Source organism: Pelobates fuscus, chromosome 11, assembly GCF_036172605.1.
Source record: "Pelobates fuscus isolate aPelFus1 chromosome 11, aPelFus1.pri, whole genome shotgun sequence".
NCBI lineage: Eukaryota > Metazoa > Chordata > Amphibia > Anura > Pelobatidae > Pelobates > Pelobates fuscus.
In genome coordinates this window covers 29802241-29946419 of record NC_086327.1, presented here as the reverse complement: position 1 = coordinate 29946419, position 144179 = coordinate 29802241, and the positions used below count along the sequence as shown (strand labels likewise).

Sequence of the window (144179 nt, the reverse complement as noted above, 5' to 3'; positions counted from 1 at the left end):
ACCTATAAATGCAGACCCTCCTCTAGCTAGTCCTGCCAATCTATCCTGGCTTTAGTTTAGTCCAGTCAGACAGGATTCCAAGCCTCCAGACTTGTCCTGCCTTCTGCTCCTACATTCAGTCAAGCCTGGCAGTGTCGTATTTATACGTTCTATCAGTCATCATCGATACAATCCAATAAAGTCATACTAGTAGGTGCTCTAAAACAAATTCTTTGAAGAGTTTTATGATTTTACATATGTGGACATAATATCCATTATCTGTTCCTTAGCAGATCCTAAGATTAGGTAAATACAACCTCAGTTGAAAAACAACACGTTACATATTACACCGTGTCATGAATTATTTAACAAAACAAAGCCAAACTGGAGAAGACATGTGTGAATAACTAAGTACACCTTGTGATTCAATAGCTTGTAGAACCACCTTTAGCAGCAATAACTCCAAGTAATCAATTTCTGTATGACTTTACAGAAATGTCATATCATTGTGGAGGAATTTTGGCCCACTCTTCTTTACAACGTTGCTTCAGTACATTGAGGTTTGCTGGCATTTGTTTATGCACAGCTCTCTCAAGGTTCCATCACAGTATTTTAATCGTGTTAATGCAAGAATGTCAAATTTAAAGTCTAACACCGGCCAAATAAACAAGGTTTAAGTTTATGTGGGCCGCAAAAAAAACCTAAAATTTCAGTTTTCATAGAAACATAAGTTTATTTAGAAAAATACTTTATAACAAAAAGTCGCCTAACTGTTATATGGCGTCCATATGCCCGTAGGGCTTCAAAGTAAACAAAAGAGCAAACTTATTTTAGAGAGACGTGTATTTGCATATAACTAATGTTTCGGTCCTACATTAAGAAAAACTTGGTAATGGGACGGGACTGAAGTGGTGAATGCATGCTGTTGCACAGCTGTAAGAAACAAATCTTGTTGATTTTGAAGTCCTATAAGTGTGTTCTTCACTTCAAACTTGGAAAACATTGGGAGGCTATTGTGCACATGTGACAAAACGCTACGTGGCCAATCAGCATTTCCATGGGGAGTGTTCAGCGCCTCAATGCAGACCCAATCAAATACACTGCCCCTTCCCTCCATTCTAATACACTGCCCCCCTTTCTCCACTCTAATACACTGCCCCTTGAGCTAATACACTGCCCCCTCCTTCTACTCTAATTAAATACACTACCCTACACCAATTTAATACACTGTCCCCCTCCCACCACTTTAACACACTGGGCTGGACTTTTGTAGAAGGGGGCAGGGCTTTTGTAGAAGGGGACAGGAGTTTTGTAGAGAGGGCAGGGTGTTTGTAGAGAGGGGATAGGTGTAACAAGGTTTCTGTAGAAGGGGAGCAGGATTTTTTAGAGGGGGCAGTGGTTTTGTAGAGGTGGGGCAGGGGTTTTGTAGAGAAGTGATGAGTTTTATACAAAGGGGTTTTGTAGAGGGGAGACAGGAGTTTTGTAGAAGGGGGAGAAGGGTTTTTATTTATTTATTAGATTAATTCAATACGAAGATACATGCGGTATTCGCAGTAAGGATTGTAATGTTTTTTATAAGAAAACGTGTATTTTTTACACGTAGGTCGGTTGTAGGTAGATCTCGTTGAGCTGGTTATTTAAAATGTAGATCATGACACTACAAAGTGTGGGTACCCCTAATCTACACTTTGGTCCCCCTTGTCATTGTTCCAGAAGTCCTGTGGTTCATTCAGACGCAACTTTGCACACTGAAGTTGTTCTGCCATTTTCTTTTTAGAGAGAAGAGGCTTTCTCCTGGCAACACTTCCAAACAAAAAACATATTTATTCTGTTTTCTAGTTGTGCTGTCATGAACGTTAACATTTAACATGCTAGCTGATGCTTGTAGAGTCTGAGATTATTATCTTTATTATTTTTGGCATTTATACAGCACCAAAATTTTATAAGAGGGGGAGATATAACAATAAATGAGACAAGTACTAATGTTACAGGAACAATAGGTTGATGAGGATCTTGCTCAACCAGCCTCACAGTCTATAGGAGGTGGGGTATAAAACACAATAGGACAGAGGAAAGCAATAAAACAAGGTGGGAGTAAAGCAGAGCTGGAGGAGAGAATAGATTGCTGCACTTTAGGAGAGAACAAGAGACAGGTATGTGAGATAGAGGTTACTCTGGGAGGCCATGAGCTTTCCTGAAGAGGTGGCTTTGAGGCACTTCTTAAAGGGACTGGGTGCAATGTCCCACGTCCCATTACCCTGCAACAGTAATTATTGCAGTTATTATTAGAGAAACTGCAATAATTACTATCCAGGGCTTACTCCACCTCTAATGGCTGTCTACCACCAGAGGTGGAGTTAACCCTGAATGCGCATTAGGTGTCTCCCGCCAGCTGACATCGGTGAGGCAGGAGCATGACTCACCATTGAGGGTAAGTTACTGAAGGGGTTTTAACTATAGAATTCTATAGTGTACCAAGATACAGATTTAGACCACCCAGGTGCAGTGTATAAAAATGAAAATAAAAGGATAATTACTTCCCTTTTAGTCAGGTATAGGTATAACAAAAGGATTCCTCTCAATCCTCAATACACATAGAAACAAAGTAGGATATACCTAAATCTACAAAATAAAAGAAAATACTATACTAAATAATAGGGCATTAACGTAAATTCACAAATAGCCCCTTATTAATATATTGCACTCAAAAAATTGAAGTGATTTTCAGGCTCATCAATTGAGTAGATTCTCACAATTTCTTCATAATTGGAATGATGAATATTGCATGTAAAAGATAAAAAATGGCATAGTATAGCACTGTTGTAAAGTATAAATCAGCTTTTAATAATTGCACTTACAGTATAAAAGGTATAAAAAGGCCCATCAGTACAATTCTGTTTGTCCCATCGCTGTGAAGTATGGCACTTTATTACTCCTGAGGAAGTCTGAGAATACGGACGAAACGCATAGAGTTGAGCCATTTATTTGTATTTGTATTTTATATCTGTTTTGCTGCTGGACACTTCCACGAAGATTACCATACTTCACAGCGATGGGACAAACAGAATTGTACTGATGGGCCTTTTTATACCTTTTATATTGTAAGTGCAATTATTAAAAGCTGATTTATACTTTACAACAGTGCTATACTATGCCATTTTTTATCTTTTACATGCAATATTCATCATTCCAATTATGAAGAAATTGTGAGAATCTACTCAATTGATGAGCCTAAAAATCACTTCAATTTTGTGAGTGCAATATATTAATAAGGGGCTATTTGTGAATGTACGTTAATGCCCTATGAGCGTATTTTCTTTTATTTTGTAGAATTCGACTTTGTTTTCCTGGCACTATAGAATTCCTTTAACCAATTGATGACTTAGTGAAAGTTCTATGGCCCTTCCTGGTCCAAAGGAAAGGAGCTGCCCGCAAGAAGTCCTGCAAATGCGAGTTAGCAGTATGGGTGTGAGCAACGGACAGGAGAAGGTCATCGGCAGAGCAGAAAAAGACCATACCTGTGAATCAGTGTAGAGATATAACAGAGCTTAGAGTTTATCAGTGATTTATAGGTAAGGGTTAGCATTTTGAATTGACTCCTAAAGGATACAGGAAGCCACTGTAAGGACTGGCAGAGGGGTGAGGTGTGAGAGCAGTGACTAGAAAGGAAAATTAGTTTGGCGGCAGAAGTCATTACAGACTGTAGCAGAGCAGTATGGCTTCTGGGAAGACCAATTAGAAGAGAATTACAATATTTAATGCAAGAGATTAGTAGACAATGAACAAGCTCCTTAGCAGCATCTTGCGTAAGAAAGGGATGGACGCGGACAATGTTTTTAAGGTGGAATCGACAATATTTGGCAACAGACTGGACATGAGGCTCAGAGGTGAGGCCAGAATCAAATATAATACCAAGACAGTGAACTTGCGATGATGGGCTGATGTGGGCACCATCAACTTGAAGGGAGAGCGAAAGAGGAAGAACAGTATTATGAGCATGAAAGCAAGTAGCTCAATTTTAGAGAGATTGAGTTTCAGAAAGCGGGAGGACATCCAATCAGAGATGGAAGAAAGCCAAGCATGGACACGTTGCAGGATGGTGTGCAGAGATTTGGGGAGGAGAGATATAACTGGATGTCATCTGCATACAGGTGGTAGTGGAATCCAAATGAGGGAATACGTTTGCCAAAAGAGGCAGTATAAAGATAAAACAGAAGGAGACCAAGAGCCTTGGGGGATTTCAACTGAGACAGGCTGAAGGGAGGCAGTATCATTAGACAAAGAGACACTGAATGAGCATTGGAATAGATTGAAGGAAAACCACAAGAGGACAGTGTCACAGAGACCGATTTATTAAAGAGTTTGGAGAAGGAGAACATGATCAACAGTGTAAAAGGCAGCAGAGAGGTCAAGAAGAATTAGAATGGAGTAGAGGCCTTTGATTTAGCTGCGATTAGGTCATTTGTAACGTAAAACAGAGAGGTCTCAGTAGAGTGGAGGGGGCCGGAAGCCAGACTGAAGAGGGAACTGAGGAAGCAAGCCAAACAGGTAAATACAAGCATTTCCAGAAGCTTTAAGGAAAAAGGGAGTAGGGACATGGGACAGTAGTTAGAAGGGGAGGACGGGTCAAGAGATTACTTGTTTAAGGAGGGTAATACAGTAACATGTTTATGGGCAACAGTGATGGAATGTAACCCGAAGAAAGAGAGCAGTTGAAGATATGTTTTCCTGGCACTATAGAATCCCTTTAAAATTTGAACGATTGATGACTAGGTGAAAGTCTTATGGTGGTAGACAGGCTGTTCCAAAGGAAGACAAGGGGGGATTTGATAAGATGAGACTGGACTGGATAAAGCAGGCAAGTGGTGGGGCGAGAGGAAAGGAGAAGTGCATTAATCTCTTGTTCAGTAGCCAGGAGAAAGTCTGAGGGTTAGGAAAGGCATGATATAGGTGTGGTTTAGAAAGAGAGGAGCAAGGTGGAGAGAATTCTTTCCTTAACAGTTTAATCTTGTCCGTAAAGTAGTACACAAAGCTTTCAGCTGTAAGGTTATTTAGGAGTGATGGCCACCCTCTGGAAGCTAACTTAATCGTTTCATCTGTTACACGAACTTTCCTCTCAAGGACTCCTGAGCATTCATTATTTGGTCTGCTCTCAAGTTTTCCAAACAACTCTGCTGCAGCCTGCTCGTTAAACATTCAGGCTCCAGCTAACGTATACTGCTAACTTTAACCTTAAAACAAATCACTATTGTTTTAACCTTCATTATAGCTTCCTTCATTAACTTAATTCTTGCAACAGCAAATATACTAGATTGCAATTAGGAAGCCGCTTACCAACATTGAAGTATTTAAAGATACAGTACCTGTATTATCCTACAACCAAACAATTAAAGATACAGTACCAGTGTTTCCCTACATTGAATTACCAGTTCCTATATTATATTCTATAATTCTAAATCATCAATTAATTCCTAAGAAATCTGCAGTTGAGCTCCATCTCAATCTATGTAAACGTGACATATGATAGCCCATGGGAGGATGTAATTGAAATAAGTTTTGAGGCTGCTGATGTCAAGGGTGGGTTAATAGGAATGTTGTAGTCACCAAGAATTAAGGATGGAATATTAGAGGAAAGGAAGTAGGGAAGACAGGCAGCAGGTGGTCAACCAAGAGGAGAGAGGAACCAGGGTGGTGATAAATAATGGTAATGTTAGCAAAGATGGGTTTTAAAACTTCTCTTAGCATTGTATGGTCCGACCTTCAGTTGAGTTTGCAGAGATACAAATACAAAAAAACATGTCCTGCGCTCAAACTCCCACTACTCTTGGGCGGCAACAACGACCATAGTACACATCAGCCCTAATACATACAGTAACAACCAGAGAAAAAAAGTTACCTGCACTCTCTCCTAAATCCCTATGTATATTGAAACAAATGGAGGTTATTCAGTTGCTCCAATGGTCATTAGAGGGAATTCCCACCTGCCACGTCGAGTCAAATCTTTAGGTGGGTCCTACACTAACCATTCACATTGCTTCCTTGAGCTTCTGGCAAACACATTTCGAATGAGACAGAGAGGGGTATTTTTATATACACCCCTACCAGTGGCGTACACACAATCCATGGGGCCCCGGTGCGAAACTGATCCGTGCCCCCCCCCCCCTCCCTACTCCCCCCCCACTCCACCCCCAGACATACACACACACACACACACACATACATAGAGACACACACACACATAGATACATACAGACAGATACATACAGACACACACAGACAGAAATGCACACACAGATACATAGAAACAGACAGGAACACATACAGACAATCAGACACACACACACAGACACATACATACAGACAGACACACACACATATAGACAAGACACACATACATACATACATACAAACAGACAGGCACACATACACACAGGCAGACACACACACAGACACATACAGACAGACAGGCATACATACATACATACATACATTCCCACTCTGACTCCCTGGTCTTTCTCCCGCGCAGGTTCAGTGATAGCTGGGAGGAGTGACGTGCAGTCACTTCCTCCCAGCTTGTTATGTCATTACACGGGGCCTGGTCGCGCTGTTAAAGCGCCCAGCGCTGACCGGGCCCCCTGACAATCCATATCCATCGGGTGGCCCTGACAGCATGGGCCACCTGATGGACCCCTTGGACGGCGGCCCCGGCGGTTTGCCACGTGGGCCGGGGCCACAAAAGATGGCGGCAGGTATCCGGTCGCAGGGGCCCGCAGGGTGGCCAGGCCCCCTGGAGTGACGGGCCTGGTCACAGCTGCGACCCCTGTGACCGCGGTATGTACGCCAGTGACCCCTACATACTTATTAACCCTTAATAGGGAACACATGGGATGGGCGGTAGCATCGTAACATGGCTGTGTGATACAAAAAGTGAATACAAATACAAAACAAGTCCTGCGCTCAAACTCCCACTACTCTTGGGCGGCAGCAACGACCATAGTACACATCAGCCCCAATATATACAGTAACAACCAGAGAAAAAAATTACCTGCGCTCCTTAGGAATTGGGATTAGGGAAAGAACGCAGGTAACCTTTTTTTCTTTGAGTTTGTGGAGATGCCTACTCCTGGGAAGGTTGACAACTGTCTTAAACGTTTTCCACTTTTGAATAATCTTTCTCACTGTAGAATGATGGACTTTAAATTGTTTGGAAATGGCCTTACAGCCGAGCCGAACGGTCGCATAGCCTGAGAGCTCTGCAGCAAAAACGAGGAAAAACGGAAAAATAACCGGGCTGCAAGCCCTAAAACCGCAAAAACGACACTGTATAACCCCCTGCGTGCCATGGGGCGAAAAACGAGAAAAATACCCAAAGAAAAACCCACTCCGGGACTCACAATTGGTGATATGTGGAGACAGGCCCGCGTGGCAAACGAGGCTAATATGGCGGCGCTTCACGGAGGATGCTCCGACTTTTCTGACGATCTATCCGGGGAGGAATGCCTGCCAGCCCCCATACGGAGTGAGCCGATCCAGCCGACTAACAACAGCCCGGACACCGCTCCGGTGACTATTGCGGTCCTCACAAGGCTACTTGCGGGCCACCACAAAGACTTACGGGAGGATATCACGGCCTTAAGAGGTGACCTGAAAGGCCTGACAACCCGCCTAAATGCACTCGAATGCACAACCGGCACCAACACCCAGGAACTGGGGGAACTCAAACAGGCTGTCCGAGACCTCCAGCGGCAGCAAAAGTTACACGAACATCGGATGGCGGAGCAGGAGGACGATGGGAGGCGAGATAATTTGAAACTCAGAGGGCTCTCTGAAACGATCCCCGATACCGAGCTACCACAAGTGACCCAGCGTTTACTCGCCACTATACTGCCACCTGCAAAGGCTCACAAGACGGTCCTCACCAACATTTTTAGAATCCCAAAACCACCTACAGCGCCGACCGAAGCCACGCGAGACGTCATACTGACTTTCCAAGACAGGAGGGACAAAATGGCAGTCCAGGCTGCCTTGCGAGGCAAGACACCACACCGATTTGAGGGGATGGCGGTGAGCTTCTTCGCCGATCTGTCGAGAAACACCCTGGCCTGGAGGCGCTCCCTCCAGCCTCTCACCACACTGCTACGCCAGCGGGATTTAAAATACAGGTGGCAGACGACCCATGTACTCTCTGTACAGCTGGGACCGGATTCCCACAGGATCCGGGACTTGGAGGACGCAGCCCCGCTCCTGCAGGCGCTAGGGCTGCCTTCAGACACCTTCAATCCAGCAGGCATCGAGAGGGCAAACGCCCATCAACTCTCGTGGGACCCGGAGAGATCCAACCCGTTCGTGCCAACAGGCGGTACGCCTGACCCGTATGTAGCACTCACCACCTGAAGGAGTACGTGGCACCAGGCAGAAAATAACTACCGATCTGCAACTCAGCTTGCCTCACAGAAACCGACTCCTGATTAGAGACTTTGTAATTGGGACTCTAGTTTCATGGACTCTAACGGACACTCCGGAAGGGCCATAACCCCGTCTCCAAACCACCACCGCACTCCAGATGACACAAACACCTAACCATGGCCTTCACCCCCCCCCCCGACACTAACGATAGGAGCTTGATTAGGCCAGCTTGCCCCCACATGTATAGGGTCCTCTTAACCAGAGGTTTACCGGCTGTAACACAACACATCAGTAATCTAGCGTCATCCAAAAGCAACACACAATACCACTAGCCTAACACAAAGCTTGCCACCCTAGAACAAGCTTAGTTCAGCTAAAAGGTATATATGACCAGGCAACACAAACAAGGCCAACCTGCTAAACAGCGTGTACTCCGCTTCTTATTTTTACCTTTGACACCCGAGGTATGTCATCCGATGTTTTACTGTTTCACTGTTTTAACGTTCCGCCTAACCGTTGGCCATGTTTTACTATTGTAATGCCAACCCATATTTAAAGTAGACCACCTCTCCAACGCCCCCCCACCCCCAAAAGACACGAACTAAGATAAGTGGTCCACAGCCTAGGCCTTGCTCTAAGAGCATAAACCAATCAGACATATTACTCTACCACTAGATAAAAGTTTAACAGAGTCTGCTTCCTATTAAGGTATACTCAACTGTATCCTCAAAGATCTAAAGCAGATCTGAGATCTGACGCTCAAATAATGGTTGTCATGTGTTTCTTGATATGTTACTTGTAATGATCCCCAGAAGCGTGATAGAGGTTTACAGGGCAGCCATGCTCTCCTGGAGGGACCCTCGTAATTGCGGATAACCCCAACTTAACATGCCCCCCTTAGGTGCCAATTAGCCTGTCACCTTAAGCTACCATGCTGTAGCAGAATTCAGACCTTTCTTCCTAGTTTTCATTATACATGATAGCCATCTCTAACACGTTTCACACCCTTTGAACAGGCGCATACGCTTACAGTCACAAGCATGTTGACCCTACCATGGCACAATATAGTAGACAGACTACCTTAGCTCGCACTGTGCCTACATTTTGTATAGCATGTTCCCAACACTATAACTGTTACGTATTTCTCATTTCTCGCCTTCTTTATTTTGTTGATTTCATGTACTAGTTAACCAAATGTGTACTGAACTCCCCAAAACCTACAAAAATTGTGACAGTCTCTCCGGGGAGTATACCCCAAAAAGAGGATACCTTTACCTTGCTTCACCCCTGCAATGATGTTCCTCTTAATTGTACGTTATGAAACACATGCCATACCAAATAACGTATCCCTGCATCACAAACGCACTGTAATAACGGTTTATTTCCCAATGTAATGCTCAATGTGATTGAATATTTCTCATGTATATATCCCATAGACTTCTAAAGTTGTACCAGTTATACCTGTTAAAACCGATTAAGGTATCTATGCTACTGCCTTATACAAATATATGCATGCAAGCAAGTATGTACGCTGTTGGGGCGTTCTGACAAACGATATTGTACTCACCTGCATAAAAATTCCAAAAATAAAGAATTACAAAAAAAAAAAAAGCCCTTCCCAGTTTTTGTTATCTACTAGTATAATATCAAAATAGTGGACTAACACAGACATGCATAGCGATATCTTGTTGACACACACTAATGCTACCCATTGTAATGGCTTTGATATTATGTGTTACCCGCAATGCACTACAAAAAATAAAGAATTACAAAACAATACTCCAGGCCAGAAAACAGCTAAAATGTCAGCTTTAAGGATGTGATCACACTGGCTGATGATCACTTCATCAACGGCGTTTGATTAGCAGCACCTGTCTGCTACCTAGCCTCTCAATTTTTATGGAAGCAGTAAGGGTGTACTTAGTTTTCAACACATGGCTTCTCCATTTTGGCTCTATGTTTGTTAACACAATCATATATACAATAAAAAATCAGCGCGAAGATAATGATGGTGATGGTATATATACAAAAAACATAAAAACAATAATAGTGCAGATTGTAAGTAATAAAACCAACATATACATGGAAAATGTGACAATGTAACACATTTCTAAAGATATCTCATGAATATAAGAACACTCAGTTGCAATAAAGAGATCAATGTAATATCGGACAAGTTCGGTCTTCTATGTATTGTGGTAGGTTTGGTAACTTACTAGAGGAAGAGCCCTGACTTGGCTAAAGATTTATTGTATAATCACAGAGGTTTGTATATCGGTATCAACCGCCCTCTCTTCCGAATTCCCGGGACTGGACCTCAGCAACTGTGTGCAGAAACACGAAGCCCATAATTTACACTAGCTCGCCCCATAACTCACGAAAAAACAAGTGTATCATATACTAATAGCTTCTTCATTTATAATATAGATGACACATTGTAAAGGACTTAATTAAACTATATTATAGTGAATCACTTAGTCCGACATGATTCAACTTTTACATGTAAAGTCAAGGTGGATATAGAAAGTTAAAACAGGTAATTAAACCTCTAATCGTAACAACAATAGGATACATTAACCAATGCCACCAAATAACCAACACAACGTTTCATGTCAAACTAAACATTTTTAATGTCACACTTATATTACCTGTGGAATAAAACAATTATGTTATTTAAAAGGGAATTATCAATCCTGAAGAAGGGATGGGCATATTAGAGCAACAACCCAACATTGACACATTTTTATGCCCAATCCTACTAAAGGCAAGATTTTTTTTTTTTTCTTTCAATATATGTTGTTTTCAAAAGGTATAACAAATAATGGTAAAATTGTAAATTTACCGCAGCAGTGCCACTAGATATAGGGATTGCTGATGCACTCATAAAAAAAATGCTGGAGCAAGATCACATAGGAATTTGAGTAAATGTAATTATAAAAAAAGTGACAGAGATGTTAAAGGAAAAACAAACACGGGAGAGTATGAAAAAAATGAAAAGAAAATGTGGGTGTTTAAAGTTAAAGGACCACTATAGGCACCCAGACCACTTCAGCTCAGGGAAGTGGTCTGGGTGCCAGGTCCATCTAGGGTTAACCCTGCCTGCTGTAAACATAGCAGTTTCAGAGAAACTGCTATGTTTACCTATAGGTTAATCCAGCCTCTAGTGGCTGTCTCATTGACAGCCGCTAGAGGCGCTTCCGCGTTTCTCACTGTGATTTTCACAATGAGAAGGCGCCAGCGTCCATAGGAAAGCATTGAGAATGCTTTCCTATGAACTGACTGAATGCGCGCGCGGCTCTTGCCGCGCATGCGCATTCGGCGGAAGAGGGAGGAGAGTCCCCAGCGCCGAGGGAGCCTGGCACTGGAGAAAGGTAAGGGCCCGGCGGGAGGGGGGCCATGAGGGTGGAGGGGACCTATTATAACTATAGTGCCAGGAAAAAAAAGTTTGTTTTCCTGGCACTATAGTGGTCCTTTAAATGGGAGGTTACAGTTAAGGGAACACTATAGCAGTAAGAATACAAACAAATATTCCTTCTAGTTCTATTGAGATTCGGTCACCTCCCTAACTGCAATAAAATAAATAGAGAAGGTGCTGTCTCCAGCTACTCCTAACGCGATGTCATCACTTCATTGCACGGCAAGCATAGTGCTCGTCCTGTCAAATGCTTCCGCATCAGCAGCTTTTGTCGAGCCTTACTTGACCGAGTGACACTCGAGTGTTGCAGCGGAAGCTTCTCTAATGGCTGGCAGGAAGACAGCCACTAGATGTGTGTTTAGCTCTGCAATGAGATCATTGCTATTTCTACAAAACACCAATCGTTTTCATTGCAGGGGTAAAATGACAGGACCACTGCTCCCAGGCCACTTAATTGAGATGAAGTGGTGTTGGTGCCTTTAGAGTCCCTTTAAAGACCTATGTCAAAAGAGAGATGGTGGACCCAGCAGACGGGTAGGAAAGGTCTTGATCAAAACACAAATCATTTTCATTATGCAATAGGAAAATAAAATTAAAACTGTCATACAGCGCCAAAAATCTAGCACCATCTCTGTAAAAAATATATATCTGTTCGCTTTGTTTAATGAAAGGAGTTGTTTTGGAATAATGCTGTATTAGGAGCTTCGTCAGCGCTGATTAATGGCGAATCTCACAGATTTCCCACAAATCTATAACCTTGGGCACGAACCATAAATCGAACATACTCAAACTTTGTCTGTGAAGCACTCAGTAAAGTAAGGACATGCAGTTCTGAAACAGATCTGCAATGGTTCAGTTAAAGTACGATGCAAGAAACAGTGTATCCCTCGAGGCAACTAAAGCCTTTCTAAATTGCAACTTCTTTGGGAATTGTACACCAAAGAAAGAAAAACTCTGTGTGACAGCGAGAGGACAGCGCTTTTGTGCTTCACCGCTCTACATATTTTGCCCTTTTTGAGCCAGTGAAGATGGAAGTGACACCCATTACGTTTTGGGGGATGAAGTTTCTGATAGGTTGTGAAAATCTGCCGCCTCTTGTTGGTCTGTGCATATAGAAGCATTCATGAGTAGGATATTCTAATTGATTTATGGTATCTTAATTTCACAGCATATTTTCTCTTGCAATTAGGAGAGAGAGTGCGACAGAGAAGGAAGGTGAGAGAGGCTGAAGGGCAAGTGTACAAACTAAACGTGGAATAAAAATGACGAAGACAACAGTTAACGTTACATTTGGTTTGCAAGTCAGGTGAAGCGGAAATTCTAAAATGAGCTTCCTTAACCATAAAACAATTCCATCACAAACGATAGCAGAATTTCAATGTGGTTATGTTCCTAGTTTTGTTGTTTACTGTTTTTTTTAATCAAATTTATTGCCATTTATGTATATAATGTTTAGACAGAAGCAGAACAGAACTGTTTACTTGATAATATATAAAAAAAAAATAATTATTGCAGATGAATGTTAAAACTTTCTATATTTTTTTCATCGTTGTAGAAGTCATAGTAAACTGTGTGCCACTTTTTTAATAAGACAAATCAATGATCTTTTTCATTAATCTGTCTCCTAAAATCTCATCTATTCATTGAACAGGGAATTGTGGCGAATTAATAGGGGAATTGCAAAATGTAGATCTAAATGTCCAAAGTGTGAAAATAGCAGAGTTTTCTATAAGTGCTTTAATTAGTTCCTTTCTATTAAACATTGTTTGACTTCAGTAGATACTTAGCTTATGAACCCATCTCAAGGACCTTATCTCTGTTATTTGGACACCTACAATGAGCTTGCATAAAGGTGACTCTAGCCTGACAAACATATGTGAGAGCATTCTGCTGTTCTAGGGGACAGGAATATTGAGAGAAGCTTATTTATTTGTGTTAAATTACTTGGCACATATTGAGGAGACAGCTGTTACCTTTCATGAATTTAAGAGTATAATGAAAGCAATGTTTACCAATATAATCATGATAAATTTTATTATCCACTATCCTTATCAAAGAATGAACCTGAAAGGAGCAGGGAGTTATAAAATGTAAGATTGAATGCCTACTAGAATGGAGAACATCAAAATGTCACCTTCAATGCCTACTAGAATGGAAAACATCTAATTGGTACACTTAATTTCTTCTATAATGGAGAACATCCAAATTGGATGTTCAATGTTTTCTAGAATGGAGAGAACATCCAGATGGCACATTCTATGCCTTCTAGAATGGAGAATATCCAAATGGCACCTTCGATGGTTTCTAGAATGGAGAATATCCAAATGGCACCTTCGATGCCTTTTAGAATAAAGAACATCAAAATCTCACTTTCACTACTATTATGAAGAACATCCAAATGGCACACTCCATGACTTCTAAAATGGAGAACATGCAAATGGCATTTTCAATTTTGTTTAGTATGGAAAACATCCAAATTGCACATTAAATGGAATCATATCAGCACCCTACAATTAAGGACACATGGCCTTATACAGCATGGAATGGGCTAATCCTTTCATTGTTTTTCATCTTAAATAAATCATAGGGAATATGGGAATATGAGGGAATAAAAGGATGTTTTACAATGTGGAATATATGTACCAGCGATCCTTTTCCTTTATATTGTAAGTCTATAATGCATATAATTTTACATAATAATAATAAAAAGATAATGACAGTTTTTCTTTAAAGAGAACTAATGGCGTTAACATCACCTTCTATTTCAATGCTTTATGTGGATAATACATTTTAAGTTTTTATGGTACTCGGAATGACCTTTTAGTATTTCATTGGCCATCTCTAAATGCACTGATGGGAGGTTTCTTATGAAGCACAAATAATAATATATTCATTCCAAGAATTTTTTGAGTCACAGGACCACCTAATACGCACAAAGGAGACAGCTGTAGCTAACTCTTCTTTCTTACCACCTGTGTGAAGTGCTTGAAAGTTTGTTTTGGTTGAAACAAAATAGTATTTTACGTGCATAGTTCTTATATTCGTATTTACCTCTATGTTCAGAATTCAGTACAATTTACATTTTAAATAATGACATGCCTGGCAGCATGGCCTCCTTCATCCCATTTACCCACACCTTGCTTAAAGGAAGTGAGCTGTAGTGGTTATTGTGCCAGTAGTAGCACCTCTCCTGGATCCAGAGACTTTTGCTGGGAGCTTATATAAGCTCCACTGAGCTAAGCTGACTCAATGACCAAGAGCTAATTTGTTGCATTGAGATATAAAGGAATGTAATTAGGTGTGTCGGCTTACATATGTCAGTTTACAGGTTGAAATATTTGAAATTTTCCTAATGAACTTTTGAAACCTTGAGTTATCCCTGCTTGATCGTTCCTTAGAATTGTGTTTTTGTATCAAAAGTGTATCTGTGCTAATGATGATCATGGAAAGTGTGCCATCTAGTGGCATGGTTTAGTTATGCAATCTCTAATGGAAGATGTAACAAACATATCAACGTTAATTCACTTTGCAAGGAATTGTGAAGGGCGGAGTACTGAAATTATTGTAGCTTTTTAAGTCAAAATATTGCCATATCCCTTTATGGTTTCTGAATAAAGCTAAAAAAAAGTTTCCCAATTATTGCACAAACCTTGATTTGATAAACATGTTTTGGGCATCAGTTTGTGATTTTCTGTTTCCCGTGCAAATCCTCTTAGGGGGTTCACATATCAAAGAGGTGTATTATTAAAGGGGAAACATCACTTCCCAGAATTCTTAGTACTATGTTTCATTGTCCCTGTGTTTAACAAATATGTATTCGTGAGGTGTGAAAACTAAAATTAATTGTAGAAAAACACACCTTGTTATCCTGCAATTGGGCGCCTCCATCATAGCTCCCTGAGAGCTATTGCCATAAGCTCTGCCCTTTCTCTTGGCAGTTATCATAGAAAAAGCACACAGAGGGGGTCAGACATGATCCAGTGGTTTTATTTCTCCTATATTCATTTGCGATGTTTGCCTTGGCTTTGACTTGTCCGAACTGGATTATGATAATTTGATAAATCTTTGATATACAATAAAAATGGAACATATAATGAGAATAGGTTAACACAAGTTATAGGTGATTTTCAATGCTTTATTCAATGGTGTAGCTTCCAGAGAACGTCTACTTCCCCTTCAAGAGTGGGCTGTCATATGATCTCATCACAATACATGCATTACTTTGTGGAGAAATTGTGCCCCCTCATCTGTACCAGTGCTATCACAGATCATCACTCACTTGTCGTTGTGGGGAGTTGTATAGACTGTAAGCTCGTTTGAACAGGGTCCTCTCCAACCTATTGTTCCTGTAAGTTTTTTGTAATTGTCCTATTTATAGTTAAATCCCCCTCTCATAATATTGTAAAGCGCTACGGAATCTGTTGGCGCTTTATAAATGGGAATAATAATATTATAATAAATAATTGTACAGAAAGGTCAAGGGTCACTGAAAAGAGCAGGCAATAAAATCAGCTAAAGTTACTTAAAAAATAAATCCCTCCATTCTACAGGGGGGGAAATGTATAGATCTTATATAATAAATGTTTGGAATAACTTGGTGGATACTGGATGAATACTGCCACTCAAGAACCCACTCTCACAAGGACCTTAATGCAAAATATACCAAAAATGTGAGAATTTAAAAGATATCTGAAAAGCCACTAGAGGGAGTTAGACACCAAGTATACGATACAATAATTGAAGTAACTACCAGTTATGTAGCACTTAGATATAAAAGTCACTCAGAGTGAAGAGAAACAAAAAAAATAAAAAGTCAACGTTAAAAGGTAATTTATTTCTATTATACCGAGGTCACGACCAGTGGAGCTCCCACCATAAGGTTTATGCAGTATATGTGGTTTATGCTATGTGTTAGTCCCTATAGTACAGGTACATAGCTGAAAAGAGACATGTGTCCATCAAGTTCAGCCTTCCTCAAATCTGTTTTTGCTGTTGATCCAAAATAAGTAAAAAAAAACACAGTTTGAAGCTCTTCTAATTGTGCACAAAACTAGGAAAAAACATGTGTTTCAAGAAGCTTTTACCCCACAATTAAAAAATAATATCCTTGAATAATACGTTTTTGCAAGTATGCTTCTAGTCAGTGGCGTACATATAGGGGTCGCAGCTGCGACCGGACCAGTCACTCCAGGGGACCCCTGTGACCCGGTACCAGCCACCATGTTTTGCGGCAAACCGCCGGGCCCGCACGTTCAAGGGGCCGATCGGGTGGCCCATGCTGTTTGGTCCACCTGATGGGTATAGATTTCCAGGGGGCCACAATCAGCGCTGCAGCGCTTTAACAGCGCGACCGGCCCCCCTGTGATGAGATCACTGCTGGGAGGAAGTGACAGCCCCGGTCACTCCTCCCAGCTATCAGAGAGCTGCACAGGAGGAAGAAGAGGGAGTCAGAGTGGGAACTCTGACTCCCATCAACCTGAGCCACCACTGAACCCCAGGGGAAGTCACCCCCCCTGCCCCTAGAACATTTTGTATATGTATGTTTTTGTTTGTATGTATGTATATGTGTCTGTCTGTATGGGTCTGTGTGTATCTGTCTGTATGTGTGTCTCTACGTATGTATGTGTCTGTATGTATGTATGTGTGTCTGTCGGGGGGAGGTGAATGAAAGGGGGAGAGAGGGAGGGAGTGGAATGACGGAGAGGGGGGGGGGGGGGGCATGGATCAGTTTCACACCAGGGCCCCATGGATTGTGTGTACGCCACTGCTTCTAGTTGCTGTTTATACATCTGCACGGGCTCTGATAAAACCACTTCTCCAGACATAGAATTCCACATCCTTATTGTTCTTACTGCCTTAGACTAAATTTTCTTTCTTCCAGTTTAAACGCGTGACCTCATGTCCTCTGTATAGTCCTGTTTGTGAATAGATTTCCAGACAATGGTTTGTATTGGCCCCGGGTATATTTAAATAGATTTTAAAAAATCGTGAATAATGGAAATAAATTTCCCTTATTTTTAACTCTGACTTTTTATTTCTTTGTTTCTCTGGATTCTGAGTGACATTTATATCTATATGCTACAGAACTGGTTATTATTTTAATCATTTTATTGTGTACTTGGTATGTAGCGCCCTCTAGTGGCTGTTAAGCCAACTCTTAAATGCTGCAAAGAATAAAATGGGGATTGGGGGCACACCTAGAACATGCATTTCTAAACAACTGTGCTGCTTTAAAGACCACGACATATACAAAATACAGTTAAAGGAACAGCACACACACATTTATTTACACTGTTTTACATTTTACAAAGCTACTTAAAATCACCTATTTAAGACAGGTGATTTTAAGTAGCCTTGTAACATGTAAAAACTGTATTGTTGTTGTTTTTTGTGTGTGCTGTTCCTTTAACTGTAGCTCATACATTTTCACATTTTTGGTCTAAAAAAAAAAAAAAATAACAGACCCCCAAATGCCTTGGAAATAAAATACATCTGACTGACTGAAACAGTTATTTACTATGCTCTGTCTTTTGCACCAGGCAGTCGGCATAGAGAAAACAATTTCACATTCAATTTAAACAATTTCACATTCTCATTTGCAATGTGTTCCCTGGCTGTGCCTGGACTTGGAATTGGTAGTGATGTGATTTGCCTAATCTTTAATATACATTTAATAGAAAATAGAGCATTACATAAAAAGGTTATATCAATGTATGGGTGATTTTCAATATTCTATGCAATGCTGCTATTTCCAGAAAAGTGACTGTACCCCTTTAAAAAAAAAAAAAATGATGACCTCCATGTAGGTAGACAAAGGCAGAAAGTGTGATATACGTGTATTCTATCCAAGTGAGACAATGTTGGCATTACAGCTTGGAACAAGATAAAAATGCATGAACCATTCCACCTGCAGGCATTCTAAAACACATAATTATTCAATTTTAATTCCCTCTAAGACAGATGGTAGTTTAGAAGGTCAATCCGAAAAGTTGATGGACAAAACAGACATATAAAAAACTTGATTGTACTTATATAAAGCGTTGTTTTATAGTTGGTTGTGTTGAACCATTTAGACAACAATATAAGAACATCAAGTGCAGAACGTCTATACACTTTAAAACCATATAATCCGATAAAATCTTATGGTGTCAAACTCACTGCATTTTAATGAATTGTGTCACTCTCACTTTAAGAGCCCTTTAGGGATCAAGCGTCTTGAGTTCAGTGGATCCACTAAGTATAAACTGGATCACAGACAAAGACTGTTGGTACTTGTAAAGCCTTTATTAATTTTCAAGTAGAGTTAGAAACATTTAAAACAAATCAAAATAAAATCCTTGGAAGGCTCTCTGTAACTATTTAGTTGCTCGGCAGATCAAATTCCACATTGATTGCTATATACTCTTGACTTGCACTTTAGATATATATTGCTGTTATTTTAGCAATATGATTGTTTGCACTAGAAAGTGTTCTGTTTAGCACAAAATATTCTGTACTTTAACCCATAAAGGACCAAACTTCTGGAATAAAAGGGAATCATGACATGTCACACATGGCATGTGTCCTTAAGGGGTTAAAGGGATATACACCTAAGTTTTTTGTCACTAGTTTTTTTTACGGTTAAATATTTGTGAGCGCCTGTTTTACCCACTTTTTATTTTTGTCTGTTAGATGGTAGTTTAGTAAGAAGAGATTTACATAAATCCAGAATTATTTCCCAAGACATATGTTTGTGTGATCATCAATTAGCTAAATACTCCAGAACTTTATTGCTTCACTCTTTCTACCTAGCAGTATATTATGATGGGAAACAGTACTAAAAATTGTAAGACACTAACACATTTAAAAAACAGGGAAAATGCAGACCTAATCCAGGTGCATTCCTGACCCTATAGTGTTAAAAACCTCCCTTGTACTCCTTAAATAGGATAAAACCTTATTCCAGCACCACGGCGGTCTGTCGGCACTGGCTCCGCCCCTTGACTGAGATCATTAGAATTGACGATCTTGGCCAACTCAATGCTTTCCCGTGCAATGACTGGCTATAGACACCAGAACAACTACATTAAGCTGTAGTTGTTCTGGTGACTATAGTGTCCCTTTAATGTAGATGAGATGTGATATTGTATTTTCCTAATTAAGTCACTAGATGTCACTGTAGCTCAAGTTTTGTTTGTCTTTTCAACTAAAGATACTAATAATTTCATAACATACAGAAGGTAAAAATGCATAAAAAAAAAAATAATAATAATAATAATAAAAATCTACTCACTTTTTAAAGTGTACTAAGTGCACTGCTGCAGATAGGACTCCCCTACACTAGGATGAGGCACTCGAACCTGGGGTAAACTATACAGAGCAGTTACGGAGCAGAGTGCTAAAATGTAAGCAATCTCCATGGAAACCAATGAACTGGTCCGGTTGATTAATAAATTTGTTTCTTCTAAGCATCACGGGAGATTTATAACATTTCTGCAAATGTAAAAAAGTACATAAATCAAAACAGAAACCAGTTGAATCAGTAGAACTCGATAATTCCTTCACGTTTAGAATACTGCGCTACTTTTACAGAGGTGACATTTGTGCAAAATCTCAGATTGGCATGTAATGGGACACTCAAAGGAAAAAAAATGGTCACGGCCCTTATTTTTGTTCTGTTATCAAGAAGTTTGACAAAAAAAAAAGGAAAACAAAACATGGACTTCTTCCTACGCCTCACCACTCAACCACTAAATTGTTAATGACAAATTTACTTTATACATTATAGTTCTCGTATTTTGTCAGTGTTCAGTGACAAGCACTGGGCTAGAGCAGGCAGCAGCTCGTGTGCCATCAAATCGCTGTTAACGCTTCCAGTCACAGTGACTCTGCATCACAGTAATGTGTACTGACATTGTTACAATATTTGGACATGGCACAAGGAAGAGAAATTCCTCATCATATCAGTTGCTGAAGAGGAGGAGGGCTTAGGGCGAAAGAAATCCTTTGTTCTTTTTTTGTTAGACTGTTTTTAAAATGACTAAACACACCCACAGCATAATTAGCGCCATAACCGCTGCAATAAAATGAAGTGCTTAAAGGGACACTCCAGGCACCCAGACCACTTCTGCTCATTGGAGTGGTCTGGGTGCCAACTCCCACTACTCCTAACCCTGGAAGTGTAATTATTGCAGGTTTTTTACAACCCCTTCAGTAACCGGGGTTGGGGGGTGGGAGGGAGGGGGAACCTCCAGTGCCAGGAAAACGGATTGTTTTCCTGGCACTGGAGATTCCCTTTAAAGGACCAATATAGGCACCCAGACCACTTCAGCTCAATTAAGTGGTCTGGGTGCCAGGTCCATCTAGGATTAACCCTGCCTGCTGTAAACATAGCAGTTTCAGAGAAACTGCTATGTTTACATATGGGTTAATCCAGCCTCTAGTGGTTGTCTCATTGACAGCCGCTAGAGGCGCTTCCGGGCTTCTCACTGTGATTTTCACAGTGAGAAGACGCCAGCGTCCATAGGAAAGCATTGAGAATGTTTTCCTATGGACTGGCTGAATGCCCGCGCGGCTCTTGCCGCGCATGCGCATTTAGCCGATGACGTATTCCGCGACGCTGTAGTTGAACAAATACAGTACAATATAAACAGACCAATAAAAAAAGGTAAAGGACCCTGCCCGTGAGCTTACAATCTAAAAATTATCAAAGCGAAATGCTGCACAAACAGACTCCAGGCACCATGACCACTTCAAGTTACTTAAGTGGTGCTTTGAGTAATTCTTTGATGTAAAACAAAACTGCTAAATTCTTTCGAAAATAGCCGAGCTGTGATATAGATAAAATGGAGTATATTTTTTTATATCAGCCTTTGTCTCATAAATTTTGTAGTTTGGTTTCAAATCACTACAAGTTGATTGATGTTTAGTGAGTAAACGCCACTGTGCAGGCAGTTGATAAAGGTGAGGTTTTAAAGTATTACACTTTAATTCAAACATATCTTTTATTTCTATGAAAGGAAATAACTGAAGCTTTGCTTACTTCGTGGTGACATGTGCTTTGTTCAGAACACCCAGCTCCTATTTTACACTATTTTGTGTGTGCCAGGTAGATGGAAGGTATAATAACTAGTAGGAAACTACTCATCAACAATAAAATTGAAAGCTCTTTGGGGTAGACTTGGGATAATGAATTAAAGTTTGCTGTCTGGTTTAGATCCTGTTCTGTCAACCACAGCTTTTCACTGACAATATGAAACTGGGGCAACGATCGCCTACCCCATTTTCAGTGATAAAAAATGCATAAATAATCAAACTATTCACTAAACTCCTTACCTTTGCAAATTAAAACCAAATGGCAAAACCATATTTTCCAGATAAGCTATTTTTGCCTATCTTTTTAATTTAGGTAGATTTAATTTGTGAAAATTCGGATTTTAGTAAATACTACTCAAAGTTAAACCATCCATTTTAAACAGCACTCCAAAAACATGTCATAAGAAAGCCAAAGTAGTCAATTATAAGATAAGAACGCCTGTTATCATCTAGCTGCAGCCTAAACTACAACTCACATGAATCTCAGCCACCCAAATAATTCCAATAACTGAAGGGAAATGCAGCTATAGAGATACTTTAGATTATATGTAGAAATTGAATGAAAACGCTGACGTGATTGAAAACTCTGCACTGCACATTATCTGGCTTCAAATTAGCCAGTCTCTACCTTATCCTTTTTCTAAAACAGGATCTATAGATAAAATAGCATTTATGTCCAACTTTGTATTTATAAAAATGTTTGTGTTTCAGCATTATATGTTGAGTATAGTATTTACGCTGCCAAAATTCGGTATCGTTTGCCATTTTGTATCAAATGGTTTACGGATTTCTTAGGCCAGTGGTCTCAGCTTTTCACCGCTGTCTATATTGTATAGGTAACGTTGAAGTATAAATTAAGCAATAACAGGTTAATAAGCAGTATCTAAGAGAAGAAATGGACCAGTTTTGATACCGGAGAAACTGACGGAAGCCAAGCACAGAGAGATGGACACAGGTTTCTTCAGGAAGGAAGAGATTCTTTATTGGATCACCGATCGGGACTCAGAGGGACTAGCGTCACCAAAATACCACAAGTTCTGAGCCCCGAACAATAGTGCAGGCTCCTTATATAGGCATATAACTCCTCCCATATTAAGCTCCACCCGCACATTCTCTTGACCAATCAATACAAATAAGAATTAACTTCCTGCTTGACCGCATGGCCTGTCCAGCACAATGGAGGAGGGGAATACTATATCCTGTATTCTTGCACATGCTCCGTACACTACTGATCGTATCTTGCCACGTGCAACCAACTGATCGATACGTCAGCATATGCACGTACACATGCCACGTGGTAATCTCGGCCTACTAAATTTATTTTTACCGAGATTCCACCACAGTTTTTGTTAAACTTCACCCACACTGGATAAATAAAGTCAGGGGAGTGACCCGCATCACCCACACTGGACAAATAAAATCTGGGGAGGGACCCGCATCACCCACACTGGATAAATAAAATCAGGGGAGGGACCCGCATCACCCACACTGGATAAATAAAATCAGGGGAGGGACCCGCATCACCCACACTGGATAAATAAAATCAGGGGAGGGACCCGCATCACCCACACTGGATAAATAAAATCAGGGGAGGGATGCACATCACTCACACTGGATAAATAAAATCAGGGGAGAGATGCACATCACCCACACTGGATAAATAAAATCAGGGGAGAGATGCACATCACCCACACTGGATAAATAAAATCAGGGGAAGGACCCACATCACCCAGGAAGGGGGGTGATTCTGAGGTAGGGGGGTCTGATGTGCTCCCTGGTGGTCCGGTGGGCATTATTTCCGGTCTGCAGCTCCACAGAGCTGCCGACCATGAATTTCGTGCGTGAGATCCAGTCAGAGCTTTGCCGCGGTAAGCCACGGCAACACTCTGATTGGCCAGGTCTCAACAAGACACATGGTCTGCAGCTCTGCACACTGCGGAGCTGCAGACCGGTGTCTGATAACTGGCCGGGCATCCAGGAGGGGCCTCGCACCCGGCAGCATACTGAGCAAGCCGCCAGGCCCCCTCCTGGTGTCGGGTCCTCAGTGTCAGGATTACAGTATGATCCAGCACATAGAATTGTGTAACACAGAGGACTGATAGGTAACGTCTCCAGACCTTAGAATGGCCGGACTAACGTACCAAAGAATAGTCAGGAACAGCCGAGGTCAAGGGATACAGAAAGGGACAGAACAATAAGGAAAAGCCAGGGGTCAGGGATGCCAGAAAACAGGGAAGTCAATATCAGAGTCAAATAACCAGAAACAATAATGTGCTCTCATCTCAGACAACCACAAGGGAAACCACGACAGGGCACTGAGCAAGAGGAGAACTGGGCCTAAATACAGTTCATCCAAACTAAAAAAAAATTAATCAGGGGAGCGGCACACCTAGACAGGCTGGATGAGCACATGGGAGTTGTAGTCTCATCCACAGGATACATAGCTACCTCTAAACTCTAGGCCAGAGATGGCCAAAATGTAGCTCTCTAGCTGTTACAGCACTACAACTCCCAAGATGCTCTGCCAGCTACATGGTGTCTAGCTGTTAATATCCCAGCTATAGGACATGCAGACATCCTGGACCTGCTGAGGATGGACCAGACAAGCTGGAGACGGCCATTCACAGCAACTGTCCCCCTATGTGTCATTTAATGATATAGCGCCCCCTAATGCTCCACGTTACTGTATACTACTCAGTGTATAGAGTGAGGACAAGGCGCCATTTTGCTCGGCGCGCTCCTGCACATTGCACGTCAACACTTTCCCCAGCGCCGCGCGTGCCCGTGTCAACGTGGCGACCGGCAACCAATCAGCGGCCGCGCTCCACTCCAGAACCTTCTCCAAGCACGCCCCCTGTGGTCGGCCTAACGTTCCAATTGGCTGTGGCGCTGTGCGGCCCCGCCCCTTAGAAGGAGAATTTTTAAAGTTCTGGTACAGCATGTGTATACATTGTATCACTGGGCTTGGCTGAGGCTGGAGCATCTCTAGGTAAAGTAATGCAGGGAGAGCCTGGGTGGGGACCAGCCTGGGCAGGGAGACTGACAGTATCCTGCAAACAATGGAATCCTGTGCTCTCATTTACACAGATCATGGAACTGTGTGCTAAAAATGCAGCAATCACCATGGAAACCAAATAAATATTCCTGCTGATTGCTCCACTTTTAAATCTTTCTAACCAGAGTTTGTGCTTTCTAATAGCTGCCATTCATGTAACAGGTTTTATTTAGAGGTTATTCCTGTGTAAGTGCAATGTAGATAGATACTGATTGAAAAGTGCATATTAGCAAATAATGCATTATATGTAAAGAAATAACTGGAATCGCTGGGCAATGGAGAGTTTCACATATTCCCTATTATTATTATATTATTTATATAGTGCCTTCAGATTCCGTAGCGCTTTACACTGTTTCCTTTTTAATATTTTTTTTGTGCGTACAATTATTAAAATATCCAATTCATTATATGTGTCAATAGTGGATGCTAGTTTTTTGTTTGTTTGTTTTTGAAATATTTCACTGTATTTGATGAAACCTAGTTTCACGTAGTATTGATTATTGCCTAATAGTTCAAGAATGCTTAAAAAATGCATGATAAATTCAAGACTGTATACTAATTGTTACAATATGCTTTTTACTGTCACCCAGTATATATATGTGCATTAATAATACTCTAATAATAATCTAGGAGGTCAAATAACTTAGTTTTTCTAACCAAAAGGAAAGGTTCATATTTTTAATTTACACATTTGTCATTAATATTTATCACTGTTTTGTTTGTTTGTTTGTTTGTTTAGGCACCCATCGTTTACAATAATGAAGCCACTTCATGCATTTCTCTTTTTGGCAATATATGCCTCATGGGTCATATGCAAGCCCACCCAAGAAAAGAAGGGTCGGGTCCACCACAACAAAGACCTGAGTGACCACCAGCATGACGACTCCAAGGACTTCCAGTATGACCACGAGGCCTTTCTGGGCAAAGAGGAATCCAAAACATTTGATCAGCTGACCCCAGAAGAAAGTAAAGAGAGGCTGGGGTAAGAAAATAATAACTGCCTCTAATAAAAAAAATAATGGATTTTAAATCTTTGTGTTAGTGTTATAAGGTAATGGATTGCAACGTAGATCTTCATGCCATTGCTGTCAACAAGTTGTCAAATAAGGTTTGCATTCCTATAACTGTCATTGACTTGCACATTTCTGTAGCTCTGTATATGGTTGTTTCCTACAATTGTCTCTATAAATACGAGCTGGTGATGAGTTATTTATATTCAGTTTTATCCCTCTTTATATCTCTCTCTTTCATTTTCCAAATACATCCATTCTTGTTTCTTCAATCGCTAAATAATCTTCTCTTGTCCTCTTTTCATTTCGATTCTCCTCTACATAGTTTCTCCATGGCCGAACCATTTTCTATTAAATGCCCCACCTCATCCTATTAGACTTTCCCCATAGCCTCCGGTCCTTTAAGACTTACAATCATCTTGGGTGACTATTCTCTCCTTAGAAAAGCTCTCCCATCCATCCGCACGTTGCCTGTGATTCCATAATCCATTCACTGTCTCTCCACTCGCCCCTATGAAAAGCCTAGCTAGCAGTGGTCACCATATCTATTGACCTCTTCTCTGACACGTTCCTCATCCTTGTGTTCCTCTCCCCCTTCCTCCGCACATTAACAAAACATATATGATTGCATTTCCTGATTTTATGCTTGACAGGCTGGCTATGACTTGGCTTAGAATCCAGCCTTTTCTAAGGACGTATATATTATGTTTTCTTCTCCTTTCCAAAGGATTTATAAAAACTTTTTTTTATTTTAATTACGGTGCTTTTGACAAATTTAAGTCTGTAAAGTCTTACGCATCATTTTAATTACGCAAAATCAGAAAGTTTCATATATTTTCACAGACACTTAAAAAGTGATTGCTGTCTCAAAGAGCTTACAGTTTGATTGTCAGACATACGAACAAGTGGCATTATGCACACCTGCTCTCTTTGGCTATAAACTTGGCTGGCCTGTGCTTATCTGTCTACTTTTGGGCTTATTGATGCATGTTTTCTGGAATGTAATTCTATCCCCAACCAAATCAGTGCATTCAACTCAAGGCACATACAAATGGGGATGTACTAACATGGGGTAGATAAAGAGAGGAATTCAAACCTTTATAACACTTGACCATCCCTGTCCCGTTTAAACAATGGGAAACATGTATAATATTGTTACAGGCTAGTGATGGCCCACTTTTGCCTGTCAGCCGTTGTGAACGCCATTTCCTGTGACTCTCTATGCAGATTAGTAATTTAGCTGGCTAAGGATTCTGGGAAATACAGTCCACAACAGCTGGCTTGCAGATGTTTGCAATCATTGCAGTAGGCGGTTTTGTCTCTTCTCTTCCCACTCTATTAAGAGCCTGGGGGCTACAGGGAAGATTCCAGGCTGCTAACGTGGCAGTGAAATGCTTTCCTTTTTTTTTTTTAGGAAAGGGGTGGGGTAATTTGAAGAAAGCATCCCCTTTCAAAAGATATCAACACGTCCTCTTAAGGACAGACCCTGCAAGAACAATCCATTTTACTTCATTTTTCTACAGGCTTCTGAACTTTCTACTCACTGGAGAAAATGTTGATTACTAGGCAGAGTATGTTTCAAGGAATCTGTTTTAGGCAAACGTGTTCCTCCTTTACTTAATTTATCTATCTGATTACGGTTTACAATGAATAGTTACACTTTCTTTGAGATTTAGAGCAACACAATTGGAATATTGTGAATTCAAACTGTTTCTTAGCAATAAATGGTTGCAAATATAAGAAACAGTGTAAAATGGGTCGAAAATAAAGTTGTTTGAATATGGAATATTTAGTATTTTGTTTTATGTACTTTTATCCTTTTAGTGTATATTAACCCTTTGATGGCTTTAGAGAATACGTCATGTGATGTGGTTGCCATGGCTGCAGCTCAATCGCTAGGGAGTATGTGATGGTTGGGTCCTACATTTTTGAGCTGGCTTCTGGAACCAGTCTAAAGGTTCAGAGCCTTAAATAAAATGTAGTGCCTGTCTTATTTAATCTCCCCTGGTTTTGTAAAACATTGCAAGCAACAGAGCTGCAAGAACAGGACCTTCTAAGGTCATTTTTCTGAGAAATGCTTGCGTTTGCACTACACTTTTTCATGCATGTAGTGCATGCATTGGGCACTAGTGCATGCATTAATGCTTTGGGCTTTAACCCTTTCAATACCAGAGGTGTGTCTGCCTGCACTAGACTTGCCTAGCAGTCAGAGGGTTAAAACTTGGGCACCCTAAGGACCTGCAAGAAATAAACGTTATTTTGGTGGTTGAACTATGACATTCTTTACAATAGTAGGTCATAGACAATACATGTACATGTTGTTGTGTTATGTTTCCTGACCATTTGATGCACGTTTTGTTGAATAGTAGCCATCGGGGATTGGGGAGGTGCAACGGGGTCTATTTAACAACTAGTGAATTGTAACGGTTAAAAATCTGGGGAATGTGGCTATCAGCTTTTATAATGCTGCAAAATTTGTTGGTGCTTTATGAATAAGAAAAATAATAGACTGCTAATCAGCATACTCCTCTCAGCATGCCCATATTAATATAAGTAATGTTTGCATCATTCAGCCATGGAAATATTATATTAAACAAATGAACAGTAAAGGGCAATTAAAAAGTGCTTTGAGATGTGCAGTTATATAATATGCCATTTTGGGCTGAGATTAATGAAACCTTTCAGCCCCACAGTCAAATAACCATTGTCAGGAATTTTTGGAATACCTTTAGCTGTTACAACTGAAATGCTTAAGTCGATTTGTGATTGATTTTTTTTTATTTTAGGAAGATTGTTGATAAAATTGATAGCAACAATGACACATTCGTCACGGCAACTGAGCTTCTTGCATGGATAAAATTTGTGCACGGTCGCTGGGTTTCCGAGGACGTGGACAAACAAATGCTTCTTTTTGATAAGAACAAAGATGCATCTGTGTCTTGGGAAGAATATTCCAATCAGACGTATGGACATCTACTAGGTGAGATAATTCTAAAACATTCCTCCTGAACGTGTTCTCTTTCTCTGTTCTGCTCAGGAGAATCGTCGAAAAGATTGACAAAGATAAAGACAGCTTTGTCACTCACGCAGAGCTGAGGGATTGGATTACGCACACTCAGAACCGATACATTTATGAAAATGTTAACAAGCACTATGCTGACTATGATCAGAACAAAGACGATAACATTTCCTGGGAAGAGTACAAAAAAGTCACTTACGGTTACGCAGCAGGTAAGAGAGTGAAAGCATTGTCCATAAATGAGGTGATGCCAACTTTGGACGGGGGAAAAACCCATGCTTTGCATCCTGCCACTGAAAAGCAGCCACTGAACAGAGTTATGTGCATGGCCACAAATCCGCTTAGTAAGAATTGCTTTTATTGCAGACCGCATGACCTCTTAGACACTGTGCACAGCATGCTGCTATATGAGACTGTGTGAATAGCGCATGGAATTATAACACAGTTGCCAATAGGGTTCTTATCTTACTGAGGCTGGTTTGCTTGCTAAATTACTTGTGTCTCTTACACGGAATCGTGTGACCTTGTTTTGTATATAAATGCGGGGGAAACTTGATTTGCAAAGTTACCGAACTCTCAAGTTACTGGCCATGATAAGTCCCTAATTTCTATTTTATTTTATATTGTCTAGCTTTTCTGAAAGATGTACTAAATAGTTCTTTTTTTTTTTTTATTTTTTTTTTTACCCAAATATAGCCCTGATTATTAAGATCCCCTACCAGTAATAAACAATCTCTCGTTCAAACCAGTGTTCCTCAATCTTTACTCCACCCATACAAATTCACGAGGAGTCGCGTATTCTGGCCAGTTAGACCCCCTATCAACCATTTATCCAACGAGTATCCCTAATGGAGATTTTAAACTAAATAAAACCCTGCTCTAAATACCAGAATCCTTCAACTGCAGAATAGCTAAACCTGGTTAAAGGTCCGGTAACGGAGTAAAGTCTCCGGATTCAATTAGGGTTCCATTTTTTTATGTTGGTTTCCTTGGCTTGCTGTGATGTGGTTATGGTTCCGTGCATGTTCTTTTTCTCCTAGCCTTTTATGCTTTCATTCTCTTTCTGCTCAATATACAGTATGTGACGTCTTAGAAGCATGCATAATCACCTTCAAACTCGAAATAAGAGTCATAGTCTAGTGGCTGCAAAATATTTCTTGGTGTTGGGAGTTGAACACCAAGCCGTGTTGATATGCACATTTAGCGATATCAACTCCATGTAACCTTGGCGGCATTGGTAAACTAAAAGGGTTGGGGACATGGGAGGCTTCTTGCTCAATATGGATTTCACTGGAAACCTTACAAATGTGTAAGAAGGTGTCAACGGGGTAAGCACACTGCAATGCTTATAATGTATAAACTGCTCTACTATGAGTGTGAGAAACTGCAATGCTTACCTTGCAGGACTAAGACTGCCTCTAGTGGCTGTCAATCACACAGCCACTAGAGGCACTTCCTGGATACTACTGGACTCTGAGTCCCCTAAATGACGCAGGACGTCCTCACGTCTACATACGTCTAATGCTGATTTATATTCCAAACCCTATAGAAGCCTTTTAATATGCACAAAAGAATGGCAAATATATCAAATAATGCTCACAGTTGCAAAATGATTCAGAGTGCCACTTAAACACAGAAATTCATCGTAGGACTGGGTAAGGGTGAAAGAATAGCGAGCTTTAGTGTTTATGGTTCTTGGAGTGTTCATTACATGTGTGAGAATTTAATGAAATACGCCGAACGCCATAACTACTTTACCTCAATTAAGTTGTTATGGTGCCTGGAGGTCCTGGGCACTGACTTACCTGCGGTGATTGATCCTTACTTACCACATTGCCCCAAAATATCACTTGTTTCGGGGTTACTCCAAGCACCATGACCACTTCAGTGATGTAACGTGGTTATGGTGCCTGGAGTCTGTATGTGTAGCGTTTCACAGCAAAATGCTGCACATACAGAATCCAGGCACCATAATTCTAATTTACAAAAGAAAAAAGTTACCTGCGCTCTCTCCTTAATCCCTATGTATATTTAAACAAATGGAGGTAATTTAGTTACTCCAATGGCCACTGGAGGGAATGCCCGCCTGCCAACGTCAAGGCAGACCCCCCCCCCCTAGACGTCAGAGTAGGACCCATCTAGGGGGGTCTGCCTTGACGTTGGCAGGCGGGCATTCCCTCCAGTGGCCATTGGAGTAACTAAATTACCTCCATTTGTTTAATCCCTTAAGGACCAAACTTCTGGAATAAAAGGGAATCATGACATGTCATGTGTCTTTAGGGGTTAAATATACATAGGGATTAAGGAGAGAGCGCAGGTAACTTTATTTTCTTTGTTTTTTACTATATGTTTTAACTGATGTGTACTGTAGTCATTGCTGCCGCCCAGGAGTGATGGGAATGAGCGCAGGACTTTTCTTTTTCTATTTATAAACCTAATTAAACCGGTTTGCTGATGTGGTGTAACTATACCTCCGTCAGTGTCATTATCCAGTCCAGAACAAGAGTTCCAGGCTCGCTGATGTCAATTCAGTGCATATATTTTTTTTATGCACAGAGTTGAATTAATTGGTTGAGAACAATGCGTTGACGCTCTAAGTCAATGATGAACGTCACCGGCCATAGAGGACCTTTGGCGTCCAATGAGTGGTTTGACCCATTACCAGGAAACCAGCCCAGGGGGCTCATGGCATCATAACCGTTACAGTGGTGGGATGCTTGGAATAACTCTTTAATGTCTTTAAAAGTGTGTCAATAAAGTTGTTAGAAACAGACATTCACAAACACTTACATTTGCTAACCACAGTGTTGCCAAAACTGTTTGAATGTCTGCATGTTAATACTACTGTCAATACATCTTTATGTCTTGTAGCACCAGGAAAGTAAGAAGTTATTAGAACGTAGATTATTGCCGCAGAATTCTGTAGTGATAACTAAACCAGGAGTTACACTCCTGAGACAACCGTTTGTGTGACATTTTTGCACCTGTGTTTAATAAGTATTTGAATAAGCGCAGACAGAGTTGGTTAATTTTCAGAGGATGTTTCCTTGTAGTTTAATGCTTGGCTTGCTGCAGTATGTATTTTGTGTTCAGAGATATATATAAATATACATGTATTTAATTTACATTTATTAGCATTTCCAATACTTGTTTTGTGGTACAATATTATGTAGTGCACACATGAGCCGGCTGGCTGTATGCCCATTCAGTAAATGAAAGGAAATAAAATAAAACTAAAAATTCTGAATTAATGAGATCCATTCTCATACTTAACACTGCACAAGGTGCCTCTCTATGTTTATATATGTACTTTCATTTTTCACTTGTTCAAGGCCAGACTTGCATTTGGCTTACCCAGTGGTGAAGTACAACAAAACACATGCTTTGCAATTCAGCCTCCAAAATTGGTCCCATTCCCTTCCCTCTATTGTTTCAGCAATACATTTCAAAGAAGGTGGTAAAACGATTTTTAAATTGCCAATTGTATGACTAATTCAGAAAGGGTGCCCTTCATTTATTTATGAAGTGTGCATATTGCGTTATTGGATCAATTTAAACTCATAAATTGACTGTTTAACGGATTGTTAAAAGAAATTTGTTAATGTACTTTGAACTTATTGGTCACAATTTTGTGGACAGTTCAGTTTTGTTTATTGTGCTCTTTATATTTATTTTAACTTGCGGGGTGTTTTTTTGGCTTTTTTTTTTTTTCTCTAAAGGAGAAGAGGAATTTTATGATATTCAAGATAAGGACACATACCGGAAGATGATGAAACGCGACGAGCGACGATTCAAACACGCAGATAAAGACGGTGACATGATTGCCACCCGGGAAGAATTCACGGCTTTCTTACACCCAGAGGAGTTTGACTACATGAAAGATTTAGTTGTCACGGTAAGAACCTTCTCTGTGTGTACGAATAAAGATTGTCCCCAGCTTTAAACCACATTAACCCTTTCAGTGCCAGGCCTGCTTATTCTGCTTGTTTTGGAAGGATTAAAGAATCATTTAACTTAAAAATATTCTCTCTCTCTCTCTCTCTCTCTCCCTCTCTCCCTCTCTCTCCCTCTCTCCCTCTCTCCCTCCTTGGGTTGGTTGTTATTTATTTATCCTCCTTGGTTACTCGCTGGAAAACTCAGTGTGATCATCACTCCCTATTTGCTCCTCTTCAGAGCAAATTGTGAGGCTCTGCTGTCCCTGCAGGGAGATTGTTTTCGAGCTAGTTAATGGCTGCACTGTCATCGAATCTTGTACAGATCTATCAGCTTTTCGGTGACAGCTGTAAGAAGGTCAATGCACTTATGGCCAACTTGGCTCTGGTGGCTTCACTAATGAAAACACATGAATGAAACTACTCAAGTCCTTTAAGTTAATTTATCACAAATGGAACTGGTTAACGGAACACTCAAACATCTAAAGCACTCCCAACTATCTGAAGTGCTTTCGGCATTAACCGTGTCTTCATGAAAGTGCTAATTTATTAAGGTGATCTGTTGCACCCTCCAGTTGCTGTCAGACAATCTGGAGGGGGCTTTTCCTAAACTCTATGTGAAGCATTTCTGATGCAGTGTGGTGATAGCTAGGCATGTTCCCTGCTTCTCAATTAAAAAAAAACTTCTATTGGGTAAAACCATATGTAGGACCTTTTTACTGCTGGAATAGAGATTAATCTTTAACAGGTTTTGCTGGGGGGAAATAGCTTATTACCTACATTATTTTGAATGTGTGTTGCTAAGAGCTCTACCATATACTAGGATTTTATGGGATAGGCAAGGAAATCAGTGGAACGTTTTGTTCACTCAGGGACTGAACTGGCATTAAACTTTTGTTTTAACAGGAAACACTGGAGGACATAGATAAAAATGGAGATGGCATTGTGGATGTGAATGAGTATATAAGTGAGTAGCAACCCGTGGCTGTACATACACTGATAATACAGTGTACGGGGCATCCTGTGCTTAGCTTGAAAATTGTCGCAATTCTTAGCTTGTGTTTTATGTCAACTGTGATAATTAAACTGTAAATGTTATCCTTCCTGGTTGTATTTTAAAATAACAAGGCTGCTTTGTAACGCTTGGTCTCAGGTGACATGTACAGTGCTGATGGTGATGAACCAGAGCCAGACTGGGTGAAATCAGAGCGCAAACAGTTTCTGGATTTCCGTGACTTGAATAAAGATGGAAAGATGGACCGCACTGAAATTAGCCAGTGGATCCTTCCACACGACTATGACCACTCTGATATAGAAGCCAAACATCTTATATACGAATCCGACAAAGACAGGGTAAGATGTGTTATGGAAGCCAGAGATCCAACAGATTAAATTATAAAATTGAAAGCAGGTGGCGGTTGTTTCAGCAAAGCAGGACCTATGATTTCCCTGACAAAAACTGTCCCAATAAGAACACCCACCCAGCCTGGAAGGTTTGCAAAGTTCCCTTCGATATGTAATAAGACTGCCTTGGATTTAAGGGATTCTGTTACAGTTACACATGGTCCATATCTCTATGGGCAAGAACTATGGACATGTTTTAGAGGGTTTAATGTTAAAATGAACATTGTCCAGTCACCCAGCCCTTCTCCACTATTTTGCTGTTATTTACTTGACCCTCAGTTGGGAGCAGGTACTTAACCAACCATAATTGACATCACTTTGCCATATTATGATGACAATAGGCTGCGTTGCCAGACAGAATAATGTGACTTTCAGTCGGCTCAGCATAAGGTTACTTAAAGGTACATGCATCATATTGAGACAACTCTCATCAAAAAGTGGGAGTCTGAGCAGTGTCATTCGTGGAGAGCAGGTTCTGTTGTCTGGTTTCTCTCTTCTGCTGATACTCAAAAATAGCACGTTTTTGTCAGCAGCAGACTGGTCTGAAACCGAGATGGGTGAGTAAGGGGAAAGGGAGCTAAAGAAACTACCCTCACTGGGAAGCATGACCAACAATGCAATCTGCAAAGTTTATAACATACTTTTAAATGTTGTCTTGCTTTGCTGGTTAAAATGAACAAATATTCGGCAAGTGATGCATGTCCCTTAAGGACCAAACATCTGGAATAAAAGGGAATCTTGACATGTCACGTGTCCTTAAGGGGTTAAAGGAACCCTCCAACATAAAAGGCAACATAAAAGGCAAATAACTTGTGCTATTGTCACATACAAGGGTGATGCTCCAGATCAAACATTGTATGGCTGGCATTGGGCAGAGGATCAATCTGACATGTTCTTCGGTGTCTGTATTGGCCCTTTTTGCGGTTTTTGTACTTTTGAATTCACAAACTGAATTTCTTCCCAGGATGAAAAACTGACGAAAGCAGAAATCTTAGACAACTGGAACATGTTCGTTGGCAGCCAGGCAACCAACTATGGGGAAGACCTCACCAGGCGGCACGATGAATTCTGATGGACTCCATTATCTGCGCTCTTACACATCAGCACATTGTTGGTGCTTTAACGTTGGGATTCCTCTCTGGAACCTCACCAAGATGGGGACCGTGTCTCTAATTATTCATCTGTCTTTTTTTTTTTTTTTTTTACAAATGCAATTTTTTTTTTCTTTATTATAAAGAATTGTGAAACACTTGTGAAGTGTAATCTAGTGAACATTTAGAGTGATGATGCATGTTAGTACCTACATTGCCTGAAACCACCATATGGAAACATAATTAGCTATTCTGAAATTGCTAAACTCAGGTAACAATCTGTTGGCAATCTCTTCTTTTTTTTTTTTAGCACCTTGACATACAATTCCCTATAAAGAGACACTCCTATTAGCAAAACCAAATACGATTATTATGGCTTCAAATTTCAAGTCCAATACAGCCAGGCCTAGAAGCTACTGGCCACTGCAGGCCTGGAGAGTCCATTGCACATTCCCCAAGGTTGAATTTCTACTCACCAATGGCTAGTGGACATTTTGAGCTCTGCGCTTAGTGTAGTTCTTCTGGTGCTATGAGGTTGTTGGGTGTATTTCTCCCTGAACCATTAGGCTTTGCACTTTTAGCTGGATACACTTTCGATTAGGTCTTTTAAAGATCATGAAATCCCACCTGTACGTTTTGTTGGCCATCATTTTGATGCTTTGGAAGTTTCCTGGCACCCTACTAGAGTAAGTAGTAAAACAGTTTGGGACTTGTTTGAGAACTTACCTAGGGTCCACCAGATACCAGTTAAACCCTCTTCTCGCTCCAAAAATTCCTGCTGGGTTTCCATTGACTCCACAGAGCAAAGCTCTACAGGGCCAGTTCAGTAACTGAGAAGTCTGACTACTGACATTGGGAGGGTGTCATGATATGCCTGGCACAATCACCACTATAGCAGGCTTTCAATAATGATATTTATACTACTAATTAAATAGGTAACTTAATTTAAAAGAAAAATGTTAACAGGCACCAGCAAAGCAATCTGTTACACCATGGTTTAAACGTTACGTATAATCCCCATTTTATACTTTTGTAACAAAATGTACCGGTACCATATAAAATAAAACAAAGGAGGTCATGTCCAGGTGCACATTTGTATTGTTGCAGAAATACAGGAGTCTGTTAAAACATTTCAATAGTCTTCTTCTGTCATGGCATTCAGGAAGCTGTGTGTCCCATTAAAACAACCTGTCTTACCAAATTACACAAATCAATAAGTGTTTCTCCAAAATACCCCATAGGTTATCACTGAATAACCTAAAATTAGAACTCATAACAAATTAATGCCAACCACGCAGATGAAATTAATATCCTAAATGAAAAAAATATATATTTTGATAGTTAAAGAATATGACCCAAAGACCAGTCCACACCAGAAAAAAAAAAAAGTTCACCTCCAGATGCCATAACTATTTTATTGAGATTGCGTCATTATAGTTATCAGAGCGGTCCTTTAAATCACAACATCTCCTTATGCAATAACATACATTTAGACCAAGCATGTCAAAACTCAAAGGCTAACACAGGCCAAATAAACAAGGTTTAAGTTTATGTGGGCCGCAAAAAAAAGGCAGTTTTCTTAGAAACTTAGGTTTATTTTGAAAAGTACAGTATATAAAAAAAAATTAAAAAGGCACCTCACTGACACTGGAGTCCTCATGCTCGTAGGGCTTCAAAGTAAACAAAAGAGCAAATTTATTTTAAGGAGACATGCATTTACATATAATCTGTTTCAGTCCAACTACCTTGACATATTAAGACATGTTTGGTGGGCGTGGCTTGGAAGCCGAGAAAGATGGCAGGCGTAAACCCGGAGCTCGATAAGTAAAAATAATAAAAAAGGCTGCGCTTACAATAAAAACAGACACAATGTAAAGTCCAAAGGGAGGAAAAGTCCAACTGGTGTATCCTTACAGAAGGTCTTTGCTGGTGATGTCCTCTACCAATGTAGTAGTTCCTCTCATATGAAAGACAAAAGGGAAGAGACGGACAACCAATAGTGTAGTATACACAATACTGATGTGAACAAAAATAATAATAACAGTTGAGAACTCACATTTACCAGAGCTACTGTCCTAGCTCTGGAATAAAGCGCATACAGCGGTATGATCCCCGCTTATGGGATTTAAATGGGTTCTTCTCTGTGTTCTTGGTGTCCAATTCTCAAAAAGATAAAAGAAACATCCGATAGTGCTCACTGTTTGGCAAAGTGGATAAAATAATAAAAGAGTATACTCACAAACCAAGAGCAGACCGACTGCTCTGTGTAAACAGCTTTGGTGGATTGATCCCCACCTAGGATTTCTTTAAAATGCAGGAAACTTCCAGGGTTTTTTTCGGTGTAATAAAACCAATAAGGATTAAAAAGCCAGGGTAAAATAATTAAGTTTCTATAATAAAAAGGTAATTTGGCACAAACAAATGTCCAAAAAATACTTTAATATATTGTAAAAACACAAGAATAAATATCCATAACGCTTTTCGTCAAAGACTTTTTCAAATGGATTTTTTTCAAATGGATTAACCCGGAGCTCCCCTACAGGCTCAGCACAAATCCTCAGGCTAAAAATGGGTAAAACCCACCGGGCAACGCACACAACCATGCCGACAGACACGCCAAAGGGTACAATTGCCGCCTCACTGCGGCAATTCCTAGTGACTCCCACAGACACCCTCTGGACCCCCAACCAGATCGGGTCCAACTGATCCGGGCCCTGCTGACACGGCAGGATCTGAAAGAGGCTAACTCAGAGCTACGAGCCTCCATCACAGCGGAACTGCATTCCCTCCAGGAAGACATCCAAGGCCTCCACACCAAAGTGTCCCAATTAGAAGCGGACACTGACCATCTGTCCTCCGCCCAGTCTGCAAATACAGACGCGATCCACCACCACACAATGCAAATGAGACAAATGGCCCTGCACATGGAGGATCTGGACAACCGAGGCAGGCGCCAAAACATACGGGTGCGCGGCCTCCCAGAAGACCTAGACCAAACCACGCCGATAACAGACACCCTCAAAGAATTGTTTAACAAGCTCCTGGGCCGCCCCGTGTCCACCGCAATTGAGTTTGTTAGGGCCTACCGTGCACTGAGGCAGAGAGGCTCCCTCAAGGGACACGGTCTGTTGCCTGGCCTGCTTTCACCTAAAGGAAGACATCCTCCCAGAAGGCACGAAGCACAGAAATAGTGCTGCTGAATGGCGTGGAAATACAACTGTATCCAGATCTCTCACCGGCTACCCTGGCTTACCGACGGGCGATGAAGCCCCTCACGAGAATCCTCCAAAACAACAGAATCAGATACCGGTGGACCTTCCCGACCGGGCTACAGGCCATCACCATGACATGGCCGGACCCCCTCGCCTTCTACACGACACCTCAGCTGAACCAGGGGCTCCTGCCACAGCAACACAGAAGCAGAGGGACTCGACAACAGGCCACCCAGCCCTCGGGGACGGCGGCATAAGAGACTACAGTTAGCAGCTGCAGCACATAACCCCAAGTACCACCAACCGGGACTCACTCCCCAATAGGCCCCCTCATGGACAATGGGGGGGGGGGGGGACAGGACTGCTCCCATAAACCGCACCGGGCTACGAGAAGGTGGGGGTGGGCGAACACTGGGGGGGACCTACCTAGCTCACACACCCTGAGGGGAAGAGGCATTGGGGAAGCGTAAGAGGCTCAATGTTAGGGGAAGGTACCGCAGGCAGACAACAGGGGATGCAACCTGCCCAGCTAGACACCACCATGGGGTACCACAAGTGTTGCTACTAGACAGAGATGAGCCCTTCCCACAGGGGAAGCTACACTCCCCCGAGCACATAAGTGAGCCAATGTCCATAGTACAACAGACGGGCTAACACAGCACAATGCAGCAGGTGGGGGCCGGGAGCCAGCTGGAGATGGCCCACATATGAGGCTCAAACCCATCAAGCAGGGATCGGCCCACAGGAGGCACCGACCCCATCCTTGGCACATACACCAATGCTGACACTAAGGGGTGAGGAGACCGAAGGGCATGGGAGGTGAAAACACCGGAGCTTATTTAGGACTGGGCCCAACCTCAAAATCAACTTCACAAAATTCTATATCTTGAACGTTAGTATACCCGAACACAGAGCCTCCCCCTTAAAGCAAAGCCAATGGGCGCAACACCAAATACAATACCTAGGCACATGGCTGACGAAGAGGGAAACCGATTTATTCAGACACAACTTTATCCCCCTACTAGACAGGTTCCGAAAAGACTGGAGAAAAGATTGGGCATACCCACACATATCCTGGCTGGGCAGGGTTCAGGTAATAAAAATGAATCTGCTCCCACGCCTACTATACCTCATGCAAGCCCTACCCATATCCATTCCCAGATCATTCTTTCAGACCCTGAGACAGGAAACGGGGAAATATGTTTGGGACCGCAAGAGACCGAGGGTCAAAATGGCCGCACTGACACTACCCAAAGACAGGGGGGGACTGGCCATACCAGACTTCACCCTATACTATGAATCCTGCCACCTCCAACGAATTATGGAGTGGACAAAAGAGAAAGTGCACAAGAGATGGAAAGGCATAGAGGAAACGGAAGTGGGGATGCCGCTGTCCACCATTCCATGGCAGGGGAGAGGAGGGAACGGAGGACAAGGCACACCCTACACAACCGCAACACTACGGGCGTGGGAGAATGTAGCAAAGAGATGCAGATTAGCGCCGTTCCCATCCCCCCTTCTCCCACTCACGCACAACGACAGTTTCCCACCGGGACTAGACCCCAACGCATTCAGGGACTTAATCCGACACAAGATACCCAGACTACACCACCTCCTAGAAGGGACGCACTGTAAAAACACTCCCGACCCTATTAGAGGGATCAACCCCCACCCTCCTACACCACCTAAAGCACAGACAGCTACAGAGCTATGTACATACTCTCCCGGGGGGCATGGCACGGAAACGTGACCCCACCACATTCAAAAGAATGTGTATGGACCCAGACCCACAACCGCACGGGATCTCACTCATTTACTCCATGCTACAGAGGGAAACACCAACGGAGAAACCTAAATTCATGGGGAGATGGGAACAAACACTGGGGAAAACTTTCACTGACGGAGACTGGGAAAAGATATGCTACTTAACGCATCACTGCTCAGTCTTCAGCAAGACGCAGGAAACGGTGTTTAAATTGTTAACGAATTGGTACCGCACCCCGATCATACTCCATGCCATAGACCCGGAACACACGGACCTCTGCTGGAGGTGTAATAGGGAGGCCGGCACAGTACTCCACCTCTGGTGGGACTGCGAAGCCATACAGCCCTTCTGGCGGGGTATACACGGCTTTCTCAAAACCTTCTCAGACTCACCACCCCCCTTCCTCCCTGAACACATGCTCCTCCACCACACAAATTTGCCTAGGAAACACTCACTAACCATTAGAATCTTAAACGTTGCCAAACAGGTGATCCCTCAATTCTGGAAGCAAAAAACGACACCCCCAAATGGAGGAACTCAGAGCCATAGAGGAACTCATCATGTCCACATCCAATTCCCCAAACAGGTACATGGAAATATGGACCCACTGGATACTGTCTACTACCAATGCAGAATTCACAACCAGACTCCAATACGACACGTAGAGGACACAGAGACGAGGCCGCACAGACCGACGAACTAGACAGACGTGACCCAGACACGGACACACCCCCTCCCCCCACCTCTCCAGACACTACTGCCCTGACACCCCCCCCCTTAAAACACGACACACAAACAGACAAGAACAAGGCATACGCCAGTGACACCATAAGAGAGGACCTATAAGGCCACCACGTAGACGCTCACTTTCCCACGAGGGGACGACAGAAACTACATTACCCACGTACACGATCAACAAATCACGCTAAGGGCTCTAACGCTGGGCACAAAGGGACCTGTGGGCCCACCCTGGCACCTTAGCGCTTACTAGGGGGTAATACCCGACTGCCTCACTGCAATGGGACCAGAGAGTCTGACACATGAATATAACAATTGTTACACAGTGACCTGCGCATCACCATTGCTGGATTGGCAGAACGTCATTCCTGTAAAATGTCTGCTTTTGTTTTACTCTGAGTGGACCTGCGAGTCCAAACTGAAGTTCACTTAAAGGGACACTATAGTCACCTGAACAACTTCAGCTTAATGAAGCAGTTTTGGTGTATAGAACATGCCCCTGCAGCCTCACTGCTCAATCCTCTGCTATTTAGGAGTTAAATCCCTTTGTTTATGAACCCTAGTCACACTTCCCTGCATGTGACGTGCACAGCCTTCCATAAACACTTCCTGTTTAGAGAGCCCTATTTAGGCTCTTTATTGCAAGTTCTGTTTAATTAAGATTTTCTTATCCCCTGCTATGTTAATAGCTTGCTAGACCCTACAAGAGCCTCCTGTATGTGATTAAAGTTCAATTTAGAGATTGAGATACAATTATTTAAGGTAAATTACATCTGTTTGAAAGTGAAACCAGTTTTTTTTTCATGCAGGCTCTGTCAATCATAGCCAGGGGAGGTGTGGCTAGGGCTGCATAAACAGAAACAAAGTGATTTAACTCCTAAATGACAGTGAATTGAGCAGTGAAATTGCAGGGGAATGATCTATACACTAAAACTGCTTTATTTAGCTAAAGTAATTTAGGTGACTAGTGTGTTGCTTTAATGTTACTGGACAAACTGATCAACTGAAAATACAAATAAAAATATATTTACAAAAAAAAAAAAAAGTTTGGTAATGGGACAGAATTTGGTCAATCTATGCTGTTGCACAGCTGTGAAAAACAAATTACGTTATCTAGTTGATATTGAAATTCTATGAGTGTGTTTTGACATGCTTGATGTAGACTATATAAATTATATTTATAAAATGTGTATTTTACTACTTAAAATCTTACTTTTCAGAGTTGGCATGGGTGTTTCAGAGTTTGTGGGTGTGTCATGACACCCAACACCTGCCCCAACTATTAGATTGTGTCTACTTTGAACAATTGTATAGATTGTGTTTAACCCCTCAAGGACCAAACTTCTGGAATAAAAGGGAATAATGACATGTCAGACATGTCATGTGTCCTTAAGGGGTTTGTAACGGACGCCTTCCGTTGATGGACGCTTCCTAGCTTGCGCCGAGGACCACAAGCACCGCAGTGGACACCACAACCACCGCAGACTCCACAACCGCCGTAGCTTAAAACTGGAGCCGCGCCGTCTACCTTCCACCCTGAATGAACCTCCAGCATTCAGGACCGTGTGGGAAAGACCTCTCCTCCAGGAGAGCGTAACAGGAACAAGAGTTAAGTGATTAAAGCTCAAGGGAGTATGCAGAGCATAGCAATCCTCAGTGTGATATAGCAGTTCCCTCCAATAACGAGACAAGGCTACGTATTGAGGGTCAAGAAGAACTCTGGTTTAATGACAGGGACTCTGCTTTTATGCAGTGCTCCCCTGCAAGGGAGGCGCCCACAGGCAATTAGTCATTAACCAATCACATATTGGTTACATCCCACATATTCCCTCCCCCTCTGCTTGGCAGATAATTGAGTTTCCTACTGTATCTACTCAATTATCTCCAAGCTAAAACTTATACATTTCTATAACTTCTAAAATATACATGTCACAAACATAAAACATACATTTTCATAATCAATCCATTCAGGGGAACAACATATTTAAAAATGGCCTGAATCAGACCAGGGGTTCAAAAGTTAGCAAAAGTATTTTTTAAAACCCACTGCCAGCATGGCTTTCCGGCCCAAGCCAGTTTCAGAGTCTTCTATCCTGGAGATAATTGAGAAGTAATCCAATTATCTCCAAGGACAGAGGCAAAACTCCATTAGCCACATGGCAGACAAAGGACAATAAAAGACATAAAAATACATACTGTTCAATCGCCATGGAGCCAAAGTCTTTCATACATACAGTCTTTCAGTATACGGCTGGGCTCCATGGCATAGCTATCTGGGGTAGCATGGCTTTAACAGTCCGCAGAAAGGCACAAATAAACCTTTCGGCAGGGAAAATAACAGGTTTGAACTGCAGGGCCATAGTCGCAGGGCAGGAGGCTAGCAATCAGTCCTCTCCAATGCCCAGTGGCAAATGGCAGTTTGTCACAGGGTTAAACTTGCATTTTCCCCATGCACATTATGCTTCATAGTTCCAGAAAAAACAGTGAATGAGCAGAAAACACACAAACGAAATGTATGAATTAAATGGTCACTTTTTATAATAAATAATTTCAGTATTTGGAGTAACAGATCTTGGAATAAATAAAAAAAAAAAAAAAAAAAAAACATTTTTCCAGACACTGACTATAAAAAAAAAAAAAAAAACAAACATACAAATAGGTTTTCCCATTTGTTCCAAGACTCCATTATTTTATTGGATTCATAATGGAGAATCCAATGTCGCTCCTTGTAGGCTGCAGGCACACTGCTTAAAGCGGCACGGTCATGCCATACTTATCTTTCTCCTATCGCTTCCGCTCTTAGTATCTGTTCTTCTTTTCTAATCTATTTTTCTTTAAAAACCTAAGTAGGGACTATTTTATCTTACATGTTTTTCCTACACTTGACCTTCTTTGACCAAAAGAAAGAACTTAAGTCCGTTCTATTTCCTGTGTCAAGGAGAAGAGCGAGTACTTTCTTTGACCAAAGGAGGAGTTTAGGTCAACTCCATTTCCTGTGTCAGCGAAAGTCCGTCATAGGAAAAATACAGAAGACAAAGTACTCTACTTGTCTTATGTTTTTAAGAAAACTAGATCAGAAATAAAGAAAAGAAGAACAAATTCTGAGACAGGAAGAGAAGAGGAAACTATAGGAGAAAGGCAAGTTTGGCGTGACAGTGCCGCTTTAAGGATACTTTGTATACGTTTGTATGTTAATTAGAACTAGGTGATATTTTTTTTCTTCACTAAAAAGGACAAGGTTATCAATATGAAGCCTAAAATGTGATCCCTTAAATCTATGGATGCCGTGACAGTGAGTCTCTTCGCTCACTGATAAGTAGCAGTATATACACAATTGGTAAAGGGTTGGAGATACTCAGAAGGAAGACAACGTTGTTACGCCTGCATCACAGGCCTGGCCTCCTTGGCCTGAAGCTCCACTCCAGATCCTGAGAATCCAGTTCCGCCCTACAAACATGAAACAGTTTCCATTATGATCGGGAAAAGTAAACCCCAACAAAATAGTGCATTGCTGTTCCTTTAAATTACAATAATGCTTTATGGAAAAATATTACAGAACGTTACAAATCTGGCCAATGTGAAATGTTTCTTAGACACAAAAATAAAACTATTTAAAGGGACAGAGTAAGCAGGAAGTGAACTCCATTTTAGTGCATTAAAAGAATATGGAGAGGGAATCAGGATCTCTCAGTACAGTTAAATTCTATACTTGACTGCATTTTATTTATTTTTACACATTGGCCATGTTAGCTTTTCTTTTGAAAGTTAAGTTTAATGAGAGTTAATTATATATTTTCTTTTAAGGAAAGTTTGGCTTTTTTTGGTTTTTAAATCTTGCTTAGTAGGCATGCAGGGTAAAGTTGACTTATCCGGCCAACTGCTGCTAAATCTAACTTGTCTGCAATTAGCATTAGCAGACAAGTTAAGTTGAACAGCATTCGGTCAGGAAACAGTAGAGTCTGACCCAATATCTCAACCAGATAAATTTATATATATATATATATATATATATATATATATATATATATATATAAAAAAGATGACTGATGACAGTTGTCCTTTAAAATGAAAAAGCACAACGTGGAAAAAAATACTTTTCTGTCATACATTTTACTATTGTAAAGTGTTCATTAAAAAAAAAAAAAGGTAATCAAAGTTGCATTGATTTTTCCCATTTTCAACATTTTGATCTTAAAGGAACACTATAGTATTACGAATACAAATATGTATTCCTAATGCTATAGTGCCCTAGTCACCGTTTAGGTTATTGGGCCAGCACTGGCAGGTTAAAAGTGGTTTATTTACATTTCAGCCCTCAATGTGCTGGTCTCCTCCATTAATTAATTTTCACCTCTTTGGCTGAAATCATCAGAGTTGATGATCTCAGCCAATCCAATGCTTTCCCATAGGGAAGCATTGGGAGACTTGTGCACATGCACAACAGCTGTACTAGCAGATGGTCTCTCGGAAATCATCTGGCTAAAAGAGCAGAGTTTTATTTTTCTATTTCACAGTAGTGCCTCTAGCAGCTTGTCATATTTACAGCCAGGTTAATCCTGCTATAAAAAAAATAAACCAGAACTACCCATTTCTACAGAACAGCCATGTTTTCATCTGCAGGGTTAAAATAGGGACACATGGCACCCAGTCCACTTCATGGAGATGTAGCGGTCTGGATGCCTACAGTGTTCCTTTCAATATTTTGAATTCACACTTTAGCGAATAACTCTGTAAATGTGCTCTAACTGAACTGATGAACCATGCCTCTATGGTAATGAGCAGCCATATGACATATTCAAACCCATTATCTTACAACTCATGCTTACCCGTTGCAGCACAATGATATCCTTCTCGCTCAGCTTGTCCCCACTGATGGGATCCGTCATATCCTTTTTGATCAGTTTCTCAACACACTCCAGTGTTACAACAGCACCTCTACGAACACACACACATTGGGAGATTAATCACTTAATATGCTATCAAGCACACTCTACTTTTGAAATAGGTTGAGTAAGGAGTCTCTTCACATTTATGTTAACAAGCCCAGAGGTAAATTTGAGATGAAAGTAATTATCGTTAATCAATTATTTCCAATTACTCAATAACCACTGCGGCTCCACTGCAAACATCTAGGATTAAAAAAAAATATATAAAAATACAGCACTACTTCCAATTCAAGATGTTTGCTTGGAGCTAAACAACACAGCCACCCGCCATTTCAATCACCAACCACCTTGGGGTTATTCACTAAACTCCAAATTTTAAAGAATTAAATTTGAATTTTAAAATAGAGGATAAAATAGCCAAAATTACAGCTGAATTAGAGAATGTTTCTGCAATTCACATTGAGCTCACTCTGGAGTTTAATGTATAGCCCTGTGTCTATGGGGTAATGTGTCTGAACAACCACCAGATGTCAGTGTGGATCTCAAAAAAACGTGCTGTAGAAGGATCAACATTAAAGAAATATAGCTGTCTAGACTGGAGACAAAAGAATGACAGGTTGCGACAACGACATAGGGGCTCGCTGCTAAAAAAATATGCAAAAAAAAAAAAAAAGGCACGTTTTCCAATACATGGAATGTGAATTATATTAAAACAAGCTCCCACTAATGTGAAAACAGCACAAGCTTGGCAGAACATATACAAATCAACATTTTTTCCATCATTACTTTAAAAGGAAACCTGGAAAACATGCCAATTTACCTGTGAACCATAATGAAAGCCTCATATTGAACACCTGCAATACTACATGCTGCCTAAAGCAAATGAAGCCTATTCTACAGCACAGCGCCCCCTGGAGTATAATGTGGCACCTGGTTCACAAACTCTGGAAAAACATGGCGTAGGAGGAAGTAAATGGATTTGATTCCTCATCAAAATGATGAATTTGTACACAAACAAGTACTAGCCCAAGAACGAAAAATAAAAAAAGTCTGCATGTGTGAGGACATTTTAGAATGTCTTTCATCAACACACTAATTTTCATTGCCTTGTGGGCCATGAACCTGATCTCACTGGAGGCTGATTTAGTATGCTCTACATTTGTCATCAGAGAGATATTACAACTAGGAAAGGGAGGTTGGCGGGTACAGAGGAGACACCGCAAGAAAACCAATTTTTCTATAAGCCCAACAAGGAAAATATAAAAAAACATGTGCTGCCAGCACGCACAGCCTGCTCTCCTGTCCCCTCCGTGCCCTTTATTACACACAGAGTTTGAGAACCATAACCAACCATTCTAAACATGGTGCAGTACAGCAGGCGCGTCTCGATAGGAGGCAGAGAAATGATGGCCCTATGAATCCTAGTAGCGTATTTTTCCGGTTTCCTCAATAGACAATAAAAGCAGAATATTCATATTCCCAGTGAGCATGGGAGAAAAGGGGTATTCAATGTTGTGTAGCCCCAAAATAATGTGTGCATTAGGTCCCTCTAAGACCCTATCAGTAGTTTTAAATATGCGCAATCTTGATTTTTGGTTGATTACGGTATTTGGGTCATCTAATGCCAGTTTGAGAGAGACTCATGAGAGAGAATTCACTACATGTGAAATAGAGGGCTTTGGTTGACCCTGCTGTAATATACTGAAACTGGATCTATTAGTTTTATATGAAAATAAATAAATAAAAGGATAATAAACCAAGACTTACGAAGGTCTCAGCACAGCGCATGGGACAGAGTTACCCAACATGTCACGAGTAACAGCACAAACGTATCTGTCTTGGCGGTTTATCAGACCCACTCGACCCACCTGGTCGTCAACCAGGGTAAACTTCACAGGTATCAGATCGTTCATCTTCAAGGGTTTTCCACTCATAGGACAATAGACGGTCTTGTTCTAGAAAGAGAAAGTAAATGGAACATATTTAACCTTTGTTAAAGACAAGAAAGCAATGATCCATCTCTGTGTCTGTAGAATTACATTTTGTTTGTTACTCAAGGCAGTTATGAATCCATACATAATGCAATCATGTGCTTTGTGTAAAACATGTGCTTGTGTATATTTTACAATGTCTGTTTGGTTTGTGTGTATTTCTTTTGTTGTTTGTTATTTTTTTTTTTATATTTTAAAGCACAATAAAATGTGTCGCAAATTCAAAATCAAGGTGGTTCAGCAGGATCTAGGTTAGGTAGGAGAGATGGATAACACAGGTCATTGGCATTTGTAATTAACATGGTAACTTTCACATATCTATTAAAGTGAATTGAGGCAGTGGCTCACTCACTGGTTTTTTCACTAGGGATGTTTTTGCTTCAGGTGTCAGCGATGGGATCCAGAAGCTTGGAAGCTGCTTATTTTTCTCACTCTCATTCTGTTGACTTCCACTGGGCTCAGCAGCTTCTATACCAAAACAGAGATCACAAAGAAAAACGGTCATTTCTACTAGTTCTATTTTGGCAAACGCACAGAGATGCAAGTCTTAACATTAATGAGTTATAAAACTAAAATGCTCATATATAAATATTAGATAGGAATACAGCATAAAACACAGGCTAAATAAAAAAAATAAAAAATTGTGTCAAATTATATATATATATATATATATATATATATATATATATATATATATATATATATATATATATATATATATATATAAATAATTTGACAATTTTTTTTTGTTTTTTGTTTATTTTAATTAAACCACCAAGTCATAATGATTGCAATGTAAAACAATCATCCAGTTATAGCTATTGACTGTTTAGAAATAAAGCTAAAAAAAAAACAACTAGATTTTGGAAAAGATCCATACAACAAAAACCATGACCTGTATCAGAGAAAAGGGGCAATCGGTAAAGCAGGCGTGGGTGTTTTATTATTTGTTTTTCACGTGCACTCTTGGAAGCCTAGTCACCAAGTACAGAAATAACCGAACTGATTTGTAAAGGTATAGTTTCATTAAAGGGAAATTTGTACACAATCTGAAAATAAAAAGGAGTACATTAATAGGTTCTGGTTTTCTTTTTGTGTTAGAAAGACATGTCTTGCAATTTGAAATTTGTTTATACAGAATTTATATTTCTAACCCCTCTATTGCAGAGAATGAAGTTTGGTCAATTCAAATAATGTAGAAGAAAGGAGAAAAAAACAAACAAAAAAAACACAAACTACACTACTAGAGAAATGGTAGCAAGAATTTTTTTTTTTTTTTTTCTTCCTCCCAAAAAAAGCTATTGAAATATTTTCCCTCTCCAGTCAGTGACATAGTGATTGCCTGGTGTGCAAGAGAAGAGGATTGATGAGTGGAGAGTTTCACAGTCACTATCTGCACAATATGTTAGGGAAACCTCACAGTTCTGTGGCCACTGTTACAATACACTGCAGTTAGCAAAACAGCGAACAGGAAAGTGGAAAATTTGATAAGGCACTTTGGCGTTTTGTAGTAGTTTCTTGCACTAGTAGGCATGAAAGAAACTAAATTGCCAACTAGCAGAAATCACAGTGCAGCTTCTAATGTTTGACAAAAGTTTCCTTCATGGATGAAGTTAGATCCAGCTGCAAGACATGATCTCTCACAGAAACCTATGTGAAAGGCTCTAGAAGGAAGCGTGGCCTTGTGTGGTACATGCATGCTAAGGAAGCACATGTATGAGCAGATGGAAGCATGGCTGCCCCTGTGTTATTACTGGAAGGAGTGGATAGCAATGCTGGTCTGCAGGCGTTACTGCATCAGCACAGCAATAAACATTCTCCAATAGCAGAACATAATATATTGAAATTACCATGTTTCTGTGTGAAGGGGTTCAGTGGCTTGCTGATTATGGACATTTCTTTATCAAGAAACACTTTCATTTTCGATTCTTTTGCAGCTTTGTTTAATTCCTCCTCTTCGGCTTTCTTGTCCTTCTTCTGTTTCTCATATGCCTGCAGTGAAGACATACATCATTTTAATTAACTTCTCTCTCTTAGATATAGTCACCATACAATAGTGGGGATTCAAAAAAATAAAACTCATCACTAGCAGTGGGCGAGTGAAAATCTAGGCAAAGCAAGTAGAAGTTTATATTTCTCTTTGTTTCCCATCAAACTAGTAGTCTTCATTATTCCATTTATAGCAATCGTATCCAACCCAGTACCCCCCTACCAGTCTGGGATTTAGAGATTACCTTGTTGTGTCCAACATGTTATTTTTCTTTCTAAAAAACACCTTAGACACAACTGGGTAATCCCTAAATCCTGGACTGTTAGGAGGTACTTATGCTCTAGGACATACCGCTTTCAAAGAAGCATTTGTGAAGTCTTTTATATACTAGCGACAGTCTGACTTTCTGCTTAGATTCGTGTGGTGCTCACTCGCTTTATTCGACACATCTGATTACTGCATGATAATCTGGATACATTTGTTGTCTATGATGTGGAATAAATATCGGCAAAATAAATACATAAATCCTATTTACAACATATATAGTTTCTTTTCTCCATGAAATAATTCCTGCCTTGAATATTGGTTTGGACACAAAAAAAAAAAAAAAAAAATTGTAATAAACTTTTTACAAACATGTAGTCAGCAAGCAGGATTTACCTTCATCAGCCGAGCAGTCTCCTTTTTATGATGCAAGATATATTCCAAAATGGCTTCCTTCTCATAAATGTACCCGTCTTGGCTTAATAGAGAAATAGATTAAAATGAACGCTCAGTACATTACAGATTAAGCAAGATCAAAAATAAATTAAATGAAAAATGGAAATCTTAAATAAAACGGATCAAGGATAAATCAGTTTCATATGGACCCATGAGATTTCAAAAATCCCTAAAGGCACCAACATCAAGGAGATAAAACGTCCTCTACGATAAGATTTAAAGGATATTATGTGGTGTTCAGAGACATGAATGTAGGGCACCTACAGTGTAATGCTGGGTATGCTAGAAGTCTCCTAGTGCTGGTAATGATACACAGCCTGGGACTTCGTACCATGTACCAGGTCTTGCAACCTTTGAAAAAGCTCTGTGGAATTCAAGGAGACTCTTTATTCACTAGCAAATGTTGAAACCAGCAGTAGGGATATTTTGATAAGATCAAAGATCAATATTTGAAAATACATACGTTACTACAGGATTTTTACATGGCTGGAGAGAAAGACAGCAGCAGTCAAAGTCCTTCACGGCATCTTTGCTGAGACGTATCGTCTGGGTTCCATATCCAGAGGCAGCTAAGGAAGGAATCATATGGCCATCAGTGTGTGAATCGTGTAGACATAGAAGAGGTACCACAATACTAATTAATTATTAACTCTATTATAATCTATACATCAGAAAACGAACAAGGCACCGGTATAAAGACAGTTGACTTTCTTTCCCCTCTCCTCTAATATACCATCCATGTCACAGTTAGCAGAAATGGAGAGAATTATTAAAATCAGAACAAACAATAATATTCCCTATAGCTAGTGCTAAACGTATGCAGGGGCCTGGGTGTTCCTTTAAATCTCAACATATTTGATAGGTATTCTATATCCCATTTGAAAGGGTTCTTAGGCTTGTTACTATCAGAGCTCTAATAATATATCATTTAGAGCCTCTGTGACCACCACTTACAAGGTGTCTGTATGGTTTCTAAATTTTACAACTTTATGTCATCTCCAATTAATTTTAGTACGAACCCAGGCACCTGGTCAGTATAAGGAAATTTCAAACTTTTAAATTATAAATTTTAATAGTGTGATAAATGCAGCACTAATTTAGACCAATCTGAAAGTATCTACATTTCCATAATGTAATTTGGATTACATTTTGTGCACTAGTATCTGCTCAGTGTGCTTGGCAATAGCAGATATGTGACCTCCCTTTCTGCAAGGGCATATAACGTGAAATTCATATATCTGTCTATAAATATAACTAAACAAGAACCTGAGTGCGTGCCAAGGCTATTTATATGGGTGCCAACCTTGGATGGAATATCTCGAAGAATCAGTACCCAGTAGTACAGGCTGAAGCCAAGCTTAACAGATGGCACGGAGTATAAAGGATTTTGGCACGTCAAAATGTTACAGCATATGTATCCGTTACAACAGCAGATCACTTCATTAAAATAAAGTATTACCACATTATGGCATAAATTGATCCAACAGATCAATTAACTATTACCCCTTGATTTGCAAGATGGAGAGAAAAATGTGATTCATTCATATAGTTTATAACTCATTAGTTTATAACATTTTAAGATACAGAAACACCTACCAGTGTCTTTTCTTTTTTCATAATAGGTGTACACGGCACCTGCGGTACAGTTTTTGCCGTGTCTTGTCATTTTTTTCGTAGACCACAATTACTGAAAAAGAAAAATTGAATATCATTATACATAAGATTTCCTATAAACAATGTGGCCAGATAGCCCCTACATGGCAAAGATCTGAGCAAGGAAGTGTAGCCAAATAACTTGTTCGTCAAATAGACAGCCACCAACATGGCTTCCTATCAGTATGCTATCAGCACAATGTAGCAGCAATTCTGTTTTTCACACCGAACCACTGCAATGTAGTCTTATAATAATTCCGTTTTTGATACATGTATGAATGTGTCTCAATTTAAAAGATTCAAAATATAATAAGATACAGTAAACTGCATTTAATTCAAAATGCTCATGGGGTTGTGGAGGTTACAAACTTGCAAATGTGGAAAAAAAAAAAATGTCTCCACAAGAGAGACTCCGATATATGGAATATCTCACTCAAGGCTTGGAGACCCTGCAATAGGTACTATTTCCTTGATTGGGTTAACAGTCTCCAGTTGACAGCATACCTCCCAAGTGTCCCTATTTCGTGCCCAGCTTCCTCTGTCCCTCTTTTCTATTCTTATCACATTAGATTAATCACTGTGATAAATACACAGATCCACCTCCATAAATAATTCACCCATGATAGCTATAACAAACAGACTGCAGGACCTCCCAATCCCGGTTGCTGAAGGGGTGAAAACCCTTTCAGTAACTTACCAGAGGCAGCAACGATGACCCACGTCGCTGCTTCTCCCTCTGCCGCTGCTCCTCCCTGTGACTGCGTCGGCCGGTGGGCGAGACTGATCCCGCCCACCAGCCGGGGAGACCTAATGCGCATGCGCATTAGAGCTCCCCATAGGAAAATGCTTTTCAATGCTTTCCGATGGGGAAATTAGTGATGCTGGAGGTCCTCACAAAGCGTGAGGACGTCCAGTGACGCTCTAGCACAGGTTTCCTGTGCTAGGGACATGGAAGTGCCCTTTAGTGTCTAGTAGACAGCCACTAGAGGTGGAGTTAACCCTGCAAGGTAATTATTGCAGTTTATAAAAACTGCAATAATTACACTTGCAGGGTTAGAAGTAGTGGGAGTTGGCACCCAGACCACTTCAATGGGCAGAAGTGGTCTGGGTGCCTGGAGTGTCCCTTTAACCCCTTAAGGACACATGACATGTCTGACATGTCATGATTCCCTTTTATTCCAGAAGCTTGGTCCTTAAGGGGTTAATTAAATCCTTACTTTAGTGTATAGAAATTAAAACCTCAGACATGGACAAGTCAGAATAAAATATAATTATTTTTTTCTGTGAAATATTGCTGTTTGTAGAATAATTTAATTGCAGGGTTATTTTTTAATGTGATAATTGTCAGGAAATAAAAGTGAATTTCAGATTTTAGATCAAAACAGCTGAAAAGAAAGCATAGCTGATTTGGAGAATCTCTCTAATTCATCTAGTTGGGTCTTAAAGGAGCACTATAGGGTCAGGAACACAAACATGTATTCCTGACCCTGAACCTATAGTGTTAAAACCACCATATAGCCCCCCTGAGCCCCTCGTGCCTCCCTAAATATAGTAAAATCTTACTTGTATTCAATTTTGCAGCTGCTTATTTTGTCCCTGTTTTCTTTAGACCTGCCCACTGACATCATCAGAAGTGGTAGTCTGATCCAATCACAGTGCTTCCCCATAGAATTGGCTGAGACTGACAAAGAAGCAGACCAGGGGCAGAGACAGCACTATTCAAACACAGCCCTGGCCAATCAGCATCTCCTCATAGAGATGAATTGAATCAATGAATCTCCATGAGGAAAGTTCAGTATCTGCATGCAGAGGGAGGAGACAATGTTTGGATGCATTTTAGGCAGGAATAATCTCTAACAGACATCTTAGGAGTGGCCAGTGAAGTTATCAATAGGCTGTAATGTAAACACTGCATTTTCTCTGAAACAATCAGTGTTTACAGCAAAAAAGCCTTGAGGTAATGATTCTACTAACCAGAACAAATTCAATAAGCTGTAGTTGTTCTGGTGACTATAGTGTCCCTTTAAATTTGGAACCCTAAATAATTCTCACTTTAGAAATAAGCTTACACACAGGTAACTGACGGCACTAGCAGGCAAAATCTCTGTGGGTGAATTCTGGCTTCTGCATGTCTGTTATTTTAACTGGGGTACAATTAAAAGGAAGTTGCATAAAATGTACACTAAGTTTTTGAAGTATACAAGTAATTATGCAAAAGTATAATTAAAATAAATAAATCCAAGTGTATAAAAAATAAAATAAAGTCACACACTGGGATTTTTTTTTTGTGACCAGCTTTTCAGCCCCTCCTTTGTGCAGATCCTGAGAAAAGACCCAAGGAGGAACCTCATGCTTCCATGCTGGATCTATAGGTATCCAAGACCCTTGCTAGAATAGCAGAGATCCAGGATGCATGCTAAACTCCATAAAGGGGAGGACACAGCTACATTACAATTCATATTATACAGTCAGCACACACACCACAAACATTGCATACAGCCAGTACATGTATGCAGGTGGCATATGCATATTGCAAAATAAATAAAATAGTTGTCACTAGAGTTGCAGAATTTCTCCAGATCAACTATTTTTGCCTCATTTTTCATTAGGTATTAATTTGGGAAAATGTAGAGTTTAGTAAATAACCTGGACAGTTTTTTTTTTGTAAATTTCTGTTTTATTCAGACAATTTTTGGGCATTACAGAAAAAAGATAAGCACGTGGTTAGTTAACCGGTACAATTTTTAGGTCTAAGCAGGGTCCCCAAACTTTCTAATTTTAAGTCATTTTGTGTAATGACAAGTAGATCGGGTTACCACTTTAATCTCTTGGGCAAGTACACTTTTTTTTTTCCCTTTTCTTTAACATTTCCACTTTCAAGTGCCAAGGGTGGGCAACCTTAGGCACTCCATATGGGTAGATGTAAACCATAACATCTAGAGTGCCAAATGTGGTCTTCCCCTACTTTATGGCAAGTTATTTTTTTTTATTTTTTTTGGAGTGAAGTATACATTAAAGCGGACTACAGAGCATATGCCAGGGAAACATTTCCCTGAATAGGTTTGTGAAATAGAACATATTTTAATGCAACAGTCATTATTGCACTTAAAGTACATAAATGTCTACACTACAGAACCAGATACATGTATGCAATGCATTTTAGAGTTAAACCTTTTATTTCAATCTTCTTAAAACATATAGGGATTTCATCCCCATGCAGGGAGAAAATAAAAAAAGTTAAATATCTAGAGGTCTGTATTCATAATCTACTGTAATTACAAATAGGAAAAGATGAATGAATTCTTAAGATTACAGAGTGTCATGAAATGTACCAAAAATCCAAATCTGCAGCTGCAGCTTGGGGAATAGGGAGTATATTAGTGAGAACAAGCTTCTCTAAATTAAGAATTAGACTTTACTCGGCATTCTTGCATTAAAACCTAGAATATAACAGCCCCTTGGTCCCCATAGCCTCTCAGTAATGGCTTGCCTTGTGATCCCACCTGTTTTGGTAACTACATTCCCCTTACTTTTCAACTAAGGAGAGGATTACTTGAGCAACATGGGATTCTTTTTTTTTTTTTTGTAAATAACAGAATGTGGACTCCCCAAGCATGCTGAGGGCACTGTGGGCTCTCACTGGGAACAAGCTGCAGTGCAGACAATACAGACCCCCCCCCCCCGACTGTAACAAAGCATATGCAAAGTATAGAAAGGACCAGCACACGTTCATAACAGGCTGAAATTATAAACCAACACAAACATGGCGGATGCAGTGCATTTAAGAAGTTAACAGTGTACTCACCGCTCACAGCTCACAGCTACTGTGTGCAATGTGCTTCCGGAAGTGTTTACTTTGTAGTTCCAGGCGCCGAGTGATGACGTGGGGGCGCTGCCAGCAATGGTCACGTGATTTGGTTACACTGCCCTTTGTTATTTGTCTGATCAGACAGTGTGTGTGCCTGGCAGACAGGGGATTCAATTAAAAAAAAAAGCCCAGTATTACACAATTAATACCCTTACATAAGCTTTCCAAATCATTATTATTATTTTTTGGAGGGATACACTTTAAAGAAATATTTAATATTAAGGAAAAATTAAAAAAAAAAAAAAAATTATACATATATATATTATAGACACACACAACATACAAGATACACAATCCAGCACACTGGCTTATTCACTAAACAATGATTTCAAATCTTAGAGATTGTAATAGTTTTATTTAAAAACACCTCACCTAGGCAAAAAATAATGGGGGGTTTAGTTACAGTATATGATCATATATTGCATAAGCCTGCCACAACGTCAATGTGAGATTTGAAATCATTGTTTAGTGAATAAGTGAGTGCGCTGGACTGTGTATCTTGTATGTTGTATATTTTGGCCCCAGCAGCACCCTATAATGTATGCATGTTCAGGTAAGTGCAGCCCTCTTGGTTTCATTTATATATGTTTATATATATTTTAATATCTTGTAAAAAATATTTTCAAAGTTTATCTAAAAACAATACATTGTTTGGAAAAGTTATCCAACAATTAACAATACATTTAATTAAAGTAATTTAATTAAAGTAATTAACCATTAAATCCGAATGGCAAAAGTGAGACTAAAGTAACTAATCTGTAAAAATTCTAATACTCAGCCATAACCACCACATACTTCACTTTTTTAGCTTTAATTTTCCAGTTTGGGTGTAATTTGCTCACTTGCCCTCACAGGCAAATTCAAAGCTAAAATAGCTGGTCTAGAAAAATGATATGACCCAGTTATGGCCACAGTTTGGCTTTTTTCCCCCCCTCTTGTAATTCAGATTTAATTTTCTAAAATTGAGTGTTTACTGAATATTTACTGAATGTTTATGTTTAGTATATAAATCACTGCAATGTGATTTGCACAGTGTAATTAAATGCACATTTTAGGCCACAGAAGCCACATGTAATTTATCTTTTAATTTTGTCTTTTTGGGGCTATAATTTGAAGCTTACTTTAAAACACCTAACTCAGAACTGTTGCAGATTGGAATCCAAATGGCAACATTTAGGCAAAATAGTAAAAAAAAACTGTAACTATAGCTGATTTGGAGAATTTTAGATATAGTACCAAAATGTTTAGACCAGGGTTGACTAAAAGGCAAATCCAAATCTGTTGTTAAATATCAACTACTTTGATGATTTACCTACTCACATGCACCATCACCACATGATCTCAATAAAGTGGTTAAGTGCCTGGGCCAAGTTTAGTGTACACTTGAACTTGCAGATTTAAGTTCACTGCAATGTGGCATTTAGTAAATAACCTCCTCAATATTCTTTATAACTATAGAGGCAACAAGAGTAAATTCTTATATGTGGGCATGCGCCACTCTGCTGATTAACTGCAGTTGCAGTTGGTTAATCCGCCGGGCACAAACAAAAACAGTTTGCAAATTTACACCTAACCATTTATTTATTTTAATTTTTTTTAATTTTTTTTCTAGATAATCAAATGTCCAAAACTAGGACTATCCCTGCACGTGTCAAGCCCTATCACAATGAAATCCCCTGATGTTCAATGTCCCACTGAAACTCTGTTTACCTGCTTTTGTGCTTGATTGTCACACCACGTTTAACAATCTTAGAGTTACCGTTGGCGTGAACCACTTTCTCTCATGCCAATTAGAAATTAAGCACAATTATTGGTGCTTAGATGAAGTAAGGAGATTACCAGTGCTCCAAAATGGGGTACCAAGAAAGGATACTATAATTGCTTTAGCAACTCAGAATATTAAATTTCAAAGATAAAAAATAGTCCTTCGCTATCGATATACAATCTTTATCAGCAGGTACGGTAGTAGAGCATTCTTTTCTAAAAGAACTCAGCCCCTTCTTGTACAATAGCCAGAGGCTCTTGGCATATTAGCTGTGAGGTTGTCATTTTGTGTTTGTTTGGGGTTTTGTTTTTTTTCTTTTTTCTTAACAGCAATAACAACACAAAGTTCAAAAACTGTTTTAGTGCACATTCTTCCTGATCTGGAACAGAATTTACAGGAATTGTAATTACTTTTCCTTTTATATTTTAGTCACCTAGAATGCCTCAGGTCCTAAGAAGCAATAAGCGTTCTGTTGATAGCAGGTTTGTCATAAATTAACTTTTTTCATTTCAGACTCGAGTTAAAAAATAAAATAATGAAAACATGAATTTTTGTTTTATTAAAGAAACACTCAGGCCAGGCTCTAGTCTAGCCCATACTCCCCAACATTTCAAATGAACAAAAAGGGCCATGTTAATTTTAGGGCTGTGAGTTTTTGCGGGTGGTCAGGTAGGGGCTGTTTTGAGAACTTTTAGATGACTTACTACTAACAATTTATGCAAATAAAATTTAATTTAGAGCAAGAACAATCTATCCTATTTACACAGACTGTAAATGTAAATGTTTCTTCTGAACACACTTATTGTAGTTTAAAGACACATTACTGTGAGTATTATTGCTGTGGTGCTCTGTTATACACTCAGACACACCAACAATATGGAACTCCTAGAAAAGATGTTAAGTATGCTAGAAAATAGGTATAAAGCGATTTAGACCCCAAATATGGACACTTGGCAGGTTTGCTGGAGCCTCTACACAGGCTTTCTTGTCCTCTTCTTGACTGACGCACTAATTTAAATGGCTGTGATAGGTTGACAGCATCAGTAGACATTCTCAGCCTGGTAGTTGCCCATAGTCAGCAGGCATATCTACATACAGTGATAGGCTTAGAGCATTACCTGATTTAATCAGCCTATCACTGCTGTGCCTTTGCTGCTGAAGCTAATGCGTTTGCATAATCCCAAGCACCTGAGGAGAGTTGGAGACCATTGACTGGGGACACTTCTTCTGTGTTGAGTTGTTAAAAAACAAAACAAAGGAAAGATGGACTCCAGGCACCTAACCACTTTATTAAGATCATGTGGTGATGGTGTCCATGAATTGTTGAATCATCATAGTAGTTGAAGTTTGACAACTGATTTGGATCTACTTTTTAGTCACCCCTAGTCTAAACATTTTGGTACTATCTCAGATTTCTTTTGTTAAATTCTAGTGTGTGCTTAGTTTCTAATGAGTTTCTGCCACATGCCTTTAATTTGTACTTTGGATCGTTGACCTGTGTCAAGTGGACCCTTACGAAATGGACTTGTTTTGACATGTGATGTTTCCTTTGATATCTAGGTTCTGGCATATGATGAGTATACCTTTTTGAGACAATGCAATTCCAGTGTCAGGATGGCTAGGATGAAGCCTACTCCCCCTACACTGGGAGATAGGGAATCGGAATGTGTGGAGAGGCCTTAACCCCTTAAGGACCAAATTTCTGGAATAAAAAGGAATCATGACATGTCACACATGTCATGTGTCCTTAAGGGGTAAAAGGGGGCATTGCTAGTATTGCAAATTACTTCACTGGAGGCACCCATAATGGGCAGATCCAGCCAGAAGGTGTTCATGCTCGCCCACTGATGGTGAGTGTCAGGCTGCATCAAGCATACCAGGCTTATAGACAGTCTCCCAGCTGGCCCCCAACCTATAGGACCATGTGGAAAGTGTTGCTTATGCACTGCCTGCTCGGTCACAGTGCCCACTGCACAGCATGTGTCAAGTCCCCTGCAAACGCATCACGAGCAGCGGCTCCCGGGAACCCACGCGCCGCTCGTGGCAGCCTCACCTGATCCCTCACCGCGAGCGTCGACTTCCGGTACCCACGCGCCGCTCGCAGCGGCTTCACTTTACCGCCCACCGCAAGGGGTGGCTTCTAAAGCCTGCTCGCCTCTTGCAGCTGTCTCTACTTCCGTCGTTAGTAGTTCTGACGCTGCACGCTCGCATGCAGCATGCTTAAGTATGCGCCCCAGTCAGCCACCTGACTCGGCGCACAATAATGATGTCAGAGGTCAAAGTGGAAGGACCAAATACCTTCCACGTGTAATAATCAATTCTAATTGGAAACCAGCCAATCAGAATTGCCCTAAGCATATTTAAACCTACCTTCTCCGTGCCTTGTTGCCCTGTTGTGGTTTTTTGATAGTCCAATAGCGCTTTTAGTCTGTCTCATTATTGGTTACCAAATTTTGGCTTGTCTCACCGTTTATCCTACTTTCTCTAATCCTTGACCTTGGCTTGTCTAATTGTAATTCCGTTTCTCTGTTCTTCTCTGACTTTGGCTTGTACTCTGACTCCTCTCTGTTTGCACAGCCCGGCCACTCTAAGGTCCGGTACTGCAATTCCTTTGTCTGTGATTTGTCGTGTGTTTGGTTCCAGAGACTGTGACAGCATGAGTTTAATAATGCACTAATGCTGTCTGAGAACAATTCCCTGTAGTCCCGAATGCAGAACACCAGGGAACTAAATCGGAACTTTGGATTTGGGACAGTCCAGTTGGGACCCCTAACATAAAATGCAATTTTCTCTTCCCTGTTGTCCATCTCTATATCCTGGAGAAGAGGACATGTGACAATAGATGTGTTTTAACCCCAATAAATTATTTGCAGATGATATCACCTTGATATTTTATCCACTTCATCGGTTTAATGAAATAATTTTTAATTTCTCCAATACCAATATAGTATGTACACAATTCAACCTTATTATAAGTAATCCGCCATTCCTACAATATATGGGTATATGGGTATTGGATGATTACTTATGATAAGGTTGAATTGTGTACTACTAGCAAATACCAGCTAGCCGGTCCCATCTTTTAAACACTTGGTAACTGCAAAACATTATAATTTTGAATTAAGGGTTGGGCCAATATATCTAGTAGGTCCAACTGGTGTATTTTTCTTTGTTCATTTTTGGTTAAAGAATTGGAATTCCCCCTAAAGGACATTAACTGCAAAAACATCCCACATTGAGGGGGGACAAACACTTTCTATGATTTTAATGTTATGTTTATATATCTCCTATTTTTAACAAATATGTGTTTCTAAGGTCTGAAAAAAACCCAGATGGTCCTCACTTTGTGACCTACCTGCGTTACGACTGCTTGGACTTACGACCAGCTCTCTAGCATGGGGATTCAAGAGATTCCCCACGTTAGAGAGCTGGTCTCTGTTCCGGGGAATTCCCCCGAACATTGACTTGCTCTCTAGCAGCTCCTCACTTACTAATTAGTTTTACGACCGGGTCGTAAGAACGGAACCCGGTCGATAAGTGAGGACAGTTTGTAGAACTAAATGCAAATATTCACACTGCTGCATTTTAGCTATATCATAAAGCTGTGCGCTGCCATCTTGGATCCCTGCCAATCATGGTTGTAAACTCTACTCTTTGCACCTTTCAGACAGCATAAAGAGAGCATATGGGGGGGAGGAGGCAGATTCTCTGTTTCTTTGCATTAAATGCAAGGCTGTGCCTTGTCCATTCTGGAGTATGATGTCAACAGTCATTTCCTACATCTTTAATATATATTTAAACGAAAAAAAAGGTTAAATAACTGTGCATTGTTTTATTAACTGGTGCGATTTCCAGAGGAATCGGGGTTCTCCTTTAACACATAAATTTGTGTATTAGCATACCTGACCTGTGACGTTCAATTAACATCACAGAAACAAAAAAAAAAAACAATGAACACAACAAAACAAAGAAAACAAATGATACAGTTCATGACATATAAAAAGGTTCTGCAAAACAGATATATTACCATAATTGTCATCCAAGCAAGCCGGGAATGATTCAAACTATGTGTCACTGAGTTAGTTAGCGGGAGAACTGTATTTAGTTGAACATAAAATTTTAGGATTAGAAGACTTCTGTCATTTAGGTGTATCACGTTAAACCCACTGTCATTATAAATCCCGCTCCTTCCTTTTTAAAAGATGCTTCACCATATTTACTATAGATTGATCACAATATGGAAAGATTTGGATCATCTGAAGACAAAAATAATGTATCGTATCATATCATATATCAATGTATCATATATGAAATCATCCTGGAATAATTGGTTATCTTTGAAGGAAAAACATAAGTAAAAAAAAAAAAACCTTAAATGTTTCTTGCTCTATTTGAAAAATTCAGGGTGGCTCGAGGGGTGCGTTTTCAAACTTTATGTTTTTATACCCTGGCCTATACCATTGCTTAAAAAAACACCTCAAATAACAAAATAACGAGAGTTAATAATTAGAACAAGAGCTATTAACCTCCTGTTATTTAAATGTGCAAATGTGAAAAGTGCGCAGGTAACTTTTTTTTTTGCTTTTTATCTGTGTATATGGGATTATGTGTGCTGTAGTCGGTGTTGCCTCGCAGGAGGAGTGAAAGTTTGAACGCAGGGCTTAATTTTGTGTGTTTATAGTTTCGGTCCCTTATTTTTGTGTGTATGTGTTCAGTCATATGGCTGCTCTAATTTTGCGGAAAAAAAGAAATAGATATAAAATCTTCCTTTCACGTTTGAAATTCAGTCTTTATGAAATGACTGTAGTTAGAACCTAGGTGAAGAGAGACAGTGACAGGGGACCTTTATATGCCACAATCAATATAATGATCATATGGTTTTTATTGCTTATAGTGTCCATTTAGAAACGTTTTTTATTAGATGAGGTAGAAATCATGGGATCATGGTTGATCTGCATTAATAAATGCCTTTTCCAAAGGATGTGAATTGTGGCATGGTATCACAGTGACATTATATTAATCCTGCTGTTGGAAAAACAGAATCATACATTAACTAATAATAAACAAAAATGTTATGCCTGCTATTATTTGGGGGATCAACAAAAATAAACATGCAAATGGATACTGTCATGGAACATTCTTCTAAACTGAAATACTAAAATCAGCGCCTTTGGTAAACACAGCCTAAAACTTCATGTTTTTTGTGAGAATTTAGCACACGTCATCGAGTCTCGGTAACAATGTTATGCCGTAATAAAATGCCAAAGCTCTGAGACAGGCAACCAAACTCTTCAGCCATTGGAATACTGATCATGTATTACTTCAAGGAGAACTTCCTTTAATAAAATGTTGAAAGGAAATGGAGTCTTTGTTGAATTAAAGGGAAACTATAGCGCCAGAAAACACTATAGCTTCCCCCTCTGTCAAGGCCCCCGCACCCACTGTGGTGCAGAAGGGGTTAATAACCCCTTCTGTTACTTACCTGGGTCCAGCACCAATGTCCTTCGGCGCTGACTCGGGTCCGCCTTCACTCCGGCGGGGGATACCTAGTGCGCATGCGCGCAATGGCCATGCTCACATTAGGATTTTCCCATAGGAGAGCATTAATAAATGCTTGCCTATGGGGATTCAAGGGACGCTGGAAGTCCTCATGCAGAGCGTGAGGACGTTCAGTGTCATTTAGGCGACCTAAAGTCGCTTTCGAGCCCGGAAGTCCCTCTAGTGGCTATCTACCAGAGGAGTTAACCCTAGCAGGTAATTATTACAGTTTATAAAAACTACAATAATTAAATGCTCAGAGTTAAGGGTGATGGGACACTGCACCCAGGCCACTTCATTGAGCTGAAGTGGTCTGGGTGCCTACAGTGTCCTTTTAAGTAAATGCAAAAAAAACAACTAATTCCTTCATTTAGTACATGACAGGATCCTTCAGCCATATACATACAACTTGGGTCAGATAGTGCAGGTGAGTGAAGCAGTGAAGACTCACTGTCCAATTCCTGACCCAAGGTCAAGTATATGGCTAAAGGATACGGTCATATTCTAAAGGTAGGGGTGAGTTTTTCTCTCTTTTTTTTTTTCTTTTTTTTTTACATATACTTAATTTAGCAGAGAATCTCCTTTGAAAACTTCATGAAATGATCATTATATTAAAATATAGTGTTGAGGTGACAGTTGTCCTTTAATAAGTATATGGATCACAGAGTTGAGTTATAGAACAGCAGCAGCTAGAAAATCCATGAGTGTAAACCAATGTCCCATGAGATGGTCCACTGATACGTAACCAGTTTTACATGAACATATGTATAGCTTACGTATCCTCACCTTTGTGAAGACAGCACACCTGTAACATTACTTTTGTGATCCGATCTGCTGTTTATTGCAATTATTGGTGCCGGAAGTAGGGGGCAATCCAGATGATGATGATGATCATGGTGATAGCTTGACAAAGACCTTTGTGCAGGCCGAAATGTTGCTCTTTTGTTCCAATAAATCTGCTTTTTGAGAACTTTTGAGTCCCTGGACCTGACTTTCTTTCTGATCTATGATGAAAAGGTAGATCCTCAGATATTTTAAAACTACAGCTTCTATGATGCTTTGTCATTCTAAAGGTATGCAAAGCTTTATAGAAGTTGGAGTTCTAGAACATCACACACCTTTTGGTCACCCCTGATCCATGATATTATTTAATTTGCCCATAATTCGCCGCCGAGACATTGGCCTCACAAATTTATCCAGTTGAATGCATTGGGGATGTATAACTGTAACGAGAATATACCCCTACACGCAGGATCCAGCCAAACAGAAGACAGCACAGAGGAGAGATACGTCTACCGGACCTTAGAGTGGCCGGACTCGACGTAATAGGAGAAGTACAGAGTCAGGAACGATCCGAGGTCAAGGGCACAAAGAGACAGCGTAAACGAGAACTAGCCGGGGTCTGGTACACAGGAATCAGCAAGCCGGCAAACAGTACAGACAAGGATAAAGCGAAAACTACTCGATGAGGTAGTCAATAAGGTCCTCTAAGGCAACAGGAAGCTCCTTAGCTGCTACCTCATCCAATATAGAGTCTGATAAGCCTTCCATGAAGGCAGTAGTTAACCCATTGTTGGTCCAATCTACCTGTGAGGCAAGGGTACAAAACTGAATAGCAAAATCAGCCACAGATCTAGAACCCTGTTTAACTCTCATTAATGCTCTTGCGGCATTCTTAGACCTTTTCATAGTGTCAAAAGTTCTGCGAAAAGCTGTAAGGAAACTGTGAAAGTCATGCACCATAGGTCCATTAGCCTCCCAAATAGGGTTTGCCCATTCAAGTGCTTTGTCGGTAAGTTGGTGCATAAAGAACCCAACTTTAGACCTCTCTGTGGGAAATGAACGTGGATACATCTCAAAATGAAACTCTATTTGGTTAATGAACCCTCTGCAAGTCTTAGAATCCCCTCCATACCTAGGAGGAGGTGTTAAATGGGCCGAAGTAGTAGGCAAAGCGGATACTTCAGGAAGCAGGGGTGTGGGAGGGTTAGGTGCGGTTGCTGGAATGGTTCTAGCTAAGAACGTCTGGAGAGCCTGAGCTATCTGATCCATACGGTGATCCTGCTCTACAAATCTAGCCTCATGGGACGCCATCTGTTGAGCTAAATCTGCGGGGACCATGGCCCTATCGTAATGTAACGAGAATATACCCCTACACACAGGATCCAGCCAAACAGAAGACAGCACAGAGGAGAGATACGTCTACCGGACCTTAGAGGGGAGTCAAGAACGATCCGAGGTCAAGGGCACAAAGAGACAGCGTAAACGAGAACTAGCCGGGGTCTGGTACACAGGAATCAGCAAGCCGGCAAACAGTACAGACAAGGATAAAGCGAAAACTAAGTCAGAATACAAAGCCAAGGTCAAATACGGAGAAACACAACTGAACACAACAAGCACTAAAGGGAACTGTAGCAGAAACCACGATAGGGCAAGGAACTAAGGGAAAAGGGTAAGTATAAGTAGCCTTCAAACTAATGTGATTGGCTCCTGTCACTTCCACACCCCCAAAAGGTAAGTGTATGGGGTGATTGGCATGACAGGAGCCAATGGGAGCCTTTTTGCAATTTAGGCTCCCACTGTCTCTTTAAGAGCGCGCCCGAGACTCGCGGCGTGCTCTTAGCTGCAGGCGGGACACGTGACCGCATCTCGCGGTCACTGCCCGTCTTCCTGTTCGGAGTGTCGGATGAGCCGCGCGCGGCTCGTGCAGCCGCAGGACCGCGGCCGGCCCCCGGATAAGGTAAGTAACGCTACAGTACCCCCCCCCGAGGACACGCCCTCCGGGCGGGCAGGACCAGGCCTGGCAGGAAAACGCGAATGGAAAGAACGCACAAGGCGGGGAGCATGAACAGCATCCGCAGAAATCCAACTGCGCTCCTCAGGCCCATAACCCTTCCAATGTACCAAGTACTGAAGCCGACCCCTAAGGAAACGAGAGTCAAGAACAGCAGACACCTCGAATTCCTCATGACCCTCCACAGAGACAGGAGGGGGAGGGGGAGTATGCCGGGTATAGCGGTTGCGTACGTAAGGCTTCAACAACGAGGTGTGAAAGACATTAGGTATACGCAGATTCTTAGGCAGACCCAAGGCATAAGAAACGGGATTAACCTTATGTATAATGCGATAAGGACCAATGAAGCGGGGAGCCAATTTCATAGAAGGCACCCGGAGGCAAATATTCCGTGTGGAAAGCAAAACCCTGTCCCCCACAACATGGGAAGGAGCCGCTCTGCGATGCCTGTCAGCCTGAGCCTTCTGGCGAGCAGCAGAGTCAACCAAAGAACGCTGAACCTGCTCCCAAGTATTACGCAAGCCAGCCAAATGCTCGGCCAGAACTGGCATGCCCTGTGAGGAGAATGCAGCCGGAAGAACAACGGGATGCTGGCCATAGACGACGTAAAAAGGGCTTTTGCCGGAAGAATCATGAGTGGCGTTATTCCGAGCAAACTCAGCCCAAGGAAGCAGGTCAGACCAATTGTCCTGATGGTGAGACACAAAACAACGGAGGTACTGCTCCAGAGACTGGTTGGCAGGTTCAGCAGCTCCATTAGACTGGGGATGGTAAGCGGAAGAAAACGAGAGAGAAATACCCATTTCTGAACAAAAGGCTTTCCAGAACCTGGAAATAAATTGGCTATCCCTATCGGATACAATAGATACGGGAATACCATGTAACCGAAACACTTCTCTAGCGAAGATAAGAGCCAGTTTCTTGGAAGTGGGCAACTTGCGAAGAGACACAAAGTGAGCCATTTTGGAAAACCGATCTACTATCATTAGGATGACTGTGTTACCATTCGAAGGGGGTAATTCAACAATAAAATCCATTGATAGATTAGACCAAGGTCTCTCGGGAACGGGTAACGGATGCAACAGCCCACAAGGAACTCTACGAGAGGATTTCACACATGCACAAGTAGTACAAGCACTTATATAATCAGTGACATCCTTGTGTAAGGTATCCCACCAAAAATACAGAGAAACAGCTGACACCGTTTTGGATATACCAGGATGTCCAGCAGTCTTAGTATCATGATACAGTGACAGAATATCCCTTCTCTCGGGAACGTCAACGAACAATTTATCGTTAGGCCTCTCGCTAGGTGCCATGCTCTGTTTCGCTTGTATGGCCTGCAAGAGGGACGAGGAAATAGACAATATAGTAGTAGCTATTATCCTGTCTGGGGGGATGACAGGAGTAACATCAATCTCCTGTTTGTCAATAGTTTCAAACTGTCTGGACAGAGCGTCCGCTTTAGTGTTCCGATCACCTGGCCTATAGGTGATTATATAATTAAAATGAGACAAGAACAGTGACCACCTAGCCTGCCTGGAAGACAATCTTTTAGCTTCGCTAAGGTAGGATAGGTTCTTATGATCCGTAAATATGAGGATGGGATCCTTAGTGCCTTCTAACAAATGTCGCCATTCTTTGAGTGCTAAAATGATAGCAAGGAGTTCGCGATTACCCACATCATAATTCTTTTCTGCTTTGGACATTTGTTTAGAAAAGAAACCACAAGGATGCAATGGCTTGTCAGGAGACTCTCTTTGGGATAAGACAGCACCTACGCCTATATCGGAAGCATCCACCTCAAGTATATAGGGCAATGAGGGGACAGGATGCTGTAAAATAGGTGCAGAGGCGAACGTAGTTTTAAGAAAGTCAAAAGCTTGAAGTGCCTCGGTAGACCAGACACGAGTATTGCCTTCCTTTTTTGTCATACGGGTAATAGGTGCTACAATAGACGAAAAACCTTTGATAAAACGTCTATAATAATAAGAGAAACCCAGAAAACGCTGGATGGCTTTCAGACCTTGCGGCAGAGGCCATTCTATGACCGCAGCGAGCTTCCGGGGATCCATACGAAAACCCTTAGCGGAAATCAAATACCCCAAAAACTGGACCTCGGATTGGTCAAATAGACCTTTTTCTAGTTTGCAATAAAGACCATTAGCAAGTAGGGTCTTCAAAACTGTCGTAACATGCCTGTGATGAGTGTGTATGTCTGTAGAATATATTAAAATGTCGTCCAAGTACACAATAACAAATGAGTGAATAAAGTCTCTTAAGACATCGTTGATAAATTCTTGGAATACGGCTGGGGCATTGCAAAGCCCAAATGGCATGACGGTATACTCATAATGACCTGACCTAGTGTTGAAGGCTGTCTTCCATTCGTGGTCCTTTTTTATACGTATTAAATTGTACGCTCCTCTAAGGTCTAGTTTGGTGAATACCGTAGCATGTTTGAGCCTGTCAAACAATTCTGTTATTAATGGTATAGGGTAAGCATTTTTGATGGTGATCTTATTCAGACCTCTATAATCAATACAAGGTCTTAAATCACCTTCTTTCTTCGATACAAAAAAGAACCCCGCTCCAGCCGGAGAAGAGGATCTCCTAATAAATCCCTTGTCTAATGATTCTTTAATATATTCCTCCATGACACGGTTTTCTTGAACCGATAAGGGGTACACCCTGCCCTTTGGAGGTATAGTGCCAGGCAACAAGTCAATAGCACTGTTACAAAAACCGTTACAAAAACCTTATTGCACTGTGTGCCTTTAAATGCTATTTTCGCCTTTCTGACTTATTTGCAGTCGTTGGTATGGTTCAGCACGAATCCTTTGTGTAAACGTATAGGTGGCCGCCATTTCGGGACTTTGCACGTGTTCGCGGCCATCTTACGTACGAACAGCGGTGTTTGCCAGTAATCGTCTGGAACTAAAAACGGAGACGCACACAGGCGAACACCGCTGAGACCTCCAGGATAGCATAACTTCGTGCTGGACCTACCGAACGGCCCACCGTTCGGTAGGACGATTACTCTTCGCATGGGGAGTACAGCGACCCCCAGGATAACTATGGATGGCAATGGGTTCGTGGAGTTTTACCGTACGAACGGAGACCGACCGCAAGGCCTAAACGTGTGGAACTATTTTCGGCCAGAAAGTCTGTGCGGTCGGTCAAAACTTTGAAAACCCCTAACTCCCGAACCGTTCATCCGAACGGGTTGGTTTTCGGATATGTTGCTCCCCTGAACAAGACCTGTACAGCGGTGTAGGATTTAAAGGGGTACCCCCTGGTTTTGGGGTACATCCAGAACTTGGTTAAAAATATGTACTGTATAATTGGGTTAACTGTTTATCTGAGGGGAGGAGATGTGTGGGAGGTACCAAATATGGGATTGGTGATTTTATGCCTCCCCCTGGGAGTATCCTGTTTGCATGTAACCACAATAAAAAGCAGGCTGGGCAGCCCAGTCCTCAGTTCTTACTTGACCCTCAAATCGCTGCTTTGACTCGTTTTGTGGGTAGAAAGGTATCCTAGCTATGCTATAGCTAGTGGGATGATTCTACACTTACAGGACTCGTATGGAATACTATGGAAATCGGCTCTCCCCTCTTCAGCAACTAGGAGTCCAGACGACTAAACGGTCCAGCTCTCAGCTAGCCTAAGGGTAACCGTAACATTTGGTGGCAGCAGTGGGATGATTCTGGATATCCTAGGAGAGGCACGGAACGGATGGAGAGCACCTACACGAAATTGAAACGTACAACCCTGAAAGATTTATTGGAAAGCAGAGGAGGGCACGCCAGCAACCGGCCAAAGAGGGAACTGATCGCAGAATTGACAGAACTGGATCAAAGCTCCACAATGGCGGAAACACCAATCACGGAGGATGATGCAAAGGCAAGAATTGTTCGGGGGAGGCTTCCCTTATACGGGCCAAACCCATCTATAGAACTGATACAGCAATTGATGGTGGAGGCAGACGCGGATTTACAAAAGACCCGAGCCTACAACATTGAAATGGCCAACGCACAGCGCAATGCTGAAGCCCCACAGGTAATCGTTCCTGTTGAAACTGCTGGGAAGCCCAAAATACCCTTTGCGGCATTCCGATCCTTCCTGGAGAGCGAGACAGGAATTGATGAGTACTTGGCAGACTTCGAAAGGCAATGCGCCCTGCACCAGATTCCCACCAGAGAGTGGCCCACGATCTTGTCTGGGAAACTATCCGGGCGAGCCCTGGAAGCTTTTCGTACCTTGGGTGCTGAGGAAGTGACACAGTATGAACGAGTTAAAGAGACTCTGCTAAGACGATACGCGGTAACTCCAGACACGTATCGCCGGCAGTTTCGGGGCACGAAAAAGAAGCCTAACGATACACATATGGAATGGGCGCACCGAATGCGGAGAGCGGTAAATCACTGGATGAACGGAAGTAAAGCTGTGACTGGTGAGGAAATTTTACAATTATTCCTCTTAGAACATTTTTACGATGGCATGGAACAAAAAGGGAGGGAGTGGCTGCGAGACAGGCGACCTTCCACCCTAGAAGAAGCAGCCAAATTAGCTGATGAACACTATGATTCACGTCTTCACGAGTCAACAAACTACCGGGCTCCAGCACGGGTTGAGCCCAGAGAGGTTTACCGTGCACCTCCTCGTACGGAGTTCCGGGCCCCGGTACCCGCCGGGCCCCCCAGACACTCAGGTTCACCCAATAACAATTTTGATCGTTCTAGGCCCACTTGCCACCGATGCAAGCAACCAGGGCATTTCATGGCTAACTGCCCTCTTGGCCCGCACCAGACGCCCAGGAATTACAATTACCCCTCTGGGCCATACCGTCCTGCCCGAGCCCTCTGTGTTAACCAGGAGGCCCCTATGGAGGAATATTTGGGGCCGCTTCACGAGGCAGACCCGGTATATGCGGCTTCGGATAACCGACAGCACCATCGGCAGAAGGTATGGCTCGAAGGGCGATCTACCGAGGGGTTGAGAGACACAGGGGCTACCATAACACTGGTACAGAGTCATTTGGTGCCAGAACACAAGCGGTCAGGGCAGACCGTAGCCGTTAGAGTGGCGGGAGGGGATGTGTACAAAGTTCCGACCGCTAAAGTACATCTTGATTGGGGAGCGGGGAAAGGAGCTGTGAACGTGGGTATAATGGACCATTTACCTGCTGAAGTACTACTGGGCAACGATTTGGGCCCCATGACTTCTGCCTATGCGCCAGCATATAACAACGAAGCGAACCCAGTGACTACCCGAGCACAAGCCCGGACGGACCGAGAACCCTCACCAGTGCGGGAGACCCAGGTAAGACCAACCCCGACTTCTCTTGACCTGTTAGGCCCCATACCCTGGGACACCCCAGTTACTTTCGAGACCGAGTCTAGGACTGACCCGACATTACAAAAATACCGGGAACGAGCAGAGACCGGGGGGAGCGGGGCAGATAACGAAACTTTTCTATGGGAAAAAGGGAAACTATACCGCTTGACAGAGAAAAAGGGACAACGTAGGCGACAGCTGGTAGTACCCCACAAATACCGTTGGGAAATCCTCAAAATAGGACACGACATTCCCTTGGCAGGTCACTTAGCTATAACACGTACGCTACACCGCATTACCCACACATTCTTTTGGCCAGGAGTACACGCTGATGTTAAGAATTACTGTAATACTTGCGATGTATGTCAACGAGTGGGAAGGCGAGGCGATCACCCTAAAGCCCATCTAGTCAATATGCCCATTGTAGAGGAACCCTTTAGCAGGGTTGCTATTGACCTAGTAGGACCACTGGCCACCCCTAGTCCCTCCGGTAAGCGCTACATCCTTACCGTAGTAGACTACGCTACCAGGTACCCCGAGGCAGTCGCCCTATCCAACATCCAAGCGGATACGGTAGCGAATGCCCTAGTACAAGTGTTCTCCCGGGTAGGATTTCCAAAAGAAATTCTATCCGACCGAGGCACCCAATTCACAGCAGAATTGACCCAACAACTCTGGCAGGTTTGCAAAATTAAATCCCTCCTGAGCTCCCCCTATCACCCCCAAACGAACGGACTTTGTGAGAGGTTTAACGGAACCCTCAAACAAATGCTCAAAACGTTCACACAGGAGTACCGAGATTGGGAACGTTTCCTGCCGCATCTCCTATTTGCGTATCGGGAGGTGCCCCAGGAAACGACAGGGTTCTCTCCCTTTGAGTTGCTCTACGGACGAAAGGTACGGGGCCCCCTAAACCTGATCCGGGAGCACTGGGAGGGAGAGACGGAAACGGACGGTGTCCCCATTGTGCCATACGTATTGGAACTCAGAGACCGCATGGAGCAGCTAGCCAAATCAGTGCAGGCTAACCTCCAGTCGGCCCAGAGAAGACAGAAGGTATGGTACGATAGGGGGGCCCGAAGGAGAATCTTTACCGTAGGACAAAAGGTGTTAGTACTTAAGCCGGTGAAGACAGACAAATTACAAGCATCATGGCAGGGCCCATACCAGATCGTAGAAAAAAGGGGCGACACCACTTATGTTATAGCCAGTTGTCACGACAACAACCTTAGGAAGACATTCCATGTAAACATGCTCAAAGAATACTTGGAGCGACCCGAGAACGTGACCGCCGTATGTTGTCCTCCCCAGGAAGACCCCGACAGTCTACCCATTCCCGACTTACTGGAAAAGAGTCCACCCACAGGGGTAGTGACCCAGGTTCAGATAGGAGACCGACTTAGCCCCACTGAAAGGGAGCAGCTCAATACACTCCTCCAGTCCAAGCACCTCACGTTCTCTCAGAAACCAGGGTACACCACCTTAACTACCCATCAGGTCGATACCCCCGGACAAACACCCTTACGCCAACCCCCGTATCGCATCCCCGAGGCAGTTAGAACCGGAATGAAGAAGGAGATAGATGAGATGCTCCAACTCAGGGTGATTGAGCCCTCCGATAGTCCCTGGGCCTCCCCGGTTGTCCTGGTACCCAAGAAAGATGGGACAACCCGGTTCTGTGTAGACTATTGGAGACTCAATGAAAAAACAGTGACAGACGCATACCCTATGCCCAGGGTAGACGAGCTACTTGATCGCATAGCCAGGGGAAATTACCTGACCACTATCGACCTCTGTAAGGGTTACTGGCAGATTCCCCTGGCCCCGGAGGCTATCCCCAAGTCGGCATTCGTCACCCCATTCGGCCTATACCAGTTTAAGGTAATGCCGTTTGGGATGAAGAACGCCCCAGCTACATTCCAGCGCTTGGTGGATAGACTCCTGGATGGCTTCCAGAGTTTTGCCTGTGCATACCTGGACGACATAGCGATTCACAGTGAGTCCTGGGAGGATCACTTGGCTCATGTAGGAATGGTTCTGGATCAGATCCGGGCGGCTGGCCTGACTCTGAAACCAGAAAAATGTCACTTTGGGATGGCCGAGGTACAGTACCTGGGTCATCGGGTGGGGTGCGGAAAACAGCGACCAGAGCCGGCCAAGATAGAAGCTGTTGCCAACTGGCCCACCCCCATCACTAAAACCCAGGTTTTAGCCTTTCTGGGCACGGCAGGGTACTACAGACGATTTGTACCCGACTACAGCACACTTGCCAAACCCCTGACTGACTTGACCAAGAAAAACTTACCTCGACAGGTCCTGTGGTCTCCCCACTGTGAAACGGCTTTCCAGGCCCTCAAAAATGCTTTGGTTAATGCTCCTGTCTTGGCGGCCCCAGCCCTTAATAAACGTTTTATCGTCCATACAGACGCTTCCATGTTCGGGCTGGGAGCCGTCCTTAGCCAAGTAGGTGAAGATGGAGGGGAGCATCCAGTGGCCTACATCAGCCGGAAGCTCCTGCCCCGGGAAGTCAGTTATGCAGCGATCGAAAAGGAGTGTTTGGCCTTGGTATGGGCATTAAAGAAATTGACTCCCTATTTATATGGACAAGAGTTCACTCTGGTCACCGACCATAACCCGTTGGTGTGGCTAAACCGGGTCTCTGGAGATAACGGCAGGTTATTACGTTGGAGCTTATCATTGCAACCCTTCAATTTCACCATTTCCTACCGACCCGGGAAACAGAATGGCAATGCGGACGGGTTGTCCAGACAAACGGACCTCAGCCCAGCATAACCAGCGGTCTGGACAGCCTTAGTCTGCCCCGAAAAGGGGTCAGACGGTGTCTGCCAGAGTGTTCCACAAAAAGGGAGCACTGTTACAAAAAACGTTACAAAAACCTTATTGCACTGTGTGCCTTTAAATGCTATTTTCGCCTTTCTGACTTATTTGCAGTCGTTGGTATGGTTCAGCACGAATCCTTTGTGTAAACGTATAGGTGGCCGCCATTTCGGGACTTTGCACGTGTTCGCGGCCATCTTACGTACGAACAGCGGTGTTTGCCAGCAATCGTCTGGAACTAAAAACGGAGACGCACACAGGCGAACACCGCTGAGACCTCCAGGATAGCATAACTTCGTGCTGGACCTACCGAACGGCCCACCGTTCGGTAGGACGATTACTCTTCGCATGGGGAGTACAGCGACCCCCAGGATAACTATGGATGGCAATGGGTTCGTGGAGTTTTACCGTACGAACGGAGACCGACCGCAAGGCCTAAACGTGTGGAACTATTTTCGGCCAGAAAGTCTGTGCGGTCGGTCAAAACTTTGAAAACCCCTAACTCCCGAACCGTTCATCCGAACGGGTTGGTTTTCGGATATGTTGCTCCCCTGAACAAGACCTGTACAGCGGTGTAGGATTTAAAGGGGTACCCCCTGGTTTTGGGGTACATCCAGAACTTGGTTAAAAATATGTACTGTATAATTGGGTTAACTGTTTATCTGAGGGGAGGAGATGTGTGGGAGGTACCAAATATGTGATTGGTGATTTTATGCCTCCCCCTGGGAGTATCCTGTTTGCATGTAACCACAATAAAAAGCAGGCTGGGCAGCCCAGTCCTCAGTTCTTACTTGACCCTCAAATCGCTGCTTTGACTCGTTTTGTGGGTAGAAAGGTATCCTAGCTATGCTATAGCTAGTGGGATGATTCTACACTTACAGGACTCGTATGGAATACTATGGAAATCGGCTCTCCCCTCTTCAGCAACTAGGAGTCCAGACGACTAAACGGTCCAGCTCTCAGCTAGCCTAAGGGTAACCGTAACAAGCACAATCGTAGGGTCTGTGAGGCGGTAATTTGTCAGCCTCTCTTTTATCAAAGACAGTCTTTAAAGATAAATACTGAGAGGGTATAGCCGTAGACAAAGGAGGAATGGTAGGAACATTAATAGAATTCACAGGCGTGACTTCAATAGTACATGACTCATGGCAGGCTTCACTCCATGATTTTATCTGCCCTGTCTCCCAGTCAAAAATGGGATTGTGGGCACGTAACCATGGATACCCTAACACCAACTGTGAAGAGGGAGAGGTGATGACCTGGAACCGAATGGTTTCATAGTGTAAAACCCCTGTGTACATGTGTAGCGGCGCAGTCTCATGAGTAACAACTGGAGATATCAATGGTCTACCATCTATGGCCTCAACGGCCAAGGGTATCTCCTTCTCCCTGATGGGAATATTGTTTTTCTTTACAAAATCAGAGTCTATAAAATTCTCAGCTGCCCCAGAGTCAACCAGGGCGTATATATTTTCAACTATACAACTCTCTCCCATATGTAAAGAAACGGGGAGAAGCAGTCGGTTAGGAGGCAATGTAGGAGACTTAGAAATCACACCCAAGGCCAGTCCCCTATAAGGTCTTAGGTGCGAGAGTTTTCCGGGAGCAAAGGACACTCCTTTACCATATGGTCTCTCTTACCACAATATAGGCAGAGTCCCTCCCTTCTCCTATGTAATTTTTCATTATCAGAGAGTTTGGCAACCCCTAATTGCATGGGTTCCTCTTCAGATACTTTTACACTTTCCGGTGTATTAACTCTGGGGTGAATAGGTGTAACAAAACGTCTATTTCTGTTCTTGGTATAGAGCCTGTCACGAATCCTATTATCTATATCGATGAGGTAGTCAATAAGGTCCTCTAAGGCAACAGGAAGCTCCTTAGCTGCTACCTCATCCAATATAGAGTCTGATAAGCCTTCCATGAAGGCAGTAGTTAACCCATTGTTGGTCCAATCTACCTGTGAGGCAAGGGTACAAAACTGAATAGCGAAATCAGCCACAGATCTAGATCCCTGTTTAACTCTCATTAATGCTCTTGCGGCATTCTTAGACCTTTTCATAGTGTCAAAAGTTCTGCGAAAAGCTGTAAGGAAACTGTGAAAGTCATGCACCATAGGTCCATTAGCCTCCCAAATAGGGTTTGCCCATTCAAGTGCTTTGTCGGTAAGTTGGTGCATAAAGAACCCAACTTTAGACCTCTCTGTGGGAAATGAACGTGGATACATCTCAAAATGAAACTCTATTTGGTTAATGAACCCTCTGCAAGTCTTAGAATCCCCTCCATACCTAGGAGGAGGTGTTAAATGGGCCGAAGTAGTAGGCAAAGCGGATACTTCAGGAAGCAGGGGTGTGGGAGGGTTAGGTGCGGTTGCTGGAATGGTTCTAGCTAAGAGCGTCTGGAGAGCCTGAGCTATCTGATCCATACGGTGATCCTGCTCTACAAATCTAGCCTCATGGGACGCCATCTGTTGAGCTAAATCTGCGGGGACCATGGCCCTATCGTAATGTAACGAGAATATACCCCTACACGAAGGATCCAGCCAAACAGAAGACAGCACAGAGGAGAGATACGTCTACCGGACCTTAGAGGGGAGTCAGGAACGATCCGAGGTCAAGGGCACAAAGAGACAGCGTAAACGAGAACTAGCCGGGGTCTGGTACACAGGAATCAGCAAGCTGGCAAACAGTACAGACAAGGATAAAGCGAAAACGAAGTCAGAATACAAAGCCAAGGTCAAATACGGAGAAACACAACTGAACACAACAAGCACTAAAGGGAACTGTAGCAGAAACCACGATAGGGCAAGGAGCTAAGGGAAAAGGGTAAGTATAAGTAGCCTTCAAACTAATGTGATTGGCTCCTGTCACTTCCACACCCCCAAAAGGTAAGTGTATGGGGTGATTGGCATGACAGGAGCCAATGGGAGCCTTTTTGCAATTTAGGCTCCCACTGTCTCTTTAAGAGCGCGCCCGAGACTCGCGGCGCGCTCTTAACTGCAGGCGGGACACGTGACCGCATCTCGCGGTCACTGCCCGTCTTCCTGTTCGGAGTGTCGGATGAGCCGCGCGCGGCTCGTGCAGCCGCAGGACCGCGGCCGGCCCCCGGATAAGGTAAGTAACGCTACAATAACGCATGCACTCTGCTAATCAAATGCTTCACATACAGAAGCACTGAATCCAAAGCTTATCTAAGAGAAATATTAAGGGCATACGGTGTGATGCTGGGCATGGTTACACTTTACCTACGATTTTCAAAGGTCTTAAAGAAGAAGAGTCTTGGTGGCTGTCAGTCTGACCGTCATTGGTTATGGACAAGTGCAAACAATGTTGCTGCTCAGAAACTGAAATGTTTTACATTGTCTGAAAAGCTGGATAGCATCTCATCTGGAACATAAAACTGCACTGTAACACATAGTACACACATAATGCTTGCTTTGTATGTATTTATTATAGAATTCCATTGCAATAAAACAGTCGCACTATTGGGTCTCCAATTACATTGAGTTGAGTAGTGAGGGCAGCCTAGTCTAGTCCAGTCGTTTTGAGTTCATACTTTACAGCTAAATCTTGACACGTCAAGTGTTGAAATGATTGATGCCACTTGTTCCAAACCTGACACTGCGTCTGACTCCAATTACTGGGCACGCTTGGACCTGCTTGGACCTGCTTTGAAGCTTAGTCTCACTGGCCACTAGCAGAGCATTGGTCGCACAAGGGCTCCGTGTGTTATAAGTAATGGTTCAATTTGCTCATCTACAACTGCAAAGAGGATCAAATCTCCAGATGGCTTCATAGATCCAGTTTAGTTCACCATTACCAATGCGCAAAGTAAAGTTAATGATTAGGGAGGGCGTAGATTGGCATCAGGTTTGACGAGGGAGGTGACATGGATGAGGGATGACTAGGGAGGAAGAAAGTTGGCACAGCTGGAATATGACTAGGGAGAGAGGAAGGTGGCATGGCTTAGATATGACTAGCGAGTGTAGAAGGTGGCACAGCTGGGATATGACTAGGGAGGGAGGAGGGTGTCACAGCTGGCATATGACTAGGGAGGGAGGAAGGTGGCATGGTGGAAATATCACTAGGGAGGAAGAAAGGTGGCATTGCTGAGATATAAATAGGGAGAGAAGAAGGTGGCACAGCTGGAATATGACTAGGGAGAGATGAAGGTGGCACGGCGAGGATACGACTAGCGAGTGTAGAAGGTTGCACAGCTTGGATATGACTAGGGAGGGTGGCAGAGCTATGATATACTAGGGAAAGAGGGAGGTGGCAGGGCTGGGATATGACTAGCGAGTGTAAAAGGTGGCACAGCTGGGATATAACTATGGTGGGGAAAGGTGGCATGTCTGGGATATGACTAGGGAGGGAGGAAGGTGGCACGCCTAGGATATGACTAGGGAGGGAGGAAGATGGCATGGCTGGGATATGACTAGGGAGGGAGGAGGGTGGCATGGCGGGGATATGTCTAGGGAGGGAGGAAGGTGGCACGGCTCAGATGTGTCTATAGAATGAGGAAGGTAGGACAGCTGGGAAGGGTAGAAGGAGGCATTGCTGTGGAAGGACAATGCAAATATGGAGCACAACCTTGGTGGGACGAGAGAGGTATGGATCATGGGAAGGGGCTATGGCTGCGGAGGGAGGCATATTGACAAGACTAAAGAGAGAAGGAAAACAAGAGAGACATTTGGGGCAAGTTTAATGTTATATTTTCCCATTTGTTAACTACATTCCCATGATGTTCAGCTACTGCTTGGGCTGGCTGAGAGTAATATGATTAGTATACATCTTCTGTCTTATATTATACTGTCCATAGACTGCATTTCCCTAGGAGACTGTGCACTTTAATCCTCACAATGCTCAGCCAGCCCTAAAAGAATATAACCGAATTAATTACATGAATGCATGTCAAATGGCCATGACTCATCTCATGGCTGTTTGGGATAATGGGAAACGTAGTTAAAAACATCTGACTTCAATTCTCACAATGCTCAGCGACCCCTAAAAGAATATTGCGTAATCAATTACATGAATTGATTTTTTTTTTATATATATATTGTGTATAAATATTGTTTTTGTATTTTATTGTACCCTCTTGTATCAATGCAATGTTATGTGGACCCAGGACATACTTAGAAACTAGAGAAATCTCAATGTACCTTTCCTGGTAAAATATTTTATAAATAAATTAATGCCTGGCTCGTCTCATGGCTGTCTGAGGATAATGGGAAATGTATCTGACTTCCATTCTCACAATGCTCAGCCAGCCCTAAAAGAATATTGCATAACCAGTTACATGAATGCCTGTCAAATGGTCATGGCTAATCTCATGGCTGTCTGAGGATAATGGGAAATGTAGTTAAAAAAAAACATATCTGAGTTTCCAAGCTATACCATCGCTACAATGGGTGAATTATAAGTGCACCTTAAAAGAGGAGATCCTGTTACCTTTCTATAAGGAGTCCCATATCTGTTTCCTATTAAGCCTCCAGCTTCCCTTATTATGATCCCACTGGCTTTACACAAAGCTCCCTTCACTGTGCAGGATAGATTTTCATCCTTGCTTTTAGCTATAAAGAAGTTGCAGGGGGAATTTTTTAGGAATGCAGAGTTCTCTGTTTGCTGATGCCTGGGGCCCTTTGCACATACATAGTTCTACCTGTTTCTCAGCTAGCAGCCAGCCATGTGACCTGCTCTACACACCTCCCCTTGCTATACCAGCTACCTGAGTCTGTTAGCTGGACTTCTTATCAGGGCTGTGCTGTCACAGAGGGAGAGAGAGGGGGAGGGCAAACTCACAGGAAAAGGAAGGATCAGGCTGGATCAGGTGCAGTCCTGGCTTTTAGAGACAGAGCTCTGCAAAAGACAAGCCAGAAAGGAATCCTCTGTAACAACAACTGCAGCCAGAGGAGGGGACAACTCACTGTCCTTAACAATTCCCAATGAATTATTTTCCAGGTTACAGAATCATCAGAGTTCCTTAAAGCAACACACCCAGTCAACTCTCCCTCCCTGGTACAAGCTGGACATGTGCATGGGGAATTCAAACTGATTTCTTTTCCTCATTTGCATTTTTTTTATCCTTCTATTTTTTTTAGCACTGAAAACATTTGTTTAATCACGTTTGATTTCCTGTTGATCACAAAGCAATCTGGAGGTCTGCCTTCCCACCAGAGTTAATCTATTGATGTTAGAGACAGGTAAGTCACTCTATGTCTTTTAATGACCAGATGTTACTTTGTGTCTGTTATGTTTAGTGTGTGTTTTTTTTTTGTTTGTTTGTTTTTTTTTTTTTCATTTTCTTTTTGCCCTTCTTCACAGTTGCAATGTAACTTAAATCAGATCTGTGAGTGCAGATGACACATTTTTTCCTAAAGCGTTTTACAATAATCCACCCACTTCCACAGCTATGTATCAACACAAAATAAATCCTGTGTTTTCTAATCCCAAGAATATATCATTACTTTTTATTGCCATTTTTTATTTTTTATTGGTCCACTGTTTTGAAGTAGATTTGTCAAAGCACAAACCACTCCAAGCATTTTAACCCTTTCCTATTAATCTTCCCATCAATTCTACAAAAATAAATACAATTTAAAAAAAAAGTTATTACAGAACCTTCTCATTTTTTATTTTTGGCCGATATTAGGGTTAATAGTAATTTTAGGTTCTGAAAACTCAGATCTTCCATTTTATTAAACTTTGTAACTTGTTGACTTTTATTTTTATATATATATATATATATATATTTTTTTTTTTCTAATTTGAAGTTCCTGACATCTAATCGTTTATTTAAATGTAACAGGGTCGTGCATGAAAATGTTAATTCCTGGAAATTCTAAGTGAATTTCTGAATTTAACTTATTTTGGCCTAAAATTTGAAATTCCCAATAATTCTCCCATACACACAGCCGCTATTTATCAAGTAATGAGTACATATTATCCATTATTAAATAGGAAAGAATCTGACTTAATATTTAGCTGTGAGAGATAACCCTATATGTGCCATAGAGGCTGAGTATCTCAAACCTCTGGACCTTGAATGGTAAACCAAGCTTTAAGACAGCGATCCTTTATTTTGTAATATTTTAATGTTTTATTGCAGTGTTTTAGGACATTTGCAAAGACCTGTATGTGTCACAGTGGCAGATCTAAATAAATATAAAATGTTGTCCATTAAATGGTTACTGGCTTTACTGTGGGCTCTAGTGAAACTTGTGATTCCTTTTGAGAAAGCGTGCTGCTGGTTTCAGTTTCCCTTTCCATTGCCCTGTTTGGCTCGATGGGCTCACACACACCAGATCTCCTAGATCAGACACTCTAAAGATAGCTCCCCATATGATGTAGAACTACAACTACCATGATGCTGTGCAGCCTTCATACTGTCAATGCATCATGGGAGTTGAAATGGGACAGTACCTGCAGATACAGCTTTTGGCCTATCCTGCTCTGGAAAACCTTGGCCTTGATAAATTCCAGTTCAGAGATAACCACTGTGCATGTTTTAATACAATGTATTTATTGAATCATTATAGTGTATGGGATATACTGAGTTACTCACTAAAGTGAGAGTTTGAAGTGAATTCAAAGGGACACTATAGTAACCAGAACCACTGCCGTTTAATGTAGTTGTTCTGGTGAGTATAGTGTGTCCATGCAGGTTTTTTTTTATTTTAAACACTTCCTTTTCTGAGAACATTTCTGGTTGGTAACACCTCTCTAGTGGCAGTCACTCAGACTGCCACTAGAGGTGCTTCCTGGGTCAGTGATGGACACTGTGCACCACTGATATTCAGCGTCTCCACATTCTGCATGCAGATGCTGAACATTCCCCATAGAAATTAAGTGATTGGATGCAATTCTTTGAGGAGATGCAGATAGTCGCAATGTGGCATTTTACTGTACATGCGCAATAGCCTCCCAATGTTTCCTTATGGGACAGCATTGGATTGGATTGGCTTGAGATGATCAAAATTGATGATCTAAGCCCATGGAGGCAGAGTCCAGTGCTGGTCCAGTGCAGCGTGGGAGAAAGGGGAGTAAAAACAGATTTTCATAGTGATCTAAGGGGTACTGGGGACCTAATGCTGCACTCCAGCATTACAGTATAAGGAATCTGACACTATATTCTTCCTTGCATGGGACACCAGCTGAACTGGGAACATTCTCTAATTCATTTAGGCTTTTAGTTAAGATGCTTTGGTTTTAAATTTTAAATTCACTTTTCATTCTTACTTTAAAAACAGGGTGTGACCCCAGCATTCTAATAACCAGCTTTCTCCGAGACAACTCCTACAGTATATGAATACATACTACTTAATTGCTCATGATTGCTTAAATAAGCTGTCCGTACCTTCTGAAAGAGGATTTATTTCCAAATCTGTTTCAGGGGAAGAAATGGTTAATTGTAACTATTTATTTAACTCTTCGAGTACCATTTTGGCTTGGAAGCTTTGAGACACTTGAATAAAATCAATATATACATTGTTACTGCTGCTATTCAGTTTGAAAAGAAGTTTCCAGTTTTTTTTTGTTTTTTTTTTTATTCTGTATATTTTATAATTTAAAATCTGGATGTTTACTTAATGCAAGTAAGATGTTAATTTGGAGAATCACATTGAATGTGCTCATCTGGCTCTGAGCAAATTGGTTTCTTAATTAAACATGGAAATCTGCAAAACTTGCTTATCGGTTGCTTGTTTAATAAATAAAAAAATATATATCTATATATCTATTTTTTTTGTTTATATATATAATTGAAACGTAGCTCAGTGGGCTAATTCATCAGCAGAATCTGTTCTAACCCTTGGGTCGCAGGTTCAAATCCCGGCAGGGTTGACTCAGCCCTTCATCCTTCCGTGGTAGAGTAATCTGAATGTACCTTTCCTGGTTAAATACTTTATTATTTTTATTAATATGAATACGTTTACTGTGTGTTTGTGTACATTTAATTTTCACCAGTGTTGTATGTAAATAAAATTGGGGTCCTAGACCCCCTTTTGACCAGAAGGGACCCAGCAATATGGTTTTTCGGTGTTGTGACCATTCACTTTAACGAATGCTATTGAAGTGTTCACTGGTATGAATGATTTACCACTTCCTTGCACAATGTGACTTTATCACCACCCACCCAACTATCTAACGGACATCCCTTTTCACTTTCAAGTGTGGTACTTTTTGGATGGTATATTTTACAACCTTTGTAAGTATGCTCCAAATTGCCCTTATTATCGAATTTTAGATTATTAGCAGAACTGGAAAATTTCTAACTCAGCCTAAAATGTGACAATCCTTGATCAATACCTGGCTGTTCCCAGTCTCGTAAATAACTTTGCGTTCACTTTATTATGCGCACGTTCTCATTAATACAAATAGGCAAAACGTGTTTCATGCTGCTGTGAGTCAATATGTAACGCATGCCAACATAGTCACGAGAAATATTAGTTGTTTGACCAAGCACTGGGATGGACATGACATGGGGTGGCTGTAGTAGTGCCGGTATCTTAGAGAAAGCTGTTACTTTGGAAATCCCCTGTATTACATTCTCAAGTCTAGAGCGTTCATGAAATCGTGCAATACACAAATGCCCAGTGAATGTTCTGTGATGGAGAACGACTTGATATGAAAATGGTCAGACAGGCTCATTCAAACTGGCATTCCACAAATTATCCTAAAAATCCTTTTTTACAAAATCTGTGTGCGGAAGCCGCCATGCATTGAATAAAGGAAGGATGGTCTACAGAACCAGAACACCATGCTAACACAAGGCTTACCAATTTGGGTTCCATTCCGGTTCACTAAGAACAAAAAGGAAAACCCAGAGTGCTGAAAAAGTTGCTAGACAACATAAAACAAAACCAATATTTCCTGGTCTAATGAATCTCAGTATCTGCTGCAACCCTCATAAGGTACATATCTATGGCGGGTGATGTAGGTTCTGGATCCACATTAGGCTACGTAATACCATATGAGGATCGTGTCTGTGACTCCATGTACCAATGCATTGTTTCAGGGCTGTGTTCTTTATTTAAAAAAGCAAAAAAAAACAAAAAACAAAGGCATTGCATGACGTTGTGTCCCGAATGGCCCATATTGCCCAAGGAATGTTTCCAGCTCCTCATCTGCAAGGATTTCAGGCAGTTCAGGAGGCAAAGAATGTCCTCTCTTCATACACAATATGTGAACTGGATGAAGTGACCACGGAGTTTAGGCTTACTCCAACCTACTCTCTATATTGTGTTGGACTACACTTCCCATAATTCTGAGTTAGAGGCTGGCAGAGAAATATGGGAATTATAGTCAGACAGTGGGCTGATGAAGTTTGGTGTATCTGGTATAGTGAATTGCCCCGTTTACTACTGAAATACCCAATGTGGCTCTACTCTTCTGAGTACAAGAACCCATAGTTCCCTAGTTGTTGTAGACCTCTCAGATTATATTTTCAAAACATAACCTATCGCCAGAAGACCCTGACCTCCTTTCTCCAAATATCCAAATCATTCATTTCTATAGATGCCTTTGTAACAAATGCATCTTTTAAGACACTGAATGCGCCCCCCCCCCTTTCTCCAAAAGGGGGCCATTGTTCTGGGAGTCCTGGGTTGCTGCCTAGAAAGGCCTTGTTGGTCTCTCTAAGTGAGGCATAGGCAGCCTTCGGCACTCCAGATGTTTTGGACTACACCTCCCATGATGCTTTGCCAGTATTATGGGTGTAAGAACAGTGGTGTTCACACAATCGATGGGGCGAAACTGATCTGGGGCCCCACACATACATACAGACACACATACACCCCCCCCCCCCCCTGACAGACACATACATACACACAGACAGACACACACATACAGAGACACATACAAACATACAGAGACACACACACCCACATACAGACACATACATATACAACATTTTTCCTGTTTCCTACCTTTTTGTTACTTTCCCTGCGGTCCAGTGGGGGCTTAGTTTGATGGGAGTCAGAGTTCCCATTCTGACTCCCTCCTCCTTCCTCCTGCACGGGCTCTGATAGCTGGGAGGAGTGACCGTGGAGTCACTTCCTCCCAGCAGTGATGTCATCACAGGGGGCCCGGTCGCGCTGTTAAAGACTCCCTGATAATCCATATCCATCTGGTGGCCCTGAAAGCATGGTCCACCTGATTGGCCCCTTGAACGATGGCCCCGGCGGTTTGCCGCGTGGCCCGGGACTGCATAACTTGCAGCTGGTTGCAGGGATCCGCAGGGTGGCCGGGCCCCTGGGAGTGACGGGCCCGGTCGTAGCTGCGACCCCTGCGACCGCGGTATGTACGCCACTGTGTAAGAACATTATAGGGGATGTAGTCCTCAACATCTGGTGTGCTGAAGATTGCATACCCCTGCTCTCGGTCCATCGGAATAGAAAATACAAATACAATTGTATGTTGACTAGATCACTTACACCTTGTGGGCTTACAAAAACTGCAGCGCTATGTGAATGATAACCTGATGTCACAAATTCCTCACAATACCCACGCAAGCCCCATCTAAAATGGCATTTTGTTTACTTCATGTGTCCAGAGATCTACCAGGAACCATTGTAGAGTCAACATAGATCGTTTGAAATGGAACCTTAATAAAACTTATGGAAACCTGAACGTGCCATTTAACATGATCAAGTGGCGCTGTTCACTTCTGATCTTCAGGAAGGATGTCAAAGGCAAAAAGTGGAGATCAGGAGAACCAGACTATAAACCTTCTACAAAAGAGATCATTGCTTGCGTATCCAAGAGTGGTTGTACCTTTTTAGATTTTGCTATGTTTATTGATGAACCATTAGTGAACTCCCTCCCCTCCTCCTCCCTCCACTTTTTATTGTGTAACTCCCATATGTTAGGAAATTACTCCAGATGAGCACCCCTCTTGCCTTCCTATGGTAATTTTTTTTTTTTAAGGTTTAAATTATGGTAGTAAGAAACAATGAGTGGTTGAGTGGAATTTTCTTTTGAAGCATAAATTGTGGAGTACTGTGTGCTAGAAGGTATGATGCTATGGATGTAGATCTTTAACAGAACTCTTTGCATATTTGAACATGATGTAATGTATTCTGACCTCCCAAAGAGTGCAATGCATTCATTATCAGGTGTGATGTCAGAGCACTGTGCTCTATAAACTGTGACATCATATGTTCTATGCTTCTGCTGAGGTTTGTCAAAGATTCTGACCTTTTGCAGAGCAATATGTACGATGCCATGCACTCTGACCTTTAGCAGAGCGCTTTAACCCCTTAAGGACCAAACATCTGGAATAAAAGGGAATCATGACATGTCACACGTCATGTGTCCTTAAGGGGTTAAGCTGTGACATCACAGATTCTATGTTCCTGCAAAGCCATGTTCATGATAACATGACTTTTAGAAATGATCACATTTCCTACAACACTGCATGATGCGATACATTCTGACCTTTTCTATAGCACTGTGCAGTACATGATGATGTAAAATCATGGATTCTAAACCGCTGATTAGTTCTGTACACAGCAGTCTGATGTCCTTGCGGTCATCAATTCTAACTAGACCAGTGTGTGTGATACAGTGTGGCGTTTTGGATTCCGAGAGTGTACTGCACACAATGAGTTGTGATGTCACTGATCCTAATCTTGTAGATACTGTGGTGTGATGCTATAGATTTTTTTTTTCCTTTGCACTGCACTGTAGGGTGTGAGGTTATAGACTCTGAATAAAGTTTAAGAAGTGTGGACACATGTTGCGTGGTGGTGGGGTGTTGATAATCTCTCCTTCCTTGTGCCCTTTTTATGTTAATTATATTGTAGTATCATTTGATATGCATGGTTATTTTGTTGTCTAACCACTGTGCTTTTGTAATAATTGAGATGTCAATACTAGTTAGTCTCAAAGCAGGTATCTTGCCCTCGAGCACTTTCAGTTGTTTAGATATTAAATGACTTGTTATTTTAGATTCTATTTCTAACCGCCAGCCACAGATCATCCTAGGGATGAAGCCTAATTAGCATCCCAAATGTCTTAACGATTTTGTATTGTAAACTAAGAAAATAATATTGGTATCTGCCTAAAGCTCCCAGCTATATGCATTTTTAAAAAGTAAAATAAACACACACAATAAGGAACAGTGCATACACAAAAACAGAGAAATGCGTGTTCCAGGTGTGTCCCTCCAATATATATATATTTTTTTTTTTTTTTTTTTTTTTTATTTGTATTATTATTTTTTAAAATTTATTCATCATGCCAGGCAACCATCTTCCACTGCTCCATGGTCCAATTCTGACCCTCATGTCCACATGGAAGACGCTTTCGGCAGTGGACAGGGGTCAACATGGGCGCTCTGTGCAGCATTAAGTGTTTCAGTAATTTGAGCTACAGTAGCTCTTTTGTGTGATCGGACTAGACGGGTTAGCCTTTGCTCCCCGCGTGCATCAGTAAGCCTCAGAGATATGTGATCCTGATGCCGGTTCATCGGTTACCCTTCTAGCACACTTCTGGTAGGTACTAACGTGCTGTTTTGGAGATGCTCTGACCCAGTCCTCTACCCATCACTATTTGGCTCTCGTCAAAGTCACTGAGATCTTTTCGTTTGCCCATTTTCCCTGCTTCCATTACATGAAATTCATGAACTGACTGTTCATTTGCTGCCTAGGATATCTTAACCCTTGACAGTTGCCGCTGTAACAATATTATTAATGTTATTCACGTCACCTCCCAGCGGTTTTAATGTTGTGGCTTATCAGTGTATATTTAAACTATATTTAGGAGTCTTAGTTTATTTTGCTAGGAGGTCTTCCCCTGTTGGAACACGTACGGCTATTCCTGTCTATAAAAGTGGGTGCGACTATACAGTTATAAAATGTGCTGTTTCGTGGTAGATCTTACACAGAACGCCTTTGCCCTGAAAAGAGAACTCTTTTCTCCTGACGTGGGCCCAATTTCTTTCTGGGTCCTCTGGGCAAAACCCAAGAGGATGTCAAAACATGCTAGATAGTTTTCCTTAAAGGGAAACTATGTTTGTAAAAAATATGTATATGTTTGTTTTAATGCATGCAATTAACCATTACAAAAATATGCATTTAATAAAATGTGCTCAAATATTTCCTGAACCCTGAAAACGTACCATTTAGTAGCTGCGGAGATAACCTTTGCAGCTAATGAACATCAAGGCTCTTTTTTTTCCCCCAGCAAAACCTTGTTCGAGCTTGGCACTATCCAATGAAATGCTTCACATAGAGAAACACTGAGGACAACTCTCCAGTCCAAAGCTTCTCATAAAGATGTGTGGTGACATTTAGAATCTTGCATTAATAATTAATAATAATTATTTAATATATTTAAAAAAAAAATACATAATTTCTGGTAGTATTATTTAAGGTGCTGCATTTAAGTATTCACTTAAAATGGTGGCTTGCTATATAATGATATCATGGCTAAAATGTATTAATTAATGCTCAGCTAAGAGGGAGTTGGCCATAACAACATGAACATTTTATTTATCTCCGTAATTATCTCTACCTTTTTAAAAAGAAAGTCTGCAAAGATAGGATTTATCCACCACAACCACTTCATTCACATGAAGAGGTTAGAGTGCTTGGTCGTAACCCTGTAAATAACGTGTGCTTTAGGGTGTCCCATTTATATAGTGTTTTTTGGACTATCTAATTGGCATTGTAGTGGAGCAATCACCATGGAAACCAATGGAATGTTACTGCTGATTGCTTCACTTCTAGAACTTTGCTCGGCAACATCTCTGTATACATAACCCCTATTGTGATAAGTATTGACTTCTCTGATACAGTCATCTAAGTCAGGGATTCCCAACCGACAACTCCCAAAACACTCTGTTATGACCATCATTTTCAAGAATGTTGCCAAATAAGTTGCATTGCATACACCATAAGGACAATATTGGACGGTGAAAAGTCATAGACCTAGGTAGACAGAGATACAGAAGGGACCTTAGCACAGACATGTCGCTTACAGTGATTAGCCCTGTAACAGACAATAAGCATATTGGAATAACCGTTTCAGTTCCATAAGGGAGACGCAGTACATTATGTTAGATTAGCTGGTGCACAACATTGTTGAAAGAAGCTTTGTTGCTCAATGTGGGTCGCTATCATCTAATAGACATCACAATTGCACTCCATGGCATATTGATCTCCTTTTTTAGATTTACCAAGAAATGATTTAAGCGGCTCTGTCACCCCCTCCAAAATCAGTATTTCATAAAGATATCATCTTTATGAAATACTTACATTGACTATGCTGGAACTTCACTGAAATTCCAACAAATTAAAAGATATACTAAGACAAAGTAGGGACTACTTTTTCTTGGCATATTCCTGATGCCTGACAAAACATGACCAATAGGCGGCGTTATTGTAGTCAAGTTTTGTCATTGGTTCCAGGAGTCACTAGTGAAGTCTGTAGAGGGGAGTAAGCATTGTCTATAGAGGATTCATAGACCTCAGTGTTCTACTCTCCAGCATACCTAATAGTTAAAAACCGACATCAGCTCCTGGTAGATGAAGCACCGTCAGCTGAAGAGGACCGTCTAGATGAAGATGGTGGCAGCCCCGAGGGACAGGTCCAGTTAGGTAAAACTAACTTTTCCCTGCAGACACCACACTGCAAGCAAAGCAGTCCCCATCGGAGGTCTTTTCAAAATATGCAGAGACCCCAGATGGTGATAGATCAACTTTGACAGCAAACGTTTTGCTTCTTGTCCTTCTAAAAAATGTGTTAATATAATATCTAGTACATGACTAAAAGGGGACATACAACATTTGCTTAGCACTGAGAGAATGAAACTAAATCCTTGTTGTATGTAAATACAGGAAGTAAAAATGTTTGAAACTTTCATTGTTCTTGAAGGTGCCAAAAATAATTTCTGTGGGTTTCTCATGAATTTCCAGGCAGCTAAAGTTGATACAGTGCTCCAAACGGAATGTTTCGCGTTTCCATGGCTGCTATGACATCAAGTTTGGTGCTTACATGCATCTTGAAGGTCTAAAACACTTTAAAATTATTGAAGATGCAATCTAGAGCATCATGACGACTACTATTACAGCGCACTAAAGTGGTTATGGTGCCAGGAGTCCCCCTGGCTCCAACCCACTGTTAAAGAGTGAAATTGTTTTAGAATGTTTTATCATTTACCTGCGTCCTCAGGATGCCTGAATGCATTTGACAGTTTATCATTTCTATACTGTTTGCCAGGGATCTCTTCTTAAAAGTCAACAATGATCAGGTTCTTTCTGATTACAAAACGACTTCTCCAAAAATCAGATACATGCAAGGCTTCTTGAAATGTTGTAAGCATTTTCCGTGTTTTGTAATTGAGAAAAAGAATTGATCGCCTAAGGGAAATTATCTTCCTGTATAAATAATGATTTACAGATAATGTTATCAAATGAAATATAAAATTATCATCTTTCACTTGTGATAATATTGTTTAGGTAAGCATTGGGAGCAAACTGCTCTGGCGTACTGTGGCAGTGATTGCTAATGTTAATATAGCTGTGCGCAACCAAGAGCTAAGTGTAATAAATGTTTTGCTAATTTAAGGGGACACTCTAAGCACCAGAAGGAGTATGCTTCTTGTGTCTGTTATTATGCAAGCTGCTACCTAGCCCTTCATTCATTCATTCTATTCATTATAACCATAGTAAGTTGCAAACCTATTTTACAACTCTTTTCCTCTCCTAATTATACAGAATCCTGTGTGGTGTGTGCTCAGGCATATCATTTGTAAAGTCTCATGGTCACTTTTGGTCATGTTTTGCGAAGATCCCTCCCCATCAAGTTTGCACTTTATGTGAACCCATTGCTTATTGTTACAGACTTCTCCTGAATCTAGGTCTTAATCTTCTGGTTTCTTCATCTTCCAAGAACTGATATATACTAAATGATAAGGGGGTGGCTATGAAAGAACCTACAGAATACCTTGCGCTACACCTCAGAAGCTCTTGCATGGGAAGATTTTGGGTTGGGGCAAAAAGGCACAAATTGCACCTAGCAGCTCCCAAAGGGTTTTACCCTGCCCAAATAGAGGGACAGCCCACCTGAAGAACAGGAAAGCCAGCCTGGAATGTACACATCATACTGACTGCCTATCACTCAAGCTGGCCCACTAGGGGCAGATCATGCAGAGAACTCTGTTACAGAACTCTCTGCATGGTCCTAGCGTCCAGAACATAGCACAACCATTTCTAATGATGCTACTACGCTTTGTAGGGACAATTATCTTGTGTCCCTGAAAGTGGCACACGCAGTAATAGACTTGGAATGGTGGACCTCAAAATAGGGACTATAGAATGTAAGCTCGTTTGAGCAGGGTCCTCTTCAACCTATTGTTCCTGTAAGTTTATTTGTAACTGTCCTATTTATAGTTAAATCCCCCTCTCATAATATTGTAAAGCGCTACGGAATCTGTTGGCGCTATATAAATGGCAATAATAAATAATAAATAAATAAATATAGTTGGGAGGCCTGACAATGTTTCAGCCATTAACAAATTTTAAGAAAAAACTTGGTTATACACAAGTCAAAGTGGTCCCTAATTCATCTCATGATGATGTTTTCTTTTTTTATAATTTTCCAGGAAATTTCTGTGAAGTTCCAAGGTAGTCATTATATATTTTTCATAAAGTTTGTCTTCATGAAAACTTCCCGTAACCGTGCCATTTAAGTAACTTGTGTGGAACGTCTCATAGATTTTCATGAAAAAAGAATAACCACCACAGCTGAGTCTCTGGGTGCTGCCTCCTGGTTCTTTGTGAAACAGTTTTGGAAGCTAGCTGATAGATGATATTTTCAGCCAATCACAGCTGCCCAGGTCAGATAAAATTTAGACTGATAAAGTGCAAGCATAAATCATGCATTGGAGAAACTGTTTAGAAAGTGACGGCCTCTAGGTGCCATTAAGAACGTGTTTTTTTTGTTTTTTTTTATCAAACCACTCCAAAGTGGTGTCACGGTGCCCACCAGTCTCGCTCCTATCCAAGTGCGGTTTTGGACCGACCTCATTGCCATGGGAACTTCGCCGATCATCTTTCTTACCTAAGCAGTGGCCTGGTCTGTAAGCATTAGAGACGCATGGCTGCTGCGTGCCAGAGCCTTTCCCTTGTTTCTGAAACTCACGAATGTGCATCCGACATTACGTCGACTTCATGCGCACATGTTCCGGTGTCATATGACATCTTTGGGCCAGTCGGAGCCTCCTTTTGTTATTTGAACCCAGGCTAGTCAGTTTTCATTGTCTCTATATGGTTTCCTGTTTGGTTATCTGACAGCGTGTTATTTCTATTGATTCTTGTGTATTTTGACTTTGGCTTGTTCTTTGACTATTCTGACATTTGTATCCCTTGACTTATGGCTTGTCTGCCGTTTTCCGAACATTCTGTTTCCCTGACCTTTAGCCTGTCCTGTACTATTCTACATTAATGTTAAATCCAACAATTCTAAGGTCCGATAATGCGTTTTAGAGTTTCTTTCTTTATATTTGTTACTTAAAGGAACACTATAATCACCAAAACAACTTTAGCTTAATGAAGCAGCTGTGACTGACAGAGCCTGCGTGTAAAAAAAAAAAACGGTTTCATTTTCAATCTGATTACCTATGATTTTAACTCCTGCTCTGAAAATGTAACTTTAATTACACACAGGAGGCTCCTGCTGGGTCTACCAAGGTATTAAAAGGAAACTATAGGGGGCGGAGCCAACTGCCGAGCGGGTCAGACGCCATTTCTGACAGCTCTGTTACCTACGCCAATAACTCGCCTAAATCTTGACAACCAAGCTTGATCCCACCACCTCAAATATATACCCCGATCCGGGAAACTGCCCTGCATCGATAGATGCCCTTCTTTCAGAAAACAAAGACGCTAAAGCAGAAGCGCAGGCCCGGGGCCTACTCCGCGCACATACTGCCTAACCTGGCGACGCTTTACGGTGGTGCCTATCAGGACCTCCTAAGCATCCCAACCGCCGGAGCCTCACCCAACTTGGGAGACCCCATGCCCGCCATGGGGAGACGTTCCCAGAAAACTGGTACCCAGTCGGAAGGAAGGGACATCGGGGCCATGCTCCAGAGGCCAGCTAGGCCCAAACAGGCCTTAGAGGAACACCAGCCTCCTCATACCCACACGGCTCACGCTGAACGAGCAGAGAGAAGCGACCTATGTACAGCCCCACCGGTACCCCCAGAGGGTTCGCCACCAGCGACCAAACATGACCTACAAATACTCCTGCATGACTTCCACAAAATCCTGTCAAAGGAACTAGCGGGACTCAAAGCGGACCTACAAAACACAAAGGACAGGGTGCAGGCTACGGAGACTGACATGGCCGAAGTCACCACCAACTTAACAAAGGTACAAGACTCGGTACACCAGCTTCAAAAGTCCCACCACAACATGGCCTTACACCTGAACGCCCTTGAGAACAGCCATAGACGCAACAACATTAAAGTACGAGGCGTCCCCGCAGGGGTCACCGCAGAAGAGCTACCGCACTACACGAGGCGGCTAATGGCTACTATTCTGCCTCCAGCGGCGGCTAGAAAAATGGTGATCGACGGCATATACCGGGTCGCAGGCCCCCCAAGAGTCGCCCCACAAACAGCTCGGGATGTTATACTACGCTTTGCATCCTCCTCCGACAAGGGACAAATCATGACGGCGCTGCGGGGTAAGACCCCACTAAAATTCGAAGACTCTAGCCTCACCTTTTATCAGGACTTGACTAGGGCCACCCTACAGTGGCGCCGCTCACTCCATCCTGTGACCCAACGACTACGTACCGCCAATATCACCTACAGGTGGGGAGCACCGGGCTCACTGCTCACTACACACAATGGGACTACCCACACACTTACCTCGCTAGCAGAGGCCCCGTCCTTCTTGGAAACGCTGGGACTGACTATTGTAGACGCACAGGCATCGGAGGGCCCGGGGGACCCAGAAGACAGTACCCCCTTGGACTCGAGCGCCGGCCAGACAGGCCACCTGCCTACCTAAACACAGCAAGCAGACTCAACACCAAGGACCCACAAAGAGACTATAAGTATCCGGTCCATGCAGATAAAGACTATGTGAATGTTAATTGTTATGTGCATAAGTTAAGAAACCCTAAACACCAACGTTCCCAACCTGAGTGATAGGGCTTTACACCAGTATTCCTTTGACAAACGGGGACCCCCCCTAAGGGCACCCGGACCAACCTCAGATGACACCACAAGATAATAACCTTCCCTCCCCCCCCCCGCTGCTCCCTTGGTTAGGGGCATAACCAGCAAGACAGTACCTAAATGTCAAAGCATGGCACGCAAAGACAGGAGTGGAGCCAGTAGAACCGTAACTATACTCCTGACCCTACCGCTCCACAACCGTAGACGGCAACGGCAAAACTCCTGCCCAGACGTCTTACAAGGTACTGGTCATTAAGAGCAGAGGTCCGAGCTAACTCAGACTCTAACACACTCTCTAAAATTTTCTTAGCTCCAAACCCGGCCTCAGACCTCGAAATCTAAGATCAAATTCACCTCATGAGCTCCGACATGCCATATTATACATGAAAAACACACACCTCAGCCTAGACATGTCCTATCAACTGCTGTAGATATAAACTGAAAAGTGCTGTATGACTGTTAACTGTTACCTATGTCTAACAAATGTAAACCTGTTCATAACCTATTCCAGCTGTTGTGGCAGAATAGGAAAATTCTGTTCCATTATCGCACGAATAAATAAAGAATTAAAAAAAAAAAAGAAAAAGAAACTATAGTGCCAGGAAAGCAAACCCGTTTTCCTGGCACTATAGCTTTCCCCTTTATTAAGCCCACCCCCTTGTGGTGCAGAAGGGGTTAGAAACCCCTACGGTCACTTACCTGGGTCTAGCGCAGAGGGACTGCCTTATCTCCACGCTCGCATTAGGATTTACTCATAGGAAAGTATAAGTCAATGGTTTTCAATGCTGTCCTGTTGGGTTTTGGGTGATGTTTGACATCCCCATGCATAGCGTGAGGTCGTCCTGCATCATTTAGGTGACCAAAAGTTGCATAATAGCCCAGAAGTCATTCTAGTGGCTGTCTGATAGACAGCCACTAGAAGTGGAGTTAACCCTAGCAGGTAATAATTTCAGTCTCTTAAAAACTGCAATAATTGCTTGCTCAGGGTTAAGAGAACTGGAACAGTGCACCCAGACCACTTCAATGAGCTGAAGTTGTCTGGGAGCCTATAGTGTCCCTTTAACAGAGCAAGAGATAAGAAAATCTAAATTAAACAGAATTTGCAATAAAGGAAGTGTAAACATTAGATGACTCTTTACAGGAAGTGTTTAGGAAGGTTGTGCAAGTCACATGCAGGAAGTGTGACTAGAACTGTATAAACAAAGTGATTTAACTCTTAAATGGCAGAGAATTGAGCAGTGAGACTGTAGGGGTTATGATTTATACATCAAAACTGCTTAATTGAGCTAAAGTTGTTTTGGTGACTATAGTGTCCCTCTAAGTTATGCATGTCAGGTGTTAGACTATCTTGACAAATGGTTTGAGAAAGAATCAGTGTGAGTTTCATAAAGACTACTGGCATTGTAACCATGTCACTGAGTGCCTTTTCGGATACTAGGCAAGGGAACATAAGCTGCCTGAAAACTGTATTCACTGGAAGAGTAATTTTATGAATTAATAAAATAATAATAATGACTGTAAAAAGACATTTGAATACATTATTTTGTTTTTTGCGTTTTTATATATGTAAGGGTAAAAAAAATACAATTCATAAAGTATATACTGCTTTCAGGGTTTTTCACTTTTTAAATCTATACTTTTAAAACGTTTTCTCTTTTTTTAAATTCTTTATTTTTTTGTGCAGGTAAGTACAAAATCGTTGTCATGACGCCACAACAGCGTACATATATGCATAACTATACAGATTAGGTAGTGGCATAAGTTCCTTGCACATTTTTAGCGAATATAATAAAGTTTAACGTTATGAGTCTATAGATTATATATTAAACATATTCAATCAAGCTTAACTTTACAGTGAAAAATAGACTGTTGTTATAGCATGCTTTTGTTGCAAGAATACAGTATTATTCATGTTATTCCCAGTATAGGCTATTATATTCATTCACTCACTTTTCTTTACATATGTTTCAAGCCTAGCTAAAACAATAACCAATGAAGGGATACGTACATCCAGCTGTCTAGAGTTTTCAAGAGGTAAATGTACTAGCTGGGTAAATGCAGCAGGAAATACATAGTGCATGAGGGTATGTTATGCTTCGTTTAGGCGCTATTATTCACTCTAGAGTAAAATTAAATAAAATAAGATGATAACACAAACAATTAAGTACTGTCAAAAACCACCCCCCCACCACCACCACCTCTCGCTGCTAACAGTAAAACGTGGTGGGGTATATGGGCAGACTGGCTAGTGTTAGGACTCCAGCAAGAAAATAAATGTTTGAGCATGTTTAAAAACAGTTTAGGTAGACAGAGAAAATGAAGTGAAAAGGTTTGATTGTTACTTTGGGCGTTCATCTAATTAAGTCCCGCACTGTGAGCAGGCTGGTAGCCGGATCGAGGGCTGCTGCAATCTTTCATCCGATGCCTTTGATGTGCTTTAGTAAGTGATCCGTTGTGTAGCTCGACCTGGCATCTCCGCCTGCCCTCCAGCTTGTCCGTTCCAAGTGGTGGTCCTCCGTCTGGATTCCCCAGCTTGATTCATGTGCGTGGTTATGCGGTGAGCGATCAGATGCTGCGTTCTTCCGATGGTGTCGGCTTGGTCTCAGTCGCTTGATGTAAGTAACCTCAGGGCTCTGGGTCGGGTGCCTGTTTCCTCTACTCCCGCTCGTGTGTGCAGGTAAGTGGGGCATTGTAAGTCAAGTACCGTGTAGTCGCCTTATGTGGGTGCGGATTCTCCTCCGGCGATGATTTTTTTTCTTCTTGTTCAAAATGGGACTCCGCCTTGTCGGGTCAAAAACTGTGTTTTTAATGATTTGTGGAGTCGGTTTGCTATGAGGAGGTTCAGGCCTTCTGCGGGTCGCGGCCTTGCGTTCACTCTCCTGAGATTGGGCCCGTTACGCCGCCATCCACGCCTCTAGTTGTCGCTGGAACGTTTTGTCTATGCGTCGTTGCGTGTGGTTTGGTGGGCCCGGTTGGACCGGCTCTGGCCCGCTCAGCCCGAGCCTCCACGAGGAGAACTCATCCGCCATCTTGGGCCTTACTGGTTGGGTTGATGTGAGAGTTGCCTGATCGACAGATGAGTCCATGGGGTAAGCCCGGGGGGACTGGGATAACCCCCACCGGTCCAAAGGGGGGGGTTGCAGGGCAGCAGACTTGCCTACGGTCACAGCCGGTTCTGCCCCGGGGGATCGGCCGACTCCCCCAGGTGTCTGGCTGCCATTCCCGCTAGGCCGCATGTTGGGACGGTGGATTTCCAAGGTGCTGAGGCATAAATAGGGACACCCTCGGGTGCCCACTCGCTGAGGTAATAATCCACTATCTGCTCCTCTCTGCTTTTTAGTCGATTCGAGTAGGATTTGTTTGGATTAAGTTCAGATGTGCAGGAGCTGCTGACAAAAACGTCCAGCCATCTTGGCGGTCAGGCCCCGCCCCCTTAAAACGTTTTCTTATGACTAGCACTGACAATTTTGGTGGCAAATTTCAATTTAGTTTTAGTCATAGTCTTTTGACTAAAAAGCCTTTTTATGTTTTAATGGTATTTTAGTAATCTGAATTGTTTTAGTTGACTAATTCTCCAGTAGATTTTGGTTAAAGCCTCTCTCTTTTGCCCCTTCCTCAGCCCCTCTGTGTCTCTTTGTGTTCTACAGCCCCTGTAGGTGTCTCTCTCCCAAGCCCTGGTCTGTCTCTTTTGCCCCTCCCAGAGCCCCTCTGTGCAGTATTAATTTTGGCTGCAAATTTCAATCCAATTTTAGTGATAGTCTTTTGATTAAAAAGACATTTTAGTCATCTGAATTGTTTTAGTTGACTAAATCTCAAAAATGTTAGTCGACAAAAGTAACACTGATTACTAGATAAATTTCATTGGGTTCCTGAAGCATATTCTTGCCTGGCAGGCGGGGCGTGTTGACACAATGACCCAGCATATGTTGATCTAATAATTTTTCTGTGCAGATCTGAGTAACTCTGTAAATATAGAATTCTACCGTGATCTCAAAAGGTTACATAGAAAGCACATTAATAGAGTTATGTAATAGATTGGGAAGTGCATATTTACGAAAAACATGAAATGTAAGCTGTTTTTGGCATTTATTTTACAATGTAGAACTGTTCCTGAACTATGAGGTATGTTCTATGGGGGTTCCACTTGTGACAACAGGAGTGACTCCGTAAATAACAATTGGCAAATGAGTTTGAAATAGGTGCTTTTCATTTGTAAATATTCTGAATTCCATACATCGACTGTAAACCAGAATCTGAATGTTTTAGTAAATCGAGAACTGCCTTTCTGATAGGAATTCAGTATTTATTTTTATCTTTTTTTTTATTGAATTCTGTTAACCTGACAAAATTTGGGATTTAGTGAATATCCCCTAATGTAGATGGGTGGTTGTGTTAACAATTAGCATTGGATGCCAGGAGATCTGGTGAGAGCAGATGACTCTTTTATTGAAATTGTTTTAGGACCGTGAGAACACAGAGCATAATACAACTGGGGTCTAAAGGAATAGATCTCGTTTTAAAAATGAATTGGCTGAAACAAGGGTAATCCTTCTCCATTCAACCATGCAGAGGGTCCGTTTGAACACTAGGTGGCTTGAACCAGTGATAACTGGCCTAGAATATTCACACCCACTTAGTGACCCGGAAGTGTATTGAGAAGAATTCTTGACGTTCTTCTCACTGATACTTGAACTTTTCCAAACGTATTTGTAATCTAAACTCAACTGGATCTTTCCAGTAAAACCAGTTAGACAAGCTAATAGAGGCCATGCTATAAGAAGTTAGAGCATACCAAATATGAAACGGAGCATACAACTTCCATTTACCAATGCTGCCAGGGTTTCCTCTTGTAGCAATGGTGGCTATTCTGCTGAAATCTCCAAACTTGCAGGAAAGCTTGACCTTGCCAAACAAGCAACATTAAGCAATCAAGTCCACTTCAGTGCTGACAACAGATATAGTAAAAAATAAATCATCTTTATTTTTATTGATTTTAAAATGTCCATAAATTGTGTCCCCCAACAATAACGGCCACAGTGAGCAATGGAAAAGATTACAAGTAAATAATAAATAGCATCGCTATAACATGTTTAATGTGCTTCCTCGTCGTTTATGGTGTAAAATATATAGTGATATAGTTGCATTAAACGAAACCCTGTTAGCTGATGCTGGGTTACAGTATTATGACCAACCTTTGTGCTCTATTATTACTTCTTGGGATTCCATCTGTCACGATTAAGGATAACACTCCTGCAGTGATTTACAATATTTTAAGACTATTCCAGATATTACTCTCCAAAGCAACTTTAGCTTGTCACTGCAGGCTTTTTAGTGTAAACACTGCATTTTCAGAGAAATAACAGTTTACATTTAAGCCTAGTTACACCTCCATTGGCCACTCCTCAAATAGCCACCAGAGGTGCTTTTCTGGTCTCCTTGCAGATGGTGGAGACGCTGACATTCAGTGTCTCCAGCCTCTGCATGGAGACACTGAATGCTCTCCATAGATATACATGAATTTATTGCATCTCTATGAGGAGATGCTGATTGGCAAGGGCAGTGTTTGGCCCCGCCCTCACCCCACCTTGCCTGAGATCATCGGAATTGACCATCTCAGCCAATGCAATGCTTTCCTATGGGAAAGCATTGTGATTGGCAGAGATGATCAATTCTTATTGTCTACCAAGGAGGTGGGGTAAGTGCCGGTGGACCCAGGCAGCTCTGGAAAAAGGGCAAGTTGTTTTTTTTTCTTTTTATTTAAGGGGGGCAAGGGACCGTACATGTGTGTTTAATACTTTAGGGTCAGGAATACACGTTTCTGTCCCTGACCTTACAGTGTTCCTTTAATGAAGCAGTTTTGATATACAGATCATGCCCCTGCAGTCTTGATGCTCAGTTATCTGCTATTTATGAGTTAAATCACTTTGCTTATGCTGCCCTAGCCACACCTCCCTGCATGTGACTTGCACCGCCTTCCTAAACACTTCCTGTAAAGAGTCATCTAATGTTTACACTTCCTTTATTGCACATTGTGTTTAATTTATAATGTATTTTCTTCTCCACTGTTAATTGCTTTCTTGAGTTTCTTGGAAACCTGTTTGTCATTAAAGTTCAAGATAAAGAGCAGGAGATAAAAACTTCTAAAGCAAGTTAAAAACATTTTGGGCTTCGCTGCTCAATGGTATTAATTTAAATAAGAGGAGCAGGACCGTGGAATAAGAATAAGCGTGTTCTCCTGAGTTAAATTGCTTCTTTGCAGTTTTAAAATGCCCAGTTAATATATTGTTCTCTGTGCTTCTCCTTTCAAAGCAAAAATATGGGAACTCTGTGTTCTCTGTAAATATAGGGAACTGAGATGGTTCCCATTCGATTTCCTCTGCACAAGAGCCCTGAGCAGAATCTTGAACGGACACGTTGAACATCATAATAATTAGGTTTATTTTGTGAGCAGTCTTTGTAATAGATTTTGCTGTTTTAATTGGTTTTTTTTCCCCTCCTTTAAGCAGGTCGGCAGCATGATGTGGGCAGTGTGTATGTTATTGCTTCAGGCCATTACAGCCACCATTGGGAATATCCTGGACCCTCAGAAACTCCCTGAAATTAATAAATCAGGAGAAGGTGAGGACACGTTTACATTTTAATAATTTATACATTTGTGTTTGGAAGTTGGTTTTTTTTTATGTTCACCTTACCTTGTATTCCATTACTTGGAACCAAAAGTACAAATAAATTGTATCTTTCCGTTGCCCACATCTACAGTTATGTTAAGGTAAGTGGTGCTGACCCCCAGTGCTGAAATATATTTCTAGGTGTTCTTTATAGCTCCCAAATGGGACAGGCTTCATACAAGGAAACGTGTACCAACATAAATGGCATAAATTGGGAAAGAGGTTGAGTGGCCTAAACAGGGCCGGTGCAAGGATTCTTGCTGCCCTAGGCAACAACCCATTTTGCTGCCCCCTCATAAATGTACTACATTCCCTCAGCGGTTTATTCACTAAAGTCTGACTTGCAGTGAAGAGACACTTATTGAAAGAGACACAATGAGTAGACATTAAAGGGAAACTATAGTGCCAGGAAAGCAAACTTGGTTTCCTGGCATTATAGCTTCCCCCTCTGCCAAGCGCACCTACCTCGTGGTGCAAAAGGGGTTAAAAAAAAAACCTTCCGTCACTTATCCAGGTCCAGCGCTGATGTCCCTCAGTACTGGCTCGGTTCACCTTCTCTCCTCAATGGCCGCATTAGGATTTCTCCATAGGAAAGTATTATACAATGCTTTCCTATGGGGTTTTGCGTGACGCTGGATGTCCCCATGAATAGCCACTAGAGGTGGAGTTAACCCTGAACGGTAATCATTGCAGTTTTGTTAAATCAGCTGAAGTGGTCTGGGTGCCTATAGTGTCCTTTAGGTTAAAGCAGACGCACAGTGAGAAAGAACGGAAACAGCCTGGGGAGACCTTTAGGGACAGCATAGAAAAACTGTTGAGATATTTAGGAAACCGAGACTGGGAGACATTTAGGATTAGGAGAGACACATAGTAAGCACACATTTAGAGAAAAAAAGAGACCCACTCTCATTAACACACACACACACTGTCACTCAAACACAAACTCACACAACTTTACATGAAGTCAAACTTTATTTACACACAGAAATACAGCAATTTAACACACACACACACACACCAATTTACAACCATGCACACAATAAAAAAAATCCCCCTTAACCTCCAGTTATGCCATACCTGGGTGCTGTGAAGAGGAGAGGGGTCCAGGATGTTGTTCTTCTTTCTCCTGGGGCAGCAGGAGAGCCGTGCACGGTGAGCCCAGGCTGCTTCCTGTTCCTCTGAGTGCTTCTGATGTTCACAGGAAGGGGGCAGCCAGGATACCAGGTCATATCCCGGCTTTCCCTGCCTGCAGGAAGCAGAGTGCTCTGCTCGGGTGCTGGGGTTACAGCACACCCCTCTCCCTGAGCAGTCAAGCCGCAGCAGAGGGAGCCCAGCAGGTGAGTGGCTGCGCTGGGGGTGGCTAAAGAGCCGATCACTCAGCACACCAGCCCAAGGCAGCAGCAGGGCAGCCCACCAGGAAACCTCATGATGGGCACCCCCAACAGGCCGGTGCCCCAGACGAATTCCTTATTCGCCTTATGGTAGCGTCGGCCCTGGGCCTAAAGGGGCATCCAAGTGGTTCCACTTGTGTCACCAGTGACCGCCTGAGACACCCAGGGAAGGGCCATGTCAACCTATCGTGAATGCACCACAAGCTGCCATACAGCCAGCCGGTTGCTACAATCAGGGCAGACCACTCAGAGAGCGCTGCCCAAGTGCCCTTATATGTATCAGTTCTCTGGTGTGCCCAAGAGCAAGACACCAGGCCCACTCGTGCTGTTTCGTTATTTTGCATAATAAAAATACAAAAAAAATTTAAATGCCCTACTAATATAACTATCTGCAAAACCAAAGAAAACATGTAATAATAGATATATATGTTTATATTCATATTCCCAGGTAAAATATTCTACATTTATATAAGTGATGCTAAATTTTCATAATCACTCTAAACAAAACTTGTTATAATAATAAAATGTTAGGAGAGACCCTGTGTGGAATGAAGGCGGAAAATCCGAGAGGGATCAAGATCCACAAAAAGTCTCAAATAAGTAATGAATGAAAATTTTATTGATTCAAAAAAAAAAACGTGTTAAAATAAATAAATATTTAAATATGTTGTAAAAATGGAGGAGAGCAACATTTGCAGAGCTCTAAGTCAAAGCGGCACGGTCATGCCGAACTTACCTTTCTTTAATCGGTTCCTCTTCTCTCCCTCTGTCAGGATCTGTTCCTTTCTTCCTGTCTGCTCTAGTTTTCTTTAAAACATAAGACAAAGTCTTATGAAGGTTTACTACGCCTGACCATCTCTGACCAGTGGAGGAACAAAGTGTGCTTCATTTCCGGTGGTCAGAGAAATTTTCCCACAATTCTTAGCTTAGACAGAACGCCATCGAAACTACCGAATTGCGTCCTAACAGAATGAGAACAGTTTGTTCATTCATGTTAGGACGCAATTCGGCACTTTGTTCGGATCGGAATTTCATTAGAATGAATGAAACTCTGATCCTATCCGTGCCGCGGATGCATCTTGCAGCCGCTTAGTAGATAACTCCCTAATTCCCACGGTATCAGGGAGCTATCTACCAAAAGGCTGAAAAACCTAAATCAGTCTTTCAGCCAAATTTATTAATACAGATAATATAAAGATTACTTAGTATTGGTAAATTCTGTCCCTACTCGCTATTAAATAGTGAGCAGCCTGTGGCGGTGGGTCGGGTCCATAAATAACAATAAGGGGGGGACCTATTGTCCTCCTCCCCCCCCCTCCCCAGCCCCCACCCCTGAGTGGTGGGTGGGTGGGGGCCCTAATTGATAATGAGGGGGGGACCAATTGTTATTTAGGGCCCTCACCCACCGCTCGGGGTTTATTTTTTACACAACAGTGAGCAGCCACAGATTTCAATCTCCCTTATGCTATTATGGGGGTCATATTAAGCCCCATAGAGTGAGGGAGGATATGGGGAACTTAGGAAGTGGTGGGGAGCTATTTTTACATTTTACAAGGAGGGAGCTGCGCGTCGGTAGCTCCCTCCTTGTAATAAACTGAACAAACACCGATATTCGGTGTTTGTTTGTTCGTCTGACATTTCTATTAATTCGTCTTTCTGACGAATGAATGAATAGATGAAATTCCCCTTCGTATGCCCAAGTGCAGGGCCGGACTGGCACACCGGGAAATTTCCCGGTTGGCCGGCACACTAGGTGGCCGGTGCGCGGCCGCCTAGTGTGCACCAGCCCGGGCTGCAATTACAGGGTGACCGGCAGGAGGGGATGCGCTCCCCTCCTGCCGGTCACAGAATGTAGCGTGGCCGAGCAGGCAGACCGGGTAGGGGCAGTGGCGTACATACCAGGGTCGCAGGGGGCCCGGCCGCCCCTGCGACCCGGTATGTACGCACTGGGCCAGCCTCTTCTCCTGGGGGGCCCAGGAGCCGGCCACCTCCAGGCCCCCTGAGGCTGGCCCTGCTTACACCCGGCAGGCAGGCAGGCTGGCCGGTGCGCGAGGGAGCACTCTCCCATGAGTGCTTCCTCTTCAGCTCCCTCGCGCACCGCACTGATACCGGAGCCGGAAGATGACGTCATCTTCCGGCTCCGGTATCAGTACGCGGCGCGCGAGGGAGCTGAAGAGGAAGCCCTCAGGGGAGAGTGCTCCCTCGCGCACCGGCCAGCCTGCCTGCCCGCCGGGTGACCGGCCCCCCAGCAGCACCACTGGACCCCAGGGAATCCCCTCAGCACTCCAAAAGGTAAGGAGGCTGGGGGGATTAAATGAAAAAAAAGTGTTAGTGTGTGTGTGTGTGTGTGTGTGTGTTAGTGTTACTGTGAGTGTTAGTGTTACTGTGAGTGTTAGTGTTACTGTGTGTGTGTTAGTGTTACTGTGTGTGTGTTAGTGTTACTGTGTGTGTGTTAGTGTTAGTGTCAGTGAGTGTGTGTCTGCTAGTGAGTGTCAGTGAGTCTGTTTGATGTCTGTTAGTGAGTGTGTGTTTGTCATTGAGAGTGTATGTTTTGTGAGTGTGTATGTATGTCTGTCGCTGAGTGTGTCTCTGTCAGTAAATGTGTGTGTCTGTTAGCTAGTGTGTATGCGTCTGTTCGTGAGAGTGTGTGTGTGTCTTCAGCACTTACCTTTCTCCAGCGCCGGACTCCCTTGGCGCTGGGGATCCCTCCGCCTCTCAGCTCCGAATGCGCATGCATGGCAAGAGCCGTGCGCGCATTCAAACCGCCCATAGGAAAGCATTACTCAATGCTTTCCTATGGACGTTCAGTGTCTAGAATCACGGAAGCTCCTCTAGCGGCTGTCAGTGAGACAGCCGCTAGAGGCTGGATTAACCCTCAGTGAAATGCTTTTAGCTGCAGGGTTAAAACTAGAGGGACCTGACACCCAGACCACTTCATTGAGCTAATGTGATCTGGGTGTCTGTAGTGGTCCTTTAAGTGTGTGTGCCTCTGCATGCACTGGTGTACATACCGCGGTCGCAGGGGTCGCAACCCCTGCGACCAGGTGCCCGCCGCCATGTGTTGCGGCCCGGCCTGCGCAGAGTAAGCGTGCGGGGGGGGGCCCACGGATCAATTTTCGCACCGGGGCCCCATAGGTCATGTGTACGCCACTGGGTAGGGGAGCTTCTGTTCCCCTACCTGGTCTGACAGGAACCTGCAAGCGAGAACGCTCCTCCCGTGAGCAGGCAGGTTGGAGCGTTGCCGTGCGTTACCATGGCAACGCTCCGACCTGCCTGCTGTTCTCGCGGGAGAAGAGCGAAGTCAGCCTGCAGCCAGAGGAGCTGCAGGCTGAACAGCACGCGCCACCACTGGACCACCAGGGATTGAAAAGTTCCCCCTCTCCCCTGGGCCCTGACCAAAGGTAAAGGGGGAGGGTATTAAAAAAAGTTTTTTTTTGTTTTTTTGTATATAAATATATCAATGCTATAATCCCCCCCCCATACACACACTACACTCCTCCCCCCCCACCAACAGCACCCCTCCACACACACAGAACCCCCCACACACACAGAACACCTTCACGCACACAGAACCCCTCCACACATAAAAAGCACCCCTTCACACACACAGCACCTCTCCACGCACAAACGATTTCTTTCATGTTTGAGGGATAGTTTTCAGGTTTTTTTCCCGCTTCCATATCTGCGCACTATGCTGGCGCGATGCATTACGGGGCTGGTATGGAATTTTTTTCCAGGGCTGCTTTTCATTCCCAGTCCGGCCCTGCCCAAGTGTTTAACTGGGCATGTGCGGGAATTTCACAGCACTATCTAGTGTGGGCAGATGACATGTCCCACAGGGCCTTCATCTACCCACATAAAGATGGCGGCGCCCAGAACATAGGTCTGGGCAAAAATTAAGTTTAAAAAAATAGATAATATGGGGAGTTTGGGGGTGACTTGGGGGTCAATTAGATGTAGTGTAGTCGGGGGGGCTGTGGGGGTTAAAAAAAAAAACAAAAAAACAGGATTCGACCATGACAGTGCCGCTTTAATGCCTTACAGCACAATAAAAAAATAAATTAATTATAAAACCAGACAAAAAGTCAAATTAACTGAAGGAGCGACACAGAATACATATACAACGTGCAAACAATAAGGCTACTGCTATAAACTAAAGTAAAATGTAAGAGTTAGTACAATTCTATTTTCCCAGATAAGCATTCCATTCTGTATAAATAGAGTACAAAATAATGAGTATTGTGAAGGCAAACATTGGAAGCATTAGAAGTGGCCTGTCCATCCGTTCCGTGCATTCTCACGAGTTTCAATTAGCACGAATGCCAAATTCTAAGCCAGGCTCCACAATACATGGTCCTTCGCCATCTCGCACACGCTGAGCTAGAAATCCCTCTCTCTCTGAAAGGTTCCCCATGAAGGGAGATGGAGCTAAACTCAATATATGCACTTAGCTGATTCAGTAAGACCTCGAGGGAGAACGATGGATCTTGGCAGGTTAGATACACACTGCCAGGCTTAACCTAAAAGGATTGCAATTGTAATACAGTTGGGTTAGTATCGCCAATCTTAAATCCAGCTTCTTTATTCATAGAATGGATTTCCATTTTTACTCTTTTTGAAAAGAAGTAGAAATGGTGATTCGTAACAGGACAAGAGATGAACAAAGATCAACAGGAAAAACAAAGCCACAATATTTACGGTACCCACATTTACAAAAGTATTACATGTTTGTGTGCCATAGATGTTTAACTTTAGGCTTCAAAAAAAGGAGATTCAAAAAAAACAAAACACTGGGAAACCACTCACAATTGCTTCTTTGAATACAATGAAAACGTTTTGTAACCAAAATTTGTCTCATAATTTTGTAACCAGAGATTCCCATGTCATTGATTTCCCAAAAGGGACATTTTTCTAAGTAAAATTCAAAGTAAATCTAAATTTTAAAGCTTAATGTAGTTGTTTTGTTGCGTATAATTATTATTCCCTGCAGACATTTTCATGTAAACTGTCTTTTATGAGCGAAGGTGCCCCCTAGGGACACCTCCAGTGACCACGCTCTGCATAGAGATGCTGAACTTGCCTTAGAGAGATGCATTGATTCAATGAATATCTATGAGGAGGAGCTGATTGGCCAAGCTAGTGCTTGGCCCCTACCCCACCCTCACCCCGCCTCCTTGCTGATTTCAGCCAATCCAATGCTCTCCCCATGGAAAAGCATTGTATTGGCTGAAATCATAAATTCTGATTCTGATAAGGAGTTTGGCTTATAGTCGTTAATTAATTTATTCGTGTGCATGTATGCAGGGGTAGTTTTATGGCAATAAAGTCTACTATGGCGGTGTTTGTGTGGTGAGGTTACGCCAATAAAGTCTCAAATGAAATTATAGACTTTCAATTTCAAATACCAGCAGAATAACCATTTATACATTTCCTCCTTGTGAATTCTACAAGTTGATCATGGTAGAGTCTTGTATTGATAAGTGCTATCTCACTTAAAATCGTAAATTGAGTTTGTGTTGTGACCAAGGGTGTATCAATTACATTTTGAATCATTTCTCCTTTAATAGTGTTTTTAGACGAAGGGGCTGCAAATAAATTTTTGACGCGTAAACGACGCTATAACAGTTGGGATTTCGAGATGTTTACAAAGGATAATCTGGAGAGGGAATGTGTCGAAGAAGTATGCAATTATGAAGAAGCTCGAGAGATCTTCGAGGATGACCAGGAAACAGTAAGTCCATGCATAGACTATCTAGGTTTTGGTAGTTTTATTATTTTCTGATACCACTAGACAGAACTGCAGTAATGTATGTTCTACTTAGAACATACAATCTAGTCAAAATGGTGGGTCCAGGCTGGACGTGACCCATTTTTATACATATATTTAAAATTGTATGCAAAAACAATAAATTAGAAATAATAGAAAATATACAATAAACACATTTAAAGTTCCTCCAGACTGTGCAGCTTCTATTGTGAAATCTGCCCAGACCAGGAAGTTACTCAGCCAATCATGTTACTCCCTTTGGTTTTTCTATGACCGTGCTGAGCTAGTACTGGAAAAGCAGTGCTTTATGGGCACAGAACGAGATTCTACAAGTTCTATTTCAGTTGTTCACTTTCTGCTGTGGAAGGTTGAGCTATTAGTAATGACTTCATGTTCAAAAAGGAAAAAGAGGATGCATAGCCGGCTGGGAGGGGAAGGAAGGGTGGGACGTTTCTCATGATCTGCTCATTCTGCCATATAAAATATAGGCTGTGTTGGATTATATCCAGTATAATGTATAAAATAGGAAAGGAATACACAGCGGACCATTTACATTTCACTGTATACCCCCTACTACCTGCATAAAATATTAATTTTAAAATAAATATACGAATAGGGGTGTAGAGAGTGATCCTGTAACTAGTCAGTTATAGATGTGCATGTTCCATAAGCTCTTGGTAAATAATTTGACACCGATCTATTCACTTGAAAGTAATATGGAATCAAAAGCATAAAAGTTAATATATACTATATGTATTCAAAAAGTGAAAAGAAAAAAAACAAATATTAAAATAGGACCATCTGCTAAGGTTTAGCTGATAGTATCCAACAAATTATAATATGTACAGAAAAACGGATAGACCGCTGTTGCTAATATGAATGGTATTTAAATTGTACCAAGAGTTAATAGTCTAGGTCTAAATTGTATAAAGCTTGGATACTATAGAGGAGATATTATGTAGCATGGGATATCAGTGTAATAGAGGATATCCTGCACATTGAATTATAGTTGGGATGTTGGGAGCAGGAAAAATAGACAAGCAAAAAGATCTGAGTGACTTTGACAAGGGCCAAATAGTGATGGCTAGACATCTGGGTCAGAGTATCCAAAATCGCAAGTCTTGTGTTGGGGTGTTACCGGTACGCAGTGCTTGGTAAATACCAAAAGTGGTGCAAGGAACGACAACTGGTGAACCGGCCTGAGAGTCATGGGTGCCAAAGGCTCATTGATGGACGTGGGGAGCGTAGGCTAACCGGTCTGGTCCAGTCACACAGAAGAGCTATTGTTGCTCAAATTCCTAAAACACCTAATGCTGGCCATGATGGAAATGTGCCAGAACAAACAGTGCATTGCAGTATGCTTTGTGTGGGGCTATGTAGTTGCAAACCGGTCAGAATGCCTATGATGACCCCTGTTCACAGCGAAAAGTGCCTTTAATGGGAGGACATAAGTATTAGAACTGGACTGTAGAGTAATAGAAGACGGTTGCCTGATCTGATAAATCACATTTTCCTTTAGATGAGGTGAATGACTGGGTGCATGTGCATTGTCTATCTGGGGAAGAGATGGCAACAGGATGCACAATGGGAATAAGGCAGGCCGGAGGAGGCAGTGTTTTAGCTCTGAGCAATGTTCTGCTGGGAAACCTTGGATCTTGGCATTTATGTGGATTTTACTTTGTCACGTACCACCTACCTAGAGATTGTTACAGACCATGTAAACCCCTTCATGGCAATGGTGTTCCCTGATGACAGTGGCCTCTTTCAGCAGGATAATGCATTCTTCCACACTGCAAATACATTTCAGGAATAGTTTAACCCCTTAAGGACCAAACTTCTGGAATAAAAGGGAATCATGACATGTCACACATGTCATGTGTCCTTAAGGGGTTAAGGAACATGACCAAGAATTTAAGGTGTTGTCTTGGCCTCCAAAGTCATCCATGGAGTGAAGTCCATGCCTCAGAGCTGTTTTGGTAGTATGAGGAGGATACACATTATATTAGAAGGGTAGTTTTAATGTTGTGGCTGATCATTGTATGGCCACTTTGTCTTCTCTGGGTTGATGTGAGGTTTATGATTGGTTGCACAGTGTGGTCTCTTCAGATTAAAGGAGGTTGGAAGTAGTCTTAGAGTGCTTGGGTTATGGGTTAAATGCTCCCTGGTGGTGGTATGTATTAAGATAATTGGGGTTTTGGTTGCAGTTTAACACAAACTGTTAAAGTTTCAAAACCTTTTGATTGAAACTGTTACATGCGTGTTACATGTATCCACCCTCAAATCAACCACTACATTTTCTACTCCACTGGAATGAAGTAAATGCATTAATCATAATGTGGTCCTATAAAACCCTCCATAATTCTCTTGTGTATTTTGTGTACTTATTTAATCTTATTTTTTTATGCAGAAAAAATATTGGGACACCTATCCACACAACGGGAAAGGCGGCAATTCGTGTAAGTGAAATAAAAACAGAAGGGATTCGGCGTTTGTAAAATACCGGTAATGTTCTGAAGCCAGCTTAATCACCAAATCTGGGTCTCTCTTATCTGGTAGAAAAAGTAAAATGTGAAGACGTTGGTGCAGTGCTTAGGATGTCCTTGAGGGTATATTCCAAAAAAAGGAGAGGAACCAATAGTGTGTAACGTAAATTATAATGGAGAGAAGATAAAATAAGTTCACTTACACTTTGCAGGAGCTTAGGTTCAGCTCCAACGTAAAAGCTTGTGTTGGCTGGTGTCCCACTTTCTACAGCTCAAGCTTTCTAAAGTGGAGCTTCTTATCTGTCCTCTTTATAAAACTAATCTGCCAGCATTACTCTCCCCATAAGTATATTGTACACCCATCATTGCAAACCTGATGTCCTGGATTTATCTTTGTCTCCGTCCAAACCTGTATACCCCAAATTCAGTCTTTAAAAATAATCCTATCCATCTCACTTTTAAACTATTGCATGCATTCACCCCTTTCTTACATACTAAGGACATTGTTCACACCCTTATAATGTCTCTCGTTCATTACTGAAACTCTTTCCTTATTAGTCTCTCCAGAAATTGTACTTGGGGTCAGCCTTAGGCCTCTAGAGTTGCCTCTAGAGGTGTATTCAAGCCTGTAAAGTAAACATTGTTGTTTGTACAAAACAGCAATGTTTCACATTGCAGAGTTAAAACTACAGGACCACTGTCCCCTGACCACTTAATTGAGATGTGGTCTTTGGAGAAAACGCGAAAATTAACACACAACTTGTTGAAGGACTTCAAAGTCCACCTTTTTAAACATAAACATAATTCAATAGGAAAACAAACATAAAGGTGTCTTAATAAACAAGGTGGGAGCCATGATGTTATCCCTGAATCTTTCCATTTCAACTATCAAAAGAAAATGACTGCATGTACATACCACCCAAGTGTCCCTATTTAAGATGGACAGTCCCTTTTTTGGGTCCAAATCACTCTGTCCTTTTCTATACTAATGTCTCTTCTTTCTAGGCGCTCCATATTGTTGGTGTCTGAGTGTATAACAGAGCTCCACAGCAATAATATTACCCTTTAAACTACACTAAATATGTTTAGAAATTAGTCTGTGTAAATAAGATACGTTGTTTCTTGCTCAATATTACATTTTATTTGCATAAATTGTTATTAGTAAGTCACCTAAAATTTCTCAGAACGGCCCTGCCCCTGATCACCCTTTCCTAACACTAAAGTGTCCCTCTTTGTTCATTTGAACATTTGGGTGGTGTGCCTGTGATTAGTGCATATATCGAAATGACATTACATGGAGAGTAACGCATTCTCCTTATGGGGGCAGTCATGGAATGACACAGTGCAGTCATGTGATAACAAATCAGGTGATAAGCTGTGTGAGTTGCTATAAACAGTGATTTGTGGCAGATTTAATAGCCAAATGTTACCTGCTATACCTGAATATCAGGACTGCTTCCGGGAGGTCCAGCAAGCAATTATTACACCTGGAGCCTCCAGGGTACGTCTGACGAATTGTAGAGAAAGGCACATTTTAAGTCCATAATATCCAAAAAGTAAACATATTCCAGCTTGGCTATATTAGCCTAAATGTGCAGCATCAATGTCAATAATTCCTGGTTTAGAGAATACTTATCGTGTGTGTGTGTGTGTGTATATTTGATCAGTCATGCATTGGCAGGCATTAAAATTAAATCCATAAATAGCCACTACCATTTATGAATGTACACACATTGGGTTCTCAGACTGACAATACTGCCCCCTAGCTTTCTAATGTGATATAAATACAAGGCCCTAACAATTTTTCCTGATTTACTCAATTTGCTATTTTTGCTTCAAATGTAAATTCACACTTGTGAATAACCCTAACAGTCCTTCTATCACAGCTGCCATTTAATAGTTTTTTTTTTTTTTTTTAAAGTACAGATGTTTCATGGTCATTGATGTATGGCATTAAAACTGTTTTTAATATAATGGGGGGGGGGGGGGGAGACTTTTTTTTTTTCTTCCATATTTTACAAAAGAAAAAAAATGGCATTTATGTTTATATCAATAAGCATTGATCCTCTGATACTGTAGCAAGCAAAGCATAATATTAGATAAATTCTCCTTTTTCATCTCATAATAGGTGTTTTTGTGCAGGTTGGTTTATTGATTTATAGCGTCTGGCTATGTATAGATTGAGATATTGATAATGTAGTAAAACTGTGTGCCCTACTTAATAGATATTTCCTTTTTATAAGAAATTGCATAAAATATAATACAAAGTGCTAAAACATGTTTTCACCCTCCTCTCCCCAAATTATGAATTTCCTTATCTCTATGACACCGGTGTGAAACCAGTTATTCCAGATTAAAGTATCGTTTCTTATGAAATGGTCATTAAACATTTTGCAGAGTAGTCCTTCATGGTTGATTACATAATAGCAAGAAGAGCAGGTTTGGAGGGGGAAATCCTTTTTGTTCTTGTTTAATGGATTTACTAACACTTTTCACATTTGTCCAATAGTAAAGTCTCTCATGTGAATAATAGTCATGATAGGGGCTACCCATGGTGAGTGTCTCTAGGAAAAATATATAATTTACAGCCAGTTGTATGTTAAAGTATGTTCTTTATACCCTCTAGTGTACACAATGAAAAATGCATTTAGAAGTAAGCCAAAACAATGCAAGGTTATTAAAGGAAAGAAAATGTAATTATTGGGTTGTTTTTTCCCCCTAAATCTTTTTAGTTGGAGCTTAAGGCAGGGTTTAACAATTTAAGTTATATACTACTAGCCAAGGCTGAACTTACTTGCCACTGAAAATCTGGAGAGTCCCTTCCACACTGACCAGGAGTAAATTTCTATTCACTGGGGATACATTATCACATGCCAATGGCCAACTGTGAGTATAAATGTTGAGCCCTGGCTTAAAGGGACGCTACAGGCACCCAGACCACTTCAGCTCATTGACGTTGTCTGGGTGCAGTGTCCCTGTTCCTGTAACCCCGCGATTGTAATTATTGCAGTTATTGATAAACTACAATAATTACCTTGCAGGGTTAACTTTATCTCTAGTGGCTGTCTACAACAGGTGCTCTTATATTCCTAGCCTATAGTTTCCCTTTAAGGCAGTTACTTGCTGCGCATTTACAGAGCAGAGTACAAGTAGACCGCATTCACAGCAGCGTTCACTTCCCCTGTATGCATGTTTTCCATGACAAAAGTTGTATGTAACATTTATGTGGTCATAATTCTCATAGGAAATGCCTAATTATTTGCAATTGTCTTTTTGATATAAATAACTCCTAACAATGACTTTCCTTTTATACCCTCAGCATCTTCCGGCACAGTGGATGTGGCAGGTCTCGTGGCTGGGCTTATAGCTGGTCTCGTATTGCTGGTGATGGCAGGGGCTATAATTCTGTATTGTGTACGATACCGAGCCAAGGATTCTGCTAGAGGGAGGTGAGTTATCCATATAAAAATAAGCCATTTAATAATCGTGAGTTGTTTTTTTTTTTTTTTTCATTCTTTATTTTTGCGTTGTGCTTATGGTTACAAACATGTTTGCTCTGCCACAACAGCAGGAGCCCAAATTATGCAAGCGGTTCAAGTAATATAACATTATGGCAGTTGAGGTTTGTGCACATTTTTTGATTTTTGGTATCAGGCAATAGGTGAAAATGTGTATGTCAGCAGGAGCGGTTTATAGGACTAACAGTGTTATTTTTCAAGATTGTCAGGTGTGGCATTTCAGGTGTTCGTGTGATATTGTGCAAGAAGGTCAATTGTTTTGGGTAATCTGGAGAGCTGTACAGTAGTTGTGTTTGAGTGTAATGTGTCACCGGGCTTCTAGTGGTTCGGGATAGTGGGTGACCCAGGTCGCCGGGGTTGCGCAGGCTGACTTATAGGGCGGGTCATGTGTCAAGATGTTCAGGTCAGGCTTTAGGTGATCAAGTGGTGGGTCTTTGGTGGACTGGGCCTCCATGTGTCTAGTGGCCAGGATTCCCCAGAGGGTAGTTTGCCCATGACCTACGGGGTGGCAGGGGGGGTGGAGGGGAACTGTAAGGTTCCTGCCTCTCCGACAGGTGTGTAGAGGCACCATCATGTGTCGGTCTTCCGGGAGTCAATGTTTTCATGTAGATTGTCAGGTGTATGAAGCATAGTAACGTATGCTGAACTAGAAATTAGCAATACAGTAGCTATAAACATATGAAACATTCCTAAATGAGAAAAAAAAAAAAAAATCAAAGTCATTTGTGGCTGGAGCAGTCGTTCGCGCTGCCCTCCCCCAGGAACTGTGAGTGGATTGTGAGAGTCCTCTCTCGCCTTTGCCAGTCGGGTGGCCTGGTCTGACGGTTTCATGATTTGGCCAGCGTCTTCTTGATGTCTTGTACCCAATTGTGGAGGTCCTGTTTAGTGGCCAATGTGTTGTTAGGTGGTGCCTGTGGTGGTGTCAGGGTGTACCCACTATCAGCCTCCGTTTGCACAGGTGTTTGGGATGCAGCACGGGACGTTGTCTGGGTTTGTGGAGCGTCCGCGGCTATTTTGGAGTTCGCCTGTTTCTGCAGTAAGATCCCGATGTCGGCCTGCTCCGCTGGATGGCCGGGCTGTGTTTTCTGTGTACGTCTCCCCATTTTTACTGGGGTCGTGCCGTGGGTCTTCAGAGGGCTGCTTGCTGGGTCAGGCTCACCTCGGCTATACACTCCGTCTAGGAAATACTTGAGCCCTGAGATGGTCGGTGAGGGATAGGCCTTACGCCTCCGTTTCACCTGGAAAAAAAGGCATCAATGTGTGCGCTCTGCAGTCCCGATGCCGATTTCAAGGTAGATTTGTCAATCGGTCAGTCCATTCTCAGGATGTTTGCGGCTTAGTCTCATGAGTTTTGGTTGCTGGCAGAAATGGCGACCGCTCCGTTTCAGGTTCAGGCTCCATCCCCCAATAATCGTGAGGTTTTAATGGCGTCTAACATGCACAGCTTCCTGCGTTGGTTTGGTTAATTTCATATCCTTAAAATTTTGTGTAAATCCAACAACAGACACATATCCTGCACATGCCTAAGTTGGCTTTTAGTAAAGAAAGGTTAGATCAATTGAAACCAAAAAGTCTTGCACTCTCTCACTAAACCATGGCCAGACCATCACGGTTAAAAGTGTGATCATGTGTGTAAGATAGGGAAGGCGGTGGGTGCTGGCATAGGCGTGCGCACGGGGTGTGCCGGGTGTGCCTGGGCACACCCTAATCCCCGCGGCACGCCTATGTATTGAGACTGGCAGGGGAGATCTCAGGATCTCCCCTGCCGGCTCATGCAGAGCCTGCGCTATCCGAGCGCCGGCTCTGCTCTCAGCCTCCGCTCACCGGCTCACAGGCATGGAGGGAGGCAGGAGAGGACCCGGGGAGCTATTGCCAGCAGCTCCGCCGGGTTCCTCTCGCGAGATCTGAGCGTTGCCACGGCAACGCTCAGATCTCGCGTGAGTGAACGCTAGCCCTGCGGGGCTAGAGTTCACTCTCCACTGGACCACCAGGGATGGATGGCAGCAGCAGCAGGATCCCCCCTCCCAGGCATAAGGTAAGAAGGGAGGGGGGATAACTGATCTGCCCCCACCTCCACTGGACCACCAGGGAAGGCAGCAAGGAAGGATCCCCCCTCCCTACATAAAGTAAGAAGGGAGGGGGGATATTAAGTAATGTATCACCCACACACATACACAGCACCCACACACATACACAGCACCCACACACATACACAGCACCCACACACACACACAGCACCCTCACACACAGTACATTTACAGCACCCTCACAAGTGCACACACACACACACAAACAGCACCCTGACACACAGTACATTCACAGCACCCTCACAAGCACGCGCACACACAAACACCCTCACCCACGTAGTACACTACCAGCACCCTCACACACACATCACACTAACAGCACCCGCACACAGCACACACACAGCTTTGTGTGTGTGTGTGTGTGTGTATATATATATATATATAATCTATGCCGCGTATGCTTGTGCTTTAGGTGCACACCCTAATGCAATAGGCTGCGCACGCCTATGGGTGCTGGGAAGAGCGCTGGTTTTGGTAATACTGCTTCAAAGCCATTTGACAAAAAGGCTATAGGATGGCATCCTTATACTTATAGTACCATCCTGTTACCTGCCCTGACCTTAAGACCACTTTTGGCCTTACCCCTCTGTCTTACCATTTTGGATTTCACGCCTGGATATTATCCTATTTAACAAAGCACCATGCTATCCCACACTCATCAAAACATCTCCACCTCAAGAGTATTTTGTAGGTTGTGCTTGTAGAGGATTGCTGTTCTGCTTCACTTGGGTTCCAGATCCCAGAAAAACAGAACCCAGTGGGCTGTCACATAATTGCCGAGAGAAGGCAATGAGGAAGGAGTTTTATGTGTTGTCAGATTTATCAGTTGAAATGGAGTCTTATGGTTTTTTTTCCCCACTATGTCAAATTTCCTTTTTCAGTTTCAATGGTCCATTATTTATATACCGTATATACTCGAGTATAAGACGAGTTTTTCAGCACATTTTTTGTGCTGAAAAACACTTACTCGTCTTATACTCGAGTCAGTTGTCTGTATTATGGCAATTTTCATTGCCATAATACAGACAAGGACCGGGGGCTGTCAGGAAGCTGTAACTTACCTTCACCGCAGCTCCTGTCAGCTCCCTTCTCTCTCCTCCGTCCGTGCAGCTCCCAGGTCAGCTCCCTCTGCAACTCTCGCGAGAGCCGCGGGGTCAGAGCGTTGCCACGGGTTACCGTGGCAACGCTCCGCACGGCCGCGAGAGTTGCAGAGGAAGCTGACCTGGGAGCTGCACGGACGGAGGAGAGAGAAGGGAGCTGACAGGAGCTGCGGTGAAGGTAAGTTACAGCTTCCTGACAGCCCCCCTCCTACAGCCCATCCACTGGACCACCAGGGAGTGAGAGCCCCCCTCCCTGGCCAGCTAACAAGCAGGGAGGGGGGACGAAAAAACAAATAAAAAAAATAATATAAAAAAAAAAAAATTATAAAAAAAAATAATAACATTAAAAAAGTATATATCACAATAATAATAAAATAATAATAATTAATAAAATGCCCACCCCCACCAATGCTCTGCACTCACACACACACACTGCACTCACACACACTGCATTCATACACACTCATACACACACTGCACTGCATTCATTATATTCACACACTGCATTCATACACACACTGCATACACACTGCATCACATACACACACTGCATTCACACTGCACTCATACACACACTGCACTGCATTCATTATATATACACACTGCATACACACTGCATTCATACACACACTGCATTCATACATACACACATACACACACTGCATTCACACTGCACTCATACACACACTGCACTCATATACACACACTGCATACACACTGCACTCATATACACACACTGCATACACACTGCACTCATATACACACACTGCACTCCATTCATTATATACACACTGCATTCATACACACACTGCACTCATACATACACACTGCATTCATTATATACACACTGCACTCATTATATACACACTGCATACACACTGCACTCATACACACACTGCACTGCATTCATTATACACACACTGCACTCATATACACACATTGCACTCATATACACGCACTGCACTCCATTCATTATATACACACTGCATACACACACAGCATTCATATACACACTGCATTCATACACACACACACTGCATTCATTATATACACACACTGTAAATAAATATTAAATTAATATAATTTTTTTAGGATCTAATTTTATTTAGAAATTTACCAGTAGCTGCTGCATTTCCCACCCTAGTCTTATACTCGAGTCAATAAGTTTTCCCAGTTTTTTGGGGTAAAATTAGGGGCCTCGGCTTATATTCGGGTCGGCTTATACTCGAGTATATACGGTAATTGTTTCCTGAATTTGATTGGTAAAATTCCAATGTGGTTAAATATTAACCAACTGCTAACTGGGTGGAGCCAAATGTATCTGCTAATGGATCTCATTGTCCAAATAGGTTCATTTAGAATTAGTTCAAAAGAATTGTAACCAAATTCCAATCAAATTACAGCAATATTGCAGCAAAATTTCCCCACGTCAAAAGGAAAAATATCCCACTAATGTAAGAGTCAGGTCAGGAGGGATTGTGATCTATGTATCCTTAGCTTGCTAAGTGGGGTTTAGGGTCACATTATGGTGATTTAAAATTAGGGGCTTAATGTTTTTAATGTAATTTTCTTGGTCTGCATCAGGGGAATAGGGAAAAATAAATTGGCCATTAGGTTACAATTTGATTGTTTTGTTGAAATTAGTCAAAATCCCCATTGGGGTATTCTCAGACAACCAAGCTGAAGCTGAATGGAAGTTAAAATGGAAATTCTTTTAAATTAAACAATATTTTCTTTTTTGTGAATGGCTGCATGGGTTAAAACCTTCAGCTGCTGTTCATTTGCCATTCAGAGTTTATTGAACTCTGATTTGACTGATTCTGTTCTTTATCTTTATTTTTAGACCGCCTGTAAATTTAACTAGTAATATACCGCTGCCTGAGGAACTGCCATTGACCCACCTTCCTGTACCTGTGCCCGATGCACCAGGGCTTCCTAGCTATGAGGAAGCATTAGAAGCATCAGGCACGTATGATGCACCCCCACCACCATATCAAAGGTAAGGTTTTTTTTTAAAATGTAAAATGTTTGCCAAATCAGCCATTTATGAATACAGTTAACAACTATGAATAGGGGATGGGCTCCTGGAAATGTATCTTTAAATACTGCTACTCCAAGCACCATAACCAGTACAGCCATCTTTATTGGCTATGGTGCCATTAGTGCCTGGTGCCCTCCTAGTGTATTTTGTGAAACCGTTTTAGAATGTTTTGACAAAATACTTGAGTTCCCCGGGCACCCAGGCTGCATATACTCTACTGCAGAAGAAGCCGCATGTTTCTCTGCATCTAAACACCGCCATTACAGGACCATGATAATTTGCTAAGAGACAATGAGAGTTCACTCTCTCAGCCAATGAGACAGGGCGTGCATTAACTTGCTAACCAGATTCTCCTCCAGGAGAATCCGGAAGCATGTTTTGTGGTCATGGTTGACTGGTGGGACCCAGGTAAGTTGTCCAACCATTCTAAAATGTTTTGACAAATTACATCAGGATGGTGCCAGGATACTCCTGGCACTATAACCACTACAGTGGACTACAGTGGACTGTAGTGGTTTTGGTGATTGGAATCTTCCAAGCCAAAAGTGGTCTGGCTCCCAAAGATGGAAGCACAGAGGAGGGAGAGCTTTATGTAGGTAATTCTCCTTTTTCCCCCTCCCCAAGACTATAGCAATGAAGTAGACATGTAACCTTGGTGGGTATCTGCCCAAGAATCCAATTTAAATCCCTGGAGAAAAAGCCAATAATGTAGTCCAAAGCTGTAATAAGCATAAATGTTTTGTTTGACCTGGAGTGTTCATTTTTTTTTTTTTTATAAATTCTTTATTTATGTCAAGGAAGAACATTACAATAAATGCATATCATGTCAAGATGATACAGGATATTGTTACATTATACATGCATGGTTCACATCGTATTTGGAATGACCTTAAACTATCCCTCCTAGTAAACCTTCACTTCACCAACGTATCCTGGAATGCGACTATCATGCAATGCTTCTAACCAGTCTTTCCCGTTTTTTTATTTTTACATTTTTAAACTTATAACTTAGAATAGAGAGAAACAAAAGCAGTAATAAGACAAAAACACAATAAAGCAGGTCAGACAGCACCATATATATCATACTAGTATGTTCGTATGTTCAGTATGTTCAGGACATGCCCTATCTTCCATCCTGTGCTTCTATGTGAATCTAACAACTCGTTTGCTGTTTTTTATTTTTGTCAATCTCTTTCAAAGTTCTATCCAATTGCTCCATTAAGCCCATGTCCTTATCCTTTCGTGGTACTAGTCGTTTACAGTCTGCCTGGCTTTTGTGAAATAATTAAGAAGATCTCACAAGAAAGAAGGAAAGGAACAGAGAAATAGAAGTAGATATCAGAATGTGAAAGAAGGGAAAACTGGGGGGAAAAAAGGGGGGGGGGGAGGAGGGTGACGTCAGGAGAATCCGGCCATCCCATGTCGTGTGAGCGAAACTCACGTATTGGCTGCGCTGGCCTCCCAAGGGCCCCAAATTTTTTTCAAACTTTTTCGTCGTACCCCTAACTCGAGCTGTTAGGTCATCCATGAGGTAATTATCTTTAATTTTCCTGATCACCATATCAATCCCTGGGGCCTCCTGTCTCAACCATACCTGTGCCAGAGCTCTCCTAGCTGCCAGAGTCACCTTATTCAATAGGGTTAGTTGCGCTTTGGTCCAGTTATCTATAGGTCTGGCTAATAAGAACACCCATGGGTCTAGTTTAACCTCCCTCTCAAATATGTCTTGTAGCAATTGCGCAATTTGTCGCCAAAACACTTGTGCTATTGGGCATTCCTACCACATGTGGACATATGTTCCCTTGAGACCACACCCTCGCCAGCATAGGTCTGTAGTAATTTGATTCATACGGCTCAACTTTACCGGTGTGGTATACCATCTAAACAGCGTCTTATAGGACTGTTCCTGCAGCGAGACACACATAGAAGCCTGCGCGGCTGCCTCCCATATCTCTTGCCACTCCACTCCCTCTAGTGTCTCTCCTAATTCCGCTTCCCATTGGGCTATGTATGTTAATCCTCCCCATTCTGAAGTGCTGTGGCATAAATGTAAGTAGATAAGTGAAATCATTCTTCCTGGGAATTGTTCTTTTGCGCATATTCTTTCAAAGAACGTCATCTGTGCCTCTGCGGCTTTTTTAACCTGGATGCCACGGGCATAATCCCTGATCTGGAGGTACCTGAAAAAGTCAAAGGGTTGCAGAGGTGTTTTATTTTGCAGATTGTCAAAAGTCACGATCGAGCCCCCCTTGTATAGTTGATATAACCTTTGCAGCCCTGCCCTTTCCATGCCTCTAAACTCCCGAGCCGACATCCCTGGTAAGAATGCTTTGTTCCTCAATAGAGGGGTCATCGGTGAAGGGGAGGACGCCAAGCCATACTTAGGTGCAGCTGTGTCCCATATTTTCAGCGAATTGGAGATCGCTGGACAAGTCACAATTATGTTCGGTCTGTGCTCCTTTGGGGTCCACATATAGAACTGAGGCATATCCATAAGGATGCTTCCAGGTCAACCCATCTCCTTTCCTCCGGCGGGGAGTGCCACAGCGCCACCTGTGCCAGTTGGGCTGCAATGTAATAAAAGTGCAAATGTGGAAGGCCAAGTCCTCCCCTGCCCTTAGCTCGATAAAGAATGTTGCGTGATACCCTGTGTTTCTTGTTTTGCCATATAAATTTGCCTATGGCTTGCTGTAGCGGTCCTAGGTCCGATCTGGATACCCTTATCGGAAGTGCCTGGAACAAAAACAATATTCTAGGTAGCACATTCATCTTTACGGAGTGAATCCTGCCGATCCAAGAAATTGGCTTTTCCATCCATTTCTCCATATCCGTCATCAAGGTCTTAATCACTGGAGTGTTCATTTTACGTTAACACTGAATATCTGTAGTGCAAGCAACAATGCTTCAAGTGTTTCCTTAAAGTGTGTATACATGTGTATGGCACTTTGCAAAAACAAATGGACGAACATGCATGTGTTAATACTGCACTTCTCTTTGTCTGAGGCACCTGGTGCATCATGGGTGGTGATAACACCCTGAACACAGAAGTGCATGGGGGGGTTAATTACATTGTTTACCATGCTATACTCCTTACCTCCGCTTCATGAGGGTTTACTGTTGTGAGTGAAGAAGTGTCACTGCCTGACGAGTGACCATTACTCTTTAATGGCTTACCCCAAGCACTATGACACTATCATTGTTTTGAAGTGGTCATGGTGTTTGGAGTCTGTATGTGCAGAATTTCAGTATAAAACGAATACACAGAGATATATAAAAAAAATTATATTACTGATAGAGGTGGAACTCCACTTCCACTTAATTAGTCAGATTGGAACGAGAGTTCTGGCTGGCTAAGGTCAGTTCTGTGCCTATTCCTTGCACAGATTATTATTCACTGTCTGAGAACGCTCAGCTTTCAGCTAATGAATGATTGGCGTCCAGCTTCGGCAGCACTTCATGTGCGTCACCCAGCTCTGAGGAGGCTCAGCGCAGGGCAGGAGCCAGGAAAGAGGGCAAAACAATGCAAAATGAATTGGCCCATGGCCGGGCACAGCACCATAAATGTTCCCAAAACACAAAAGGTAAAAAAAAAACACAAAGAAGGGTTAAATGCACAGACTGTTTAAGTCTGAACCTGCAGCCGAAGTTCATAGTAGATAATATAACTGCTGTAGTTATGTATTACTTTTATTTGATGTTATGCAAACTATAATCTTTGACATTTTTGTTTTCCGCAGAGGTTCTACCAGATCAACCACTGAACCCAGCTGAAGATAATTGCATTGAATATGGACTTCTTTATGACCAAAGTGTACAGCATGACTGTTAAAGAATTGAATGTGCTTTTGCGAAAAATGAAATGGGTTCTGTGTACATTTCTTTTTTTTTTTTTTTTTTTTTTCTTTTTTACTTTTTCTTAATAACATGTCAGGCATTTTTCGTCAGTTACCAAAGCCACTGAAACTGCAGTATAGATGCTATCCATGTTTAATCCATACTAGTTCCATGTCCTGGTTGATCTGTGCAGTTCTTCAGAGCTACACATCTCACATAAACATTTGAAACACTGGAGTTGGCATATTAAACCTGCACTGAGTTAATTATCCTTCATTACACAAGACAAACCCAACCTCATTGGCATTCCTAATGCATTTAGAAAAGGCCATTGACTTTAACTTGGATCGTACCTGTTTCAGTTATTTCTTTGAAATGTCACGTATAAATGTCAACACAAATAACATGATATCATATGCATTCTGTGCTACAGCCCGTTATCGGGGAAGAATTCCATTAAATGTGAGTTATAAAAAAAATATATACGGTATGTATAAATATTCTGTGTAATCACTAATATTGGAAATATTGTTTACAGAATGGAATTTCAACCAAGATGCTTTGTTGGCTCAATCTTTGGAAGGATTTAAACAGGATTTAAATCAATGCAAGAACCTACACTGTTTTAATCAGGCGAAATTGCTATGATGTCATTAGAATCAGCTCATTGTTTTTCCGTAATCTGAATATTCTACAGATTTGAATGTGTCTGTGATCCATCATTTGATACTGTAAATACAAGACGGTCCATGCAATCTGTCAGTCATTGAAGGTGGGACTGATGGCTTGGGATACCTTGGTCCTAAAGAGTTAAAATGCTTTTATTGAATTGCAGTTGTACGTCGAAGAAAATCATAGTACTAGCAGAACTTTTTAAAGGCTTTGTATATAACAACTAAATGTAGCTTGTAAACATGTGATTGTTACTGTGAAGGCACCATAGTCCTTTTTTTTTGTGTGAATACAGCTGCATCGCATTCTGAGAGCTACCTGCCTTCTCTTAATCAGTGGGTTACAGGCTCACTCGTGTATTGAATTTTTATAAATGTTCCTCTGCAGCACTCGTGATAGTAGGGCAAAGTTCCTATGCTGCAGCAAACTATCAGTGTGTCACGTTTAAATCCTATTTAAGTTAGAGAAATAAGATTCAAAATAAAGATTAGAGATTAGTAGTATTTAAAAAATGTTTTGAAAAAAATAAAAGCCATATTCTTTGCTTTTGTCCCACAAATGTGCATTAGGTTTTTAAATATAAGATTTGCTTGAATTGGTCCGCGAAGGCCATCCCTTTTATAAAGCCATTTATGAGAACGCTTACGTTCTTTTTCGAGGATATTGATCATATTGGTTGCTCTCAGTGTAAAAAGCCATATTCTTTCAAGAAATCATGACGTTGTGATATTTTGACTCCCATCACTGTCAACCACTGACTGAGAATGATAGTAGTTGGTACACGCGGTTATTCATTAACGTGAGAATTAAAATTGAAATTTCAGATTTAAGGTGAAAATGGCTGACCCGGAAAAATTAGATCGGTCGGCCATGCTTTCTCTTCTCTGGCCTTAGATTTTAAATTCACTTGAAATCCTTACTTTATTAAATAACATTGATAGTATAATCCCATGTCTGTGTTTTCTTTTAAACTGGTTTTGGTGGTATTATAATAAAGCGTGTAAGAATGTGGATAGTAAATTTTTCGCCAGAAACACATTTCACTAAACGATGCCTTAATTAAATTTGTATTTTTTAAATAAAGTTCATTTGATAACAATTCTGTGTAGGGTGCTGTTTTTATTATCCAATTTTATTTTCGTATTTTTTTTTTCAATTTATTTTTTTGCCGACTTTCATTACAGAGACGCAACTACTGTGATATTTTATGTTTTTAGGAAATAGTGTAGCGTGTTTTTGTTTTATATTGCTGGCAATTTTCATATAATTTAATAATACTTTTATACTTTGTAGGCTGAATTCTTGCAGGGACTGTCTCTGCATGAACGCCTTTACAATTATTATCTTCTCAGTACTTTCCATATATCACTTTTTTTTAAATTCTATTTCTATGGTAAATACATGTTGGTAGTGATTTCAATCTAGTGTATCAATATGAAAGTGTGAAAGCAGATAAACTTCTAGAGAACAATGGGATCATTTTGACCAGTCAAATGCAGCATGACACATCATAGGTGTGCCCAGACACTCCTAATGCAGGGACATCATTTCTCCCTTACCCCTGTTTCGCTCTCAATGGGGACTTTTACCTGAGATCAGGTTAGACTGTAATGTGAAGAAAAAAGATGAAATGATTTGTATCGTTCTATACCTTATCACTAGTGGTCCCATTCATGAAAACATTCTGTCTAGGAATAGATGAAGGTAATACACTGAATCTCCAGACTCTGGTCTTTGGTAGAAAATCCAAGAATGGGCAAAGACACAAAATATCACACCATGACAAAGTAAAACGTGCCAGGCCAAAGCCTTCCGGACTACAGCGCAAGTGCCAGATATACCCAAAAATCGAACTGTCCCTCTGAAAGTGGGACTGTTGGAAGGACTGAGGACATAAATAACATGGGGGCTATATATATATATATATTATATGTGTGTGTATTTTAAACTTAGTCTACGTGTTCAAAATAAATTAAATGGAATCCTGACAAACCTTTAATCCAACATCATTTGTATGTCTGCATTTTTCTGTTTAATGCTGTTGTTTTTGCTTGCATATAAACCCAATCTCTGCTTGTTTGTATCTCTGCAGCTCCTTCTCTAGCTATAACCATGACAAGCAAATGAGTCTCTTCCATTAAAGCCCCATTCATGGATGGGCTGGTCTGACTAGCAGGGGGCAATTGCCCCCCCTGGGCTGGTGTGAATTTAATGATTTTGGACACCACAGGAGGTCTCCGTGTCTATCACAAAGGCTGTCCATGCAGCAAAATCTATTGGGAAGTAGACCTGTCAATCACATTTTCTGCTTCATTGAATAAGCTGATGTTTTTCAGTTCCCAAGCTTCCCAGATCAAGTTCCTTGATATCTGCCATTGCAGAATTCATTTACAACCCCCTTCTTCAAATCACAGTCCAAAACCAAAATCTGCACCCGGTCCCTCATTAATCAGTCAGCATATAAAGTCGACCAGTTCTACCATATTTTTGAGAATACTCTGATACTCTCTCTGTACCAGAGGTGTCTAACAGTGACTCTCCAGACGTGTTGGGCTGCTTTTTTTCCCTATTATTATTATTATTATTTTTATATAGCGCCATCAAATTGCGTAGCGCTGTACAATGGGTGGACTAACATACATGTAATTGTAATCAGACAACTGGACGTTCAGGAACAGAGGGGCGGAGGGCCCTGCTCCATGAGCTTACATTCTAGAGGATAATTCCATGCCATCAGTCGGAGATCCACACTCTTACTTTAAGTAGTGCTTCTTTGACAAATAGCGACATATTGTTATGTAATTGTTTTGATAAAGAACTCAATTAAAAAAAAAAAACTTTTTATTTTTAAATGGGTTAGTCCTTTTTTATTTTTTTTTATTTTTTTTAAAGCTTTGGCTTCGAATACTAAAAGGGATTTGACTACATTTGAGAAGATCTGTCTTCTTGCGCAGATCATTCAGCAACGTACAAGGATAAATCAGTGTCTCCTTTCTCCAGAATACTCACTCACCTGTCTCAAGCTCAAATCCTCGCTTTTCATTCTTCCTAAAGCTTCCATGGCATAGCTTCTTTCATCAAAAGGGGTGGAATAAATTTAACAGGAGGAGAGGGTAATCATGTAAATGAATGCTTTGAGAGAGAGGGGATTGGTAAGGTGACTTATCTGCTGTGAAAAGTAATTATTGAATTTGAGTGAGTTAACTGATAAGGCTGGGACATTTTTAGAAGAAATGAGTTTGAGTGGTGAGTGCGTGGGTATGACATCTAATGTGATACATACCAATGATCAATCAATCATTAACACAATTTTTTATTTTTTACATTCTTTATTTTTGAAGCGCATTGTCAATTACATCGTAAGGTTATGGCATTTAACTGGTTACATGAGTCAACACAAAGACATAATGGTAAAGATGATATGTTGCGCTTTTTTTTTTTTTTTTTGATGCATGAGAAATAAACAGGCTTGTCAGATAAGTCGGCATGGTGTCTAAACATGAGTTATGCAAGACAAGGTAGCATTGACATAGGTTAACATAATAGATTAGTATAATAGCTTTAACAGAAGATGCTTATAGTTAGTTTGATGACCTGTATTGATTTAAGTAGGCATGCTGGTATTCATACAAGACTGACCTGCTAGGTTATACAGGACCGGCATAGGTAAGTATAGTTACTCGTTTAGTAATAAAGGTCATGCTAATTTATGGTAGTCAAACACTAGTAGTAACAACTTGTTTCAACTTTTAGTTGGCTTATAAGATATATGTGAGAGGCTGCAGCGAGGTCGTGGGGTGGGTGGTCCATGTTGGCGTGCGGCTGTGCTGTGAGGCGTCGGGAGAGTCCTGCGGCGGGCCCGTCTGCAGGATGGATGCAGCTTCGTGTGGGCGCTGGATCTGTAAGTTGCCACTGCTGCCTCCTTCCCCTTCGTAGTAGTTATAGCAGGGTGGGTGGCTTTGTACTCCATACGCTGCCAGAATTCCTGGCATATCTGGTCGAATCGGGCTTCAAAGTGCACTCTCCAGGTCTGGATTGTGGGGCATGCTTGATACTGCATGAGTTGTGGGTCGGTGACCATTTTGGTCCCGAACTGCGATCTCCGCTCTGGTAAACCAGCCTCTTGAGGCATGTTAGTGGGATTCCCCAGTAGGGACCGGGATGACCCCCACCGGTCCAAAGGGGGGGGACGCGGGACTCCAGGAGAGCTGTTGCCTGTAGCGGTCCCCAGGGCGGGAGATCGGCCGCCTCTCCCAGCCACTAGGCCGCTTTCCTTGCTAGGCCGCATCTGTGGAGCGTGGTTTTCTCAGCAGGATTGCACAAAACGGGTATCCACAAGCCCCCACTCGATCCAGCGGTGTATTATCAGCGAGCTGGACAGCTTCAGTCGAGATCTTGGTAAATATAACTCAATTTTGAGCCTGTTTGTGTCGGAGCTCGCTGTGCACACGTCTTGCCAGCTCGGCTGTCAGGCCCCGCCCCCTAAATCAACACAATTTATTAGTTTATACACCCAAAGAATTTTGAAAAACCTTTTAATATAAAAAAAAAAAATAAACGGATAATCAGGAACTTATTTTATCCACTAAACAATCTTAAACTTAAGTGAACCTTTTTTTTATTTTATTAAATATATATATATATTTTTTTTAATGTATCGAGTATACTATAGTTAAAAGTACAAATAATACAAAGAAATAGGGCACACAAATTCAGTTTTTTTTTGTTTTTTTTTTCTTTGTTGTACTGGTAACCGATTTTATGGTCAATTTAATTATCTTTAGCTTCCATAACACAATGAGATCAGCCAAAATGATCCCCAAACTAGACTAGGCACCTAAATGCTGGATAGGAAGGACAATTAGTCCCCGAATGTGGGTGCAACTGGACACAAATTCCTGGACACCCCTTACTCAGTCATTACTATGACCGTAATCTTATAACTATCCTACAACCTGGCAATGCTAATAGCAGATGGGCATCAGTTGGGTTCCAATTTGTGTTTTTAAACTGTTGGCCAAATATTGACTGGTTTTACTTGATTGAAATACAACAGCCAGGAGGATTAGATTTACTATTGATGAAAGTAATAGATTATCATTTAATTTTATGATAAGTCTAATTTTAGGATACATAAATCTAAACATGCAACATTCCAGAAAGCCTCCTTTAGTCCAACTGAACACAAGTGACAGTTGTTGGTTTTTTTGTAAATCTAACTACAAGAGCAGTGGTTCCCAACCTAGTCCTCAAGTACCCCGTAGCCGTCCAGAATTTATGGATTACCCAGTTGTGTCTAAGGTGTTTGTAGAAAGAAAAAACAAACAAACAAAAAAAAAAGCACTTTAGACACAACAGAGTAATCCCTAAATCCTGGCCTGGTAGGGGGTACTTGAGGACTGGGTTGGGAACCCCTGCACTAGAGTAAGAATTTAAAAAAATAAATACATTTATTCTTATGACCGTATCGGAGATGTTTTACAGACTACGCAGTCTGAATCTGAAAAATATTGTAAATTCAAGAAAAAAACTTTTGTTTGGAAAAAGGTCGGGGGGCTATGGTATAAGCACCCTAAACATTTCTGTTGTTTAAGAAGGCTATTTAATATTTCAAGTGGACAAAGTGACTCAGTCGGATCATGTTTTAATTAATTGGAAGGGGGTGGAATAATTATGCCGCGTTGCATTGAAAAATGAGACTTGTAAGACAGCCAAAAGAAACAGGTTTATGGGACACCGAAAGACTATAGCAAGACTCAGCTTGTAGGTGAAATAATTGAAATCAGGCTTTACTACAAAGAGAGATATCAGAGCACACATGGATTTTATTCAATTTTAAAAGTAAGATGAAGCTTTTAGAAATATGGACATCAATCTAGCCTTGTGGGGTTAAATTCCATAAAAATAATATTAAAAGCAAAGTATTTAACCAGGAAAGGTACATTCAGGTTACTCTGGTTTTCAAGTACGTCCTGGAGATGCTACCTTAGCCCAACATCCAGGGGTTGTGTGATAATTCATGAAATATAGTTATACCCACCCATTCTCACTGAATACTTTACAGACTCAAAAACGTGCGGAGTAGCAGGAGATATGTGACTCTGAATGGACAAACCACATCTTCAATTCTATCTCTTGTATGTGTGGTACATGTGTTAGATCAATCATTTCAAACTCATAGGCTAGCACGGGCCAAATAAACAAGGTTTAAGTTTATGTGGGCCGCAAAAAAAAAAAAAATCAGAAATGTAGGTTTGTTTTGAAAGTACAGTATAAATATAAAAAATAGCATCCCCCTCTACTAAACCCCATCCTCCCCTCTATACTAAATCTCAGCACCCCCCTTTACTAAACCCCAGCCCTTGTTTAAAAAAACAAAAAAAAACAATATTAGCCAACAAGCAGACTCCACTCACATTGCCGCTGCCAGTAGGTGAGTCCAGAGTCGGGCCTCTGGAATACCCCCAATGGCATCGTACGCACCCTGTGCCAAAGCTGATCCTCCCGCTACTCCTTGAAACCCTGTGAGGGTGAAGCACGTTGACATCACGTTGGAATGTGACGTGGCGTTGCGTGCCTCAGTGCACCTCCAGGTCCTCCACTGTCCAGCCGCGGCCATCGCAACACTGACCGACACACACACTCACTAACAGACACACATTCACTCTCTGACAGACACACACACACACACACACTCAGTGACAAACACAGACTCACTGACACACACACACACACACTCTCTGACAGACACACTCACAGATACACACATTTACACATTTTTGCACACACATTTTATTTATTGCTTCATACCTTTCGGAGCTGGTGTGGGGATCTTCTCTCGGGGGATCTCCATTCCTGCTCCCTCACGTGCGCAGTTTAGTGATGCCGCGTGCCGGAATTGCATCACTACAGAGGGCGCGCAGGAGGGAGCAGTGAGGAGCAGGAAGACTGAGCTCCGCCCAGGGCCCGCACGTTTTACATGCTTGTGTTAGATGTATTCATTCAGAATGTCAGAGGGGCATGATACATTTGTCTTTATTTTATTTTAGAGGGACAGAATTAGTGATAACCAATGTTATGTTAGGCGTAATTAGAAAACCAGCAATTGTTTGTGTCATTTTACCCTAAAGGACCAAAACAGGTTCATAATAGGAATTTTCTGTGTGATGTGGACATCCATAGTACCTGATGGGAGGTTGTACATAATAAATAAAAATTGTTTCATAATTGTATCAATCCAAACTTACATACTCATCAAAAAACTCTACTGCACCTGTAGTCTCCCTGTTTGCTTATTCCCAACTTGAGCGCTATACCTGCTCTGTTTCTCAAACTCTTATTCATAAGGACTGGGAGATCACTTTACCACTTCTTTAAAAAAGTCCTCGGGTCTGTTACTCTGTTACTTAATATGTAATGTTATGAACCATTCTGAATATGCCAGGCATATAACCCAGTTGTAGGAATGACTTTACGCATGGGCACACTGGGCAGTTTCTCAGGGGGGCCTACAAGCAGAGGGGCCCCATAGGTTAGCCAACTTTTCAGTATGTTACTCCGGGAGATTTATTCCGAACTTTCAAACCCTATTTATTAAAACGTTTAGGTTGACTAATCTCTTCCGTATCAGCTGTTATCTGTACACACAATCTTGCTGTTGCGAATACATATCTGGATCTCGACGAAAACAACGTGCACGTAGTATGTAAGGAAGACAAAATCAACACACATTTGCTTTGCTGAAGCAGTAAAACTATGATAAAGCTCATCTGATATTTTCAGTTGCCTCCCCCTCCTACCTACTAAACGTTTGTGTGGATTCATCTCTGCCGTACAGCTTGTTTTTTTAATGTTTAAACAATGATTTTGTGGTAGGTACCAATAAATATTAGCTTAATTTTCTCAATAATTTACATTTTTATTCCCGTGTATTGTTGTATAGGCAGAGCCCCAGTGCACTGCTTTGCCTGGGGGCTTATAATGCTGTTTAGACGACCCTGCCCACTGGTCCACCTATATACCATGATTGATATAGATAGAAAATGCACTTTATTGGCAGATACCACCCCTAAGATATCTCTGAAAATCTTCCATTACACATACCTGTCTCCCCACTACCTATTCCTAACGGGTAAATTAGTGTGTGGTTCTTGTTTGAAGTATAACCAACCCTATGCAGACTTATTTCATTGTTTATGATTATATTATTATTATTTTATTATTTATGTAGTGCCAGCAATTCCGTAGCGCTGTACAATGGATCACTAAATGAAGTTTCCTGTACCCAGCTGAACTCTTATATAATACCTTCTGCATTACAACGCTGCCACCCACACTTCAATACACACTTTTTAGTATCTTTTTTAGTATTTTAGCATGATTTTTTGCTTCTAACAACAAATACTATAGTGACAGCACCATGTAGATCCTCCACATTTGATATAAACCAATACCCCATTCCCTATTGTTACCTATAGACAAACTGGCTTTTGCATTTAGAATGTTAGAAACAAAACAAAATGAATGATCCTATCAAAAATCATTTTTAATTGTTAGAAACTCTACATACTTACCCTTAATTACAATAAAAAAATATAAATTAAATGAGTTATTATTACAAAAGTGATACATGCAAAAGAATACCTGCTCTTTAACCCCTTAAGGACACATGACATGTGTGACATGTCATGATTCCCTTTTATTCCAGAAGTTTGGTCCTTAAGGGGTTAAAAAGTATAAAATTAATTTTTGAATAAAACGCGCCTGTCATGCTCAAAACTAGGCTCTCTCTTTTTGAAAGAGCGTGGCAATTTATCTGTACGTCGTGCTAGCAGTTTTGTTAGCAAATGTATAGCTTGGGAGAAAACCGCCTGTGCCCAGAGTGATCCGTCCGAGGTTCTTCCCATTCCCGCAAGGCTCAAATGAATTCAATCATTCAATCTAAAATCCTTTAAGAGATCTATGGCAACATACCTCAATACAGAATGCACCTGTCATGGTTGAATATATCTATTTCCTATTATGTGTTAAATTTATATATGTGTATATATATATATATAATTATAAAACCAAGGATGGCTATGGCAATATATTTTGTATATTGTATATATCAGTCATCCCAACATAGACAATCACAATATAAACAGCCAGCCAAGGAGAGAAAAATCACAATACATATAGCCAGCTAGGGAGAGAAAAATCACAATACAAATAGCCAGCCAGGCAGACAGATAATACCAGATAAAATGTGTAATATAAACAGCCAACCAGGGAGAGAAAATCACAATATAACATGCCAATGAGGGTGACTATATCAGAGAAAAATCCCAATATAAGCAGTCTGCCAGGGAGAGAAAGGCTGGAGTAAAGAGCTAACAGAGGCAGTAACAGAAAAAAAAAGCACAACAGTCATCCAGAGAGAATAGAAAAAATGCCAGCCAGGGAAATCACAACGGAAACAGCTAAATTCCAATACTGACAGCCAACCAGAACGAGCAGATGTCAGTGTGCGTGATGGTGTCATGGTGAATGAGAGCAGTGGACAACCAAACGAGAGATGTACAGAATATGGAACATTTAGGAACATATTTGTATGTCAATGCATGTATGAAGGTCAATGTGCGTGTATGTCTCTGCATGTTTGAAGGTTTGTGTCAATGCATGTACAACTATGAGAGTGTGTGAATGCATGTATAAAGGGTAGTGTGCGTAACGTAGCAGAATAAGGGATTGTATGTAAATGCATGTTTGATCGAAGGAGTTTTTGTTGGATGAAGGTGAGTGTGTCTGTTGGATGATTGTATATATCATTAAATGCAAGACTAAAGAAATATAAGAGGTAGACGGAGAATAAAGGGATGACGGGTGCATAGATGCAACATTTAACACAATGTTTTCATTGACTGATAGTGATGTCCCGAACGGTTCGCTGGCGAATAGTTCCTGGCGAACATAGCGTGTTCGCGTTCGCCACGGATGGCGAACATATGCGATGTTCGGTCCGCCCCCTATTTGTCATCATTGAGTAAACTTTGACCCTGTACCTCACAGTCAGGAGACACATTCCAGCCAATCAGCAGCAGACCCTCCCTTTCCAGACCCTCTCACCTCCTAGACAGCATACAATTTAGATTAATTCTGAAGCTGCATTCATTTTATTTTAATTTTTTTGTATTATTATTTTATTTTTTTTGTGTTTGTGCTTATTATACATTATCCTCCATAGCCAGTAACCTGTGTTTGTTATACATTATCCCTCCCATAGCCAGTAACCTGTGTTTATTATACATTATCCTCCCATAGCCAGTAACCTGTGTTTATTATACATTATCCCCCCCATAGCCAGTAACCTGTGTTTATTATACATTATCCTCCCATAGCCAGTAACCTGTGTTTATTATACATTATCCCTACATAGCCAGTAACCTGTGTTTATTATACATTATCCCCCCATAGCCAGTAACCTGTGTTTATTATACATTATCCCCCCATAGCCAGTAACCTGTGTTTATTATACATTATCCTCCCATAGCCAGTAACCTGTGTTTATTATACATTATCCCTACATAGCCAGTAACCTGTGTTTATTATACATTATCCCCCCATAGCCAGTAACCTGTGTTTATTATACATTATCCTCCCATAGCCAGTAACCTGTGTTTATTATACATTATCCTCCCATAGCCAGTAATCTGTGTTTATTATACATTATCCCCCCATAGCCAGTAACCTGTGTTTATTATACATTATCCCCCCATAGCCAGTAACCTGTGTTTATTATACATTATCCTCCCATAGCCAGTAACCTGTGTTTATTATACATTATCCTCCCACAGCCAGTAACCTGTGTTTATTATACATTATCCTCCCATAGCCAGTAACCTGTGTTTATTATACATTATCCCCCATAGTCATTTACGGTTGGACTTAGGCAGCATGATGTCTTAGGCCGGCCCAGAGAGTGAGTGAGTGAGTGAGTGAATAATATAATATATATGTTCAGAAACATATTAGTAATATATGTAAATCGGGTTCATGCAAAGAGGGTGAAAAGGTATTAAAGAAAAACACACTTATTGCATCAAATTTACAAAGCCAAACTTTTAAACGCTTTCCTCATTTCTTTCTCAGGATGAGGAATATATCGGTTGAAGACTGAGGATTTCCATCTGCCCAATCTTTTAATAATATGCACTGGAATGTCAGTGTTGAAGGAGACCGAAGCTGCCCCTATTCTAAATGAAAGACCCGAGACATGGATACAACCCAATCTTAGGAGTAGTGTTCTGATGTAGAAGATGAATTTAGCCGTAGTCAGAGGGATTCAGTGAGAGTAGTGGTGAAATGTGTGTGGCATGACTGAGTGTGGGTAAGTAAGAGTCAAGTATTTTAACTGGGCACTAGTTCTAGGTGGGATAAAGTGGTATAGCGGATGGATGAGTAGTTTGGTTCGTTTTAGAGGTTTGTAGAGAAAGTATATAGTGATCATGATTTTTAGCGATATCCAATATTTTTAAGGTGGCCCCAGTGCCACCACTCATATCTGGTGTCACAATAGCTTGCATTTAAAAAACAACAACACTTTTTTGACTGTGAAATAATAGCAGTCAGTTTCCTTCACACGGGTGCATTTCAGGGCCTGCCAGGGCACAGTGTCACACCAGTGCAACTCATATCTGGTGTAACAGTAGTGTACATTAAAAAAACAACTAGAAATTTGACTGTGAAATAATAGCAGTCAGTTTCCTTCACACATGTGCGTTTCAGGGCCTGCCAGGGCACAGTGTCACACCAGTGCAACTCATATCTGGTGTAACAGTAGTGTACATTTAAAAAAAAAATACAGGGGGCTTGTTGTCACCTTTCGGGGACCCTTTGTGTTGTACGTGGCTGGGTGGAGGAAGAGACCTTCAAGGACATCAGTGAGGACAATGAACGGGACATGGCTAGCTTGGTATCCAACCTTGTGCAAATGGACTGTTTGCGGTTGTTTGCGGTCCGTTAAACGGGGAGTTTGGTCTGTCACTGTGAAGCGGGCGTAACCCTTACACTACCTGATCGATACAACATCATACCTGATGTTTTAAAGCACGTTATTCCAAACAATTTAGGAATGTTAGGTGATTTATGCCCTTTATGGATTAAAACCAGACTCTGCATCAACTATGTAATTTTCCATGGGAGTTTTGCCATGGATCCCCCTCCGGCATGCCACAGTCCAGGTGTTAGTCCCCTTGAAACAACTTTTCCATCACTATTGTGGCCAGAAAGAGTCCCTGTGGGTTTTAAAATACGCCTGCCTATTGAAGTCTATGGCGGTTTGCCGGGTTCGCCCGTTCGCGAACATTTGCGGAAGTTCGCGTTCGCTGTTCGCGAACGGAAAATTTTATGTTCACAACATCACTATTGTCTGATATTCAATTTAATATGGTTGGATGAGCTTTCCAAATATTTCAATATTTTTGGATGAACTTTTAAACTTGTTTTTTTTCAACATATTACATTTTAAAAAATATCATATATAAAAAAACTATATAAAAATAATATATATATAGATATACATATACATACATATATACATACATATATAAATATTATAAAATTCAAATATTTTGCATAATATTAAATCAAATCATTTTAGAAGTTTATCAAAAAATATTAAATGATTTGAAAAGCTTATCTAATAATAATAATAATAATAATATATCACGGCCATTGTGTATATTGGACTGGATGTATCAAGGCTAAATTACAATCCAAGGGCATATTGGAAGTCATTTAAAAAAAAAATATTTTGAAGAATAATATTAGATATAGCCCCAGGTTGTCCCATGTTATCCAGGGCTAGGACACTTACTGTCTCTCTCTTACGGTTACTAGCTTAAGACAGAAAATTGTAAACAGCGTTATTCACAATGAAAAGTAAGATCAAAGTTCATTTCAAATTTAGGGCCAAGATATCAGGGCCAAGTCAGCAATGAACTCAATTTGGCTACTTTGACCTTAAATTTAGAATTCTCTACAAATTTAGTGAATTCTCTTTAGTGAATAAACCAGATCTTGTTATTTTAATTATACATTTGAGTGTCAGAAATAATTAATTCTGTGCTAAAATTCTCTCTCTCTATATATATATATATACACACACACACTATAAATAACTCCTTAGAAATAAGTTGAAATATTGAAATAAAGCTAATGCTGCAAATAACACCAGAGGCTGAATTATCAAAAATCTGCAATATCTGTAAACCATCAGTGTGTTCTTAACCCTATATGATATGTACACAAACACGACTTACTCGATGTATACAATGTCTGCAGCAATCTCTACGCAGACATTAAATTATATGTTTTCGTTTCATTACAGACGCGACAAGACTGCCATACAAATACTATATGTTCTCCTCCCAGACACAACAGGGACTCTGGAGTCCCTCTGGTCTCCCAACCCAATTCTCAGATTTTTGTCTCTTGGGTTATTAATATAATATGTACTCAGTCTACGTGTGTGTGAAAAGCACAATAAGAAAAAGATGTAGGTACGTCTACAACCTTTAATTCATTTCAACTGACCTATAACTACATCACATTTTTTTTTATATGTTATACGTATTGCAAATTATTAGCTTCTGGGAATTTGGATTTTTCTTTTTTTAAATGTAAATTAACTTTATACACACAAACAGAAGAGGCAGTTTTATGTATGTTTGCTTTGAGAATAGGAAAAAAAAACCTGTCCTATAAATTACAATTTTATTCTATACAGGAGGCTCATATCATGGTTTACTTTCTTTAATCACTCATCATAGCAGCAAAGAAAATAGATAAATAAACTTGATTCCATTTATTACATTCGTTGGTTAACCAATGGGGAAAAAAAATCTGAATTACCACCTAAGGCCATGTTTATGCTGGGGGCCTCGTCTCACCCATGGGAGCACTTATGTCGGTGCCCAGGCGAATACACAGAGGGACAGCTCAGCAAGACTTTTTAAGAGTCCATTGTAGTATTATGAGGGAGCTCTGACTGGCAGACTGTGTGTGCATAATCCGGCATTTTCAGTTGCTGTGTGGTAAAGGGGGCTTAGCGGGTGAGTGAGTGAGGATATCATGTCATAACCCCATTACTCTCTCCTTGGACCTTTGTCCCACAGAGCACGGAAGAATGTAGGGAACTGGACTGTGCACCTAGGCCATCTTCCAAACAGCAGCTACATGAGAAGACCAACAGTTATGGAGGAGGTGGAACTTTGGTAGTGGGCATGAGGGGGTGATAAAGGTTATTATGGTGGTTGGTGGGGCTGATGGTGATGGGATTATGGTGATGAGGGAATGTGACCAGGACAGTGATGTATTCTGTTTTTTTGCTGCCCTAGGCATGACAAAATTCAGGCAACCCTCCCCCCTTCCAAATTTCTCTTCCTGACAGACACACGCCCTCACTGATAAATGCACAGACATACACTCACTTACAGATACACAGTCATTGTCACACACACTGTTTAACCAAAACACACTTTCAACATACACATTCACAGACATACACACTCACTCATTTACAGTTACACGCACTCACAGTTACACACACTCACATTTACCGACAGACACACATATACACTAAACAGACATGCATTCAGCGACAGACACATACATACACACACACTCACTGACAGAAATGCATACACCCTCACTGACAGACGCACTCACTCAGTGTCAGACACACACACACTGACACACATATACTCAATGAAAAATACACATTGACAAACACACATACATACTCACTGACAGACATATATAGACTCAGTGTCAGACACACACATTCACTGACAGACACAGACTGACAGACATGCATATTCACTGACAGACATACTCTCAGTGTCAGACACGCATGCACACACTGACAGACATGCTGAAACACGCTTACATACACTGACAGACATGCATACACACCCTGACAGACACACTGAAACACGCATACATACACTGACAAACACGCATACACACACACACACACTGACAGACACACACTCTCAGTAACAGGTACACACACACTAACAGACACACATACACACTCACTGCCAAACACACATACACTCTCAGTGACAGACACATATACTCTCTCACTAACAGACACACACACTCTCACTAACAGACACACTAACTCACACAAACACACTCACTTTTAAGTTGCTGCAGTGTAATGTTTCCCCATTGGGTCCAGTGGGGTGGACTCGGCAGGCACAGGTGGGCCGGCACTGCAGGCGCGGGCGGTCGGGCAGGCAGGTGAATAGTGGAGGCGGGCGGCTCTGATCCTCCTGCTCAGCTCCCTTGCCCGCCTCTTAGTGATGCCGGGGCCGAAGTGACGTCATATTCCGGCTACGGTATCACTGCAGTGCGCCTTCTCCTGAAGAGATGACAGCCTTGGAGGGGGGGGGGGGGGCCTGAGGTGGCCAGTCAGCCAGCTCATGTGTCCCCTAGGACAAGAGGCTGGCAAGTTATTTACCAGGATGCATGGGGTGACTTTGTCTTGTCAGCCTTTCGATAGATACAGCGCTGTCCATGTGTCCAAACACACTGAGACATCGGTTAAAAACCTTTTTGATTGAGTATCTATGATTATGTTATGGACATGTAAAGACCAACCTTAATCTTAAGGTTAATCATAAGGTTTGACCTCTGTGCATGATCCTAGTATTCCATAATATCTAGGACAAAATATGGAAAGACCCATTAAGACCTGTCAAGACAAGCTTCCTGATGTTTTGGGATCTCTGACAAATATTTGGATCTATCAGAAGGGTCTCTAAAGTCCATGTATCGGTGGGCGATCTGCAGTCGCATAAAAGATATTACAGGAGATGAAGTCCCCTTCGGAGTCCAACAATGGATGCAGATGGTGCCCGAGATCCCTACCATGGAAACAATGGTTGTCGCGGACTCACTGACCACGGAAAAGCATCTAGCAACTTGGTCTCCCTGGATTCAATATGTAACTTTTATCTGAACAGTCGGGACCATATACATTAGGGACCGTTCAGTTGGTCACTGCAACATCACCCCCTCTCCATGCCCTCTTCTCCCGACCCACCATTTTTTTCTCTCTTTCTCCTCCCTTTCTCCTTCCCTTCTCCTCCGGCATCACCTTTCTTTACTCTTCCTCTGGATCCTCTCCACTACTTTTTCTTAATCTGATTCTGTCTCCTTCTGGAGGCAGGGCAGCCCTTGCTCAGCCGGGGACATGATATGCAGCTACTAGGAGCTATGCCCTGGATTTTGATTTAGCATTGCGGGGACCTCTGCTTGTGTGCGGTAGACACATCTTTATTATTAATCTCTTCTGTACACTTGTACCTTATCTATTTACCTTTGTTTACTGTATAAAATTCTTAAATAAAGATTTACAAAAAAAAAGTCCATGTATCCCATCCATTTTTTATCTATGGATGGGTTATATGCCTTCACAGCAATGTGAATTGCATTCTCACAGCTGATACACAGAGGATAATTTACTCAAAATTAGATCCATAATAATTGACCCAAGTGGTGAATAATGAGGCTGGACCATCAGTGGAAGGCCTTCTCTTCAGAAACACATTTATCAAATATTTGGTAAATAGGTATATATATTTTCATAATTTGATAAAGCCCAATATTCCCTTAAGAAGATTTTCAATCCCTACATTTTGTTGGGAAAGGCAAGGGACACTTTCTCAACTGTCACAAACAAACTTACAAAATATATAGTCATGGCACAGAGACAATGTTAATAACAGAACAGAGAGGTAAATATTGCCCATTTTCCCCACCCATGAGGCATACACTAAAGGAGGCCCGAGAGGATTTTCATAGACTCGCCCGTTAACAGGTAAGTGCTCATATTTTGCTTTATTCCCACAGAATAGTCAGTGCAATACTCACCATTTTGCCATTCTTAGTCCTCTGATTACCTCAGAATTACAAAATGGTGTCCTCCAGGGGCGGACTGACCGGTCGGGCACTTCGGACGTGGTCCGAGGGCCCGGCCGGGAGGGGGGCCCGCCGCAGCCGTGCAAATAATGTGCACAGCTGCAAAGTTATTCAGTGTGGAGATCGGGGAGATCGGGGCCCGGGCCCGGCGCTGTATCAGGAGGAGGAGGAGGAGGAGGAGGAGGAGGAGAAGGGGCCCTGTCCTGTGCGCGGAGGCGCGTCGACGTCACTACGTGACGCGATGACGTCGACGGGCGCCGCCTGCACGGGACCGGAATCCACACTACAAAAAAGAGGGGCCGACCCCTCTTCTTCACATCCCAGCAACCAGCAACCAGCCAGGTCAGCCACAGCCCCCCCGGCCCCAGCCACAGACCCCCCGGCCCCAGCCACAGGGCCCCCGGCCCCAGCCACAGGGCCCCAGGCCCCAGCCACAGGGCCCCCGGCCCCAGCCACAGGGCCCCCGGCCCCAGCCACAGGGCCCCAGGCCCCAGCCACAGGGCCCCAGGCCCCAGCCACAGGGCCCCAGGCTCCGGCCCCAGGCCCCAGCCACAGGGCCCCCGGCTCCAGCCACAGGGCCCCAGCCACAGGGCCCCCGGCCAGCCCCAGCCACAGGGCCACAGGGCCCCAGCCACAGGGCCCCAGCCACAGGGCTACAGGCCCCAGCCACAGGGCCCCAGCCACAGGGCCCCCGGCCAGCCCCAGCCACAGGGCCCCAGCCACAGGGCCCCAGCCACAGGGCCCCCGGCTCCAGCCACAGGGCCCCAGCCACAGGGCCCCAGGCCCCAGCCACAGGGCCCCCGGCCAGCCCCAGCCACAGGGCCCCAGCCACAGGGCCCCAGCCACAGGGCTACAGGCCCCAGCCACAGGGCCCCAGCCACAGGGCCCCCGGCCAGCCCCAGCCACAGGGCCCCAGCCACAGGGCCCCAGCCACAGGCCCCAGGCCAGCCAGCAAGCCACAGGCCCCAGGCCAGCCAGCTAGCCACAGGCCCCAGGCCAGCCAGCAAGCCACAGGCCCCAGGCCAGCCAGCAAGCCACAGGCCCCAAGCCAGCCAGCAAGCCACAGGCCCCAGGCCAGCCAGCAAGCCACAGGCCCCAGGCCAGCCAGCAAGCCACAGGCCAGCCAGCAAGCCACAGACCCCAGGCCAGCCAGCAAGCCACAGGCCCCAGGCCAGCCAGCAAGCCACAGGCCCCAGGCCAGCCAGCAAGCCACAGGCCCCAGGCCAGCCAGCAAGCCCCAGGCCCCAGCCAGCAAGCCCCAGGCCCCAGCCAGCAAGCCCCAGGCCCCAGCCAGCAAGCCCCAGGCCCCAGCCAGCAAGCCCCAGGCCCCAGCAGACCCCAGCCAGCAAGCCACAGGCCCCAGGCCAGCCAGCCCCAGACCCCAGGCCAACTAGCCGGCCAGCCAGCCACAGGCCCCAGGCCAACTAGCCGGCCAGCCAGCCACAGACCCCAGGCCAGCCGGCCCCAGGCCAGCCAGCCACAGGCCCCAGGCCAACTAGCCAGCCAGCCACAGGCCCCAGGCCAACTACCCAGCCACCGACAGGCCAGCAGCCGGCGACAGGTCGGCCACAGCAGCCAGCCACAACCCAGCAGCCGGTCACAGGCACCCACAGCCCTGCAGCCGGCCACCACAGCCCTGCAGCCGACCACCACAGCCCTGCAGCCGGCCACCACAGGCCGGCCACCACAGGCCGCCAGCCGGCCACCACAGGCCGCCAGCCGGCCACCACAAGCCAGCCGGCCCACAGGCCAGCAGCCGCCCATAGGTCAGCAGCCCAGCCGCCCATAGGTCAGCAGCCCAGCCGCCCATAGGTCAGCACCCCAGCCGCCCATAGGTCAGCAGCCCAGCCGCCCATAGGTCAGCAGCCCAGCCGCCCATAGGTCAGCAGCCCAGCCGCCCATAGGTCAGCAGCCCAGCCGCCCACAGGCCAGCAGCCGCCCACAGGCCAGCAGCCGGCCACAGCCCAGCAGCCGGCCACAGGCACCCACAGCCCAGCAGCCGGCCACTACAGGCTGCCAGCCAGCCTGCCTATAGCAAGCCCACAGCCTGCCAGCAAGCCACAGGCCTACAGCCAGCAACAACACAGCCTGCCAGCCAAAGCCAGTAGGCACACAGCCTGCCAGGTGCAGCCTGCCAGCCGGAGCCAGCAAGCCCACAGCCTGCCAGCCGGAGCCAGCAAGCCCACAGCCTGCCAGCCGGAGCCAGCAAGCCCACAGCCTGCCAGCCGGAGCCAGCAAGCCCACAGCCTGCCAGCCGGAGCCAGCAAGCCCACAGCCTGCCAGCCGGAGCCAGCAAGCCCACAGCCTGCCAGCCGGAGCCAGCAAGCCCACAGCCTGCCAGCCGGAGCCAGCAAGCCCACAGCCTGCCAGCCGGAGCCAGCAAGCCCACAGCCTGCCAGCCGCAGCCACCAAGCCCACACCCTGCCAACCAGCAACCGTAATTGAGGTAAGAGGAGACAACTTGGCCTAGGTATCAGCGAGCTATGTTGTGTTGCTATATTGTGAATAGGAACCAGAGTGTTGGAGAGACCCCCCCTCCAGGCTCCATTAGACTCCATTGTAGTCTCTAATGGGGCCTGGAGGAGATTCTTTCTAACACACTCTCTAAAGGACACTGAGAGGGTCTCTGTTAGATATACCCCTCTCCAGGTCCCCGTAGATCAGTCTACTTCACTTCCTGCTGTTTGTCCATTGTTGTGGGATCAAGGAATTTCAGGGATAAGAATCTCCTTAGGGGAGCTTCTCTGTGCTTCAGTGCATTTATACACTTAATGTATTTTTCTATTAGAGCAGGGCTTGACAAATCCCAGGTCGCCATGTGTTTTTACTCACCTTTTTTCTTACGCTTTGCCTGTTTTGCCGCAGCTGGTCCCGACCCTATGGCTGGTCCTTCCTCCATGGCGGATATCATCAATCTTTAAGTCAATGCTTTCCCATAGGCTTTAGGAGGATATTGCGCATGTGCAGAAAAGGC

The 144179-nt window shown here is 42.2% G+C and overlaps 3 protein-coding genes across 5 annotated transcripts; 2 read left to right on the top strand and 1 right to left on the bottom strand.

Moving 5' to 3' along the window:
• Positions 1 to 24775: 24775 nt before the first annotated feature.
• RCN3 (reticulocalbin 3) lies at positions 24776 to 35546 on the top strand. Of its 2 annotated transcripts, none has more exons than XM_063435897.1 (7): positions 24776 to 24863; positions 25669 to 25911; positions 28977 to 29170; positions 32678 to 32853; positions 33797 to 33857; positions 34044 to 34243; positions 35259 to 35546. In XM_063435897.1, exons 2-7 carry the CDS (start codon positions 25688 to 25690, stop codon positions 35364 to 35366), a joined length of 963 nt encoding a protein of 320 aa, XP_063291967.1. In that variant the 5' UTR covers positions 24776 to 24863; positions 25669 to 25687; the 3' UTR covers positions 35367 to 35546. The 2 variants fall into 2 exon arrangements, with proteins under 2 accessions (XP_063291967.1, XP_063291968.1); XM_063435898.1 differs by lacking the exon at positions 28977 to 29170 and adding an exon at positions 28726 to 28919.
• An 8212-nt stretch (positions 35547 to 43758) lies between these two features.
• Positions 43759 to 56216, bottom strand: NOSIP (nitric oxide synthase interacting protein). The gene is made up of 9 exons (XM_063437040.1): positions 56153 to 56216; positions 52284 to 52374; positions 51151 to 51256; positions 50628 to 50709; positions 49828 to 49969; positions 48330 to 48445; positions 47754 to 47941; positions 45927 to 46035; positions 43759 to 44547 (listed from the first exon to the last, which is right to left on the bottom strand). Exons 2-9 carry the CDS (start codon positions 52351 to 52353, stop codon positions 44476 to 44478), a joined length of 885 nt encoding a protein of 294 aa, XP_063293110.1. The 5' UTR covers positions 52354 to 52374; positions 56153 to 56216; the 3' UTR covers positions 43759 to 44475.
• A 24041-nt stretch (positions 56217 to 80257) lies between these two features.
• On the top strand, positions 80258 to 124746 carry PRRG2 (proline rich and Gla domain 2). 2 transcript variants are annotated; one of them, XM_063435777.1, is made up of 7 exons: positions 80258 to 80685; positions 101180 to 101291; positions 108300 to 108463; positions 110907 to 110955; positions 114302 to 114431; positions 119531 to 119686; positions 123466 to 124746. In XM_063435777.1, the coding sequence occupies exons 2-7, from the start codon at positions 101189 to 101191 to the stop codon at positions 123497 to 123499; spliced, it is 636 nt and encodes a 211-aa protein (XP_063291847.1). In that variant the 5' UTR covers positions 80258 to 80685; positions 101180 to 101188; the 3' UTR covers positions 123500 to 124746. The 2 variants fall into 2 exon arrangements, with proteins under 2 accessions (XP_063291847.1, XP_063291846.1); XM_063435776.1 differs by having other exon boundaries at positions 101177 to 101291.
• The last annotated feature ends 19433 nt before the right edge of the window (positions 124747 to 144179 follow it).

What these genes read in the sequence shown, in the direction of transcription:
- RCN3 (XM_063435897.1), top strand. Translation starts at nt 25,688, where the DNA reads ATGAAGCCACTTCATGCATTTCTCTTTTTGGCAATATATGCCTCATGG. An exon ending in GGATGTGAATGAGTATATAA is followed by an intron (nt 33,858 to 34,043) that starts GTGAGTAGCAAC and finishes GCTTGGTCTCAG; the next exon opens with GTGACATGTACAGTGCTGAT. An exon ending in ACGAATCCGACAAAGACAGG is followed by an intron (nt 34,244 to 35,258) that starts GTAAGATGTGTT and finishes ATTTCTTCCCAG; the next exon opens with GATGAAAAACTGACGAAAGC.
- NOSIP (XM_063437040.1), bottom strand. Translation starts at nt 52,353, where the DNA reads ATGACAAGACACGGCAAAAACTGTACCGCAGGTGCCGTGTACACCTAT. An exon ending in AGACTGCTCGGCTGATGAAG is followed by an intron (nt 49,970 to 50,627) that starts GTAAATCCTGCT and finishes TCTTCACTGCAG; the next exon opens with GCATATGAGAAACAGAAGAA. An exon ending in TGCGCTGTGCTGAGACCTTC is followed by an intron (nt 46,036 to 47,753) that starts GTAAGTCTTGGT and finishes GTGTGTTCGTAG; the next exon opens with AGGTGCTGTTGTAACACTGG.
- PRRG2 (XM_063435777.1), top strand. Translation starts at nt 101,189, where the DNA reads ATGATGTGGGCAGTGTGTATGTTATTGCTTCAGGCCATTACAGCCACC. An exon ending in CGGGAAAGGCGGCAATTCGT is followed by an intron (nt 110,956 to 114,301) that starts GTAAGTGAAATA and finishes TTATACCCTCAG; the next exon opens with CATCTTCCGGCACAGTGGAT. An exon ending in CCCCCACCACCATATCAAAG is followed by an intron (nt 119,687 to 123,465) that starts GTAAGGTTTTTT and finishes TGTTTTCCGCAG; the next exon opens with AGGTTCTACCAGATCAACCA.